The following is a 142,274-nucleotide window of genomic DNA, read 5'->3' as shown; positions in this document are numbered from 1 at the left end:
CAGAACACCCACAGGCCCACACACGCCACACACAGCAGACTGCTCAGATTCACAGAGCTCAGCTCACAGTCACAGAGACTGCGGCTCTCGTGTGAAGATCAGTCAAAGCTTTTTTATTTTGGTTGCTTATGACATCATAAGTCTTACCTTGCTGTCTATTAGAGTCAGTCGGGTACAAGAAACTACAAATATTGATCCAGTCTCAGGTTCCACATACATTCCTGCTGAGCCAACAAAGCTACCCCATAAAACCTATTATATTAGCATTTAGCATGAAGGGCTATTCTGCCCAACACGGCATTAGGGCAGAACTGCTCACTGAGTAACCGTGCGAGTCAGGGGGCAGTACATCACAGGCCAGGGCCAATCACAGGACAGGGCCAATCACAGGCCAGAGCCAATCACAGGCCAGGGCCAATCACAGGACAGGGCCAATCACAGGCCAGAGCCAACGTTTAGCTCCCGCAGTCCCAGAGCACACAGGGAGTAGGAGAGACAGCAGAGGAGACAACAGAGTTTCACTTTCCCTCCTAATGAGGCGGGTGTCCTTGGTACCGCGCCCCCCTCCCCTCCACATGGCTGCACTCCCCCTCTGGGAGGAACATAAAACATCTCTGTAAATAACGCTTTTGCAGGACAGTGTTGACTTTGTCAGCAGGTGAACCCTCTGCAGAAATAAAGACCCTTTTAACTGGCTCTAATGTGAAGTGTTTTAGGGACTGGACTGTCTCTCTATTATTAAGACAGGGGTGTATTTTTCTTCCTTGGCCCAAACGGCTAAACCCGAATAGTTGCCCTTGCACCGTTTTATCTCCGCGGTAACCGTTCCCCGGCTGTGACTCACCGGCTCGCCCTGGTACCACTTCTCGTTGTATTTTTCGGCCGTTCTGAGACTGAAAGAGGCGTTGCGGGTGACGTCGTACATCTTGTTGTCCACAATGCCGTGGGACTCTGGGTAAAGGCCCTGTACAGCGTTAAACACACAGAGTAACTCATAATGCGCTAATGTAGCATTATAAACCCATTAAACACAGAGTAACTCAGTCACAATGCGCTAATGTAGCATTATAAACCCATTAAACACAGAGTAACTCAGTCACAATGCGCTAATGTAGCATTATAAACCCATTAAACACAGAGTAACTCAGTCACAATGCGCTAATGTAGCATTATAAACCCATTAAACACAGAGTAACTCAGTCACAATGCGCTAATGTAGCATTATAAACCCATTAAACACAGAGTAACTCAGTCACAATGCGCTAATGTAGCATTATAAACCCATTAAACACAGAGTAACTCAGTCACAATGCGCTAATGTAGCATTATAAAGCTCTTTAACACACAGAGTAACTCAGTCACAATGCGCTAATGTAGCATTATAAACCCATTAAACACAGAGTAACTCAGTCACAATGCGCTAATGTAGCATTATAAACCCATTAAACACAGAGTAACTCAGTCACAATGCGCTAATGTAGCATTATAAACCCATTAAACACAGAGTAACTCAGTCACAATGCGCTAATGTAGCATTATAAAGCTCTTTAACACACAGAGTAACTTAATCACAATGCGCTAATATAAAGTTTATAATGCACCCATTATAAAGTTATTAACACACGTGCGTACTCACGGTCACTATGGTGTAGTGATTGGAGGAAGTGCGTACTCACGGTCACTATGGTGTAGTGATTGGAGGAAGTGCGTACTCACGGTCACTATGGTGTAGTGATTGGAGGAAGTGCGTACTCACGGTCACTATGGTGTAGTGATTGGGGGAAGTGCGTACTCACGGTCACTATGGTGTAGTGATTGGGGAAAGTCTTTGTAGGGTATGCAGGCCTCATGTGTGGGGTGGAGGTACCACAATTTTCTAAAAAGGAAAAGATGAATAAAACAAAATAAGTGTAAACATAGATAAATATTTGACCCCTGAAACACCACGCAGTACCGATATGAAGCTCTGCCGCTCAGCTCCTCTGACCCGAGCAGCGGGGTGCTGGGGGTGGGGGGGCTGGGGGTCAGGGGGCTGGGGGTCGGAGGGCTAGGGGTCAGGGGGTTGGGGGTCGGGGGTCAGGGGGTCGGGGGGCTGGGGGTTAGGGTGCTGGGGGTCAGGGGGCTGGGGGTCAGGGTGCTGGGGGTCGGGGGGCTGGGGGTCGGGGTGCTGGGGGTCGGGGGTCAGGGTGCTGGGGGTCGGGGTGCTGGGGGTCGGGGTGCTGGGGGTCGGGGGGCTGGGGGTCGGGGTGCTGGGGGTCGGGGGGCTGGGGGTCGGGGGCTGGGGGTCGGGGTGCTGGGGGTCGGGGGGCTGGGGGTCGGGGGGGGTCGGGGGTCGGGGGGCTGGGGGTCGGGGTGCTGGGGGTCAGGGGCTGGGGGTCGGGGGTCGGGGGGCTGGGGATCGGGGTGCTGGGGGTCAGGGGGCTGGGGGTCGGGGGCTGGGGGTCGGGGGTCGGGGGGCTGGGGACTCACTCAGCTTGCTGATGACCGGCAGCAGACCGCCGTAGGCTTTCAGGTAACCGGCTCGGAAACCGTCCAGAGACACCAGGATCACGGGGGGCCTCGGGAACCTGGAAAACACGCGCCAGAGCTGAACATACTGAACACGGCGTGTAAAACGTGCCTTATGTGTGATACCAACACTTATTCTATCATTAGTTCTGATACTTCCCACCGTCGACCGTATAAGGCAAGTTTAGATCAATAACACACGTTCTGATTGGCTGGTTATTTTCTTTTCACGAAACAGACAGTTACAGGAAGACGACACACAGAACCGTATCAGGACATGAACGAAGGATCAGTCTGACTTTACGCCTTGGAAACAATCGGCCTGGAAACAATTGGCCTGGAAATATTCGGCCTGGAAACAATCTGCCTTTTTCCTTGCCTTGGACTTGGAGATAAACTCGAGCACTAGGTGTTTTTGTTGGAGAATCAGGGGCTTGTTCAGATTCGCTGTTCAGTTCAGCGCTCTGAGCTGCAGTAATAAGCAGCTGTTTCTCAACCATTCTGTTCCGTGTAAAATATGTCAGTAAGACAAAGAGCAGCTTTAGTAATGGGGCCAGAGAAACCCACTCACCCAACACTCATTATCCCTCCTTATTCAGCAGATCGCTCTGCGTGGGTGAGAGTGGCAGGGTGAGCGTGGCAGGGTGAGAGTGGCAGGGTGAGAGTGGCAGGGTGGGCGTGGCAGGGTGAGAGTGGCAGGGTGAGACTGGCAGGGTGAGCATGGCAGGGTGAGAGTGGCAGGGTGAGCGCAGTCAGATGGAGGCCCTGTACCGCCATTCAGCAGAGGGACTGACACAGCTGGATATACGCTGTCCAGACACAACATGAGAGGCGGGTAATCCAGTCTCTCCCTGCCCTCCAGAGGAACCGCAGCGCTTTTGTGTGGTTTCACATCCTCTTAATGAGGCTGCAGCTACCGCACAAGAGACAGCCACGCAAGCGTGGGCGGGTACACACACACACACACACACACACACACAGAAACCCACAGACCCACACACACACACACACACACGCACAAGCATGCACAAACACACAGACTCATGTACACAAGCACACACAAAAACTCACACGTGTGGATTTAACAAGCTTTTTACTGCCTCTCTGAGCTGATCTGGCATCCGGTTGTGTTTAAATAGGTTTCTTGCCCTGCAGGGACCTCTGTTCCAGTCTACACAACATAAGAGCGTGTTTCTGTTCCAGTCTACACAACGCAAGAGCGTGTTTCTGTTCCAGTCTACACAACATAAGAGCGTGTTTCTGTTCCAGTCTACACAACGCAAGAGCGTGTTTCTGTTCCAGTCTACACAATGCAAGAGCGTATTTCTGTTCCAGTCTACACAACGCAAGAGCGTGTTTCTGTTCCAGTCTACACAACGCAAGAGCGTGTTTCTGTTCCAGTCTACACAACGCAAGAGCGTGTTTCTGTTCCAGTCTACACAACGCAAGAGCGTGTTTCTGTTCCAGTCTACACAACGCAAGAGCGTGTTTCTATTCCAGTCTACACAACATAAGAGCGTATTTCTGTTCCAGTCTACACAACGCAAGAGCGTGTTTCTGTTCCAGTCTACACAACGCAAGAGCATGTTTCTGTTCCAGTCTACACAACACAAGAGCGTGTTTCTGTTCCAGTCTACACAACGCAAGAGCGTGTTTCTGTTCCAGTCTACACAACATAAGAGCGTGTTTCTGTTCCAGTCTACTCAACGCAAGAGCGTGTTTCTGTTCCAGTCTACTCAACATAAGAGCGTGTTTCTGTTCCAGTCTACTCAACATAAGAGCATGTTTATGCACAGGACCAATTCCAGACAGAAATAAACGTCTACAGACGCACAGGCTCACAGACCACACCAAAGGAGAGCAGACTGCAATTTCATAAGACCCCGAGGCAGAAACCACTCCATTCAGACCTCTTGGTTAGACAGGGCTACTGGTAATTTCTACATTGGTAGGTTGCTATCCAGGAGAAGCATCTATTTAAGAGCAGGGCAAGAAATGGCAGAACAGGAAGAGCAAGAAGACATGACTGTGGTGGCAGAAGAAGGCTCCTTTGATCTAGAGTACTGTATTTACAGGTGTGAGATTTTGGGCGTTATTGTTATGACGACCTGTGATTAAATAAGGAACCCAAACAGGGATTTCTGACCAGTCCTGATTGGGCTTTCCTATTGGCTGGTCAGTCCTGACTGGGCTTTCCTATTGGCTGGTCAGTCCTGACTGGGCTTTCCTACTGGCTGCTCGTTTTCAGCACAAGCAAATTTATGGTTGATTTGTGTTTTCTTCTGTACACTTTTCTCCTCAGTAATCACCACCACAACATCACCACTATGAAAGAGAGAAACAAAGACAGACAGAGAGAGAAACACAGAGACAGAGCCAGAGAGAGAGAGAAAGGCAGAGTCAGAGAGAGAGCGACAGAGAGAGAGAGAGAGAGAGAGAGAGAGAGAGAGAGAAACAAAGAGACACAGAGCCAGAGAGATAGAGAGAATAACAGAGAAAGAGGAACAAAGTGACAGAGAGACACAGAAACAGAGAGAGACAGGAGGGATAAACACTCTAAATGCGCCCCCCCCCTTCCCGCCCCCCCTCTCCTTGTAGTAACGGGTGCAGCCGAGGTCAGCAGGCAGGATGCGTGAGCGGGTCAGCTCCGGCCAGCTATTTCGTTTCTGAAGTCAGGTCGGAGAGGTGCGTGCCTTACCCCGCCGGACACTGCGGAGACTCCAGGTCCTCACACGTCCCCTCCACCCAGGGCTGCTCCCCTAAATCATCACAAAACCACAGTCATCACCGCGCCAAGAAACACAGAGTTTCAACTCCAGCCGCGTCAGGACATCTACGGGGCCGCTGGCAAGCTGTCAGGCCAGGTAGAGAAACAATGGGGGGGAAGAGGAATGAGTCCGGATGGCCGGGCATTCCTCTGGAGCGTACAAAACAGGGAGGAGTTTTTACAACAACAGAAACAGGGGACAAGCTACGCTAAAATAAATAAAATAAAAGAACCCGTCAGCGCAGGGGGCTCTTACCTCGGCACACCTGGCTGTAGCTGGAGCAGCAGTCTCCCGCGCCGGCGCAGTCGTCTGCGCAGGAGCACAGGCTTCCCGCCAGCCTGCGCTCCCCGCACCGGAACTTGGTGCAGGCCCACAGGCGCACTGCGGAGACGAGCGCACAGCGTGAGGACTCGCGCACGACCACCGACCTCACCCCCCCCCCCAACCCCCCCCCCGGGCCCGCGCTGCCATGACAAGCACCAAACAGGAAGCGGTCGCTAGGCATGCGAAGCGGTCAGAGTCACAGGAGCCCGCGTTTCAGACGAGCCAGTCAGAGCGAAACTTTCGGTGCTGACGTGGGCGTGTGCGGTCCAATACCGGACTCAAATAACCCCTGACATCAGAGCCGAATTAACACCAGACATGTTCCTGCTAGTCACGCTGCGTTCGGACGAAGGCTCCAGGCTCCAGAGGAACTCTGCAGAAGAGCCAAACCCAGGCTGCTCGACCTGCCTCAACCCCCCCCCCCCCCAGACTGCTCGACCTGCCTCAGCCCCCCCCCCCCACCCAGGCTGCTCGACCTGCCTCAGCGCGGTCAGTCTGACCCCCCCCACCACCCAGGCTGCTCGACCTGCCTCAGTGCAATCAGTCTGACCCCCCCCCCCCACCCCCCCGTGCTGTGATACGAGACTCCGCACACACAAGCGGGAAGGCTATCCATCGCCGCATTTTGCGCACACAGTAACCATTCCAGCAAGCCAGATGTGGAATATTATTCACGAAAAAAGACATCGCCGGGGTGGGTGTGTCACAGGGGCTCACTGCTCACACGGGGGACAGACTGTTTTCGGCAGAAATAGAGAAATTCCCGGCAAACACGGCACACCTGGAACCCCTTAACATTGAGAAAGGAAGCTGAAGCTAAGCGCCCTGCTGTACACTCTGTTTTTCACATTAACGGTACAATCTGATATCACCAAAAACAGCAAAAAAAAGAAAAGATAAACACACACGCACTTCTGTGGAAGAATAATAAATACAAGATAATTCATCTGCGGTTTCACTGAGACCCAGCTGTTGAGAGCGGTAGCCAGGATTGTGAGAATCGTATCTGATGAATGTTAAGAGGACGGTGAGGGATTTGGGCTGGACGGACACGGCCCAGGGCCCAGGGCCTCCACACCAATGCAGGTCACCTGTTCAGAAGGGACAGGGTCTCCGCACCAATGCAGGTCACCTGTTCAGAAAGGACAGGGCCTCTGCACCAATGCAGGTCACCTGTTCAGAAGGGACAGGGTCTCCGCACCAATGCAGGTCACCTGTTCAGAAAGGACAGGGCCTCTGCACCAATGCAGGTCACCTGTTCAGAAGGGACAGGGCCTCTGCACCAATGCAGGTCACCTGTTCAGAAGGGACAGGGCCTCTGCACCAATGCAGGTCACCTGTTCAGAACGGAATAAAACTTCAGGGTCATGAACAGAGCAAAACGGCCGAACCCTTCAGGAACGATCCACCGTCCGGACATCGCTTCAGTTACTCCAGCTAAATATGAAGCTTTCAAACTGAAGGTTTGTTTGTGACCACAACGCAACACAGCCGGTACTTAAAGAGTAATTACACTCATTGTTTCAGCCAGGCCCCGCCTAATACGCGGTTTTGAAAAAAATGCGTCCTGGGCTGGGCGGAGTAGGCCTGCCCATCTCATCCGCATAAAGTCTTCCATATAAACAGTCAAACTAGGAATTACAGATCAAATGTGAATCCAGATTCAGCGATCACATGGCCTGTTTCTCACCTCAGATGTTTTCAGATACACATTGTAGTGGAATATGAGAAGGTACACAAACAGGCTGCCATGTTTCTCCGGGCTGAACAACGCTGGGCAGAAACCAGCCCAGCCAATCAGGCACTGGCAGTGTCCCGACTTTGTGGGCATCAAAGATTTATGGGCAGCAATTTACCAGCTGGATATCTTGATTGACATCTTCATGATGTACGAGTATCTCCAAACAGATATCATGATTGGGGTGGGGCCAGAGAGGAATGCAGAAACGTTATGGGGCAGCACCCAGATGTCTACCAGCAGGCATGCAAACACATTTACAACTAAAAATGAAAGTGATCTAGGGTGTAATTAACACGCAGAAATACACCACTGTAAATACTGTGTACACGCTGGTATGTTATAATTTGCTTTGCAGAATACATATCATTCATCTGGTGTTTATGGAAGAAATTTAAGTTTAGGAGGTGTTACGTCCCCAGCCCGCTCACTGGCGCCCCTAGTGGTGCTGCTTCCTTTGCTTTTCCTCCGTGTTTCTTTCTTTAACTGCAGGATTGGCAGCACCTGACGGAAGCCCTTTATGACGAGCCCTGTGATGTCATAGAGGGGGATTCACTATGGCAACGCACTGGGCTCCACGCTGCCTGGATTCTGTTTGGCCTTGTTGTTAATATAACCATTTCTGTGTGTAAATAATTGAATCTCTTTCATAAACATGTGGTTTTCCGTCCTTTTTGTTGCGACTGGCCCGGGGCTGGCGGTAACATAGGCAATCAACATTCCAGCTTTCAGCACCAGAACCTTTATTGAGAGGCCAATTTGTCTCGGGTAATTTCAGGAGACTTCGGGTAAACTTTGCGCCCGAGGATGAAGCAGAAGGCAGCGAGCGCGATCGTGTGCAGAAGGCAGTGAGCGCGATCGCGTGCAGAACGCAGCGAGCGCGATCGCGTGCAGAACACAGCGAGCGCGATCGTGTGCAGAACGCAGCGATCGTGTGCAGAACGCAGTGAGCGCGATCGTGCGGGTGACTAATCTGAACGGTTATAGCGAGGAAAAGATGCTTCGGCCCTTTCAAAGGACGGATGGCACAACCTCCATTCTGGCAAACTTCGGCAGAAAGAGAGTCCGACTAACTGATCCCACAGAAAGTTCTTTCTTGCCAGAGGATTGTAGTGAAGCAACGAGCCAGAGCGCAAAAATCGGAGAGAGATGTTTTCTGGACTCGCTCCGCAGAACGCGTCTCAGTGAAAACCTCTCTTCCCCAGAACGACGCTGAGAAGCAGAATCAGAGAGCAGAATCTGGCTGCCAGGTTGGGGGGGGGGGGCGCCCCCTGCCCCCGCGCATAATAACAAACAGCCTGACGGCCAGATGCGCCCCCAGTGCCCCCAGTGCCCCCCCTGCTCACCACTACAGAGCCCACAGTGGAGAGGGACTTTTCCATGTGGGTTTCAGCTAAGCTGGCGGCTCACACACACACACACACACACACACACACACTCACACACACACACACACACACACACACACACTCACAGCCAGACTCACACACACACACACACTCACACACACTCACAGCCAGACTCACACACACACACACACTCACACACACTCACAGCCAGACTCACACACACACACAAACACTCACAGCCAGACTCACACACTCACACACACACACACACACACACAAACACTCACACACACTCACAGCCAGACTCACACACTCACACACACACACACACACTCACAGCCAGACTCACACACACTCACAGCCAGACTCACACACACACACACACACTCATAGCCAGACTCACACACTCACACACACACACACTCACAGCCAGACTCACACACTCTCCACTCCTCTTTCATGTCTCTGTTTGGACTATAAATGACGTTCAATCCCCCCCCCCCCCCCCCAATAAAAAAGGAGCACTTTAATCTTTTCCAGCTGTTGAGAATGCTTTTTCCTGTTCTGGATGGTGGTAGCCCCAGGATCAAATATAAACTTAATAAAGTATATTTTGTGTCCTTGTACGGACACCTGACAGTAACACACTCCACTACGGACACCTGACAGTAACACACTCCACTACGGACACCTGACAGTAACACACTCCACTACGGACACCTGACAGTAACACACTCCCCTACGGACACCTGGCAGTAACACACTCCACTACAGACACCTGACAGTAACACACTCCACTACGGACACCTGACAGTAACACACTCCACTACGGACACCTGACAGTAACACACTCCACTACGGACACCTGACAGTAACACACTCCACTACGGACACCTGGCAGTAACACACTCCACTACGGACACCTGACAGTAACACACTCCACTACGGACACCTGACAGTAACACACTCCACTACGGACACCTGACAGTAACACACTCCACTACGCACACCTGGCGGCGAGGCACACGCCTCTTCCTGAGAAACGTGCAGTGAAAACGTTGCCGGCTCCACCCAGGAGGCCGCGGGCGCGTGGTGTGGTTGCCGTGGAGACGGGCAGACGACTCACTCGGTGCCACGCACACTTCCTGGTAGTCCAGGCAGCAGGTCCCCTCCGCCTGGCAGGCGGGGTCACAGCGGCACGCCGCAGCCCCGTCCCCGCGGTCCGACGCACACCTCGTCCTGCAGCTGGTCGCCGCTGGAGACGGAGAAGGGGGTTACACAGCATCCCAGAAACTGATGGCACGGAGCCTGGAGGTTGCAGGTTCGATTCCTCAATGTCTAACTTCCTGTCTCTGTCTTTACCACAGGCATCCTCTCCTGTCTCTCTTTCTTTATGCGGGGTATGTCTTTGCATGCCTTAGGGAAGAGCGTGAGTTATACAATAATTAAGGACATGGCAACATTTAGAAGGATGTGGTTTACTGGGGCAGGGGGGTGGGGGGGCAGGGGGGTGGGGGAGGGGTGTTTGTGTGGCAGATGGTGAGGTTGTTTGAGTTGAGTGCTGTGTTTATTCTTTATTTTTATTTGTTTTTGGGGGGGGTGAAGATGCTATTTTAGAAAGTGCTGGTTTTCTGTGAGCTGGCAGAGCTTAATGTGTGTTCAGTGAAGTAACATCAAATATAAAATCCTCCCTCTAAACATGCAATAAAAAACAGCTTTTTATAACAACAGAGGGATCCAACATCCTGCTTGAGAAAAAGGCAAAAACACATCTAGCCAAAGTCTCTCAATCACACTTCTAATAAATCTGCAAACATCTTTCAGAACTTCTGCATGGTTTTCTGACCCGAACCCACAAACTCTGCGCCAGCAGTTATGAATTTTACCTTCCAGGGCACAGCGTCGCTTCAGCACGACAACAACCACCAGGATGATGATCAGCAGACACAGCAGCAGCACCTGGGCAGGGGAACAGGGCATCACAATCATTACAACACATTACATAACATCACACTACATCACACAACATAACATCACACTACATCACATAACATACCATCACACTACATCACATAACATCACACTACATCACATAACATAACATCACACTACATCACATAACATACCATCACACTACATCACATAACATACCATCACACTACATCACATAACATACCATCACACTATATTACATAACATTACATTACATTACATTACATTAGACTACATAACGTTACATTAAATAACACTACATCTCATTACGTGACATTACTTACACCGAAAACAGTTCTACTGGAGCAGGAGACCAAAGAGCAAGAGTGGACCTCAACACGCAAAGAGCAAGAGTGGACCTCAACACGCAAAGACCAAGAGTGGACCTCAACACGCAAAGACCTGTGTGGGCCTGTGTGCTGCAGTCTACGAAGAAACACTCAGATCAAGCCGCGGTGGTCCTGAATTTTAAGTTATTTAATTTAAGTTTAAAAAGATTTATTCTGAAGTCATGGAAGAAGACGAGAGAGACGTGTAAATGACCCTGGTATTGCACTCCCACTGGTGCTGTTTGGCCCTCACAGGCTACAGTAGGCTACCGTAAATAAATTACTTTTTTAAACAAACTACCATTTTTTTCCGAAGCTTGCATCTGGCAGCTCTGAAACCAAGTTTGAGGTTTTTTTTTTTTGTGGGGAGGAGGGGGGGGGGGGCGCTGCCCTGGCCAAAGTCCCGGGACAGCCAGGCCCACTTTAGCATGTCTGTCCAAAAGGTAAACAAACAGTCTGGTGGAAACCTACTGCTCAGGAGCCCGAGGTCACCTGAGGTGGCTTCTGTGGGACAAACAAAAACCTGGAGAAAGAGCCTGTGTGGAGTGAGCAGGGGTTTCAGAGCTGGTGCATTAAAACAGGGCTGAGACACGTGTGCCCCTCACCCCATTAAACCAGGGCTGAGACACATGCACCCAAAACAGGGCTGAGAAACGTGTGCCCCTCACCCCATTAAACCAGGGCTGAGACACATGTACCCAAAACAGGGCTGAGACACGTGTGCCCTTCACCCCATTAAACCAGGGCTGAGACACGTGTACCCAAAACAGGGCTGAGACACGTGTGCCCCTCACCCCATTAAACCAGGGCTGAGACACGTGTACCCAAAACAGGGCTGAGACACATGTGCCCCTCACCCCATTAAACCAGGGCTGAGACACATGTACCCAAAACAGGGCCGAGACACATGTGCCCCTCACCCCATTAAACCAGGGCTGAGACACATGTACCCAAAACAGGGCCGAGACACGTGTGCCCCTCACCCCATTAAACCAGGGCTGAGACACGTGTACCCAAAACAGGGCTGAGACACATGTACCCAAAACAGGGCTGAGACACATGTACCCTTCACTCCATTAAAACAGGGCTGAGACACATGTACCCAAAACAGGGCCGAGACACGTGTGCCCCTCTCCACAAGTCTCTAACGGCTGAAGTCTAGCAGCTTCACCCCATCAAAACAGGGCCGAGAGCTCTCAGCCGAGCCCAAACCGTCTCTACCAGGCGTGAGTCATCTCTCCTTTCTCTCCAACTTAATCCAGCGTCTCTAAGCCTCTCCCAGCTGAAGTCTGGACGCACAAGTTAGAGAAGCGAAGCGAGGGGCCCGTCGCTAATTATGGGCGCAGGAAACGGGAGCCGCTGCCTCGAGGTTTAACGTTTCCCAACCAACCGGGAGGTCCAACGCCACAGCAGCTCCACAACCAACCGGGAGCTCCAACGCCACAGCAGCTCCACGTGCGAGAGGTAGCCCCGCATTTCGCCTGCTCCGCGTCTCGCCTGCCCCCGTTTCGCCTGCACGTAAAGCCAAGGCCTGCTACGCAAACACAGCGGCTGTGTGCGGGAGACGGATGTGTGGGAGACGGATGTGTGGGCTCTGCCCGTGAGAAAGCACACAGCTCACCTTCATACGCCGACCATCAAACATCCTTCAGAAATATCACACTTCTAGATCAACCTGAAACCTTTTTGTGTCGCATCTGCAAAACTGCATTGACACCAGATTTCCCTGATGATAGGCAGAGTGGAGGAAGAGGTGGCAAAGTGCTGGCGAATATCTCGCTCTATGTTTCGGCTGCGTGGGGGGGTTACTGGGCTCCAGGCGAGTGGAGAGGGGTGGAGTGGAAGGGCAGGAAGGGAGAGACTGTGACCGTGAGAGTGAAGATTGCAGCAAAAACATCACAGCGAAAATCACACTAAATACGGGCGTCAGCTCTATTCTGTCAGTTAGTTATGTAAACCTACTTCTAAAGGCCATAAGAATCTGTCTTCATGCCAAATACGCTCCCTAGATAGTATCAAATTGTTTTTTTATAGGCATGTTTTTATGTCATAGAACATAAAAAGTATGCTATTGTCTACTGAAGGCGAACTTGCACTAACAGCACATTCAGAAGACCGTAAAGAGAATACTAACAGTAAAAAACAGTAAACAGAACAGTAAAAAGTCAAATTTCCTATACAATGAGGAATAAAATAATTACAGTGTGGTACTTGGTATATACAGCCTACATTTCTCTCTCTCTCTCTCGCTCTCTGTTTCTCTCTCTCACACACACACACACACACTCACTCACACACACACTGGACAAGATGACCCCTCAGGGGGAAGAAGTCCAAAATCAAAGCTATCAGGCAAGTGTCTGATGTATTTAGAGCCACCCGGATTATTCTTGCGATTTTCACTTGTATTGTTATTATTATCATTATTATTATTATTATTGTGCATTTATTCATATTATTCTGCTTATTATTGTTATTATTGTTGTATGGTTATTAGTATTATTATTACTGTTATTATTATTAGCCTATTACTACTATTAGTAGTAGTAGTAGTAGTAATAGTTTCAACAAGTCCACTGCATGACAACCGAACATGGATATTTTAAACTTTCTCCTGTGCCCACACATGCTGTCCTCCCACATGTACTCCACAGCAGGACAGCTGAATGCGCGCGACATTGACATTCTCATACTCATAATCACCGTATAAACAGTTTTCATGGAAAAACTGAAGAAATCGCGAAATACGTGTTTTTCTGATGTCGTGTACTAATCCAGAGTTGCATATAATTACAAATGTCATTTAGGCCAATGAAAAAAAACACGTCGTGTGACTTGCGTGCGCGAGGCTTTAGCGCCGCTGGTGACCGCTACTGTAGAGGCTACTCACCCCAATTATAATTTTCATGTTTGACTTTCTCCTCTTTGCGCTATCGGCGCACGGGCTCTGCGAATCCGTCCCACTGGACCCCAGTAAGGTAGCGGCTTGCGCTTTTGAATTTTCATCGCCTTTGGAAACTTCCCTCGGTTTGTCCGCTCTCTCCATTCCCTACCTATTTACGTTATTACGTCTTCACTTTCTAGTAAAGTTGTAACTTCTATTTTCCCCCGCTTCGGACTTTGTAGAACTCAAACCAGAACCGCCCTCTTTCCCCCGGTGACGAATCCGAGGGTTCCACTTCATAAACGCTCCACCGCCTGAGAGGAAATAAGAGCATTCACTTTCCTCAGTACAAAGGGTATGGTGAGCACGCTTTCCCTCGTCCCTGCTAGGACGTGAACCGAGTTAAAGGAGTGACTTAGTTTCCTCCTATACCGGGACGTCTGGAGAAAAAAATGGGCCGTATAGGGTTTAAATTCATCCCTATCCACCACCGGTGAACACGGTGAGGAGGAGCGCTGACACAGCCTAACAGCTGTTTCCGCTGCCTGTCACAACCTGCTATGGCCACGTTAAGAAATACTTTCATTCTTATTCATAACGGTGCCCTTTGAGCGTCGTGTCCACGCGCAGCTCTGGCACCGAGACTTGAGACGCTCCTAGAGATTTTTCCCCAGAGAAACCGCATAAACATTCGACTTCATTAAATCAGGTAAGGAAAACAAGCGAAACAGCACTACGGGTATACTGACGCCCTCTGCTGGAAATGTACAACCTCGCCCGTTTAGTCTGGTGCGCTGGTGGAACAGTAGAAGCAAAACTATGTACATCGAATCATAATTGGCCTGTTGGGACATACTTTGGAGGAGCTGCAGATTTTTTTAAAAAAGAAGCCTTTTCCCTTGAAGCACCCTGTCGTGTCACCCATGTTCATTGTGCTTAAGATGGATTCGAGCAGCAGTGTGACCGGACTGTGAACTTAACCCTCGCTAATTATTAACACTTGCAGTATCAGCAATGTACTGTTTTTCAGTGCGTTAGTATCAGAGCTGTTGATTTCCTTACTCAACGATTTGCTACCAAAAGCCCACCACTGACATATAGAACCAGTAATTGTGACAAGATATACGTAAGACAAATACTCGATAATAATACAGATGCCTGTTGTAGACTACAACCGTTTGAAAGATATCTTGCGTTAGCAAGGTAACAACATGAAGTTTAAAAAAAAAAGAAAAATCTGCAGAAATGTTTTTTTCCCCCCCTTTTGGTGTCTGGTGGGAACACCAGAGGACTGTGAGAAAATGTCTGAATGAGCAGCAGACTGAGAAGAATTCTGAAAAAAAAAAAACTAAAACAAATACATGCTCATATTAACAATCAAAGGTCGACAGCGAGTTGAGAACCTGACATTGTGCAAACTCAACAAAGCTTGACACCATTTAAAACTTTTAAACTAAGGTGCTTTTTTCAGTAAAATGACACCTCTGTCATACAATACCGTTCAACGCTGTAACGATACAAACCCACTAACATTCTAACGTGGGATCTGACAAGCTGGGAATTCCCTGGCTACAATTAGTGGTTCACTGAAACCCATTCCCAAATGAGAACCTTCCCATTCCCAAATGAGCACGGATTCTGGAGGTCCCTGGGTCATTCTGTTTTAGTCACCATGTTGATCCAAAGGAAGAGGAAGCCGTGTGTGTGTGTGTGGGGGGGTGGGGGGGGGGGTGCACGCATGCATGACACATGGATGTATGGTTGGGGTTGGGTGGGGTGGGGGGGTGGCGGGGACAGCTCTATTCAGCTCTATTCACATGACAGGCTCGTACCACCAGGAGGCATAGGACATTAAGGCCTTTTTAACACACACACAAACACAAGCATACATGGAAACATGCCTGCAAGCATACACATGCATATAATCAGAAATACAAATGCACAAACACACACAAAGCACACACACATGAATGCACACATACATGTACAAGCATGCACACGATTGCACACACATGAATGTGCACACACACATGCACAGCACACACACACAAATACAAACAAACATACAAGTGCAAGTGCATGAATTGAAAGCACACACATCCACAAATACAAAATAATAATGAACTTTATGTTGTTTCTTTCATATGCTCAAAGAGCTTTAAAATATAGCAGTAAAGAATTCTCTAATTTCTACATGGTGAAAATGGTGAAACCATGACTCCTTAAAATGTCAAAATAAAATAACTTTAAATGAGAAAAATCCACAGTAAAATGTTTTTACTTTTCTGCCAGAAGAGAGCAGTGTTGACTCACACGCTCATCATGTGGCGCGTGTGTTTGTCTACCCGCTAAGGACCATGGGAGAAAAGAAGACTAAGAAACCTATAAAACCTGTTTCATAAGCAGGAAATTGATGTGCAGGTGAGTCTAATTATTGGAAAAGCTGTATATGAAAAAGGAAAATAAAGAATTGTCAAAATGTCGATATGCAGGCATTTTTGACAAAATAGATTGTATATAATTATATTAGTCATTGCAATGACCACAAGTAAGGCATCGCATCACACCCCGCCCCGCCCCCCCCCCAGGTATGATACTGAATGTGTTTAGTATCTATCATAATGCGGACAAGACGCTTGCAGACAACATTACCTACTATGCCTACTATGCCTACTATGATGTCACCAATAACCCAAGTCACTCTGGCTGATTGAAGGGATTAAATCACATTAGGATGGATTTTCTGGGAAACGTCCCATCCACGCCATTCCACTCTGGAGTACGGGACCGCAAGGAAGTGTGGAATTAGGCCCCGATCCTTCCAGGCTCCAGACGCGTCACACTTATAAATAGAAATAAAAACCGCTTCCTGCAATTATAGGGATGACAGGACTAATCTACAGCCACATGCCGCCAACATCGCTGCTCTGTGCACTTGGCGAACTGAGCAAAGCGTACATTCAGCTCTGCAGAGTTTATATCCAGATGTGATGAAACGTGCTGTACTGGTGTAACGCTCTCTGTGTATGCTCTCTTGCATTTGGTTAATTGCGCACATTTTAAATGTGTTGATGATCAGTTAAAGTGAAGCTGACTGAGTTGCTTTTGTCCGTTAGGACTGACACCCGTAACTGATGGTGTTGTAGGAAACCAGGATGAAGGCTGCTTCCTTAATTTTAATGAAGCTTAACTTAACATTATACTGTACATGCAATGTGTGTGAGTGTGTATGTGAGAGTGTGTGTGTGTGTATGTGAGAGAGAGTGCGTGTGTGTGTGTGTGTATGGACAGGGGGGTGCAGCTCAGATACTGTGGCGAATGCAAGTGGTCCCTGAGCCAATCAGAGGGGATCGTTCCCCAGTGCAGAGTTGGGATTGGCTCGCTCTCATGGTTCTCCTGGGTGTCACAAGCCGTTACTTCTCTAACACTTCAGAGGGATCGCCTACGGCAACGGGGGAACCGCCAGCCCAAACTTCCTGTGACCTTCTGCGGCCCTCCCCTTAGCATTCCTGAAAAGCGCTTTACCATCTATGATCTTTATTTCTGATCTGTTATCCTTAGAAGTATGATGATGACCATTCTTATTATTATCATAATTATCATTATCATAACCATCATGGAAAATGTCCTCATGTTTGTTATTGGCTTACTTGAAGCTGAAAATACTGTGTATGCAAACAAATAATATGAATGTACTTCTTTTAAAGCATACATAAAAGGAATTGTACTTCATATTTCACTGCACACTTTACATTATGCTGTTCTTGTAAGTAATACATTATTAGATATTAATAACAAGCATTGTGTTCAAAATGTGATTGTTGCTAGTTAGTCTGCATTATTAAATGTAAGCAAATGTGTTGCTAAGAAAGAGGATAGGGAGGCCCAATTGGCTGTTGACGAGGGATTACAGCATATCAACAGTAAGTATTTAAACAAGTGTGAGATTTCACCCTGTGGGAGCTCTGGGCCTCCTCCTAAATCCTTTTTTAAAAATCAATTGTGTGATTTAAGAAAGTTTAATGCCGTTATTAATTCGCTGTTAAACAACACTTTGCAGCTCAGTGTTACATATAATTCTCGCATCGATTCGGTTAATGGCCTGCCTCAGATTGTGTTGCTAGGAGAAGCAAGAAAACACGGGTGCCATGAGCTGGAGATGATTTAGCACGTAGCCTTGGCTACCTGTCTGAGGAACACCCCCAACTGCCCCCGCCCGCTCCCCCCAGCGAGCAGTGAGGCCTATGTAGGCTACTCCCTGAAATCGATACCAGCCCACAGAAAACCGTCTATAATAACACAGAACTACATAGACTCCCTAAGCCTGTGTTTAGCTGTGGAGTTCAAATGAAAAGGCCGGTCTGTTTGATTAACTTAGAGCCCCAGCAGAACTCTCCGTGACACCTCTGCCAGGCAGAACAACGAACAATCCCGCCTGAATAATGCATCTGTCCATGTAGAGGGAGAGGTTTAAGAATTTATTAGCTCAGAGATACGAGGCCTGGCTTCCCAAGAGATGTAAGCACTTTAAAATCGAGGTGAAATTTTTATGACGGCGTGAATAATTTATGCGGCAGTGCTGAACGCACTGTTTTGACGCGCTTGTGTCAACAATGCGGAGCCACGCCTTCTGACCATCGGTGTGGTGCTTTCGCGTGTCCCCTCCAGGTGTCCTATCCTAGGCGTGCGGGTAACACCTGTCATGTGCCTCTGCGAGACAACCGCGCCTTGAACATCATTAATTCATGAAAGGGGTCATGCGTTTCGCTTATGGATACGAAATTTGACATCCCAACGGATAATTTATCTGAGCAATGCTGCGGTGCGCTCGAGATTCCCCAGAACCTTGCTGAGCCGCAGTATTCGCCGGGGAAAGCCGCGCAGCCCTCTGAAGCACTATGGGAAACCCGCTTCAGCCGCCGCGCTAGTTCTGCTTGTTTGGGCGAAACTGCGCAGGGACGCGCCGTGAGGCGCAGGCCTCTCCACGCCTCCCCGATGGCGCCCCGTCGTCACCAGCAATCTCGCGAGCGACTCTCCGCCCACTCCAGCCCCCTCCAGAGCGGCACTCCACCCCCGGCACCCGCTCTCAGTCACGCTCCCAGTCTCACTGCAGCCAGCCACTGCATTCTAATCGCCATATTAACCAGGGTTCACCCGCCAACGAACACGGAACGGAAAGCACGAGGGGAAACACACACACACAACTCAAACCTCAGATCAAATCCTCCGTGGCGTGTCCTTCTTCTCTTGCAGACACGCATAGTTAAAAAAAATGTTATTACATAATAAAACAATGGTATCTGAACAGGCTTCGTAAATTAGCTGGCAAGTGCACACTTCACTGCGCAGTTCCTGCAAAGAGGGCTCGGCTAACTGCACGCTCTCGCTGGCCGCATTACCCCACATCATACTGAATATCGAGCCACTGCTTCAGAAAGAACATTACATTGTTATGAATATTTGTTTTGTGTGTGGAGGCTATTTAAATATAATTGCACATTTTGTGCCTCTAGAATCGACCTGGCCGTTCCGGCCCGGTGGGGGGGGGGGGGGGTGGGATGGGGCGGGGGGTGGGCGGAAAACAGACTCCTTGTCCACCATGTCTGCTGTGTCCAAGAGGAACCGTGAGTCCCACCAGGCCCGGAGCCACGCCCTGGAGCCACGCCATCCCTGCAGTAGACACACATGTAAGAGAGGAAGAGCAGATTCAGCTGAATGTTGCTGAATCCTGTGTGTTTAAGCCTTTAGGAGGCTTTAAGTTTGGGTCACAACCCCAATCCCACGGAGGACACTGCTGCAGAAATTTTCCCTCCAGAAATGTATTGAAAATCATGTACGTTTTATATCCATTTCTTTAATAATTTCAAAACGATTAAGTGCAGTTCTAGTCAGTCCATAACATGAGTAAATTTAGCTGAGTATATGTTCGATTGCATTTTAAAAATGTAAAGCAGAGGGAAAAGAACTGCAGGAGGACCAGTGAGATACTTTCAGGGCAGACTCCTGAAAGAGGCGGAGAGCTGGCCTTTGGAAACAGGCTGATATTAATATTCTCTGCCGCGTGTGGAAGGGATCGTTAATGACTTCACAATCCACTGAAGGCGTTTCATTATTTACACATTGTCTCCGCGCGCGTCTCTTCGGCCCCTAAATGGCCTTATGATGCATGGAGGCATTTAGAGTGCAACTCTCCCGCGGATGTAGCCGCAGGGCTAATTGCTAACCTTTTTCTGCAAATAGACTAATTAATCTCACGCCGCCCCGTCGCTATTGGAATTCAATGTGACGGAGAAGCCGGGGATTAGACTGAGACTGCGCTGGTGCAGGAGAGTGAGTGAGAGGAGAAGCGGGGATTAGACTGAGACTGCGCTGGTGCAGGAGGGTGAGAGGAGAAGCGGGGATTAGATTGAGACTGCGCTGGTGCAGGAGGGTGAGAGGAGAAGCAGGGATTAGATTGAGACTGCGCTGGTGCAGGAGGGTGAGAGGAGAAGCAGGGATTAGATTGAGACTGCGCTGGTGCAGGAGGGTGAGAGGAGAGGTGGGGATTAGATTGAGACTGCGCTGGTGCAGGAGGGTGAGAGGAGAAGCGGGGATTAGATTGAGACTGCGCTGGTGCAGGAGGGTGAGAGGAGAAGCGGGGATTAGACTGAGACTGCGCTGGTGCAGGAGGGTGAGAGGAGAAGCGGGGATTAGACTGAGACTGCGCTGGTGCAGGAGGGTGAGAGGAGAAGCGGGGATTAGACTGAGACTGCGCTGGTGCAGGAGGGTGAGAGGAGAAGCGGGGATTAGACTGAGACTGCGCTGGTGCAGGAGGGTGAGAGGAGAAGCGGGGATTAGACTGAGACTGCGCTGGTGCAGGAGGGTGAGAGGAGAAGCGGGGATTAGACTGAGACTGCGCTGGTGCAGGAGGGTGAGAGGAGAAGCGGGGATTAGACTGAGACTGCGCTGGTGCAGGAGGGTGAGAGGAGAAGCGGGGATTAGACTGAGACTGCGCTGGTGCAGGAGGGTGAGAGGAGAAGCGGGGATTAGACTGAGACTGCGCTGGTGCAGGAGGGTGAGAGGAGAAACAGGGATTAGACTGAGACTGCGCTGGTGCAGGAGGGTGAGAGGAGAAACAGGGATTAGATTGAGACTGCGCTGGTGCAGGAGGGTGAGTGAGAGGAGAAGCGGGGATTAGACTGAGACTGCGCTGGTGCAGGAGGGTGAGAGGAGAAGCAGGGATTAGATTGGTTGGGGTCATATCTCCGCATTAGCCAAAATAAAAGCGCTTTACTGCTGTACTGCTTCACACTGCTGTTATAGTGTGTTGCGCAGCTTGCTTCGTGCGTGTCAGTACAATGTGACCGACACAAAAAACAACAAGATGACTGGAAGATAACAGACATAAAGGTTTGGGAGTGACAGCAGCACCCAGCATGCACTGGGGTTTATGGGTGTCTGCTGTTGTAAATGAACAATGTGATGTAATCCAACTCCTCCAGATGACAGGAGAGCCTGTGGGAGCAGCTGGGTCATCGTCAGCCAAACAGGAGGCGAACAACGGCCCTTTCAGACCAGCTCAGAAGCCTGAGCAGATGTCTCTGGTCTGTCGCGTCTCCTTTGATTCCAAAAAAATTGGCTTTTTTCCATGAACTCAGTAGCATGATCCATATGGAAATCAGATACACCGCAATATATTGAGACTGAATATATTAGGCACATAAAGATTATATTATATAAAATTATATTAAAATTTTATACCAACACTTGGCAAAATATTGGCAAATATACAAAGTATTGCAACCTTCATATATTACACTTTATTTTGAAATAAGACATAGCTGTGAAATATATTTATATTTTCATGACACTTTTCAGAAATATCCAGAATATTTACAGTATACTGCAGCATGTTGTATTTCCGTGAGGGAGAGGACTTCAGTGACGCGAGCGGAGTCGCCGGCGGAGGCGGTGAATGTCAGAGGCGGGCATCAGGCTCGATGCTCCGCGGGCATCGGCGCTCGGAGAGCGGGGTGAGCCGCGTGCGAGGCGAAGGACATCGCGAGCGCGGCGAAGCGCGGCGCAGCGCTCCTTCCTTCCCTGTCACTGCTGACTGCGCTGACGATGTTTTCATGCCAGGGAATTACGTAACGCGCGCTCTCTGTCAAAAAATAGATAGATAAATAAATAAATAAATAAATAAATAAATAACGAAAAGACGGTGCCACTGCACTCTCTATAGTTTCGACGCATTTGATTTAATCAATAACCAAGACCAAGGCGGAAGCGAGCTGCCTTCTTTATGGTTTCCCGAAAACACTGCTATCACACGACAATATTTACATTTCAATAGCATCCCGTACAGTGTTTGCAATCGTGGTGTGCTATGGCAACCGATTACATAGGTAGCTAAACTTAAATTTTCATCAACATGATAAAATGGCTTCAATTAGACAATGGCAAGAAGGCATAAACCACATTACAAAAGTGGTAAGGTACAAATACACAACACATTTCAACAGCAAATTATGAAAAACAGATTCGAGCCAAATTCAATATTTGGAGCAATCATTTCAACACTGAAAATCCAAACAGGCTCCCCTGTCTCAGAATATCACAAGCATCAGAGTCACGAAGCGTGGGGCTCTCTCTCTCTCTCTCTCTCTCTCTCTCTCTCTCTGTCTCTCTCTCTCTGAAACAGTTTCCTCCTGTGTGGGGACTCAGTAACGCTGTGGCACTGCTGAACCATGTTTCTCAGAAAACTATGAGACCATCGGCCTGTGAAAGGGGGTAACTGCAGGTACAAGCACACTTTCTCATATTAAACAAAGAAAAACTATAAATAAATACCAAATATGGAAGGATTTCACACAAGGGCATGATTAGTTATTGATTTTACTCCACGTAACATAAAGAGGGCCATTATTTATGGAACGATTTGCACATGAAAGCACTTTCTTCCTTGTGAACATAAGGAGAATTGTAAGGGGTGTGGAGGTGTTGGGGGGCAGGGCGTTGTGTGTGGGGGTAGGGGTTGTGGGGGAGGGGAATGTGTATCTGATGCGAAAAGTGCTATTTCCACAGCACAATGCAGCAGCTACTTAATTCAGTGCATGTTATTGAGAATAAAACATGAGCGACCCATGCTGAGGAGGATCTTAGAAACAGCCCTTTCACAACAGGAATATATACAGGAACATATTGCCTTAAAATGGAAAAATATACTGCAGTGCAGTGAATAATGCTTTTGATTACATGAAAGCACTCTACACAAAGGCTTTGTCAATACATTGTAAGTCTTGCTTAATAATGCATTTTATTAAATATATTCCTATATATCCCATTGCGACCAAAGTAGCAAGAACTGATATATGTTGCAATATATATGTTGTTGCTGTTGTTTAAATGTGGCAGAAGTCCTATTTCAATCAATGAGTCCTGATTTTATGTTTCACCATTTACCAACAAGTTTTCACACAGTGGACCTTTCTGAAGTAAGTATTTTATGTTCCTTCCACTTAAGCCACTGGCCCCCGATGCCCATTTTTCTGAAGGGAATTCTGGGATTTGGGGTTTGTGCAGTGAATCTGACAGGAAGTGTCTCCCAAGGGGCCACACAGACACATACACCCTCCGGCGTGTTTCCCACAATGCACCTGTCACTGCAGACCAGCCTCTTCACAGCCTCAGGAACTGATAACCACGGCAACGGCATTCCAGAGGACGCCCCCCATCACCATAATGCACAGTGACAGGGTAACCGTGGTGACAATGACCCGCTTTGCTCTCCCAGCATGTGTGTGTGTGTGTGTGTGCGTACATGTGTGCATGCGTGTGTGTGTGTATGTGTGTGCATGTGTGTGTGTGTGCCCCCAGTTTGCTGGAGAGGAAGAGCCATTGCAGTGATGTTGTTATCGACACTAAATGGATTTTTATAAATGGTGCAAGTGTTGTAGCAATCATACACGTCAAACACAGTGAAGTCACAACAATATCGCTGATCATATAAACTGTAGTCGATGATGATTCTCTCCTTAATAGATCATACTAATAACAACTCTTATGAACCAAAAACAAATAAAGCAGAACAATGTGTGCACTGCGTGACCTTTAATAATGCACAAATAACGGGAGACCATGCGAGCAGATAAAATACCGGAATACAGTCTGACGCAAGAGCCCATCCATGGCTCAGGAACACTCATTAAAGGTTACTCTGTCTGTCTCTGTGGGCTGTGTGTGTGTGTGTGTGTGTGTGTGTGTGCATGTGTGTGTGCGTGTGTGTGTGTGCATGTGTGTGTGTGCGTGTGTGTGTGTGTGTGTGCGTGCGTGTGTGTGTGTGCGTGTGCGTGTGCGTGTGTTTTTTTTTCTTGTTTTTTTTTGGGGGGGTGGGGGGGTTATGTCTGTATTTCTGTTGGCTCATTCAAATTAAGTTTTATAAAGCCATAAGGTTTTTATTGAATGAAAATATTGATCTTAGCTCACAGCGAGTTCCCTGCAGTGAGGCTCATGCATGTATGCATAGGCTTGGATTGGCAGTAAGGCATCTCATTAAATCTGCCTGTGCTTTTCCAGGCATCTTCACACCTGCCCCTGCCCAGCGCTGCTGTACCTATAACTGCCCCCCCCCACACCTGCCCAGCGCTGCTGTACCTCTAACTGCCCCCCCCCACACCTGCCCAGCGCTGCTGTACCTCTAACTGCCCCCCCCCACACCTGCCCAACGCTGCTGTACCTATAACTGCCCCCCCCACACACCTGCCCAGCGCTGCTGTACCTCTAACTGCCCCCACCCACACCTGCCCAGCGCTGATGTACCTCTAACTGCCCCCCCCACACCTGCCCCTGCCCAGCGCTGCTGTACCTATAACTGCCCCCCCCACACACCTGCCCAGCACTGCTGTACTTATAACTGTGCAGCACTGAGACCTACTGCTTCAGCAGGAAGGAACAACCCCCCCAAAACCCTAACCCTAACCCTAAAGGGCATGCTGCAGCACTGAGACCTACTGCTTCAGCAGGAAGGCGCAACCCCCCCAAACCCTAACCCCCTCCTCCAAACCCCACAGTAAATCTGAGCCCTCTCCAGAAAGACAGGCTGCATGAAGGCCAAGCAGGTGAGTGTGCACGTGTAGGCGGGAGAGCTGCGGTATATCTGTAAGCAGGTCTGACTCCCACCCACAAATCCAGTTTATTACAGCGAATAGCGCCTCACGCGCTGTGGCTTTCCACAACAACAAAAAACGTACACGTGCAGAAACCATTCTAGACTTATCTGATCCTGTCACTAATTCACTATCCTATTCACGTCAATGAAACACGCGGTGCAAAGTGTAAGCGTGCCTTCTGATTGTACGTATAAATAGCAAATCACATGGCGGCGATGTACAAGCCAAAAAGAAAAACATAAAAAAAAAACGTAAATGCGTGCGCAGCCATGGCGCGAGACACTGGATCAGATTCAACTCCCGCGCAGCCTTCCCCCCGAGTTATGATTCAGCTGAAATCATTTCGCACGAGACACTGTCCCTTTTCTCACGGACCAAAAAAAAAAAAAAAAAAAAAAGACTACAGCATTGCACTGTACACGGGCGACGCAAAGAGAAACATTTCCTTGCTTAACTTTCTTTAAAGAACAAATCACTGTTCAAACATGCGGGACACATTAATAGTTTAATTTGATGTTTTTGTGCTATATATAAGTTACATGCTTCATATTTTAGTCGTCATTTAGTCTTCCAGTGACGAAGAGAAAAATAAATAGTAGCACTGTTTCCCTCCTGTCCCTTGACGCCCATTTCCGTGAGGCGATTGCTCAGCCAAAGTAGGAACCCTCCGCCAGCGCCGGGGAGAAATTATTTTATGGAGAGAGAATGCGGAGAAATTATGTCACTAAAGAAAACACAAGCACACCTCAGCGAAAAATTACCAAATAAGGCACGCACTGCACTGCACACACTCGCGTCTCGCGCGGAGTCCCGGGGGAGTCGGATAAAGGAGGGGGTGTGTGCGGGGGTGGTGCTGAACGAACAGCTCCCGTTAACAGCGCGCTCCAGTAAATAAAGTCATCAGTAGACCTCGCGGCGCGCAACAGTCACCGAAAGACACAGTGGAGCCATGAACCAGCAGCCGAGCTCTCCGGCCTCCAGACTCGCGCTTAAACTTTGGGAGCCCGTCAAGTCACCCAGACCATGAAGAGGCAAAACGTGAGGACTCTCGCGCTCATCATCTGCACGTTCACCTACCTTCTGGTTGGAGCCGCCGTCTTCGATGCCTTGGAATCTAAGAAAGAGACCACTCAGCGGAAGAAACTGGACGATAAAAAATTAGACCTAATGGACAAGTACAACCTGACGAAGGAAAACTTTTACGAGTTGGAAACGGTTGTGTTGCAGCTGAAGCCGCACAAAGCCGGGGTTCAGTGGAAATTCGCCGGGTCTTTCTATTTTGCCATCACTGTGATCACGACCATAGGTAAGAGCGCGTGCTTTCTAGATAAAACGTATCATTCATACACCTATGTGTACATAGCCTATGAGTGTTTTTTTTTCAGGAGCAAAAAGCAAAACAACTCCCGAACCAGAACCGGACAGCGTTCAAATTTTAGTAAAGAATGGTGAAGAAAGATAACATTAACATTTTACATGGAGACATTTTCTGTTTCAAGACCTTACCTGTTACGGAAGCGTACGCGGACCGGCAGATTTATGGCAGAGTTTAGCTCCCGCGAATGATGCAAACAAGTACGGCTCACTACAAAGTTTCCGTGTAGAATACAATTTTGTGTAGGATACAATTTACTTAAGCCTTAAAAGAGCAAGTTTTTCAAAGAAATGTTTCGACAAACACAGTTTCTTGTCTATGTTTGACAGGGGAAAATGACAGGGTTAAAACATAGAAAATGTTTAATATGTCTGGAAAATAGTTCGAACTTTGTAGGAGTTCACTAAGGTACAGATCTGCTCTAGCATCGCTAAACGAGAAGACTGCCATTCCACGTGCTCCTGGAGACAACACGTTAAACCGTTTATTTGACCTCTTCTTGCTAAATATCATTCAGGTTTAATCTGGTGCGTTCATGGACAACATTCGATGACTTCTCTGACGCACAGGCGCGATCGGTCTAGATTATTATCCCCGGGGGAAATTTTCGCTCATTTAGCTTTAAAACGTATAAAGTGTTATTCCTGACAACTTGTCAGAATCACTGAATTACTTTGTAGAGCTAGAAGGCACGGTTCAATATTTCACATGTTCATTCCATTGCACCACGCAACGCAAGTGCTTGTTTTACGCAGCCTATGATTTACAATAAGTGTGCATGAAATGATTTATCAGCAAGATGTTTGAAAGAAAAGGCACATTGATGGACAGAACGCAGATGTGCTACAGCTCTAAAACAAGACAACCGTGCTAATTGCACTCCTGCATTTGAGGTTTCTGCGTTTGCTGTTGGCACAAATGCATTTCAGCAAATGATCATTAATGTGTACCACACGAGGATTAGGGTAGCTTTTTAAAGAATTAATATAACACCAGTTTACTTGCTAATTCCAGTCACATCCACTGCTGTTGATGTTATTCATTTGCATTACGTGAGCATGGCCTATATATAATTAAGTCGTGTGGAAAGGTCTGGTAAATAAGAATCACATGCATTTTTATTTATTTTATTTTTTTTTTTACAAATTACATTTTAAAAATAAGAAATAGGTGCAAGGAGGTTTAAAAAAAAATGTAAAAAAAAAAAAAAAAACAGGAAAAAATATTGCCCAAATTAATGAAGACCCAGTTCCAGCCTATCTGCACAAATACTTTGTGCTTCCATTTTAACATATTTAGGTCAGCCAGCTTAAACAGGTTTTTGTGTTCATTTTAGGAGCCTGAGTCAGGTACTCCACCTGAACTGCTTCTGTGAATACCCCCCTGTCCCGCTGTAAACCGAAACAGCGCAGGCCCTGCTACCCCCCTGTCCCCCTGTAAACTGAGACAGCGCAGGCCCTGCTACCCCCCTGTCCCGTTGTAACTGTGTGAAACAGCGCAGGCCCTGCTACCCCCCTGTCCCGTTGTAACTGTGTGAAACAGCGCAGGCCCTGCTCCCCCCCTGTCCCGTTGTAACTGTGTGAAACAGCGCAGGCCCTGCTCCCCCCCTGTCCCGTTGTAACTGTGTGAAACAGCGCAGGCCCTGCTACCCCCCTGTCCCGCTGTAAACTGTGTGAAACAGCGCAGGCCCTGCTACCCCCCTGTCCCGCTGTAAACTGTGTGAAACAGCGCAGGCCCTGCTACCCCCCTGTCCTGCTGTAAACTGTGTGAAACAGCGCAGGCCCTGCTCCCCCCTGTCCCGCTGTAAACCGAAACAGCACAGGCCCTGCTACCCCCTGTCCCACTGTAAACCGAAACAGCGCAGGCCCTGCTCCCCCCTGTCCCGTTGTAACTGTGTGAAACAGCGCAGGCCCTGCTACCCCCCTGTCCCGTTGTAACTGTGTGAAACAGCACAGGCCCTGCTCCCCCCTGTCCCGCTGTAAACCGAAACAGCGCAGGCCCTGCTCCCCCCCTGTCCCACTGTAACTGTGTGAGACAGCACAGGCCCTGCTACCCCCCTATCCCGTTGTAACTGTGTGAAACAGCGCAGGCCCTGCAAGGCGCTCTGAACAACAGCATCTGTCAAATGCCTACAATGTTAATGATGTAAAGATGAACTGTTTTTTTAAATTCCTCCCTTGGAAAAAAAAATCTTTAAGGTCAAATTTAATTTGGGCCTTAAAATGAATACTTAATGCCAAACAGTGTTAGTCTAAACCTAGCAGCGTAGCCTACTTTACCTCACCGCTGTGTATCTCATGAAGGACTGCGCTACGGCACCTGTGACCTACAGGCAGTGACCTGCATGAACCAATGCAAAGGCCGCTCTCCAGAGAGAAACGCTGTGATTGGTTCATCGAGTCTCTGAGACCACATGACACCGCCCCATTATCATTGTTACTGCAGCAACAACAAATAGCAATTATATTACTTGTTGAATATTTATTGATTATTTAGAAGGGTATGCCACTGTAACAGGGAACTCTACCAGGATGGATTACAGTCTGAACGAGCTCAGCAGCGTAATTGTCGAGGCTGACATTTGAGAAAGCCGGCTGGAAGTGCGGGTGAGTTCAGCGCACGGAGAGAGCTCTTGGGGAGGGGCGCGCGTGGCCTTGTGTGGACGGGACGGGGCGGGCTGTAACCGGAGCACGGGGCGAGCGCTGATTGTGCGCTAACAGGATAGCGCCCCAGCGCACCGGGCAGCGCTTCGCCCAGCGGGTTAGATATCGATGCCGATCCCTCGCCGTGTTCCGCTGTGACAGACACGGCGGTGTCACTGTGCGCCCAGCGCCAACGCGACCCGCTCAGTCCCGTCCTCTGTGCTTCGCTAGCGTACTCTGGCCTTGTGTCACTTTCCTTAGAAAATATGAATTAAGTATTACCCTCTTATGACAGATTTGCTTTAAAAAAATAACTCGTGTTTTATTTTGTCCCAGGTCAGTAATGAGTAACGAGTCACAGGAATAACGGCGGTCCGTGTTTAGCGCCCCCTTGTGTCTCACCTGCTCATGCGGTTCCTCGTGCGGCTGTGTGGGCTGATTCTGGACCGCAGGCGGAAGTCTCCCGGAGGGGGGTGAGGGGTGGGGGGCGGGGGGTTCAGTCAGCGCGGTGTCCCTGCCCTCTTCCCATAAGACCAGCCGAACCCCTACGGCCCGCCTGCGCCAGCAGGGGTTACTGTGGCAACGCAGCCAGCAGGCCGCTTAGAGAAAAGAAGCAGAAGTCGGTGAGCTGCCATGAGACTGTCCGCTACAGGATGTGACATCACACCCCTGGAGAGCCAGTAAGAGTGTGGTTAGCCCCATTAGCTGGGGACCCTGGTCTTTAGCTGAGTCAGCGAACCGCAGCTCTTGGTTTGTGGTACTGACAGCAGGGAACACGGTTCTGAACTCGCTACAGATCTACTTCCGTTATATTAGCTTCATGCATTTCAAATGGGGTAGCATGTTCCCTCTCTAATGGACACACACATAAACACACACACACACATACACATACACATAAACACACACACACACACACACTCACACATACACACACACACACACACATACACATACACATAAACACACACACACACACACACACACACACACATACACATAAACACTCACACACACACACACACACACACACACATACACGCACGCATAAACACTCTCACACACACGCACGCATGCACACACACACACACACACACACACATACATAAACACTCACACACACACACACACACACACATACACATAAACACTCACACACACATGCATAAACACTCACACACACGCACGCATGCACGCACACACACACACGCACGCACGCACGCACACACACACACACACACACACACACACTTGCACGCATGCACACACACACACACACATACACTCTCACATACACACCTACACACACACTCCCTCCCACCCACACACACAAACACACACACTCCCTCCCACATACACACACTCTGTAATGATTTGGTGGCTCTCCCCTCACAGGAGTCACACTGTCTGAGCTCAGAATTATGCCATCCAGCATGGGGGGGGGGGGGGGGGGCTGTGTCCAAGAAAAACTGAAAACAAAAAGCCATCATAGGGTTATAAAAACATGTGGGCAGTGTACAGTGTGACAGATCTGATCTACAATACAGCCCTGAGCAATCACAACATCCGCTATGATCTTCAGTCAGAGAGAGAGAGAGAGAAAGGGGGAGGGGGAGAGAGAGAGAGAGGAGAGAGAAAGGAAGGAGAAAGAGGGGGAGGAGGGGGGAAAGGACTGGCATGTGAGAGAGAGTGTTCCTCTGGGAAAGATGGATTTAATGGAAGGAATGATGGAAAAAAAAAACAAATGACTGGAAAGAACTCTTTCAACCACCCCCTACCCCCTCCCCCAAATAATTCAGTAAATTCTATGTCTCTTGGCACAGGAGTAGATTTGGTACTCTCTGAAGAAACTTTCACATCGTGCTCATGTTCGGCTAATCAGCCTGTCTCTCTCTCTCTCTCTCTCTCATCTGTCCATAGTCACATGACTGCTGACACCACCTCTTCTGTCCACAGTCACATGACTGCTGACACCACCTCTTCTGTCCACAGTCACATGACTGCTGACACCACCTCATCTGTCCATAGTCACATGACTGCTGACACCACCTCTTCTGTCCACAGTCACATGACTGCTGACACCACCTCTTCTGTCCACAGTCACATGACTGCTGACACCACCTCATCTGTCCATAGTCACATGACTGCTGACACCACCTCTTCTGTCCACAGTCACATGACTGCTGACACCACCTCATCTGTCCATAGTCACATGACCGCTGAGCATGAAGGAGACATTTCACTGTTTTGTGAAAATCTGGGTCTAATTCCAACATCTCTCAGGGCTTTTTGTCTTGCAGAGACCCAAAACATCACTTTCTCGTAGCAGACATCAATGGGGGGGGGGGGGCGGATGTTAGTTTAGGGGGTTCCAGGCAAGGCTGGGAGATGGGTGGAAACTTTCAGAAAAAAAGAAAGCATTTCCTGTAGAATTCCTTCATCCTCAGGGGACCCTATGACCCATGTATCTTAGATTTTATTTGATAGCTTGGCACAGAAACACGACCCAATCGAGTGGCTGAGGAAGGCCTCTGTGCCACATGGGCTAGCTGGCGGTGCCGCGGTGGCGTGGGGCGGCACAGAGCTCTGGAGGACGGCTTCACGCCTGAGTCCTCCAGCTGAAGGGCCACAACTTTAACAGGGAATTACAGAGAGGCATTCTGGGAAGGAAATCACTGCTGCTGATCCTGCAGTGGGGTTATTTAGAGGAATGAAAGGGATTCATTTCAGTCTGGGCTTCACAAAAAGCAGTTAAATTATCCCACACGGGTGACAGGTTTTCCTTGCATATCTGACACTGAGGCATTTTTCATGCTTCCAAGAGTCCCGAAATCATCTGCGCTGGTTTAGTCAGTGGAGATGTGATTTTTCTGCAGATGGGTGGAGATCAGTTAATATGTGTGATACACACAGAGGCCTTTTCTTCATGGAGGTGCTGGAAGAGGTGATGGTGGTGGAGGAGATAGAGGTAGAGGAGGTGGTAGTTATGGAGGTAGAGGCAGAGGAGGTGGTGGTGGAGGAGGAGGTGGAGGTGATTGTGGTGGAGCAGGAGGTGGTGGTGGAGGTACAGGTGGAGGACGTGGTAGGAGTTGGTTCATTTTAAACATGAAAGCCAAGAGACCCCAGCAAAGTACAAAAACAATGCAACTGCAAAACGCGAATCTAGTATTTACAAATATATATATATTCGAAAATCAATGAGTATAAAAACTTTGTGATAAGAGAACGCTCGGGAAAACGTCTGTGAAAACAGCTCAGGCTGAAAAGTACACACATTCCACAGCTTTCTGCAGTTCTCTGTCCCCTGATACACAGCACCATGGCCAGAGGGCCACTCACCAGGGAAAATGTCAGTCTGTCAGCCAACTGAAAAAAGAGAAAAATCATCTATTAAAACAACTGCTCTGGACTGCTGCATTTTATGAGAGGAAATCTTTTTTTTCCTTTAGTGCCTACATGTCCTTAACATAATACCATAAAATATAAAATCACACTTTTTATCACACAGTAGTTAACATCAGTAAATACTTTTTTATAGATGTCACCCATGAGAGCTCTGAGTTAGTGATGTCATTGCTCACCCGTTTATCTAACCCTAGTTAACCCCAACCTGTCCACTAATCCCACTAATCCCACTGCTTCCCACCTCGGCCGTTAGCATCCTCTCTGCGTAGCGGCTGCAGGGGGTAGCATATCTGCTATCGGTTCAGCACGATCAGGCTGGAAAAGGGATCAAACGACCTGCCACAAATGACACATCCTTCAGCATGTGCTGTGTTCTGAAGAGCCGGCCATGACAGGGAGGCTGAGAGCTCCAGCGCTGTCCACGTGACACGGCTCGGATCAAAAACCCGCTTTGAAACCAAAACACAAAACCCAAAGGGAACGAGAACGGGGAGGGAGCACATGAAGTCCAAGTGAATTCGCTGCACCAGCAAGACAATTTACCACATTTAAGGGGCTTTCAGGAGCACTGCACACTGTTCCACTGTCCTTTTCAACTGCATCAGTGCTCCAATCCCATAATGCACCACAACCATCTAGCCCAAGAATGCTTAATCCTGAGAGTCAAAGGACACACGGCCTCTGTGGGTATGATCATACGGACAGACACAGACAGGCATGCCGACAGGATGAGAGACAGACAGGCAAGCCGACAGACAGGCAGGCAGGTGGACAGATGGACAGACAGGCAGGCAGGCAGGCATGGCACAAAAAAAAGACAGACAGAGACAATGTGCCAATTTGTCAGCCAGGGGAAGTGGTCTTGTACCAGACTGTGCTCCCATCACTGATGGACTGTATTGAGCAAGAAGCCCTCTTTCCAGGCCAGAGGCAGAGGTGAGCAGAGAGACAGTGTAATGACAGCCCCGCCCCCGGTCACAAACCCATCGCTCTGCTCATCGAGCCCAAACGGCTCCTTTGCACACATTTTCTCTCTCTGTGCTCATCAGGTTTGACATTTGCCAGGAGAAAATCACCTGATCTCACCTGGCCAATTACCTCTGTGCCTGATGGACAGTCATACAGCCCTCATGCAGCCATCAGAGTCAGTCATTATAGCTCACTGAGAGCAGCGTGTTTGCTTTACTTCACATGGTGGAATGGAGAGGGGGTCTTAGAGACCAGGGAGGTTAGCGCATGGGGGCTGGAGGAAGCGGCTTCCTTCCGGGGTGGGGGGGGGGGGATAAGCCCGTATGTGAGCGCGCTCAGTGCGCTGCAGTCAGCTGTCTGCTGCAGCCGTGATGCAGATGGGATTAAATGAGATGTGACAGAATTCAGCCCCAATACAGCCACCCAGCTCTGCATCTCTGTGTGACAGAATTCAGCCCCAATAGAGCCACCCAGCTCTGCATCTCTGTGTGACAGAATTCAGCCTCCCTGACAATCAGCCCCAGTACAGACAGCCAGCTCTGCATCTCTCTGTGACAGAATCCAGCCGCAATATAGCCACCCAGCTCTGCATCTATCTGTGACAGAATCCAGCCCCAATATAGCCAGCCAGCACTACATCTCTGTGTGACAGAATCCAGCCCCAATACAGCCACCCAGCTCTGCATCTCTGTGGGCAAGCCGGAGAGGAGCATGTCAGATCCCTACAGCGATGCACACTCATACACACGCGTGCACACATACACACACACACACATGCACACGCATACACACACACACACACACACATACACTCACCTACACATGGACACACGCACACGCACGCACGCACGCACGCACACACACATGCAAGCACACACACCCACACATAATCAAACATTCACACCCATACTCGTGAAAATACAGTGAAAAATGAAACTTGAAGAAATGTGTCTTTAAAGGATTTGTTGACGTTTTGAATACATTTTCATGTTTAGCTTGGAAAAGCTGTTGATAGACAGAAACATTGAAACCACAGAGACTATTTCTGGACGGAGAGATAAGTGGTGTGTGAGGTCACTGATTAAAATGGCTCCAGCCCAGTAGAGCAGAAGCACAGCGATAAAAATCTGCTCGCGGCCACGCTCAGCCTCAGCTGCACAGCAGAAGGTAAATGTTTTTGTGATTTTATTTTACAAGTGGAGCATTTGGAGAGGGAGAGGACGGGACGGAATGAAAACACCCAGCCAAGATGTTTTTTTACGCAGTGAGACAGAACAGAGCTCAGACAGACGTGCGATTCAGGTCACTTCTGAGAATTCACAGCGCTGCCCTTATACCACAAAACCCAAATATTTTTAAAAATCAAGTCAATGAAACAGCATAAATGAACAATCTGGCCTGCTTAATGATATGTAATTATGTAATTAATAGCGGGGCAGTTATTAATATTTTGCCTTCCCAGAATGCTCTGCTGTCTCACTCCGGCTCTGACTCGCACGGGACACGGCTTTTCCGCGAACGATACGAGCCGCTGACAGCGGGAGGGGAAAGGAGGCGCGCCCCGGGACGCCCGCGTTTGGCCGTCCCGCTCGCTACGATCGCCGTGGTGACCGCCACGCGTCTGCAGTCCGGTTCTGTGGCTCTCTGGGTAATACGAAACCCCGTCTGTGTGCGCGAGAGGGCGGAGGGAGGCAGACGAGCAGGCAGCCGCTTCATGGCGCGCAGCACACTCTGTACCTGCAGTGCGGCTCCAGTGATGTTTATACAGTCGAGTACAAGCTGTTTACCTGTAGGACTGCTGTGTGGAGACGCACCACACACACCTGATGGGACCGTGTTTGGTTACACTCAAGCAGCAGAGAAGCGGTCAAATCCTATGTCAAATGATATGAAACAATATTATATTACAGGCGCACACACACGCACGCACGCACGCACTCACGCACGCACGCACGCACGCACGCACTCACACACACGCACACACACACACACACACACACACACACACACGTACACACACACTCACACACACACACACACACACACACACACACACACACACACAGGGCTCCCTGGCTGTCCCTAAGCTCAGAGTCCTGTGAAGGATGTAAGACGTGTCCTGCTAAACCAGGCCAAGGGTGCAGCAGCAGACTCGAACCCGGAGGAGGACTAATCGTCCCTGTCCTGAGCTGAGAGCGGCATGTGACCGTGCCCACGGCAACCTGGCAACCCAGCAACCGAGGAGGAGCGAGAGCCGTCTGCGCCGGCAGGAGGACCGACTGCGCCGGCAGGAGGACCTCAGCTTCCCCCAAACAGCCTAACAGAGCACTACTGAAGCTGCAGACCTGTCCTCAGCTTCCCCCAAACAGCCTTACAGAACACTACTGAAGCTGCAGACCTGTCCTCAGCTTCCACCAAACAGCCTTACAGAGCACTACTGAAGCTGCAGACCTGTCCTCAGCTTCCCCCAAACAGCCTTACAGAGCACTACTGAAGCTGCAGACCTGTCCTCAGCTTCCCCCAAACAGCCTTACAGAACACTACTGAAGCTGCAGACCTGTCCTCAGCTTCAGTCATTCAGAGATCCTGTGGTTGATTCATTCCAACTATCGAAAGTCCCTCTTCACTCTCTCCCACCTGGTATGACACACGGAACAAACTACGTAGGACAGACAGAAGGAAGGAGAGATAGAGAGAGAAGAAGAGAGAGACTGAGGGAGAGGCAGAGAGAAGAGAGAAAGGTCTTGTTTTCAGAAGCACAAACATGTGGGAGATGCACCTTGAAGGATAACACCGGGGCCAAATATTTACACAGAGGCGCCTGCACCGCGACTCGGGGAGAAAGCGCGGAGACATTTACAGCCGTGTGACATAAAGCAGAAACAGAACCACAGCCTACGGCACAAAGCGGCTCTGATTGGCCCTGCTCTACAGACTACGGCACAGAGCGTCTCTGATTGGCCCTGCCCTACGGACTACGGCACAGAGCGTCTCCGATTGGCCCGTGTCACCGCTAACCGCAGGCCATGTTCCGCTGCACACGCACGCATTTTTACAAGGTGGCGTCCTGCCCAGAACTGCGCAGGTGCAGAACAGTCTGGTGTATCCATGGTTACGCACACTCAGGGCCCCCTGGTCTGTGTGTGAGCCACACCCGGTGCATGGAGCACTGCCAAGGTGTTACCTGAACATGGGGCGGGGGGGCCTGGTGTTACCTGAACATGGGGCGGGGGGGCATGCCGTTATCTGAAGAGGGGGGGACATGCCATTATCTGAAGGGGGAGGGGCACGGTGTTATCTGTACGCGGGGGGTGGGGGCGAGGCGGGGGTTTGGGATGACATGCCATTATCAGATGGTGCAAAACTAATTAATTAATTAATTATGCATGAACAGAAGTACACACTCTGTTCCAGTTCTGCTGGAGCACACCATGCATGTATAACCCTGTACAGTAAACCACGGGAGAGCTACAGTAGCCCAGACCAGCAGGAGCAAAGACGCTTCACTGTGAAACCCCACCCCGTCCTGCTTAAAACTGCAGGGTGAAATTACACCCCACACCCGGCCTGGCCTACAGGCCATTAGCTGGGATTACACCCCACACCCGGCCTGGCCTACAGGCCATTAGCTGGGATCAGTCACAGGGTGATTTACAGCTTAGGAAATGCAGGCAAAATGAGACTAAAACCAACTGTGTGTCCAACAACACGACAACAACAGCCACGACAACCATGACAACAGACACCAGAACAACAACAACCACGATAACAAATACCATGACGACAATCATGACAACCACAACAGCAAACACCAGAATAACAATAACCATGATTAAAAATACCATGACAACAACAACCACGACAACCAGAATTGTCCATTTGCCCATGATGTAAAATGCAAACTAAAAAAATTTTTTTTTTAAAAATAGCAAAAATAATAATGTAAGCAGCTCAAATTGCCAGCATTAAATATATCTTAATGATGTATTATAGATATCATACAGCAGCACAGTCTGAATGAAGAGCTTACCCACGGGAGGCTCTAACAGAGAGCTCATTTAAAGCTGATGAACTCTAATCGGTGCGTTAATTGATTGTAACGGACTATGGAAATACAGGAAATACTCTCTGCCTTTGTATGTCAGACTGGCTGACCACACAAATGCAGCACATATACGTCATCAGAATATAATTCAACTCGCATTTAAAGTTTTGAGAGTGGGGAAGAAAAAAAAAACTCTCAAATTTTCCCATTTCAGAAGGCCAAGTCCACATAAAGATAAAGAAATAAATCCAAAAACACTTTCTACGATTAGGTATCCATCTAGGATTCAGCAGATAGATGAAAACAAACTATGCGTTTTTATTTCACGTACATTACTGAATGTCCTTTGAATCATTTAGGCTTTGACTCTCATTGGCTCAGCATGACCCTTCCGCAGTGGAAAGTATCCCTGATACGCGAGCGGAACGTCTACAAACTCGTACACGCGCGTAAACAGGGATTTCTTAAATAAGCAATGACGACAAATCTGAGCCTCCTTGCCAGGTACATCCATTGGTTAATTTTTAAAGGCCATCGGGTGCAACCACCTGCTCTGTCCTGAGGGGAACAAGGACTACGCGGAAAATAGTTCCACCTTTGAACTGAGGCATCATGGGAAGGGTCAGAGGTCAAATGCAGCAGTGTTTCTGAGCGGAGACAGACCACAGCGCTCTTCCACATCAGGCTCTCAGGAGGCCTGGGCTACGGGTACGTGTGCCGGCTCCTGCCGTCCTGAACGCACGGACGGACGCTCCTGCCGTCCCGAACGCACGGACAGACGTCCCGTAGCTCAAACTCAGAGTCCTACACGCACGCGGCCACCGATGAGCGCGAATGCACACAAAGACCGGTGTGAATAATTCATGCGCGTTTCGCGGAGTTCAGCAGGATGTGGTTCCTGTGCTCCGGACCGCAGCGCAGCTAATCGGCTCGCTGGCACTTTGCCCTGAGAAGTATTAAGCCGCCGATTCCAAAGAGACGCGCGGCACAAGAGCCCTGAAGTACCGGCAGCGGCACAGGAGACGCCCGCCGCTCTCAGCGCTCAGAATGACCCCGGCATCGCTGGTTATCGCTCAGACAGAGATGTCATATCTCAGACATATCATATCTCAGACATATCATATTAAACATACAAGCCATCAATGTGATTACCCTGGGGCAGGGAGATGCTAATCTTGAGATGTTAACAGTCCTGTATCAGTCTGTGTCCAGGCCAAATCGCATCCGCCCTCCCTGGACACCATTGTCCCTCGTTGTCCTAAGTGGGGATCATTTTTACCTGCCATTGATTAATTACCATCACACAATGGACTACAGCAAGACACTGAAATACAACCTGCTATGCAGCACTGCTAGGAACTAACTATTAAACACAGGCTTCTCTGTGGTCACTGGGCACTGATTAATATTGTGTGTGCCTACACGTGCATATGTGTGTGTGTGTGTGTGTGCGCCTACATGTGCATGTGTGTGTGTGTGTGTGTGCCTACATGTGCATGTGTGTGCACGTGTACCCCTCTGTGCTTTTGGGTGTGTGGGTGTGTGTGTGCTTATGTGTGTGTGTGTGTTCGTATGTGTGTGCGTGTATGTGTGTGTGCGTGTGCATGTGTGCACCCTGCTGTGCTTTTGGGCCTGTGGCAGGCTGTGTGTGTGAGTGTGTGTGCGTGTGTGTGTACGTTTGTGTGCGTGTGCAAGCGTGTGTGTGTGCGTGTGCGTGTGTATGTGTGTGCGTGTGTGTGTGCATGTGCGCGTGTGTGTGTGTGTGTGCGTTTGATCTCAGGAGCCCAATGCTGATCTAAGCCAGTCTAAAAAGGGCTGACCTTTACTTTCCCATCAGTTATGCAGGAACCACCAATTAGAGTCTCACGACTCGACTCATTTTCATATTTAATGGCAGCGATAGCGGGCGTCCGTTTTTAAAAATACACATCTGATGCAATATTTAGCCTTCAAACGCGGCTGGAGTGCGCGGCGCCCGGTCAGCGGCCAGCGGCTGCTGACGTGAGCTTAGACACGGGGTGCTTACTGGTGCCCTTGTTGTATAATTAGTTACACAACATCATATAATTCACCTCCTTTTAATAATAATCATTCAGGCATCGTTGTATCAGCATGGAATGCTCATTTTGTTGCCATAATGGAAACAAGCCTGCTGCCAAAAGTAATAATAAACCTTTATTTCTACAGCACGTATCCAAAAAGAGTTACAAAGTGCTTGAGAGAGAAACATTTAAAACACTGACGAAATAACATGAAACATTAAAACCTTTCAAGAACAAATAAACAATAAAATAATAATAAAAATGAAATGAAATACAGATGATGAAAGCAAACAGAGAGGACCACAGAAATGATGATAAAAATGCTAATTTACAGAAGCGCGTCTTCAAAAAGCTCTTTGAAATGCAGAGCAGGCTCAGCTGATCTCACAGTTAACGGGACGTTCTTCCGAAAGGGCGGGGTGCTGGACCCGCTAACGCACGGGCGCCCCTTTGTCGCGCGTCGAGAGCGGGGAACAGCGAAGGAGCCACTGCTGGTGGATCGAAGAGCCCTTCTGGGGATGTGTGTCCGTGAGGAATTCTGAACGGCGAAGCAGAGACAGACCCTGCGGTGCTTTTAAGGTGATGAGCAGGATTCTGAGGTCTACTCTTAACTGGCAGCCGGTGTTAGGAAGCCGATGCTGGAGTCTCTGTATTGCCTAAATAGGAAAGGGCTGAACGCCGGGACCTGCAAATAGGAAAGGGCAGAACACCGGGGCCTGCAAATAGGAAAGGGCTGAACACCGGGACCTGCAAATAGCAAAGGGCTGAACACCGGGACCTGCAAATAGCAAAGGGCTGAACACAGGGGCCTGCAAATAGGAAAGGGCTGAACGCCGGGACCTGCAAATAGGAAAGGGCTGAACACCGGGGCCTGCAAATAGGAAAGGGCTGAACACCGGGGACCTGCAAATAGGAAAGGGCTGAACACCGGGGACCTGCAAATAGGAAAGGGCTGAACACCGGGACCTGCAAATAGGAAAGGGCTGAACACTGGGACCCGCAAATAGGAAAGGGCTGAACACTGGGACCCGCAAATAGGAAAGGGCTGAACACCGGGACCTGCTGCTCCAGGGTCCGGGAACGCCGGGAATTTCCAACCACACAAAGCTGGAGTCCTAAACATGCACTCCAACAGACAGACAGACAGACAGACAGAACGGTTAGACAGATAGATGACCATACATACAGACAGATAGATAGATGGTTAGACAGACAGACAGACAGACAGTTAGACAGATAGACAGATAGATGACCATACATACAGACAGATAGATAGATGGTTAGACAGAGAGACAGATATATAGACAGATAGATAGATGGCCATACAGACAGACAGATAGATAGATGGTAAGACAGACAGACAGACAGACAGACAGATAGAAATTTTCAGTTCTTCGGATAGGGAGAAAAAAGAAAAACAAGAAACAGTCTTTTGCCAAGTCAGACTCACTGACCTGTCACTTTAGCCGAAGATCTTTCACTGCAGCCATGAACCCGAGGGTACGGGCTGTGGGAGCGGGCAAAAGTGCACTGAAGGCTGAGGGGTCAGGAAAGGAAAACAAAACCCACTAAACCCACATCTCAGGCACTCGCCTTTTTATTATTTGTTCATTTCTGCGAGCACGTTGGTGATCACGTGGTTTGTTTCTCACATCGGTGGTAAATAGGAGAATGACTATTTCACGAGGGTGTTGTCTGTCCAGGAAGTAGTGGCAAACGTTTTTTGAGGCCGCGAGCATCTATTCCCTCGGACCTGTCGTTTCGCCTGCCGTGTCACACTTCACCGTCTTCCACGAATGACGCCATTTTTGTTTGCAAATTGCGTGCAAGAATCATGGGAAATGCAGTCTATATGCAGGGATTGGGTACGCTTTGTGTACATGCTTCGTGTGATGGTTTGCTCGGTTCTGTACGCACCTGAAGCTGCACCGTCACGGTGCGCTGGAAATGGAGATGCGTGGCGGGGGCGACGTCACTGGCAGGCACAGCGAGGGCGGGCACGCGAGGGTGGCACAGCGAGGGTGGCACGCGAGCGAGACTTTGTTCTGCATCAGATTAGCCCCTCCGCCTGTTTGCTCAGCGTGAAACAGGAGAGCATAAAGACGCAGTTAAGGACGGAGAGGACGCGCATCATTCTGAGCGCATCATTCTGAGCAGGCTCTCTGTCTGCGCTCCTACGAGGCGCGTTCTTTTTCCCCCTCCTTTCTTAAATTTAATTGGAAGTGTTTTTGCACTTGGCAGCGCGTGCTCGAGTGCAGGCGCCTGCTTGAGTGTCCGTTACACTCGCGCGCGGGATGCTGCGCCATCATTAGGCCCACATTACATTACTTCTGCAGACGGGCCTATCGGGTCACTGACGATGCGAAAGAACATCATTACACGGAACGCATTAACATCAGCAAGTCCCTGCAGGGCGAAAAAATGGATTTGCAGGCTACGCCACTTCCAGCTATGGCTCATTTTAAAACTAATTTTTTATTTATTCATCTATTTAGTTATTTGACCTTAGAGCCTTAATTTGTCACAGAACACTGCTTTGTGCCTGTACAAAAAGCCAGATGGAAAATGTCAGCTATCCACTTTGTGGATTAGCTGTGGATTGTGTGCCTGGATTATTGGTTGCTATAAACATATCGTATATTTTCATATTAACAATATCAGCATATATTAACGGCATATTTATATGTTTCTGCAAACGTGACCCAATTTTGTAAAATACTGAGCACACCTAGAGTTTATCTAGCTGCTTTAGTACTGGTCTAATCTGTGATTAGTATAAAAAGACACTTTATCGCACCTGTCATTGTATATCGGTGATGATTTTTGGCATATTGCATATATACATATTTGATGTTTTCACCTACACTCAGTTTGCAGTAGTTTAACAGATATCTAGCCTGCTTTTTGTGAAAGAATGTTTTGACAATTTTTAGTGTCAATGGGCCAAAATGTGATGTCAGAATTATGTCATATTCCAGCTGGACAGTTTCTGGGTTTTAAACTGGATTTACAGCTTGCACTGTCAGCAAGTTGTCTATTTAGCGAGTGCATCAGTAAATTAACGAATAAAATCTTATCTGTGTGAATTTATATGAAATTTGTGAAACATAATTTACTGAGTTGGCAGCCTGGACTTGCTGTTGACTTCCCTACAAGGCAAAGCACTCTTCTATAAATAGTTTTTATTTTACCATTTTGTACTTTCAGGTCCTGTCATGAACAAACTAGTTGCATAAACACAGATATAATTCCTCTCTAATTAGACACAGAGCTTGAGTCTGTAATTCCCCAAAACCACAGTGGAACCTCAGCATCTAATGTTCATTACTAATGTGATATATCACAACACATTCCTGAAGCTTGTGTTTGTATGGAAGTCTCTGTGGATACAAGGGTGTGCAAAAAGCACAGAAGGAAAGGCCTTTTTAGGGTTGGGAAACAGGATAGCACAGCAGATTCATGCCAGACACGTTAAAGGAGGGAAAAAATCAGATGCTATGAAATCTATCGGACAAGCGGCATCAAAATCCATATTTAACGCAAAAGCACATCCAGATCTGAACAAGCAGCAGACCATACCACAGGCCCGCAGCCTCATTCAGGAAATGATCTTTAGAAACGCTGTAGAAATACAAATGAATAAATGATTCATCCAAACTTAAACAGAATGAAGACAGAAACTGCTGAACATGGCTATGCCACATAGGGCAGAATCAGGGCTGGAGTGTTTTAACAGCTGTGTGCTGGGGTGGGGGGGGGGGGGGCTGTTAGACTGTGACTGTGTTTAATGGGGGGGGGGGGCTGTGAGACTGTGTTTAATGGGGGGGGAAGCTGTGAGACTGTGTTTAATGGGGGGGGGAGCTGTTAGACTGTGACTGTGTTTAATGGGGCATGTGGGGGGGGGGGCTGTGAGACTGTGTTTAATGGGGGGGGAGCTGAGAGACTGTGTTTAATGGGGGGGGAGCTGTGAGACTGTGTTTAATGGGGGGGGAGCTGAGAGACTGTGTTTAATGGGGGGGGACTGTGAGACTGTGTTTAATGGGGGGGGGAGCTGTGAGACTGTGTTTAATGGGGGGGGAGCTGAGAGACTGTGTTTAATGGGGGGGGGAGCTGTGAGACTGTGTTTAATGGGGGGGGGAGCTGTTAGACTGTGACTGTGTTTAATGGGGGGGGGGAGCTGTGAGACTGTGTTTAATGGGGGGGGAGCTGTTAGACTGTGACTGTGTTTAATGGGGGGGGGGGGGGAGCTGTTAGACTGTGACTGTTTAATGGGGCGTGTGGGGGGGGGGGGCTGTGAGACTGTGTTTAATGGGGGGGGGGGGAGCTGTTAGACTGTGACTGTTTAATGGGGCGTGTGGGGGGGGGGGGGCTGTGAGACTGTGTTTAATGGGGGGGGCTGTGAGACTGTGACTGTGTTTAATGGGGCGTGTGGGGGGGGGGGGGCTGTGAGCGGAACGAGAGCAAAAAGAAAAACTCCTCAGGGGCCATTTCATAAATCCCCTTTTTCCGTGTCTGTGGCTGAGTGACTGAACAGCTCCAGTTCGCCGCCTCATCAGCTGACAGGCGGAGCCTCGCACCCTGAGCGATGCCCGCGGGGTCCGGAGTCTGGGCCCCGGCCAGCTGCAGCCTGGTGATAACAGGGCGGAGGAGAGAGCGCATCGCCCTGCCTGCTGCACGCTGCAAAGCACTGTGGGATAGCAGCTGCTGGCGATGAAGGATGCATTTACTGAGGGTCTGTGAGGGGGCGGTGCGCTTGGTTTAGGAGAGGGGGGGGGAGGGGGACAGCAGTAGCATGGGCTCTACTCAGCCCAAACACTCAGGACATGGGCTCGTGCGTGAGTCCCTCTGCCAGTCTTCTCCTCCCTGGGGGTGGACAGGTGCCAATCGGGCCCCTCTCGGGTCTCTCCTGGGGGGCATGGTGACGTAATGCACCGCTACCCTGCGATTTTGTTTTTCTGTTCTCGGTCTCGAGTCTCCGCCCCCTGCTTAACCGCCCGGCCAATAAAACGTGTTCTGATTGGAGCGCCTCGCTCTCCGTGCCGCGGAACAGAGCTGAGAGGCTCAGGAGCCTGCTGGTGCCGGTCAGAGAGGGACGGGCCGGGGCGGTTCTCTGCTCGTGGTTACTATAGCAGCAATCTATTACTGATATTTACGCCTCATTGCGTGATAGCAGCAATCTATTACTGATATTTACGCCTCATTGCGTGGCAAAAATGACTCAGGCTGGAGGAAGAGGAAAAAAGCGGTGTGCATCATCAGGGCAATGAAAAAAAGATGCAGTCTTTCAGAGACACAACAGCGCACTTTCACACATACAGGAAGCACGTCTCTACCCTTCCTCAGGCTGGCCAGTGGCTAACTTATCAACTTAAGTCCCCATATTTTACCATGTCAAGCAAATGATACCTGTCCCCTGTGAATTTCATACTCTCAGTCCCCTGTGAGTTCCATCCCCTCTTTCTCCCCTGTGAATTCCATCCTCTCTCTCCCATGTGAGTTCCGTCCCCTCTCTCTCCCCTGTGAGTTCCATCCCCTCTTTCTCCCCTGTGAATTCCGTCCTCTCATAAAAGAATTGGGGAAGATCGCAGCATTCCACAGTACAGCTTGGTTTTCTTGCTGAAAAATAATAATTTTTCTGAAATAATAAATATATGAACACTGGAATGAAGCCTCATGAACCACAGAATGGGCAGAGCTGCGGTGTAATGTGTCTGTAATCTGTCACTCACCAATCTAAACCAATCATCAGGCAGCAGATTCTCCTGGTTGGTATAAGATGATGCCTCTGGTGGCCATCTGAAAATGAAAATCATGCTGCAACACAAGAACACATAAATCAAACAAATATTGAATGAATTGTTCAGTTTCATAAATATGATACATATCTCACCCGTAGAGAGGCTTGGTTTCGTCAGACAGCATTCATAAGCCAAAACCTCTGTGATTTATTTTCATAATCTTTTATAATACAACAAAAAATTCAATAAACACAGCTTCTTGATTTCCTGGGGCGAGTGAGCACCTCTGTGCCATTGTGTCCTAATGGGGTTTTTTAGGCTGCACCTCGGATTGTCCCTGAAAGAGCCTCTAAACTTCTGGGTTTCTCCGCAGGAAAGAGTTTGACATTTACAGCAGGCTGCTCTGCGTCCCTCCGCTCATCCACTCTAACGCTCTCGGCTCGGTTGTCCTGGTAATGAGCACATGCCCGTTTCTACTTTTTGACACTAAATCTGCAGCATCCAGGTTCTTTTTTTTTGTGCGTTGTTTTTTTAATTTTTTTTATTGCTGCTTCGTACCGGGCTAGGCCTGCTTTCACCTCCTGTGTCCTTGCGTAACCACGGCAACAGAGACATGTTGTACAGTTTGAGTTTGAGTAGAACAGCTAGAACAACGTCCCATTCAGACCGGCACAGGGCCACACCAGCCTCATCAAGTTTTTGTTTAGAAATGTTTAGTGGGTTGAAACTTCATAGAAAAGTTCATCACTGGGAACATTAAAATAACGCTCGGACCATTCCATTTTCCATTCCATTCCAAGTGAAATAAAATTGCATAAGAAATATTCTAAAGTGTTGCACTTTATTGTCAGTGATTAACCAATTTTGTGCAACCCCATATGTAGAAAGTTACGGGAACTAATCACAAATCATAATTATTGGATTATTATTAATTATTGACTAAGCTCATTCCTTTTTTTAAAAAAAAATGCTTGGTGACACATTTGAGACTAATTCTGCATCTTTCTCTTTGCCTTGGCAAGACAGAGGTGAGCTGAAGCAAATATGAGAAATATTAGCGAAAGAATTCCTACCACCCCACAAGGTCACATGGCCACTGGCCTTTTGGGTTCCCATTCCATTTATTTACATAATCACTTTAACGGTATCAGTCCATGGGTGTTTCAGAACCAGCACGTTAGCACGTTAGCACCATAGCCCGGTTCATTAAATGAACAAACAACGTCCAACAAATTATCATTCACAAAAAAAAAAAAAAACGAGATAGAATACATTTCAGGGGCGAAACAAAAATGAAATAATCATAACCAAAACCAGTCAAGGATTTCTAACTGTCAAGAACCTAATTTAGAAAATAAATCCTTGAAGATTAATACGGCTCAATCTGTGCAATGCCTGCGCCGGCCCGGGTGAAATGAAGGGGGGATTAAATGTAATGAATTCATTTGGGTGGAAGGGTTGCGTAACCGCTTTGGGGTGCGGGTTACGTTTATGAACACATGAGCGCCCGTCCGCGGCAGAACAGGACGGGCGCGACCGCGCTCCTCCATCTCCACAGCTCCGGGATCACAGCGGGACAGCCCGAAACACAGACGCCATTTTGTCTCCACGGAAGGTCTGGGAGCACAGCTCGCAACAAGTCACCAAACTCCGGCGTTTCAGTGTCATAAACTGAGTCTGTTTAGGCTTCAAGGTTCCCAGAAGTGATGCTTTTCTGTTACTGTTTCAGGCATTGCAAACATTCTGAGGTGCAAAACAAAAAATGTATTTCTTTCATTAAACAGTGGCTTTTTCATCTCCACAGAAGCCATTGTCAGAGACGCGTTTGCATTTGCATATAGATGAAGATGTCCACGCAGCAGGCTTATCGGAAAACTATTCATGAGAAGCAGCGCTGAACGCACTTAGTGACTCAATCACAGCTTTCTGCTACAAACAGAAATGCGTTTCAGTAGATTCACAAGTGTCACTGACTGACTCAAGTGTCACTGACTGATTCAAGTGTCACTGACTGATTCAAGTGTCACTGACTGACTCAAGTGTCACTGACTGATTCAAGTGTCACTGACTGACTCAAGTGTCACTGACTGACTCAAGTGTCACTGACTGACTCAAGTGTAAGTGATTGACAGAACCTGGTGGCCCCACCCATGATGGGGTTCATGAAGCCTCAGTGCCACGTTGCCAAGCTTCACATCCACCCTTTCTGGAATTTTCCACTGGACACTTAAGATCGTTGGTTTGGGTCTCGACTCCCAACCACATGATCATCCCACTTACAGTGGATCAGCATCCCCGTGCCAAGTTTACACAAGTATTAAATAAAAAAAGTAAAAAGTAATGGATCCATCCATCCATTATCTATACCCACTTACTCCTGGTCAGGGTCACGGGAGGTACTGGAGCCTATCCCAGCATGCACTGGGCGAGAGACAGGAATACACCCTGGACAGGTCAGTCCATCCATCACAGGGCTAAACAGATGAATAAAGGGGGGACAGAAGGAGAGAGAGAGGGGGAGAGACAGAGAGAGAAGGGAAAGAGGGGGAGAGAAAGGGAAGGGAGGGGAGTACACACTTCTGTATCTATGCACGGTGGAGTTAAATATTTGCTCCTCGTTTGTTCCGCTCGATATGAACCTGTTTAATGGACCCTTTGAAGGCCCCCGAGTGCGATTCACATGTTTCCTAATAATTATGAAATCAGTTCACCTGATAAACAACCCCCCCCCCCCCCCCCGCCCCGCTCTCTCTCTCTCTCTCTCTCTCTCTCTCTCTGCCCCATGCTCTCATCATGATGAGTGTTTAATCTCTCTCAGCCTCTACCGTTCCCTCGCGGGGCAGATCTGTTTCTGCTGAGCTGATCTTTATGCTTTCCGTCGCTCAGAAAACGCTCGGTTCCCCTCGTCATTCTGTGAAAAAGGACAATATGGCAACCCTGGGGTTTTGTCCTGTGTTAATGTGTCTTGAAACACGTACGGTGTGATTTTTTTTCTGGCACTTGGCTTTAAATTTATGGCCTCTCTGTAGATCAGACTGCCTCCAAGCAGTCCTGGACCATAAAGTCGGCTAATAATAGTAATCATGAGAAATATGAGTGAAATATGACGGCCATTACAGTGCAGTGGCTGAACTGAGCACCAATCCAAGGGCGGGTAACGTCTTACTCATGCTCTCTTTCTATCTTTCCCTCCTTCCCTCCTTCCCTTCTTCCTTCCTAAAAAAAAAATATCGAACGCCACCCCTGGCTGTCCTCTCTCACCTCCTGTAGAGGATAAAAATCAGGGACAGAGATGAACAAGAACAAATTACATTTGCGATTGTTTATTTATTATTTTGCGGGTGCTGTTGATGTAAAAATCTCTGTTTCACTGAGAGGAGAGTTTGTGAACCTGGAAGAGAGTCACTGATCGGGAGCTCGGGGTGGTGAGCGGGTACACTGGTTACAGTTAGGGTGTATGTCCTCTACGGAGTACAGATCCTTTACCAAGTACATTCAGCCAACAGTTATCCAGAACACACACACATATACACACACACACACACACACACAGACACAGACAGATGCGCGCACAAACACAAGTACGCGCACACACGCACACGCACACACACACGCACACGCACACGCAGCTCATGAGTAAAAAAAACACCCTAAAAGCTTTAGGGTCATTTGTCAGCATGACAGAATGAGATGTGACATGGAGATCCTGTCTCACCCTCCATACTCAGGTTTCAGGGTCTTGTCACTTCCTGTGTCACAGATTGCCATGACAACTAGCCCCCCCCCCCCACAACAGGCAGCTCAGCACAAATCAGGTCAGCCCTGAAGATCAGCTCAGAAGGACAGAAATGTTAGGCTCACATGGCCCAGCGCTGTACGCATCTGCAGTCAGAGAGAGAGATAGAGAGAGAGAGCATCAAATATACAGCTAATTATTCTGTTACTGAGAATCTCAGTGCCCATCAGTTGGTTCTGTGTTTCGACTGATTTATCATGCTTATCCAGGACACACACACACACACACACACACTGTGCTTCACCAGCGAACTAGCGTACCCGCTACACACACACTCGACATCTCTTATGCAGACTACAGGAGAGGAATCGAAACATTCGCTTCGTTTCACATTCTAAACTTTGGCCTATTTTTCTCTCTGTTTCTCTCCAGACTGAGCGAAGCATGGCGAGTGAGTGAGGGATGAGGGATAGGAATAATTAAGCAGAGTCTGAACAGCGCGCACATCGCTGGCTCTGTTCTCTCATTTCCAAAACTGTGCCTCGGAACGGAGATCAACTCTTCCTTCCTTGGATGGAACTCAAGCTCCTTTAAGCACTGCAGACAGATTTATACCCCTTCTTAGGTCGGGAACGAGGACCGTTTTCAAAGGAGTAACTGTAATACTAATCATAAGTGTCAAACAGCGAGAGCCAGAGAGGCAGCGGGGGAGATAGCGCGCTGTGAATTATCGCAGCCGGACGCTAACTCTGGGCGCAGTTCAGCGAGCCCCCTTTCATCCTCAGGCAGACAGAGAGATGGGAGATAGGGAAGGTACAGGCGCGAGAACATGGAAAATGACTTTGAGATGTTTTAAAAAAAAAAAAAAAAAAAAAAAAAAAAACAGATGAAAGCCAAGGACTAGATTATTACTGATAAACAAAGATGTCACCAACCTGCGCCTTTAGGTCTTTGTATTTTATACTTGTATTTTATTGTTATTATTGTTGTTGTTATTGCTATAATTGTGTGTTTGAACGTGCACACACAAACATAAAAATGTCCAGTGTAAAATTATCTCCAAGCTTTTAACTCCCTCTCCATACATGTTAGACTGTTTGAGTTTCTGTATCGCTGGACATCGCTCTGTGCGCTGTGCACTATTGGGCTCATGAACAGTGAGTTCTTCAAGTTCGCCTTCCTGAGTCATAAGAGAAACAGTTTTTGTACCGCTACCGCGCAGCGCTACGGAGAGAACCGGAACCTCGGATCACAGCGCCCAGGAGGACTTACGCCTCGATCGCTCGAGCGGTTCGCTCGTTTGGGTTTAACTCGCGCGCGGGCTCGGCCCCACGGCAGCGGTACAGTACGCTGTGTACAGTACCCAACCGGCCCCGCGCGGCACCTGCCCGTCTCTCCGCCGGGTACTGTACCTAACCGGCCCCGCGCGGCACCTGCCCGTCTCTCCGCTCCGCGCTCGGAGGTTAGAGTGGCGGTGACTCACCGCCTCAAATTTCAACAGCGTCCTTGTATCTCCACTCATCCTCCCCCTCGGGACCGTCAGGCGCAGGAGGGCCTCTTGTGAACAGAGAGCCGGGTTGCACTTCGGTGTCGTCACAGCTAACGAGACGCGGTCAGCCGCGCCGATCACGGAGGGGACGCGCCACTGCAACCGGGAACACTCGCCTCCGCGTTGAGCCGCTTTAAACGTTAAGGGCTCTGCGTCAGGCTGGATAGCGGTTTTAAACGTTAAGGGCTCTGCGTCAGGCTGGAAACGTTAAGGGCTCTGCGTCAGGCTGCATCGGTCACATTCACGCGCGTTTAACGGGCCTGAGGTGTCGCGCGCACCGAGCCGTATTCTCTGTAAAAGGGTCAAACCACACAGGCGTTTCTCGGGTTTTATAGCTCTGCTTGCATTAGCGAATTTATCGCACCATCAGTCACACCGAAGTATGCAAACAGTGTCTGTTCCTTCTCCCACCCCGAAACACAGTAGTATCGGTTTTAAATAACAACCTGCAACAAGAGACTGTTTGCCTCAGATTCCACACCAGCGTGTCTGAGCCTGACTGCTTAGCTGGGAGCTCTGGTGCAATTCACCCTATGTGGCTATCCAACACTAAGTACTGGTCCACATCTGCAATCATTCAGCCGAAACTGTGCAGCTTGCCGTGCAGACTGAAATTGGCCCTCCTGATGGTGACAGCATTGAGCCGGTCCAGGACTGACCCATGAGCAGGTCAGCGTGCCCCCAATGGCCCAGTTCCACTCAGCGCAGTAACCTGCTTCGGCTCAAACTGCTACGCTAGCACCTCATTATTTCTGTCTTTCACGCTCTGAGCCCAACCGAAGCAGAAAGAGCATCAGCCAAAAATAAGGTGTTAGAACGTTTTCAGAAAGTGAACTGAGGACGAGACTAATCCAGTCAGCCGGCTGTTAGCTCACTGTTTAAGGAAGCCGCCATTTAACTGGTTCGTCATGCTTTTGATGCAGACCGTGTCATTTTAACTCAGTAACATTTCTCTGGGGGAAACACGCCGTTCTCTCCGTGTGCGCTGTCGGGTGTTTTTAACGCGGACTGGGCGTCCGAATCGGCGCGCTCGAACGCAGGCTGCACTCGGCCCGCTGAGGAGGGAAACCGGTCTGAACCGGCTCACCGGAGCCTGAACGCACAGGTCCGCGGGCCTGTGGGCGCTGAACAAAGGAGACGTGCTAATTAGCGGAGAGCGGCGCGCGTGCGCGCGTGCAGTACCGCGGCTTTGTGCCGCTCTGCAGGCTGAACACAGTGGAAAAACACAACAACTCTTCAGGCACATAAAGGACACCGCAGAGAACATTAGCACTGCGAAGACCCTTCAGTCAAGTGCACTTCATACTTCAGCATATGTTGTTTTTGTTGTGTGATGCACACAACACTTTGAATTATTTTTTGAAAGTAAAAATACCAAAATTTGAAAAACACTTAGAAAAAAAAAGTCCCCAGCAGGCCTTGGCAAACTGCCGCAAATATCTAAAAAGTTACAAAATGGACACCAATGAATTTGGTCAGTAAAGACTCTCACCATAAGCGCAGGCTGGGCCCTGTAGAGCGGCTCAGTCAGTAAAGACTATAGAGAGGCTCAGTCAGTAATGACTGTAGAGCGGCTCAGTCAGTAAATGCTATAGAGCGGCTCAGTCAGTAAAGACTATAGAGCGGCTCAGTCAGTAAAGACTGTAGAGCGGCTCAGTCAGTAAAGACTATAGAGCAGCTCAGTCAGTAAAGACTATAGAGTGGCTCAGTCAGTAAAGGCTATAGAGCGGCTCAGTCAGTAAAGACTATAGAGCGGCTCAGTCAGTAAAGACTATAGAGCGGCTCAGTCAGTAAAGACTGTAGAGCGGCTCAGTCAGTAAAGACTATAGAGCGGCTCAGTCAGTAAAGACTATAGAGCAGCTCAGTCAGTAAAGACTATAGAGTGGCTCAGTCAGTAAAGGCTATAGAGCGGCTCAGTCAGTAAAGGCAGGACGCAGAAAGAAGCTCGCCAGTCAGCCCGTGGTTTAGCCGACAGTGTGCGCCCGCCGCGATGCGAGACATGGCCGACAGGAGGAGCGAGGGCTTCTCAGCCAAACCGGGGGAGGCTATTCTTAGCAGCATTCGTTAACGCTGCAGCGAGTCGCGCGGCGGGAAGCAAGGCGCGCATAAGGACGTTTGCTGATGAGCACGGCCCTCCGACAGAGCCAGGCTTGTCGCTCTGCTCACGGTTTTGGACAGCAGTGGGCTACCCAGCGCCGCGTGGCACGCGAAGGTCAGCTACAACACGACGTCACCCGTCATTCAGAATAACACTCAGAGGATAAACTGATGCTCTGCACCTGTGTTAGCTACAGGCTCATTTACATGTGCAGTTTCCAGGCAGCCAGCCCTCAGTAGCCTATATTACCGGGATTTTTAGCAGACACTCTTATCCACAGCGACTTCACATTAGCACAAAGAAAACCCAGCACATAGAAACTATGCTTCTCACTTCACAGGTGAAGTACCGCATTGGCTGTGGGAGAAGCAGGGAAAGTGTGCCACAGCAGAACAGAAGCACTCTTGTGAGGGGGATACTAGCCCCATAGTGGCTTTTCGGGAACCCACAAGCCGACCCAAATACACGAGTTGTTCTAGACCGAGGGCCCAGGGCAGGCTAAGCTGTTCTGCTGTCTCATTTACGCCTGCTGTGTCCCCCAGAGAGGACTGCACAGCTCAGCGCTTAATGTGCAGGTTAGCGTGTGCTTAAGGGGTTAATTAGAAGAGAAACATCCCCCAATGGGGATCAGATCTGCCCACATGATTCACTGGAACAGGGCAATGACATCACAACATTCCATGTTCTGTGAACGGGCCATAATTCAGATAACGTGGGCTCTTTTTTTGCGCCTAAAAACTTTGGTTAGTGCTCTACACTAACTAGCCAGCGGCCATTTTATTTTCCTTTTTGCTCAAACCCCATTGGGCAGCTGCTGGGGCCAAAACTGAACCGATGCGATAAATCCAAACTGGAGGTTCTGACTCCGTTGCAAACATTCTCGAAGGCCCACAGAAAAGACCATTCTGAAATCACATCCCAGACACAAGAAATGTACAAAACCGTCAAGACAAGACCGAAACCAGGCTGGCCCACTGTCTCAGCCAGAGGACAGCTTCTGCCTGGCTGTCTGTAACCCAAAATAACAAAAAAACCCTCTTAGATAGAGCTGTCACATCTGCTCTCTGTTCCCAAATCTCAAACCACCAATTACGCGCTGTCCCGCCAGGCTGGAGGGGGCACGTTGCCGGGGGAGCTGTGCCAAGGGGGCGGTGCCAGGGTGGGATACCGCCAAAATCACCCCTGCACCGAGACCCGCCATTTGGGTGGGACCAGCCACGCACCAGCTGTCACTCACTCTCAGAATTCCGTGCCCTTCAGCTCAGGCTCCTCCCACAGCCCCAGGGGGATGCGCAGTCGTGTTTCTAGCTTGGGGGCGAGATTAGCAGACGCAGATTTTCCTTTCTCAGGCAGAGGTCAGCAGTTTAAGTAATGTGCTTTAAAAATGCGCATTAGATTCCTGAGCAGCGAGAACCCGTCATTAACGCTGTCTGCAGGCGATGCGCTTGGCCTGGTCGGCCAATAGGAGCAGGGCTGCTGCAGACTCCACACCACAGGCCTTCCTGTCCCCTCTGAGATAAAGACCAGTGATCTCGGCCTGGAGGAATAATCAGCTCTCACTGCTACTGAGGGAGTGACATCACACACTATCACCCTCTCACTGCTACTGAGGGAGTGACATCACACACTATCACCCTCTCACTGCTACAGAGGGAGTGACATCACACACTATCACCCTCTCACTGCTACTGAGGGAGTGACATCACACACTATCACCCTCTCACTGCTACTGAGGGAGTGACATCACACACTATCACCCTCTCACTGCTACTGAGGGAGTGACATCACACACTATCACCCTCTCACTGCTACTGAGGGAGTGACATCACACACTATCACCCTCTCACTCCTACTGAGGGAGTGACATCACACACTATCACCCTCTCACTGCTAATGAGGGAGTGACATCACACACTATCACCCTCTCACTGCTACAGAGAGAGTGACATCACACACTATCACCCTCTCACTGCTACTGAGGGAGTGACATCACACACTATCACCCTCTCACTGCTACTGAGGGAGTGACATCACACACTATCACCCTCTCACTGCTACTGAGAGAGTGACAACACACACTATCACCCTCTCACTGCTACTGAGGGAGTGACATCACACACTATCACCCTCTCACTGCTACTGAGGGAGTGACATCACACTCTATCGCCCTATCACTGCCTCTGCAGGAGTGACATCACGCTCTGCAGCAGATGCTCACACACTGACTTCAGTCTCTGAATGTCACTGCACCAGACAGACCCAAATCCTGACCCTCTGCTTTGAGCTAGCGAGCATAACAATGCAATAAGGAGCAAATGTACTTTGTTATATAAGAAAAGATTTTGAAAGTGATTTAAGCAGAGGCTTGTTTATACCAGGAACTGGGCTGACTTGTGGTACAGTGCCACCATCTCTGACGTGTCATTTCCTGTCCTGTTAGATTAGAGTAAGACGGAGAAACGAAAGAAACAGTCTCCCCCGGGACTGTGCTCATACTGCTGCCGGGACAGCGTCAATCCACACAGGGCCGTCGCTAGTGGGGTGAAGGGTGGTGACGATTGTAGGAGCCCACAGCTTTGGGGGGGGAGGGGGACAGAGCTAAAAAAAATCAGCTTGTTCTATTTAAACAGTATTCTCAGTATTCTCCCACAATTCCTAGCTACAGCCCCTGGCTGTGAAATGCGGAATGATGAAGCAGTAAAGCACCTCTTCCACATGAGCACCCCCCCCCCCCCCCCCCCCCCCCCCCCCCGCGCGCAGACAGGTCTCAAAGCATTAGCACATCAAAGGCAACACCAGCCTCACTCACACTCCAGCTCGCTGTGTAATCAGCAAAGAGCTTATCATGCTAATGTGTGTTAGCATGCACTGTTCCCCAGTGTCTGAGGAAGGCCATGGGGGGGGGCAGGAGGGGAGGGGAGGGGGGAGGGGGGGAGGGGGGGAGGTGCACGTGTTGCAGCACCTTTGGAGCAGCAAGCAGGGTTTAATAAAAACTTCAGGGAAGAGCTCCAAACCTGATCGTACTCTATAGTGTTTTTTTTACTGGCTTACACAGATTTAGTTTCATAAGATCTAGGACTGGGGCACCAAGGACATGAAGCCTCTTCTGACTGCAAAGAGAGAGGCCCTTTATATTGAGACAAACTGAATGCATACTTTAGGGCTGTCTATTGCGTGCGTGTGTGTGTGTGTGTGAGTGTGTGTGAGTGTGTGTGTGTGTGTGTGTGTGTGTGTGTGAGTGTGTGTGTGTGTGAGTGTGTGTGTGTGTGTGCGTGTGTGTGTGTGTGTGTGAGTGTGTGTGTGTGTGAGTGTGTGAGTGTGTGTGTGTGTGTGTGTGTGTGAGTGTGTGAGTGTGTGAGTGTGTGTGTGTGTGAGTGTGAGTGTGTGTGAGTGTGTGAGTGTGTGTGTGTGTGTGTGTGTGTGAGTGTGTGTGTGTGTGAGTGTGTGTGAGTGTGTGTGTGTGTGTGAGTGTGTGTGTGTGTGTGTGTGTGCGTGTGTATGTGTGTACGTGTGTATGTGTGTGTGTGTGTGAGTGTGTGAGTGTGTGTGTGTGTGCGTGTGTATGTGTGTACGTGTGTGTGTGTGTATGTGTGTGTGTGTGTGTGTATGTATGTATGCATGTTTGCATGTATGAATGTCTGTATGTGTGTGTGTGTGTGTGTGTGTGTATGTGTGTATGTATGTATGCATGTTTGCATGTATGAATGTCTGTATGTGTGTATGTATGTGTGTGTGTGTGTGAGTGTGTATGTATGTGTGTGTATGTATGTATGTGTGTGTAGGTATGTGTGTGTGTGTGCGCGTAATGTAACAAATAAATAATGCCACTGGTGCTCATTAGAATATGAATGTTGTCAGTGTGCCTGGTTATGTCTCTGTACCAGTCCCAGAAATATTTGCCTTTTGAATAAATAATGTGCCCCCTCCACCCCCGCCCCAGCCCCCGACCCCACCCCCGCCCGACCATATCAACAGAAGGGCTCTCAGCAGCATTCGGCCACAGATCCACCCCCCCCTTGCTATTACCGTTCGTGGGCACACATGCTGGCTGCCAGCTTCTAATAATAAAAACAAACGTCACTGGCATTGACTGAATCTGCCCCCCCTCTCCTCCGCCCCCCCGCAGGGTATGGGCATGCGGCCCCCAGCACGGACGGCGGTAAGGTGTTCTGCATGTTCTACGCGCTGCTGGGCATCCCGCTGACGCTGGTGATGTTCCAGAGCCTGGGCGAGCGCATCAACACGCTGGTGCGCTACCTCCTGCACCGCCTGAAGAGGGCGCTGGGCCTGCGGCGGCCCGAGGTGTCCATGGCCAACATGGTGGCCATCGGCTTCTTCTCCTGCGTGGGGACGCTGTGCGTGGGGGCCGCCGCCTTCTCCCGCTACGAGACCTGGAGCTTCTTCCACGCCTTCTACTACTGCTTCATCACGCTGACCACCATCGGCTTCGGCGACTACGTGGCCCTGCAGAAGGACGAGGCGCTGCAGAACCAGCCGCGCTACGTGGCCTTCAGCTTCATCTACATCCTGACCGGCCTCACCGTCATCGGCGCCTTCCTCAACCTGGTGGTGCTGCGCTTCATGACCATGAACGCCGAGGACGAGAAGCGCGACGCAGAGCAGCGGGCCCTGCTGTCCCGCAACGGGCAGCCGGCGGGCGCGGGGGCGGGGCCTCAGCACCCGCACGCCCCCCGCAGGCCCGGGGACCCCGCCTCCTTCTCCTCCTCCTCCTCCTCCGCGGGCGGGGTCGGGGGGGGCGGCGGCGGGGGGGGCGGCGGCGGAGGAGGGGGGCGGGGCCTGCGGAACGTGTACGCGGAGGTGATGCACTTCCAGTCCATGTGCTCCTGCCTGTGGTATAAGAGCCGGGAGAAGCTGCAGTACTCCATCCCCATGATCATCCCGCGCGACCTGTCCACCTCGGACACCTGCGTGGAGCACAGCGAGGCCTACACCGACCCACTGTCCAACGGCTGCGTCTGCGGCCTGCAACGCCGCTCCGCCATCAGCTCCGTCTCCACCGGCCTGCACAGCCTCTCCACCGCCCGCGGCCCCACCAAGCGCCGCAGCTCCTTCTAGTGGCCGGGAGGACCCACTACGCTTCCCCTCGTTTCCCTCTGTGTGGCTGTGGGGTCCACTGCTGCAGACTAACCACAGCGCCAGCTAGTGGCCGGGAGGACTCACTGCACCCCCCCCCGTTTCCCTCTGTGCCCGTGAGAGGACTACTACATTAAACGAGCCACAGCGCCACCTAGCACCCTGGAGGACTCACTGTGTTCTCTTTTTGTCCTCAGGTGCTCGGGGGGGGCGGACTATCACGCTAGACCAAACTGAGGCACTGTTTTAGACTAAATAACCATTAAATCTGTTGGGGTTTGTCTTAAGATTTTTTTTGTTTGTTTCATTATTTGCTACTTTGGTAATAAATGTACTTGAACTCACAGGTTATAATGCCTACATATCATTTAAGCATTGTTGACAGTGTTATGTGGCATTATGACATTTGTCTGTTAGCTGTAATAAGCTGCCGTGATTGGCTAGGGGAGGTGTCATGTCATGCTTAAGACATTGTTATACAGGCTTACAGTTCAAGTTCCAGTCCTTTTTTACTTTCTCCCTCATGTTTATAGTGTATTATCTGATTTATCTTTTGATAGAGGGGGTTTTCTGAGAGACAAAAAGACACTGTTAATGTTTAATATTCTTAATATTCTTATGATGAACCTGAAAAAATTGTATATAAAGTAATATTAGTATCCCAATTTTTGGGATTTTGCTTTTGAGTTTTACAAATTAAGCATGTTTTTCCCCAATAAACAATATATGGGGAGGGTGGACTTTTGAGTGACACTACTGCTCATAGAAAGAAAAAAAAACTGTGTACATATATGTAATTTTGACACTTTATATCAACTGTTTCTGGTATTAGAAAGAGCCTATTTTTTACACTTAAGGGATTGAAACCAATTATCGTAGGTTCCTGTTAACCTGAAGTTCAGTTTCAGGTTCACACACACACACACACACACACACATATTTTACCCTGCTCAAGAGTTTAATTTTGTACAAAGTTTTATTATTTCCATTCTAACTATCTCTCTTTTGTCATACCAGTTTATTTGTTTTAATGTTTTTTAAAATTTTATTTCCCTTACGACCACACACACGTGCGATGGTTTTACTGAGCACGTTAGTCTGATTTCATGTAGATTTTTAACCCTTTCACGACTGCACTTTACAATGCTGTTATAGGTGCGTGATACGTGCGTAATAAGTGCTGTTATAAGGCATTGGTGACAATGCACTCTATCGTACAATAAGGGCATCCAACTGCCAAGATTAAATAACACTTTGTTTCTGGTTTGTTTTTTTAAATAAACGTGTGGATGTATTTGTTTATGACTTTAGTCTATGATGCAGCACTTCTCCAGAGACTGAGAATGTTGAGCAGAAATCAAACTTTGAGAAGAGGAGCAGGGTGTGAAAAGGCTCTACTGTCTGTGGGAACACCGCTTTCCTTTTCCAGAAATATGAATTATGAGTGAGAGACAGGAGCCACTCTGTCATATCCTGTGTGCTAAGATCATAATTCTAATAACTTGATTGAGAAAATAAGTATTGTATGGTTTGGTTGTGAGTTTATTTATTGTTGAATTTATTAATCTGCCACGAATAAACCAAATTTCCAATGAATAGAAATGAGACAAAATCTAATTAGGGCCTGTCATCATTGGGTCTTGTGTTATCAGATTCTAGCAAAAACAAAACAGGAATTGCTGAGTAATGCAGTGATGAATACAGCTATGCATTTCATTCTGTGTCCCTTTCACATTTACTTTCAGGAGTAGCATTAAAATACTCCATATTTACCTGGTAATTATTTACTTAAAAATTTAATATTTATGATTATATTTGTGAATGTAATATGAATTAATCACAGACCAAACTAAATATCCACATCAAGACAAATCCTACTGGATAATTTGAAGCTGTAACAAAAGTTGATGTCAGAAAACTATGAAGCATGAAACACATGGCATTGCATTTAGACAGACAGAGAGAGAGAGAGAAAGAAAAACAGAGACAAAGGAGGAGGGAGAGAGAGAAATTGAATTGACCAATTTGCTGGAAGTTACTGAAGTTATTCAGAGAGATTGCATGGGAAAGGAAGATACTTTTTGTGATTTAAATGCAATTTGTACACCCACCCCCCACCCCACCCCGGACTGCTTAAATCCTGCTTCATATTCTAACAGCTCTGACATTTCTGAGGGTTTCAGTGAATCTGAGGACTGAAAATTGCGCTCATGATGACAGTCGCCCCATTCAGAGGGTGAATGGGAATTCTCACAGAGCAGAACCAGTGATGGCTCCAGTGTAAATTTCCACTGGCTGCACGGTCCTAAGATTTGAGTAGGTGCAGAGGATTCCATGCACCAGTGCTCTTTCCCACAGGAAAGCACGTCACCCCGATGCCATCGTCATGGAGACCAACGTCATGGATACCATCACCCCCTCTGATGAGTGTGTAAAATATCCCAATATGATAGATCTGGATGTGGGACGAGGGGGGAATGGGGGGGGGGGGGGTGAAGGGATCATTTACCAGAAAGGTAAACAGAACCAGCGATTCTCTGGGGGCTCATTTGGCTCCAGCCTGTTCCCCGCCGCCCCCCCGCCCCCCCAGCGTTAGTCAGCAGGACTGGTCCTCTGTCCGGCCCGTATGACGCAGTTACGCTGCTCTCGGGGATAACCGCGCCTGCCACTGTGCAGCAGGTCAGCGGGAATTCAGCTCCATCATAAACGGGTTCATACGAGTCCGACAGGGACTGTGTGCTCAGAAAGAGTCCGAGTCGATCAAACCCGGATGACTCGAGTCGTTCCATCGGCAGTTAAGGGACTGCCGATGAAAACTAGCCTTATGGCTAACTCGGGTACATTCACATTTGTTTAAATGTTGATTAATGTACATTGTCCCTTTCCAAATAAAGAAATAAAAATTTTAAAAATTAAAGTTACAGAGATTTCTGCATCACAGAGGTTTCCTGTTACTGAAAAAGTGAGCGACTCAGTTAGTGATTCATGATTGAGTGACTCAGTGAGTGATTCATGATTGAGCGACTCAGTCAGTGATTCATGATTGAGCGACTCAGTGAGTGATTCATGATTGAGCGACTCAGTCAGTGATTCATGATTGAGCGACTCAGTCAGTGATTCATGATTGAGCGACTCAGTCAGTGATTCATGATTGAGCGACTCAGTCAGTGATTCATGATTGAGCGACTCAGTCAGTGATTCATGATTGAGCGACTCGGTCAGTGATTTATGAGATTGTAATAAAACAGACGAGTTCCAGGACAGTACTGAACGAGTTCTGCATTCCATGAGATTTCACAGGGTTTTGCAGGAGCGAGGGTTAGGGTTAGGGTCTGAACCTCAGTGACTAACTGAAGACTTGGCCTGTTCAAGCACAGCAGCGGGACGTTATGTTCTGGTCTGGCAGCAGTGTGTTTGGCTTTCAGGCACAGTGGGCTGAATTTTGGCTGGTTTTTATTGGCCATTGGGGCTGTTTTCATGGCAACAGGACAACTCTGGTGGTTTTAGCATATCACACCATGAGTCCAGTGAATCCTTATAGATCACTGGACAAATAAATACACATATCCTCCAGTTATACTGACAAATATGAAGAGTGATTCAGCTTTTACTGCATGATATTAAACTACAGACATCATACGATAATGAACAGGAAGATATCCTGCTTTAGAATCGGCCAATCAAATAAAAGCAAGTAATCCGGTAACCAAGGTGCAGAAACCAACCAGCTTCAGCTGAAGAACAGGGGAAAGGCTACAAAAAATACAGATGAAATGAAATGAGAAAAAGAAAGACGGAAAAGAAGAAACAAAGAAACACATCAGAGAAATCAAAAAGCTGAAGTCTTTTAACCACCTTTTTAAAATCTCTCTCAACTTTCATTTCTAAATCTGCACCAACTGTCATTTTGAAATTTGGTTAACAGCCATTTTTAAAATCTCAGTTAACTGTCATTTTTAAATCTCGGCTAACTGTCATTTTTATCTTCCATTTTGACACCTGAAGAGACCAAATCAGAAGAAGAGCTTTTCCACTCTGGGGGGGCTGGCCTCTGTCTGCAGCGCTAATGGGGATCGAGGCCAGACACTCTTTTGATGGCGGGTTTTTTTTACGGCGCTGATTCCATTAAGGACCTCTGTGAAACTGGAGAATGAGAGGGGGAGCAGAAGAACACCAGGTGCGTCAGGAAGCCGATGTCCGGCCCGCACACAGAACACCAGGCCCCGCAAGAACACGCAATTAAGGGTCAGATCAACATCAAAACATCCAAAAATAAAAACGACAGAAAAAAAGGAAAAATGTGTTTACGTTCTGATTGGCCTTTTATCAGTAGGGTGCATTGGCAGAAGGAAGTGAGCTGGCGTGTCATATCCTGTTTGAGCCATGTGGTAAACACTAGCACTGGGCACGTCTCCAACCTGTAACTGCCCACCAAGCTGCCTTTATGTACTTATTTCAAATAAATCTATTTTACAATGATTTACAGCACATACAACACACACACAACGGCAACATCAATCTGTTCAGTTCAGACCAAACCAAGTACAAAAAAAATCTATATATACTGTGTTTTTTTTTAATCAAATAATGTCATATATCTCCTGTCGTCCTCACAGAGGTTGTCTGGGAAGAAGGGAAATATTGTGCACGGCATCAATTATTCTGTGTGTTCTGAGCACATCCCTGTCAATATTAACCTTCTAAATAAAGCAAAACAATTGAATTATGACTGCATAGCAGTGATGCGCAGGGGAAAAGGACATGATTCTTATCTGAAGACATGATTCCCGTTCCTCGTCTGTATTGCACAATATGATAAGCATTATGGACTCAGTACAGCAAGTCCTGCCACTGACCTGGCAACCTAGCAACCAGGTAACCTGGCGACCTGGCGTACAGAGGTACACAGCAGATAAACGCTTTATGATTCCACGGCATTATGAATTAGTACAAGTGGAACTTGTAATGCAACACAACACACCGCATGTGTTCAGGAAAGGTGCGATTTTACAGGATTTTAATTATTGTTAAAATTAACCTTTTACTCAATGGATTAAAGTAAACACACAATTATCAAAACCTGCCTACACCAGGAAACATTCACACAAAGAACTAATAAAAATCAGCCATCGCTATCACGTTACTCACCACAGCGAAGATTTCTTGCTCGATTTAGAGAAACAAAATAATGAAATACATGTGCTGTATTTTTATGTTTATGCCACATTGAGTAGCATGAACCGATGAAAGATGCTAAATTACAGCTGGGACTCAATCAATATTCAACCTTAAATTTGGCAAACAGTTAAAAGTCAGGGTTTTTTGTTGTTGTTGTAAATAACAGACACAAACGTGAGTTTGTCTATCACCGAGTTAAACTCATCAAACCAAGTATGTGAACAGACTGTCACACTTGCCTTTACTTGTACAAAAGTTGATTGAATTCAGGCCATCGTAAGACAGATTTAAGGATGGAAGTTGATTGAATTCAGGCTGATGACTTTTTTTGCCTGTGAAATGCAGCAGGTGCTCTAACCACACTGCTTTTAGCAGAGATGGGATTGCTGTGCTTTAATTTCAGGGTAGTAGAACAGTTCTGATCCAGGGGTTATGAAAGTGGTTCCTGTTCATGAGGGGACAGATGGATTATGATTGTGTGTGTTTTGGTGGGTGTGTGTGCATGTGTGTCTGTGTCTGTGTGCGTGTGTGTATGTGTGTGTGTGAGTGTGTGAGTGTGTGTAGGTGTGCCTGCAGGTACTGCTCACCAGCACGGCTCCTCGTTCTGGTTGGCGGCTTCCCCCCCCTCCATCCCTGGGGGGTGTCAGGGTCTGAGCATGCCCATTTGAGGCCGGCCAAGTGTATTGTGTCGCCACGACAACACCTTCTGGAGTGGATCTCTGCCAAGCGTTCCACAGAAAATTCCTTTTAAAAAAAACCCTTTGAACTGCCTTACAATGGGGCGTCAGCTGACCAATCAAAATGAAACCCTAGTTCACCAGCCCCCCGATCTGAGAAGGGGAGAAGAAGGGGAGGAATTATATCCCTGTGACATCATCACGCTAAGCTTGCCTATCGCGGATTCAGATGAAAGGTGTGGCTCTGACTCGTGCGGTACAGGTGGGGCCAGTTATTCGGAGGGTAAGAGACAGAACGCACCAAACTGTGACTGTGAATGAGTTCTTTTTTTAAAATGTGGGATGTGTACTTCCATTACACTCAGAAAAATAATGATGAGAATAAATCATTATAATAATAAGAGAATGTTTTTGTCCATAAGTTCATTTTAACTCTGACCTGGGCACCTTTAGTTTTTTGTCATGCCTTCTATAATTGGAATAGTGCACAGAATCATCTCTGAGAGGGCTGTCGGCAGAAGCACACATTACAGCACAAATTACCCGCCGCATCGAACAATTAACAAGTTCAAGTGTTGGAAATGGGCCTTGGCTGCCCACACTAAGCACAACGTATCTGACATTCGTTTTTAACCTGACAGTTATTTATTTCAGATGTGGCCAGCAATCAGCAGCGATCCTGTTTCGAATACGTGCTGCTTCTCTGTACTGCTCTCAGTGTGACTGCGGGTCTTGCTGCTTGGGAACGTGATGAACCTTGCCTGTAACAAACTGCAGAACTGGAGCACAGGCACCGCCTGCTCAGGCCCCACTGAGTACCTGTCGCTGTGTACCTGTGTAGTTTAGTCCAGCGCACTGGAAACTACACAACCCACCAGCCGAACCTGAAGCAACACCTATGCTTAAGGTCAATCCACAGCCCCAAGACTGGGGCTTCCAATAATAAAGACTCTCAGGCTTCAAAGTCCAAATATCTCCACAACAAAACCCCAAACTTTCAGCAAAGACCGACTGCGAAACAAAATTATTAATTATTTCAATACCAGAGTTTCCTCTGGCTTCTAAGACCAACCGGTGGCTGTTTTCACAATGTGCATTAACAGTTATTTACCTCCATCATTCTAAACTACATATCTCTAAATATTTAATCAAACTGGTCGAAGACTCTACATTAAAGTGATATTATAATTCATCGATGGTGCAGCCTGGCCAGTCGGTTATCAGTACGTCCACCATATAATCAGTAGTCAGGAACGCGTGCCATGGAAAGATCCACCTCAGAGCACGCTCATAAAAACCATAACTGATAAATCGCAGACCGGCAGCATCCTGGGTGGAGTCATGGCAACGCTGGCCTAAGCGCAGCCCAGCGCTCAGACTTCAGGACGCATCACCGTCAAGGCCCTGATGCGGCCAGCGTGTCAGTTAGGATCAGGCCTCAAAGTGCAGGAAGAGAAAAAGCCGCACAGACTGAGCCTGATTCAGCCTCGGCCAGATAACAGTGGGGAGGGGGATCAAAGGCTCCTTTCGCTTCATATTTAAATACACGCGAGAGAAAAAGTGGGGTGGGGGGGGGGGGGGGGGCGGCGGCGGCGATGTTTTGATGTCTCTTCAGGCGACAGGTACTCCAGCCCGCAGGTGAGATGGGGGACATGGAGGCCGAGGGCACAGAGCTCAGCCAATCAGAGCTAAGGCCTGTTGCATAACCAAAAGCACACGACCGGATTGGTCACTCATTTGTTTTGTCCAACATATTAAAGGGGGGGGGGGGGGGGGCATATGCTGAATGCGTAAATCTGGGCCATCTCTGGCTGTCTTTAACCTGAGCGTTCACAGGGCAGGTGCAGTCCCGCATGCAGATCGATATCTCATCGAGAGAGAGAGACAGAGAGAGAGAGAGAGAGAGAGAGAGAGGCTTGTGGAGCTTTGGGACAAGGCATCTCCATCCAGGACCGCAGACAGGGGGGGGTGGGGGGTGGACAGGGACACCCTGTCCCCGGCCTGAGCCGGAGGGGGTCCAGGGTATGGGGCGTAACCATTTTAAATTTGTTACTAAATTAATCAGAAGTGAGGAGGCCTCCCCAGTATATTCTGTCCCGGGCCTGAGAGTTCTTAGCTACGGCAAGCCATCAGTTTAATGTTTAATATGACCCCCTGTACATTCACAAAAAAATATATAACAAAAGAAAACATAAAACTAACATAAAACATAAAACATAATGTAAAATCTGCAGATGAGGGCTAGAACAGGCCGCGGGGCACAGGGCTCAGAGGGGCACTGATACAGAGAGCGCGGCAGCGCTAGACCTGCGTTACGCAAGGAGAGCGAGCGGCAAGCGGTGAGCGGCGTTCAGCGAGCGGCGAGCGGCGTTCATCGAGCGGCGAGCGGCGTTCATCGAGCGGCGAGCGGCGTTCATCGAGCGGCGAGCGGTGTTCATCGAGCGGCGAGCGGTGTTCATCGAGCGGCGAGCGGCGTTCAGCGAGCGGCGTTCAGCGAGCGGTGTTCAGCGAGCGGCGAGCACAAAGAAGCAGGAGCGCTCGTGTGTGAGATAACCACGTGATCGTCCCGCAACCGTCCCGCGACCGGCGAGCGCTCACAACGCTCCGTCAGTCCCCCGCGCTCACGCCCGTCAGTCCCCCGCGCTCACGCCCGTCAGTCCCCGGCGCTCACGCCCGTCAGTCCCCCGCGCTCACGCCCGTCAGTCCCCCGCGCTCACGCCCGTCAGTCCCCCGCGCTCACGCCCGTCAGTCCCCCGCGCTCACGTCCGTCAGTCCCCCGCGCTCACGCCCGTCAGTCCCCCGCGCTCACGCCCGTCAGTCCCCCGCGCTCACGTCCGTCAGTCCCCCGCGCTCACGCCCGTCAGTCCCCGCGCTCACGCCCGTCAGTCCCCCGCACTCACGCCCGTCAGTCCCCGCGCTCACGCCCGTCAGTCCCCCGCGCTCACAACGCATCCGTCAGTCCCCCGCGCTCACGCCCGTCAGTCCCCCGCGCTCACGCCCGTCAGTCCCCCGCGCTCACGCCCGTCAGTCCCCCGCGCTCATGCCCGTCAGTCCCCCGCGCTCACGCCCGTCAGTCCCCAGCGCTCACGTCCCGGACCGTCTCAGCACTTAAAACCAGAGCCGCTCCATCTGAGCTGTCGGGACCTGGGGCGCACCAACAAGGGGCCACGCCCTGATTGGTCACTGAAATGGCTGAACTGGCCAGTCACAGGGCAGCAAGGGGCCTGGTGTGGATGACCACGCCATCCCAGAGTTCCACAGCAGGCCACAGCCCCAAAGGCTGAAAGGAGGAGGTCTCAGACGAGGTCCGGACTTTAGAAGGGAAGTTCAGAGTAAACTCAGTCTCCCTCTCTCTATTAAAAATGTAGTTTGTGTTTTATTTTTCATTGAGAGAGGAGGAAACAGTCTTGAAAGGGATAGATCTATTCTAGACAAAAATATCTGGATGAATGATTAACAGTTTATATTGTAGCTGCGTGCAAAACAAACATTGCTGGTGCAAATCTACCTTATGTTTACATCCCATATCCACAGGACAGGAAGGATATGATTATCTCTGCTAAGGAAAAACAGTCTTCAGTTTCCTTTGGAGAACAAACAAACACACACACACAAACATTGATTCACACACAACATACACACACGCGCACACTCACTCACAGAGCACATACACATGCACACACACACACACACACACACACACTACTGCTGCTAAACTAGGAGAAAATTTCAGACAGACAGTCATTCAGGGCAGAAGTGAGACATTTAGCCCCTTGTGCTCCTGGAAAGGATAGATTCCCCGCACCAGTGCGAAAGCTTGGCAGTAAATAAAAAGGCAATTAGGTTGATTAGAGAGGCTGAGGGGAAGACATCAAATGAGTCTGGGGAGATGTAGCTTAGCAACTGGCTTGATTAAGTTGGAGACAGCATTTCCTGAGAGGCAGTCGCGTTTTGAAGGGATTAGAAATGAAGGATGGAGAAAACGTCTGCCCTCCAGCTCAAGCCCGCTCACCCCACAGCTCCGATCGCACCGCATCGGGGGGGAAAAACGCAGAACGGAAAGAGAAGAGGCTCGACGGAGAGCACTTACAGTTCCTCAAATAATCTCAGCCGCGTAAAAACCCAGGAAGGCTTGTGAGGTGCGCTAAGGAATACTGTACAGGGAGGGGTCATCGCAGGATCTGAAATCCAGGAGAACAGAACTGTCACACGAAACAGAGCCCCACAGATCCATGGGCCCGCTGTTACCCATAAGCCACTGCAGCTGAACAGTCACCCGCCAGTCTCACACAGAGGCGTGCCTCTCTCACGCGGTACACCTACAGCCAGGTGCTGCCTCACCTTCAGGGACTCTCCTCCCCCCAGCAGGCCCTGCTCCGCCCCGTCCTCCTGGTCCTCTGATGGGGGAGCTGTGCGAGGGCTCTGGTGATGTTCAGGGAGGTGTGTTAATTACCTGCCGCACGGCCCCCACTGAGACCTACCTGAGTGTTCAGGTCCCCATGAGGTGCCATCAGAAGCACAATCATCTTCAGAAACGCAACGGGTGTCCAAGTTCAAAAAAAGTAAAACAACTTCTTTATCTGTATTTCAGTCCCCCCCCTCCCCCCCCACACACACACACATTAACAGTAACATAAAACTTTTAAAAATATGATCACTGTATGTTATATCGGGAATTATATATTATTATGAAGCTGTTAAATTGCAGCCTGGGTGTCGACACACAAGAATTTTAAAATCAAAGCTTGGATAGGCCAAGGCCACAGGAGCTATTTAAGGAAGTGCTGTTTTTCAGTTGGACGGGTAGAAGTCACCTTGCATCGGGAATGATATAAACCGGACTTTCAGAGGGTCAACGGAGGAAATATCATAACGCTCTCACATAAAACGACCCATCCGTGAAACACTTGCTGAAGAAAGCCTGAAAGGGTTCTGGTTCTAGTTCTGGTTTTAATTTGAGCCAGGTCTGCTCAGAGAAGTCCGTTAATGTGGGAGTCCGACTAACGCACTCCCGCTACTTGGCTCCGGAGTTGCCGCTGGTAACTTCGAAGAACACGAGCACGCGAGCGGTCGCGCGGCGCAGTCAGCTCACTTAAGCTTGCTAAGCCTTGAATCATTTAACAACCCCTGAGAAATGTGAAGTTGTGATTCAACGAAAATTCCTACAGAACATATTCCCTCCTGCTCTTCGTCTGCTAGCTTGGAAGTGATATTACTGACTTAAGTTTGAATTAATTATTTCCATTGACACATCTGGTTCACCAAACAGATTATTTAAAAAGCTGTGGGGCTAAATACGGATAACACAGCAAGTTAAAAAAAAAACAAATGTGCGAATTACTACGGAGATAATTACAATACTACGATTAATTATATATGTATTATATACAGTAGTATTTCAACTGATGGCAGAGCCCAAAGTTGGATGCAACAGTGTCCTCCTGTGGTATTAAAATGCAATAACATGAGGGTGTACACCGAGGTAACCAGACTGATCACGGGCAGTCATTTGGGGCCAGCTGCGCAGCTCTGGAAAAGCACCATTGATGTCATAATCTGAATAATTAAATTTATGGACACAGACGTGGCTGTCATAAGTAATGTAAATCATAATGTTCTTAGATCATAATAAGAATGTCCTGTTGATTGATGTTAAAAGGATGATCTATGCGTCCAGTGTGTGAAGTGGAACAAAATGCTAATTTTACATAGGACTTTTGGAAGGAGTAATAACACTCAATCGTACATATGAAAACTCAGGGGACAAAACTAGTTCTAACCAAGTTACAAAGCATGATATTTTTCCCGTTTCTTTATCAAACCTTAAATATCCTTTTGCCGCTTAATTTAGTAGACAGCTTTCTTTCTGGAAAATATGCGTAACAACTTGTGATTCAAGAACAATTTAATCGCAGAGGACATGACATTAATTTTGCGTCTCCGTTCCAGAGTGACTTGCAATGTAAGACATATACACCACGACCATTTAAAAATCCAGTTGAATTTTGACAGCATGACAGCAAACTAGCAAATATTTAGTGTAATGGCGACCTCTAGTGGAGAGTCATAGATACTGCATTAAGCAGAGAGAAAATAACAGGTCTTGCGTAACAGGGCTCCCCTACCGGCAAGACCACGCCACTGCACCTCCACCGCAAGCAGCCCGCTGACTCTTTACTCAACGCGAACCTGCCGTGCTAGTCATCGGTGACCTTTCCCACAGGCTAAATTTAGATTTTTTAAAAAGTAATGGATGATACACACGCACACCTTTCACGACTTAAAACGGTCCCAGGCATCATCTTACACTTCAGGCCACAGTTTTAATTCAATGCACGAGAAGACAGAAAATGTATCAAACTTACAGGCTGCTGGTGTAGCGCTTACGCAGTAAATTTAGCAGTAGCAGGCTCTGTCAGTTCAGTACACTTTTCACGCGTTACGAATAGGAATAACTGTTTCAAATTGATCTTGTGAACGGTGAAGATTTTACTGGCTGTACCCAGCTGCATGAGGACCAGAGCAGATCTGTTATTTGATGGGGGGTTGGGGCGGAACCGGCCACTGACATACAAACACTCCATACAGTCATCTAGGGCCACACAATTCAGCTGTGAGGTGGGGGGAGGGGGTTTTCTATATTCTTCTTATGATAGATTCATAAGAGAATTAACAGAACCCATTTTTGCCCCTAAAATATGTACTCCCATCAAACCTTGCGTTCAATGTAAATTCTACAGAGGCTATGCGACTGTTCTGCTTCCCACAGAAACTATGAATGGCGAGTGTACAAGCCACTTCAGGAGACAATACCAGCCTTGTCCTGTATTTGCGTTTCATTTGCATTCTCCTTTGTTGTCCTCTCATAACTTTGAAGCGGAAAAACAACATCTCAATTTTTAAAGAAACAAAGCAATTGAACACGGTGTAGGCGCAAAGAAACAAAATGAATCTAACTGCATAGCATGTTCGCGGTTTATATGGGCGAGCTTAGAATACTGCCCGCCTGATTCACTCACGTTTAATTTGATTTACAGATAGTATGGTTGCTCATTGATATACGACGGTTTTATCGCGGTTGTTGAGGTGTATGAAAAGTGAGGTGCATTGAATGCATTATACAAAACCCAAATACTGCCATACCTACTCTGTCAGACCGATTATCGGTTAGTCACTGTACACTCAGAGAAACCATCCGAGTGCATCCAGTAGAAAGTTTAAGTTTAAGCTAAACTCCATTACAGGCAAGGCGCGTTGACGTCGCTATTGATTCAAGAAATAATGTAGACCCTACGACATACATAAATTAATGAAATTGTCTGAAACATCAAATTATAGCACTTCATTGAATTTACACGAAAGGTTTTATGCAACCTAACCAGTTGGCCGTAAAGGCTCCGAAGTCCTGTCAGCTGATACCGAAAGTCATGTGACCGAGCAGGAAGATCTACTAAAGTAGCGAATGATCAAGGGCTCGACCAGAGGCACACATATATACGTCCTGCAAACTAGCTGGCTGTTGTTTTGGTGTTCTCTCATTAAACATGGCTTGGACGAAATACCAATACCTGCTCGCCGCGATGATGCTCATAACGGGGTCGATCAACACACTGTCCGCCAAGTAAGTATTCTGGAACAGAGAGTATTTACAGTATTTACATGATTTACAGTGTAAACTCTGAATCAATATGTATATGCAGTAGGCAGCTAGCCTAATTACAGACCGAGAACACATGTATTCTCCGTTAGCTACTGTAGGTTATTTCACCGATTAGGCTATGCAGATTTAATAAGGTTTGGTGTATGTCATTTGTATCACTAATTTGTTAAAATGTATTGATTAGCCTATATAAAGCGTCTCAAATAGTCTGCGTGTAAAACTACATAATATCTTAGCCTAGTCACAGTTTGATCTTGCCTACTGTTGGCTACTCTGAGGAATATATTGACAATTTTATTATAACCCTAAACACACACGGGCAAAATATTGATTGTGCTCACGATCATAACGATAGTTACGAATACGATGGCCTGCTGGCTGTTCGGGAATTGGAAAAGTGGAAAGACTGTGGCCGTTTCTACACGCCGGTTTTTTCTCATTAATTGACTTTCGATTCGGCTGGGTAGCCCTTTGTAACCTGTGAGCTCACAGTATCAGCCAGTAAACACTCTTTAGCGATCTGTGAATATTTACGATACAACATGCATCACAAAAGACATTTAAATGGGCAGTTAGGGCGTCACGCCGTGCCGATTCGCTTGGATAGCCCTGTTAATTCTCGGTGCTCGCTCAGACCGAGTCTACAACGGACGACCATTCACTCACTATAACGACTAGCCAATCGATGCATTATGACGTTTTTAGTCGGCACCGCAGTTCTACACTGTCACGTGCTGTTGCGTTACCGACATTCCGCGAGTCTAGTCATGCCATGCAATACCGCTGCGTGCAAAAACAACGCAGCATCAGCAAATACGGACAACTTGTGACAAATCAAGACCGAAGGGATGACACCTCACTTCTTGGCATTTTAGGACGATTCCAAAGGCCCTGACTGACAGGGGCCTTCAAAAAATATGCTGTAGTTACATTAATTGTGCAGGCGGGGGGGGGGTTGGCCCCAATGGGAAATTAGGAGATCCTTACATGGGGCCCAAAATCGTTGGTGGCTCCTCTGACTGTGATAACGGTGTTTGTGCTGATAAACAGGTTCAGCTGGCCTTTAGTCTGCACTTTCAGGTGCACATCAGTTCTGCCTTGAGGCACACAAATCAATTCACTTTGGTGTTACCTCTGATATGTCAATATGACAGAAGGCTGAAACAGGCCAAAGTTTTCCTAAAGTTTCTTTCTCTCTCCCTCCCCTCTGCTCTCTCTGTCTCTGAAGCTGGGTGTGTTTGTTTAAGACACTCAATGTTTTCCCTCTTTGTTCCGTTCGTTGGCCACGCCGGTGCACAGGCTAGCGTTCAGAGTGCTAAGGAGCCGCACAGTTCAGCGGCTAGCGTTCAGAGCGTTAAGGGAGCTGAGCAGCTAGCGTTCAGAGCGCTGCACGGCTGAGCGGGTAGCGTTCAGAGCGCTAAGGGGGCTGAGCAGCTAGCGTTCAGAGCGCTGCACGGCTGAGCGGCTAGCATTCAGAGCGCTAAGGGAGCTGAGCAGCTAGCGTTCAGAGCGCTGCACGGCTGAGCGGCTAGCATTCAGAGCGCTAAGGGAGCTGAGCAGCTAGCGTTCAGAGCGCTAAGGCAGCTGAGTGGCTAGCGTTCAGAGCGCTAAGGGAGCTGCACGGCTGAGCGGCTAGCGTTCAGAGCGCTAAGGCAGCTGAGCGGCTAGCAATCAGAGCGCTAAGGGGGCTGAGTGGCTAGCGTTCAGAGAGCTAAGGGAGCTGAGCGGCTGGCGTTCAGAGCACTAAGGCAGCTGCACGGCTGAGCGGCTAGCATTCAGAGCGCTAAGGGAGCTGCATGGCTGAGTGGCTGAGAGGCCAGCGTTCAGAGCGCTAAGGGGGCTGAGTGGCTAGCGCTCAGAGCGCTAAGGGAGCTGCACGACTGAGCGGCTAGCGCTCAGAGCGCTAAGGGAGCTGCACGGCTGAGCGGCTAGCGTTCAGAGCGCTAAGGCAGCTGAGCGGCTAGCAATCAGAGCGCTAAGGGAGCTGCATGGCTGAGTGGCTGAGAGGCCAGCGTTCAGAGCGCTAAGGGGGCTGAGTGGCTAGCGCTCAGAGCGCTAAGGGAGCTGCACGGCTGAGCGGCTGCCTGTAGCAGCGCCGCGCTCCTGTTTCAGAAAGAGGCCGCATGCGGCGGGATACTGCACGGGTCACATTTCACTGAGACGCGTCCGCCTCACTTTCATTTAATCATCCAGCGGAGCCTCCTTCAGACTGGCACAGGCTCAGAGCTGTCCTTCACAGACCGGCTCTGAGGCTCCTTCACAGACAGGATCTGAGTCTCCTTCACAGACCGGCTCTGAGGCTCCTTCATAGACAGGCTCAGAGCCTCCTTCACAGACAGGCAGAAGTTAAAGTGAAAACCCTCAATCTGCAGAAGTGCCTGTGTCACACTCCTGTGAGTGCCCTGTCCCCTGTGAGTGCCCTGTGAGTGCCCTGTCCCCTGTGAGTGTCCTGTCTCCTGTGAGTGCCCTGTGAGTGCCCTGTCCCCTGTGAGTGTCCTGTCTCCTGTGAGTGCCCTGTCTCCTGTGAGTGCCCTGTCTCCTGTGAGTGCCCTGTCTCCTGTGAGGACTGTCTGTATAATGGCAGCAGTCGTAACCACACTTCTGACCTTTGCTCTGGTTTCCAGTCGGGGGTGTAAATCTCATGTGGCTCGCTGAGCTGCACCGTTTTTATGGTTCTGGATTCACAACGGTGTCAGACAGCAGCCCTCCTCAGAAAAAAATCAGAACGTAATGGGGGGGGGGGGGGGCGCAGGCTGCAGTGTTCTGTGGGTGGGTCACTTCCTGTTTGAATGTGCAGACGCTGCATTTCGGTCGAGTTCTTTAAACGTCTCCATGGAAACCCTGCCTGTCTGTCGGCCAGTCGTTATCTGTGGTTAGGGCTCTGTCCCCTCCTCATGTGACTGATTATGTCACCATTAGAACAGAAACCTTCTAGAGAAAACACTTCATCAGTTTAAATAATTTTACCACATTAAAGGATACTAACATGGCATGATGGGCTTACAAACATAATTAGCGATTTAAATCCAGAGAAAATACTGTGGAGAAACAGACATTTGTGAGAGTAATGGGTATTAGAAACACCTTTGTGTGTCAGGTGTAGCTTCCAGGTGAGTACTGAGCCTGGTTTAACTCACACAGGTGAGTACTGAGCCTGGTTTAACTCACACAGGTGAGTACTGAGCCTGGTTTAACTCGCACAGGTGAGTACTGAGCCTGGTTTAACTCGCACAGGTGAGTACTGAGCCTGGTTTAACTCGCACAGGTGAGTACTGAGCCTGGTTTAACTCGCACAGGTGAGTATTGAGCCTGGTTTAACTCGCACAGGTGAGTATTGAGCCTGGTTTAACTCACACAGGTGAGTACTGAGCCTGGTTTAACTCGCACAGATGAGTACTGAGCCTGGTTTAACTCGCACAGGTGAGTACTGAGCCTGGTTTAACTCACACAGGTGAGTACTGAGCCTGGTTTAACTCACACGGGTGAGTACTGAGCCTGGTTTAACTCGCACAGGTGAGTACTGAGCCTGGTTTAACTCGCACAGGTGAGTACTGAGCCTGGTTTAACTCACACAGGTGAGTACTGAGCCTGGTTTAACTCACACGGGTGAGTACTGAGCCTGGTTTAACTCGCACAGGTGAGTACTGAGCCTGGTTTAACTCGCACAGGTGAGTACTGAGCCTGGTTTAACTCGCACAGGTGAGTACTGAGCCTGGTTTAACTCACACAGGTGAGTACTGAGCCTGGTTTAACTCGCACAGGTGAGTACTGAGCCTGGTTTAACTCACACAGGTGAGTACTGAGCCTGGTTTAACTCACACAGGTGAGTACTGAGCCTGGTTTAACTCACACAGGTGAGTACTGAGCCTGGTTTAACTCACACAGGTGAGTACTGAGCCTGGTTTAACTCACACAGGTGAGTATTGAGCCTGGTTTAACTCACACAGGTGAGTATTGAGCCTGGTTTAACTCACACAGGTGAGTACTGAGCCTGGTTTAACTCGCACAGGTGAGTATTGAGCCTGGTTTAACTCACACAGGTGAGTACTGAGCCTGGTTTAACTCGCACAGGTGAGTACTGAGCCTGGTTTAACTCACACAGGTGAGTACTGAGCCTGGTTTAACTCACACAGGTGAGTACTGAGCCTGGTTTAACTCACACAGGTGAGTACTGAGCCTGGTTTAACTCGCACAGGTGAGTACTGAGCCTGGTTTAACTCACACAGGTGAGTACTAGGTGCTGAATCTTTCTTTATCCTTCCAGATGGGCTGACTACTTCTCAGCACCGGGGTGCAACAACTCACCAGAACACCACTTCTCCCACCCCTTCGTACAGGTACTGACTCTCTCTCTCTCACACACACACATCTTCTCACAACCCCTCCTACAGGTACTGTCTCTCTCTCTCTCAGTCTCACACACACACAAACACATGCACAACTTCTCACACCCCTTCGTACAGGTACCGTCTCTCACACACACACCTTCCTAGGTAGTCTGTCTGTCTGTATCTCTCTCTCTCTCTCTCTCTCTCTCTGATACACACACTATCACACACACAGCTTGTCTCTTGCCACAAAGTGCAGCAGTTTAATTTTATGCCTGTGTAATACAGCTTTAAAGTGTGTGACCTCATGGGTTTAACCCCGCCCCCTGCCCCGCCCCCCTCACCCCTGCCCCGCCCCCAGGCCGTGGGCATGTTCCTCGGCGAGCTCAGCTGTCTGGTGGTGTTCCACATCGCCCTGTGCCAGGACAGGCGTCGGCCGGAGCCCAGAATTAATCCCGGACAGGCCTTCAACCCCCTCATCTTCCTCCCCCCTGCCCTGTGTGACATGACCGGCACCTCCATCATGTATGTGGGTATGTGACACGCCCCCCGACACGCCAGCACACGCTACGCCCAACACGCACGCGGCCAGGCCAACATGCCAGCACACGCTACGCCCAACACGCACACGGCCAGGCCAACACGCCAGCACACGCTACGCCCAACACGCACACGGCCAGGCCAACACGCCAGCACACGCTACGCCCAACACGCACACGGCCAGGCCAACACGCCAGCACACGCTACACCCAGCACGCACACGGCCAGGCCAACACGCCAGCACTCGCTACACCCAACACGCACGCGGCCAGGCCAACACGCCAGCACACGCTACACCCAACACGCACACGGCCAGGCCAACACGCCAGCACATGCTACGCCCAACACGCACGCGGCCAGGCCAACACGCCAGCACACGCCAAACCATACACGATCGTGCCTGGCATGTTAACGCTAATCGCAACAAAGTAAGAAAAATTTATTTTTAAAAAAATCAAAAGTCCTAATTTTCCCCAAATCTGCATTGAACTCAAGTGCACTGGTGTTAAACTGCTCAAGAAAAATATATAGAAAATTCAGCAAAATAATGAAATAAAAATATATCAGACTCAAGACCTGAATAATAACATAATATATCAAATAATCAAAGACCCTTTGAAAATCAATTTATTATTATTATATTTTAATATTATATACTTGCTTTTTCCAGCTTAATTGCCCCTAAATTCTCCTGGCTAGAAACCCATCTCCTGAACCACAGCTTTGTACTAAACTTAATCCTAACCACCCCCCCCCCCCCCCGTTCCCCCCCCAGCCCTGAACATGACCAGCGCCTCCAGCTTCCAGATGCTGCGGGGGGCGGTGATCATCTTCACTGGCCTGCTGTCCGTGGCCTTCCTGGGGCGCCGCCTACTGGCCAGCCAGTGGATCGGCATCCTGGTCACCATCCTGGGGCTGGTGGTGGTGGGGCTGGCAGACTTCATCAGCGGAACCCGGGACGACTCGCACAACCTCAGCCAGGTCATCACAGGTAAACACACATGCAGAGGTTCCTCCTGAGATTCCTACCTCACTGCTTGCTTTTTTTTAGGGGGGGGGGATCAGGTCTGGTTTGTTCCTTTTACATTACAGGCATTTAGCAGACGCTCTTATCCAGAGCGATTATTCCTTAGTTCTCCTTCTGTTTCCCTGTAAAGCATCTTTGTGACAGTTCTCTGATTTGTATAATAATAATGCTAAATTGAAAAGTGGTTTGTGGCTCACGTGACCCTTGACCTCCCAGGTGACCTCCTGATCATCATGGCGCAGATCATCGTGTCCGTGCAGATGGTGCTGGAGGAGAAGTTCATCTACAAGCACGACGTGCACCCCCTGCGAGCTGTGGGCACTGAAGGTGGGGGACGGACCGCACTACGCCAGCAACACAATATTGTGGGGTCACTGCAGGGTCACTGCGGGGTCACTGTTGTTATTGTGGGGTCACTGTGGGCTCCTAATAATCAATCCACCCTCTCTGTCCCCCCCCCCTCCCAGGTCTGTTTGGTTTCGTCATCCTCAGCCTCCTGCTCATTCCCATGTACTACATCCCTGCGGGCAGTTTGGGGGGGAACCCCCGGCAGGTGCTGGAGGACGCCCTGGACGCCTTCTGCCAGATCGGGTACCAGCCGCTCATCATCCTGGCGTTGCTCGGCAACACCGTCAGCATCGCCTTCTTCAACTTCGCCGGCATCAGCGTAACCAAGGAGATGAGCGCCACCACGCGCATGGTGCTGGACAGCCTGCGCACGGTGCTGATCTGGGCCGCCAGCCTGGCGCTGGGCTGGGAGCAGTTCCACGGCCTGCAGGTCCTGGGCTTCCTCGTCCTGCTGACGGGAGCCGCGCTCTACAACGGGCTCCATCGCCCCCTGCTGGCCCGGCTGCCCTGCTGCGCCGCGGAGCCCGAGGAGGGAGACGCGGCCGAGAGGGAGGCGCTGCTGTCGGGGGGGCGGGGCTCCGTGAACGAGGAGAGCTAGCGGGACTCGGCTTCGTTTCGTTTTCGGGCTGGAGTGCCCCCGCTGGAGGCGCTCCTGTAATGGGTTATAGTTTTAAATATTCGCATTTTTGTTTTATTGGACCCCTCGGCGTGCCGAAACGCCGGCGCTCGCCTCCTCCTCTGCCGGTCTCAGACTCCCGCAACGGCGGAAAGGCTTCGGAGAAAACGCCTCATTTTAATTCTTTTAAGGAAAAGAAGGTCATACTTCTACAGATGCGCCAGTATTTTGGTCTTTGCTGTATAAGTACAGGTAAAGGGTACGCACTCGTCTTTTATTTCATTCTTTTAATTGATAGTGTTTTTAGTCCGCGGTGAGTACTTGTGGGAAATGAGGTCCTCTGTGTGTCTGTTTAGGTCTGGGCCTTTTTAAAGCGGTGGTTTCATGTTGTGTGTATTTTTAAACCGGTGTCTTTCTGTGTCTTAAATGGCGGGTACCCTTCTGTGACAGGCCTTTCCAGCCCAACACAACACGCTTCTCAGCACTGCCTTTTTCTTTTCTAGTTCCTACTTCTTTTTAGAGCAACGACTAAAAATATCTTCACAGTGTCTTTTTAAACATCTTTTGGTACTACTTTATCCTGTGTCTTTTTGTGAGGGAAGGGAAATGTGTTTATTTTTTTTTGTTTGTCTGATCTCACGAATCCAGCTTGGCCACAGGGCTTAAAGATGCTGTGGTGGTGTTTTTTTAAGGGAATCGTGGTTTTTACGGACAGAAATATCTCTGCAGAGGCACAGGCTGTTCTGTTCAGGGCTGAAGGAGGAAAATCACTGTAATTCCGCGTGATGGACATTAATTTTTGGGTTGGACGTGGAGGGCAGAGAGAGAGCTGCAGCCAAGGCGCTGTTGGCCCGCGGGCCGAGCCTTCCTCCTTCGCCCGGCTGGGGATTTCCCGCCCAAAGCCTCCCTCTCCTTTGCGGTGGTGTTCATCTGACACGCTAGGGCCTGACGCGCGGGGAAAAGGCCCGAGGCGCTGTCTGAAAACGTTTATTAGGAGCTAAATGTATTTTTATGGGAATTTTAGAGAGCAATAATTTGTGAGTCCTGCCCCATCGGTAGGCCGTACGGTTAGCCTGACTTGTAGCAGGCTGTACAGCTGATCGCATTAAATCCTTTTCAGAAACACTATTGCCTCATACATTGCATTTTTTATGATTTCACTGAAATGATAAAGGTACTGAATGATGATTAGAACCTCACCATGCATACCTCAATAACGGTCTTATTTAAGAATCTACTTTCATTATACACATTCGAATACTAGATACCAGTGAAGCGACTGATTGACAAGATGATTGATGAGATTTGCATACAGCATGTCTGTACTTTCTAAATATGAGTGGCCCTATTATTCAATCTTTTTGAAATTCATACAAACACATAATACAGTCATAAGCACTGTGTTATTTATGAGGGTTGATCTGAGCCCTGAGAGGAGGAGAGTGCAGCAGAACTCGGGTTCTGTCTGAGGGTGATTTGGGCAAAGTGCTGGAGCGGGAAATCTGGGTCCGATCCGCGGAGGGGCGGTGAACGGACACAGTCAGACCCAAACAAAATGGCCGCCCGGACACCAGGCTCATGCCTGGCAAGGCTTGTTGTATTTCTAAGTAAAAATAAACTTTTAAAAATGGGCCGGCTGAATTTAAACTCTAAATACTTCTACATGACTATGGTTCCTCATTCGGGGAAAGGTTCATGCTAGCTGAAGGGAACTGCGTGGGTGGAGATTGTGTTTTATGACTGGTGTGTGTGTGACCGTTTGCAAATTAAAGACCATAACCCTTTAAGGTGCGAGATCACAAGTATGTGGTTAGAATGTACTTAACTGAATGTTCTAATGCTGATGTCACAATTACTGCTGGTAATTGATTGAAAGGAAAGGAGTTCTAGAACACTGAATAAATATTGAAAAAATAAAATTTTCAAAAAGTCTACTCTGCAAATTGTTAGGAAACTCTCTCTTCACTCACACAGAAGATGAGTGTGTGACCTGAATGGGGGGGGGGGGGGGGGGGCTGAAAGAGGGGTTCCACATGGGTCAGCTTTGGGCCACCTGTGACTCCTAAAATCGCCTTTAGTCGCACAACAACACCCTCTCCCCCCAAACTCACACTCAGGTTAAAGTGGGGAGGGAAATGTATTTATTTACTGGTCCTTCGTATTTCACAGTGAGGCCCACAGAGACAGAAAAATGTGCTCTTCCATAGGAGCCCTGGCCTGCACTAGCACAGAACACAGAACCTTTTACATAAATCAGGATATAAAGGTCTGTATGCGTGTGCTGTGTGTTAACAGGACTCAGGAAACGCAGGGATAAGGAGGGAGCCGCGCGCGCGGATCTGTGCTGCCTCAGAGCCAGAGAGCTCAAGTGGACATGCGTGTCCCCCAGGGGCCAGTCTTGGGCCCCTAGTGGATGAGCCGCACTAATAAAATGCAATCTAAAGTAAACAATAGAAGAATCCCTCCTGCCTGTAAATCAATGCTGTTTGACAGTATTCCACCCCCCATCCCCCTCACCCCACCCCAAAAATGTGTGTCCATGTCCTGAACGATCAGCTCTCATGGGGACTACAGCTGTCCTGGGAACATGTCCAAGGTTCGATTCTGGACAGTCTCACACTCTTAAAGAAAGAAAAAAAAACATTTAATATTGGTTTCTGTACTGGGGGGGGGGGGGGGGGGACTTTCCTCTCTCTCTCTTATTTTCGTTCGCAGGAAGTGCGATCTGCACGGACGCGGATGGCAGAGGAAGTGCGGAATGGCCCTGCTCTTCCTGTATAAACGCCATGTTCCCTGATTACGCGCCAGCACTCAGAGCAGGAGAGTCAGGCCGCGGTCCGGTCTAGAGGGCCGCAGCGGCGGCTGGTGTCAGCGCTTAAGCACTTCATTCCAGTCTCTGATTGGCCACACAGACCACTCAGCTTGTCTCCCAGGCCCGGATTAGCTTACGTTTGCCCCAAAATGTTCAGTGCTAAATCAACTCTTATGGAGTACATGTGGTCGCTGTCAGTGTAAGACTCATGCACCCTGCTAGAGTTGAATTAACACTGGACATTTTACTGTGCATTTTGAGCACTTGGCCACACCAGCAGATACTCTAATCTGAATAACTCTACCAGGCCACCAGGCAGCTAATGCTACTCTTTTGTTGTAAAACAGACAGAACCACTGCTTGATTTGTCTTGTTGATAAGGAGACTCTGAGATGGTTGTAAGTCACCAGTGTGAAACCTAACAAACACCATTTCTCCTAAGCTATCCTGACTGTTATGCCTTAACTTATTATATAGGCCTTTTCTATAATATATTGCCACAAGATGGCGATAGAGTGCCACGTTGGATGAAAAGTTTTCAGACGACTCCGTACAGTTTGGCCTTGAACAAGGCCGCCTTTGGAAGGAACGCAGACGCAGTTCTTTTCAGAAACAAAACGGTGAAAGAGCTGATGAAAGAAATAAGAGGCCAACGTGAAGCAGCCGTTAGCGCGTCATCCAGGGAGGTCACCTGTAGCTACCTGTGAAAGCAGGTCCGAATAACTAAAGCTTAGTTCATTCATTTTAAAAAAACACTTCATTGCAGCATTAGTCTTTCGAGTCCGATTTATTTATTTATAGCACTGATGCCGAACGTGCAAACAAACCACGTTTAACTGAAACTGAACACCATGATTAACTGAAACGGTCTAAAACAAGATATTGTAAATGTCATGTCCCGCAGATGCCAAAGTTCCCTGTCCATTTAAGGTTAGATAATAGCAACCTGGCTTGCAGAAAAGCTTTATTTTTATTTGGCATAAGCACCACTTAAGCAGAGCGTGGAATATGTCACTCTTGGGACGGTGTGGAAATAACTGAATTTGTTTTTGGTTTTTTTCCGCCCCTGGATTTTCTGCTACGTGACCTCGTGTCTCTTGTGACGCGATCCAGATATGTAAGACTGAACCACGTTATACCGCGAGACGAGAACCGCTTAAAGGTCAGCTTCTTACTTAACTTTAACAACAGGGTACTACTACACAACACCTTGACCCACACGTCAATCAAAAAAACGACGCTTGTTTATCCCTCTCAGCCTGTAGCCTACTGCGAGCCTGGCACCCCAGCCTGAACGCTGACATCACAGAATACTGACAGAATGACCACTCTTCGGCCACAGCGTGGTCCTTCAGGCCCAATAAAAAACACATGCTACCTGCAGCACATACGCATGATATCGATGCGAATGTACATGTGTGTTATTTGGTATGCCATCGTCTACTGAATGCACTTAACTGATAATCAGTGTGGTCTGTATGTTCACGGGGTAGGGGGACGCTGACTGATGAAGTCAGACTAACAGTAATAAAGAAAAACAGTTGGCTATCAGATGCATTTCCAATAGCCCACGCCACTTCCCCTCGCGTTTATTATATTTCACGCATTTAAATAAATAAAAATAAAACGAAACCCTCCTTGGTCTCATTGTTCATTTATTGGAAGACTATACGAATGAAAACATCCTGAATCATCATTCCACAGCGTCGCCAAAAATCCGCCCGCTTCCGCAGAGCTAGCTTCAGTCACGTCTTCGGTTTAGAATGCGATTGCTTTTTATTTGCATTGCTGCAGGAAAACAAGACACACTGAAAAAAATATATTTTGATTATTGGGCGATTCATTTTACGCCTTAGTATTCATCTGTATTCTGTTTAACTTGTCGTGTTCACAGAGAATAGGCTATAGGCTATATACATTTTTTTTCTTTTTCCATCACCAGATAACCCCCACACACAACTGAGTTTTATCCTTTTAGTCACCCCACCCGGCGTATGCATAGTATTGGAAAGTACAGGACTTGCTCGATACCTGACAGCTAAAGTACGAGGCCTTGCGGGCGGTAGAGTAAACGCCATTAAAACTGCAGAACTAGAGGACAACAGAATCTGTGCCCGTGTAAACACGTCATAAATGGACATGGAACCATCCCACCTAACAATTACGCGTTTTTTCGGTTACTCTGTTTGGAGTAGTTTTTTTTATTTTTTATTATTATTTTGTTTAATTATCTCTTACTCTAAGTCTCCTACTGTTGCTTTCAATTTTCTGTTAAGAACAATTCTCTATAGTCACACATTTGTGATCGTATACATTAAAAGGTTCAATATTTAACAATGATCGTACTACAGGTGTTAGACCTCTGTTAAACAGTGTTAAATGCGCAGGGTGGTGACGAGGAGCACAAGGGATGCTGGATGCACTGGTGCTAAAATTTAAAGAAAAGAAGACTTTTTAAAAAATACAAATGACTGAACTTAGTATAAACAGGCTACAACATATGCATACAATTATGTGAATAAATATGTAAATAATAATAAAGTGACAGAAATTCACATTTTAAACAGAGTAACATGAGTAATAAGGATTCGTATCTGTTCTCATTTGGATCCATTTTTCAGTCTGTTTTACTTCTAATTAAATAAACTGAAAACACACGCATTCACGAAACGGGAGATTCAAAAACAATCAGTAGCACTTTTAATTTTACAGGTAACTAAACCATATTTTGTTTAAGAAATTGTCAATATTTCAAACTCCCGGTGTTGGAAAGGAAACAAGAACCATGCGGGTCCAGTGACTTTTAATAATAGGCCACTTAAAAAAAAATAATAATAATAATTAAAAAAAAAATTTTTTAAATAAAATAATAAAATAAAAATGTACCCCCCATCATAAAAAGGCTATATATCAACAAGAAAACGAGTTCAGTATTTTTCACTTGGCGACAAAAGGTGTCAAGGTTGAGCGTTCCTGGAGAACACGCGCGCACCCCGCTGGTGTTCCGGGGCTTTTTGCGCGGGAGTGGGCGATACATTAATATGCTTTTGCGGCCAGTTTTGTGTGTGTGACCCATCACAGCAACGCATTTATAATAAAGCTCCACTGTTGTTTGGATAATGCTACCGTGCCGACAGAAACTGGAATCCTTCAAATCAGAGACCTCGTGCAGAAGCCAGCTCGCCGAGCTAACAGACTCGGCCATTATTACATTAACGTACCTGCTATTTCAGAGACGCAAATCCCGCACGGAGCATTCTTACACTGGCGTTGGTATATATGGGTTAAATAACCGCTGGACTGACAACAAACACGTTAATGCTAAGTTGAAAAACTATATGCAACGAATTCATAATCACGAGTTTCCACCTCAAGGAATATGAGGCAAAATAACTCGTTTATTCTGCAGTTTATGATAGCTACACTGGCAGGCTAGGTCAAAGAGGTCGGGTCAATGCACAGTTTGTACTAGGCTATTTATTTATGATTCAGTTCTCAATTTCATGGAGCATTGATAAAGAACGTTTTAGAAAATGACATGCCTTGATTTCCTGCACATTTAATGCCCACGTTTTCTCTTTCCAACAAGGATTAATAATATATTTCTGCTGCAAGTATGGCAGGCCTAAACCTACCACGTGATTGTCTAAATTTCGCGTCTACAAAATGTTTATTTCATTCAGATGTTGCTTTTGTGGACATGGTTTGTAAACGGATCAGAGTAATGTGATAATGTGAATTTCCAAAAAAAAATTCTAATTTTAGTTAATGTAATACAATGCAGTTAGCGAAAAAGATCACTCTTTTAACCGCGCGAATTATGTCCCATTTAAGACTTTCCCTGAGACATTGTTAATTCCAAATAATTAAAAAACGAATAATAGAAGTTGCTAGCATTTATATTTATTTATTGTGGAGATTTGGCGGTGACATAAAATCTCTCTCGCTCTCTCCTACTGTGGGGAAGAAAGAACAAAAACATATAAAAATTAAGAAGTCAAATGTTTAACTTGTCAGTCATTACATCTGGCTGTTGGACACCTGTTCCCGTCGCTGCCCTCTCATCACGCCCCGCCGCCTCCCCCACCTGCTAATTTGTAGTTTTCTTTCCACCGCCGTGTATTATTACGACAATTAATCGCTTTTGCCAGCGGCAGCCCTGTGGACAGCGAAACAGCTGCGCGCGCTCGGCTTTGGTGAGAAGCTCAGGGCTATTCCAACGGCGCGGGTCACCGTAAACACGGGAGCGACTGATAACCGCGCGAAGTCGCCGCTGCACGTACGCATCAGCGCCTGGTCGGGCCTGCTACGCGCGCCGCACGGGTGCCATAACACACGGGGTAAAGCAGTCACTTAAGAGGGAGAATTGCCAGAGCACGGAGACGCGGAGAGAAGAAACAGTAATGGCTTGTTATGATGACCTCTGCGTTTCCATTAGACTTTTAGTATTACGCATCGCGGAACAAAACTAGCCTTCCCACTAAGTTTAATTTAACCCTTAGTACATTGACCTGTCGACTAATTAGTAGGTCCCTGGTCGCAAGAGCACCTCGTTCCCTCAAAAAAAAAAAAAAAACAGATTTAGTCTGAGCCTGGCCGAGTCTATGTAAACAGAAAATTCGTTAATGCAGACAGTTGAGACGCCGTTATATTTTTAAAAGTTCCATTAAGAAACCCTCATATCGTCTGAATCAGGCTAGGTCGGAGTGAGTGCGGTTGGCTGCCCTCTCCTAACGGCTTAATCTGCAGCGACTGTCCTCTTCGAAAGGAAGGCATAAGAATGGCGCGCTTTCGTGGCTTAATGAGAGACGGGGGTCAAAATGTCATTCCGCAGCGGTCTCCATTACAGCCCTGCCAAGCTTCAAATGATGCGCGTGCAATGACGGCTTTTAGCGAAAAATTAATTATCAGTTTACAGTGATTACACAATAGAATGTCGTATGTTAAGTAAACTGTAACAGAGTAAATATAATATACACCATTTCACTGTGCAGGCTACCCACACACTGCAATCATTAAGTTGTGTTTATTCTGTGTATTGCGGTGTCTTTTTATTTCATTATTTTTCTCTTTTATATTTTTTAACATTGGAAAACATAACCAGTTGTGATGACAATCAAAATGATTAAGTGCTGAATATATGGGATATTTACCTTTAAAAAACACCTGTCGCTCGTCAAAGGTTAGTAGATTGCTTTCCGTATTTGGTCCTGAGAATGGCGCGAGGACGCTTTTCTCTGACAGACGTTTTCATCGGGGGGGGGGGGGGGGGCAGCCACAGCTGGGAACTCGGCTCCGCGGGAGCACTGCGCACAGCGGCCTGCGCATAGCCAGCAGCGCCAGCACAGATACGGGCGGGGTGGGGACAGATACCAGATTTTCCCATCAGAATTGGAGGATGATGATGTTTCAATTTTTATGTTTCCTGCGTGAGGACACCCCGTTTCTCATGATGGGTGATTCGGGGGGGGGGGGGGGGAGGGGAGGTCAGTCCTACTTCAGCCAAGACCTGGCCCTTGCCAAAACTGCAGCTGGAGGTCAATAACCAGAGCTTCCAACATTCTCAACAATAACAAACAGCCCCCCCCCCCCCCCCCAGGGCTCAGGGTGGACCGGGGTTTTACAGAAACACAGCGTCCAGAGACCCATGGAGGGACAGAGCTTAACAACAATTAGCACAGGCTTTCTCTGCCACCCCATGGCCCTACCTAAACAAAGACACCCCCCCCCCAAAAAAAAACATTCTTCCCATGGCAGCTGAACCACACCTGACCACAGCTGGAAAGCATGGTCTTTAAATCCAGAACAAGGTCTTTGTTACATTTCACGGTCAATATTTTAACTGATGTCCTAATTAAGACTACGTTGCGATGTTCTTGTTTTTGTTTGTTTTTCTCAGCCTCAGAGAACACGCAGGCAGTGTGTTCTGTGAAACGGCTCACTGGTGTGTGCAGCGTGCTGCATCCAACACAAATAAACACACGACAATCATTACATGCTTCGGTGGGTGAGAAATGCAAACTGGAATACTGTGACATGAAGTTTGGTCGTCATGGTCACTGCGCAGCTATGGAAGAGTCCAACGGACAGAGCCCGCTTTGGCCTGATGATGTCATATCCTGTCAGCACCTCCCCAAGGCCTACACTACAATCTGATCAGTGTCATTCAGTAACCATGGCAGCAGGAGGAGCCGCGATCCCCCACAGAAGGGGCTGGTTGAGAGATAGGGCACATTTACCCCCCTGCACTGTGACTGAGACATCCCGCAGCATTTCCCCCCGGGCCCGTGGCTGGGGGGGGGGCACTCTCACTCAACCTGGCGGGGGGCTCCAGATGATGAGCCCGTCAGTCTCTCTGTAAGAGCCATAATGGCGGCAGGCTCCAGATGACGATCCTGTCAGTCTCTCTGTAAGAGCTGTAATGGCAGCAGCAGGCTCCAGATGACGGTCAGTCTCTCTGTAAGAGCCATAATGGCGGCAGGCTCCAGATGACGAGCCCGTCAGTCTCTCTGTAAGAGAAGTGATGGCAGTCAGCCACACAGAAGCTCTCTGTAGCTCGGCTCCATTAAAGCAGCCAAAGGTCCTTCCTGAGGCTAACAGGCCAGAAATAGGCGTCTTGGCTGGGCGCCTGTTTTACGGCGGGGAGCAGTAATGTTGGGGGTAATTTTTTAATTGTACCGAGCCTCTCTGATCGGTGAAGAGACGGGCAGGAGCAGCGGCAGCAGTGCTGGTCATTCAGCTCTCTGGAGCTCACAGCGGCCTGCTTATGAAAACAAACGTGGGTAATCAGAGCAGAACAAGAGGCCCGTGATGAGAACCCCGTGCCCACCGCCTCCCAGCCGCGCGTCTGTGCCCACCGCCTCCCAGCCGCACGTCTGTGCCCACCGTGACGGGCACCATGTCTGCTTGCAGCAGGCAGTGTGGGTAAACACACACCACGTCAGCAACGGGCTGTTTGATTGGGTGCAGTGTGGGTAATAACACACACCACGTCAGAAACGGGCTGTTTGATTGGGTGCAGTGTGGGTAATAACACACACCACGTCAGCAACGGGCTGTTTGATTGGGTGCAGTGTGGGTAATAACACATACCAGGCCAACAGAAGGATATAACAAGAGATGCCTACCTTGATATAAATATTTCAGGCAAACAGCAAACATGGCAGTGCCATGTACCTAGTTAGGCTAATGCGATCTTGTTAGTTTTGTATTTGGCAGGATTGTTTTGTTTGATTCTGATTAGGCAAATGTGATAGTGCTAGTTTTGTACTTGGCAGGATTGTTTTGTTTATTTGCTGAACAGATTACCCTACAGGGTTGGAGTCCTGATCTATGTGGTCACTTCTGGCACTACGATCTTTACTTCACTCGAGTGTGTTTTTCTGCACCTCTGCACTTTGAACTGATGCACTTGTTGTACGTCTCTCTGGATAAGAGCGTCTGCTAAATGCCTGTAATTTAATGTCAGGTACGTGAGAGAATCACGTGTGCAGGTTTAACATGTGGAGCCCTTTGTATGTGATGAACCCACCTCATCTCTCCCACCTTTGCCTTCAGTTTATCCAGACTTTACAATCATTTTAGACAAAAACTATTATGATTATTATGATTATATAATGACAATAACATGTTTAATGACAATTTCAACTGAATTTATTATTATTTTTTTATATTAAAAATATAATAAAGATGTTAATAATAACAATAATAATGTGTCCATAATAATAATAATAATACAGCCGTTGATTATTTGTAGTATGTTACAATTGAGTAGGAGTATATTGAATTATTATAATAATAATTATTATTATTCTCATTCACCTGGCTTCTGAGATGACAGATAATAATAATTATCTAATGGTTTCCCTTCGGGAGCCTGTAGTTTAGACTGAGCTTTATTTAGATTTTGAAGAGCTGCTCCTAATCGGTCACACCTGCTAAGGTGGTTGTAATTGGGCCCTCCGTTAAGATGTAAATAACTTTGGACAAGCGGTTAGTAATTTTGGACACGGACCGCTTGTTCGTGTTCCCACGAGGACTGTGCATAAAAATAAAGCCATCGACACTTCCACCGAAAGACACAGTAAGAATTAAGACTTCGATTCAGTTCTTAAAATAAAAATGCAATAGACGCAACAGACTACCCAGTGTTACAATAATCACGCGTTGCAGTAAAATGCGGGATGCAAGTGCGAGCGCTAACAGCCGCGTCCTACAGCAAAGCGCAGTGTACGCGCGGAGTTTTCGGCGCGTCCGAATGCATGCTGGCGTTTTAACTTTGAGCTCGTCGGCACCTGAAATAACTGCCGCGTGCTCGCTCCCGCTGCGCCTCTTCTGCATCCTCTTCCCGAGATTGTTTGGTCTGCTTGCTCGAGGGCAAACGTTGCATATCATTTCTAAAATTAACCCGGAAAAGTGTCACTTCAAAACATCGTGATAGGCGGCTGCCCGGGTCATAGGCCTATCCGGATATGAATCAAATCTAATGAAGGCGATAGAAGGAACGGATGGCCGACACAGGGACAATTGTTTTAAGCCTCTGACGTCGGCGGGAGGTTAACAATTGATCATTACCTGACAAAGTTATTTGGATAATTCTTATCGTTTACAATTATAAAGACGTAAATGGGGAGGCGTGGGGGTGGTCCCGCCGACATGAAAGTAATTATAGCGATTGTGCGTTAGACAAACAAATAATAATTTATATATAATAAACAGCATATGGGCCATTGAGAAAAAATAAAAGGCTCTAGAGTCTGTCGTTTAGGTTGAGAATGTAGGCTGCTTATGCGTTTAGGAGCTTTCTGGTGAACTGAAATATTTATTATTAGCCTATTTAGCAGGTGGAATTTATTAAAACAGCTACTACAGTTTGCTTCAAATAGCAATACGTAAGATGCCCCTTTTTGATGTTCATATTAGGCTATATTTTTTGTCTGCATATTGAATATTTCAGGGAATATTATAATTGCAATAATGTAATCGGGTGAATCGAAAATTCATTATACGATATATTAAAAAGAATTCTAATAAGTCGACTCGCCATTGTCAAAGAACAATGAATATCCAGCTCTGTTCTATTTAAAATAATGAAACAAAATACAATAATTCACTCGTCTGATGTTCTTTGGCCATTGTCAGCGCGTTACATCAAATGCCTCTGGTGGTAAATATGGCCGAAGTATCGCCTCTTCAGTTATTTGTGTTCTGGTTTTTCGAAGGGAATAGATTTCCTCTTTTTATTATAAGCATGAGAGCGGATTTGCGTCACCACGCAACTTGCAGGTCGAGATAAAGTTGCACAAATATTGAAAAAAGGAAGTTCTAACAGTCATTATAAAGTTTTTTCCCCTCTTCTCCGGAAGAAATAAGGACTTCGGCTGTATCCTAAAATACTAAAACACGTTCTATTTTGGGACAAATCTAGCAGGCATATCCGCTCATTTAGTTAGCATTGGAGCCCATCAAAAACAGGATGACCTGAATCCAATAGAAGCGGTAGTTTCCTGTACTCCGCGAGCCAAAATGAAATGTATCACAGCGCCTGAGAAAGTCAGCTCGAGGCCTAAGTTCACCGTTTCTGTTGCCCCATTTGAACACAATAAATTAAACGAGCATAATAACTGCACATGAACGAACGAAATAACAAGATGGGTATTTTCCCACCATCTGATGATTGTTATAATTTATATTGGGAATAACTAAATAATTCAGAATGGAAGTTAATTTGATATGTGGAACGATATGCTTATGATTATGTCCCTATTTTTCTAATTCACATCGATAATGCAAAGAATTAAGTTATTTTATCCGCACGTTTGATCATTTAAAAAAAAAAAAAAAAAAAAGTATACTACAAAAAATCAGATTCAACAAGAGCTTAACATTTTTTGGTCCCTAAGTTTTATTTTGAACCAGTCCAAACAAAAATCTGCATGAAATGCCAGGCTGAATAAATAAATGCCAGGCTAAAAAAGTAATACAAAAAAATGATTATGAAGTTAAACTAGGCAATGGAAAAATAAAAAATAACCATCTGCAATATGTCTCAATCAAATATTATTGCTTCTTGTTTTTTGCTAAATTTATTTAAAATTGTCATTGTATTGGTGATGATGTCCCTAAATTTATGGTGTTTCTGATGACAATGAGTATACTGCTATTTGGCAGTTAATACAGTTTTTGTATCAGACTCTAAATACCAATTATTACCACTTTATTATTCAGTATTATTATTATCATTTTTATTATTAATAATACACTATTTTTGTGTCAAACAGGCTGCTGAAACATCGATGTAACCCTCACTGCGGCTCATCATCTTGAGGGCGTGTTTTCCAGTTGAAGCGGGTCTTTAATTGGCCAGCGCATAGCCAATCATTTCGTCTGTCGAAACTTCTGCGTAGGACTACTTGGACCAGTTGCTGAAGTTTCGGAGTTGTGAGAAACATTCCTGGCCCTTTAAGAAAGAAAAACTACCGTTTTTAGCGATACTCGCAATTACATACTGGACGGGTTTTGTAAAATTTCGCCATTCCTGTTTAACTAAAGGGCAACACAGGACTGTAGGGATGTATACCACTGGATTGAACCCGTTTTATCCGTCTAATTTTAGTCTTTGGTCCGCGTACTGCTCAAGCGGCTTTGCCCTGGATTCAATGAAGAAGCCTTCCTTTTGCATCGCCGATATACTGCATGTTGGAGACGCCGAGAACATCCCCGGGTCTTCGGCGCTCATGGCTCATTTGGGACCTCGAGCGCCGGTTCACGCCTCGGGGTCTCCGCTGCGCCCGTCGCCAGTAGCCCCCGAGGCTTGCGTCTTCGGCTCGCGGGTGAGCCCGGCGTCCCCGTACCACAGACACGGAATACATTTGACCTCCGTTTCCAGAGTGACGCTCAATTCTCAGCAAGCTCCCGCGCCCTCGAGCAAGGACCTCAAGTTTGGAATTGACCGCATTTTGTCAACAGACTTTGACCCAAAATCAAAGGAGACGTCAACGTTAAGAGGTGGGCGATTACTGATGTTGTTTTACGCATTTTAAAAATTCTGGTTCTCTCTAATTACATGCACTTAGTTTATGAAGGCAGGCAAATTTCACTCGTTATGATTTTCTTTGCTTTAACGTTAGCTATATGGCGTGGTTAGCGTATTGCACTGTTAATTCAGTTCATTATTTATTTGAACGGTGATACATCGAAAGATACATCGCCATAAAGTTCTTGTGATTAAAAATCTTGACTTTATGCGAAAATTGCCAGACTTTATGCGAAAATTGCCAGACTTTCTTATGCGAAAATTGCCATATCGCCATCATACCAAGTCAAGTGAAAACTTTTGAACGCGCAGCATAATTTAATTGGATTGTGTGGAAATCAAGCGTATGCACACCTTTTGTATGTCTGCACTGGACTAAAAATTACCCATTGTAGGCCTCGAGAGTAGTTAAGATAATTCATCTGCACGGAACAGATGCATAGTTTCACTGAAAAAAATTATAGGTTGCCACAGGTTACCCCAATGACTACCTTTGGCTGATTTTGTTTCGTCCTGTGACAGATCTCACGTCCATCGTTAGCGCGAACCGTCAGTCAGGTGTCCATATGACCACGCAGTCTGCGGCGAGCCAGTACTTCGCATCCTTAGACCCTGGGATCGGCGACCCATCCGCCATGTTGAGTTCTATGGGCAGCGTCGCAAGACACGCAGGGCAGCACCAGTTTCAGGACACCTTTCCAGGTAGAGTAGCCTTCTCATCCAATAACAGGCCTGCGGAGAATACTCTGCTTTAAATTGTTTATTTTCTCTCTCTATCCCTCCCTCGCGATTTTCGCTTATTGCCCATTTAAATTGGGTAGCCTAGGTGATACCTCACGACCGCTCAAGACCAGTCTCTTGAGATTCCAATATACAATCAAGACTGCCCTTTAGTCACATTGTTTTAGATGCGGAATAATTCAAGCATGACATATGGATTGTAGCAAAAGTATAATTGGTGTCATTAAATTTCTTGCAAGACTTTTAAAGCCATATACAAATAATTCTGACTTCAAATAATCACCGTGGTTCTGAATTGCTTCTTCTCTTTTTTTCTGCTATAACAGGTCCGTATGCGGTCCTTACGAAAGACACCATGCCACAGACGTACAAACGAAAGCGGTCCTGGTCGCGGGCAGTGTTTTCCAACCTGCAGCGGAAAGGGCTCGAGAAACGATTCGAAATCCAGAAGTACGTGACCAAACCCGACAGAAAGCAGCTCGCCGCGATGCTTGGACTGACGGATGCTCAGGTGAGTCACCTCGTCGAGCGAATATAGAGACTGAGAAATACAATACTACCGATCATCTAGGTTATACTGAGGATCACAGCTCGCTCAGATGAAAAGTAATCTCACAATTAGGATTTAATTTCCTCTCTCTAGCATTGTTGATGTGAGTGTCCCACTGACAGAGTCAGACAGAGACGGTACGGACCCACCCAGAAACACGCATACACAGAAAGAGAAGAGTGTTTCCACTTAATAGAATTACGAAAGAATTATAAGGAAGTGAAAGTCGTTCACACGAGAAAATGCATATGGGCTCGAGGTGTTTATTTCAGTTTTAAGATGAAAACAACGGGAGACTGTTGCTATGCTACAGTATCCCTTGAAACATACTTCTTTAAATTGTAGTGACCATTGAAATTAATGGATAATTAGGAGCAACAGAATAACAGAAAGGTACAGCTACATTTCAAGCAGTTGTGTAAAAATATAACCTAATATACATGTAGAATTAGTCGTTTTTAAACACGTAAACTGTGTCTGAAATAGTTTAAATAAAATAAATAACATTAACTGAGAATAGTTTTGTACATTTCTTGAAGTGGCCTGAAAATTTCTTTCAGGCCTAATTTGTGTGGTATAACCACACCTATAACCATAGATGGCCAAAGCGACTGATATCTATAAATCTTCCTATAGGTCAAAGTTTGGTTCCAAAACAGACGGATGAAATGGAGGCATTCGAAGGAGGCGCAGGCGCAAAAAGAGCAGTCGGATAAAACGCTGACAGAAACTGACCAGAAGGACCAGGAGTCCGAGTGCGCGAGCGAACCCAGTGAATCCGAGTTTGAGGACGGCCAGGAAAAAAGTGACGTTGACATTACAGAGCACAACAAGACGAGCGTCATCATGTCCGGTGCTGCCCCTCTGAGTCCAGAGGAGCCGGCATCAGTCAATACGATTACAGAAACCGCGGCGTCATCGCAAATATTGTTATAAATGTAAAAAAAAAAAAAAAAGGTTAAATGTTGTTGTGATGTAAGTAATAATTTAATATAAACGCTTTCATATCGGTGTAACGAACGAAAATAATATGGTTCAGTCGTAGGTCAATAGAAAAAGTCTTAAAGGAAAGTGGGCCAAAATCATTTGGGTTTATATTATTTGACGTCAATCAAGCCCCTCACAGTCCAGGAAGGTATTAGAAAAATTTCCTTAATTAAACAGAAATGTCATGCTATATATCGTCTCATGTGGATCACCTATTATAAACAAAGACCTTCCATAATATACCACTTGGTAAATGTGATACCCTTTGACTGTCGATAAATGTAATTGTACAATATTGTGTCAATACTTTTTGCACTGAACATAATGTAAATAAAATGTTTCTTGTTTTCTTGATGTATTGGTGAAATCCATTTGCGTTGCATTATTTTTCCATGTAAGTGTTTATTGTATAATTGCTATTACACTACACATGGAATTATTAGTACAATATTTTTGTTTTATGCTAATGTTTATAACCGCAAACTCCCTTCAAACGATGGACGCGGTTTTTTTTTTTTTTTACATTTTTCTTTCGTTAGGAATTTATTCGGGCGGTTTGTTCGATGTACAGACTGTTGCGAGGAGTTTAGTGGACCCAAAGCGGCCTGGAAAGCAGCTGGTGCGACCTGGGAACGCTTTCTTGGGTTTTAAGCGAATATAAAAAAGGACTGAAATATCTTATGGAATTATACACCTTCTGGATATGATGCGGAAAATACTGTTGCCAGAAAAAACGGCTGGGGACGGACGCGCCAATACGCACGTGCATTTTATTCGGAACACGCGGACACTTTCAGGGGAAAACAAGCTGGGAAGTAACACACTGTGGCCCGTGCTTGCGTTAAACACACGTCAGCTTTAGACATGTTTCAGCTTAATGCTGGCGCATAATGTCCACTACTGTCCAGAGACGCTATATAATTTCATTGAGACAGTCAGTAGGCCATTCCCGTTTCGCGTATCTATTAGGATATTTAATACACATTAGCTTTAAAATGCGCCGGCCTACCTTTACAACTGATTTCAATAATGTAATTAATTGCACTGGCTATACATTAATGTAAACAGAAAGGATGTGACCTCCGATATCGCCCCACTGATCTATTAGAACATGGCCTGACCTGTCAGTTTATTTCCTGTTCTTGGGGAATATGAGGAATAATACGGCTTTAAAATGTGCTGCGCGTACAGTGAAGTTCGTTATTATTATTATTATTATTATTATTCATTGCGCTGCTGTTATGTCTCATTACCACTTTTAATCTGGCCCAGTAAACCAGGCTTCCTGTGAAGAAGCCAAATAAAGTCATCGCCGTTGAGAGCAGTGTGTGTACCACTGAGCGCGGCCCGGCTGAGGTCATCAAATGACTGATTCAAAACAATGACCTTTTTTGTGTTCTAACCACAACATATCTCACGCTCGGCTACTGCGAATGGCTCTGCGTTGATTTTAATGACCGCCTTCCTGATATAAGATGGGTCATTTGAGAGTTTGCGCTGGGACTGTTTGCAATGGGTCATGCTCACTTCGAGGTCCGCGTTTTAAAAATACACGGACAGACCATTAAAGAAATATGAATGAAACGGAGTTTGAGCTCGTAGGTGTGACCTAAAGAAAGACATGTTTTGCGGTGAAGCGGGGCCAGTCAAAGGCGGTATCTGCGCGTCTCTGTGAGTGATACAATCTGAAAGTACAACAGTTTAGGATAAAATAGACAAATTCATCGCCATAAAGATGACTTAGACTTGCCTAATTCGTGTATACACACACACACGCGCGCGCGCGTCATTTTATTTTTGATTCCATGGCCTATATGTTTGGTTTAGATTAACTTTATTTCGAGGAGACTTTTTCTGCAGATATAGATTTAAATATGGTTTTCGTGCGGGCAAAAAAGTACTGCTGTGTGTGTGTGTTTGTATCTGTGTTGTTATAGACCGATAGAACGGTTTTTTATTTATTTACACTTTTACTACAAAATTCTGTGAAGATTTCCTAACGTTATGAATAGGCAACAGGCCTGTCTTACGCCCCTACGTTAAAATACAGGGTTCAGCCTCAAAAGACCTTGCAGGGGAAAAAATAAACAGTTCACAAATTGAGCTGGAGTTAGAAACGGTCATTAAAACGAAAGCATGCGATGATCTAAGCATAACACTAATATTATGCATCATTTAGACAGGATAACGATGCCACCTTGTCAGCTCGCGCTACTTTACACAACCCATTTGTTGAATATCGGAATCATAAGAAGTTGATAAATGACAATTTGGACATCCCTTGGCTTCCAAGGCCCTTTCATAAGCAGGTTAATGTAATTCCGCCTAAGCCTTTCTCCAAAGAATGTTAGCAGAGAGAATTCTGGCGTCTTCAAGAAAGCAGGGCGCGAGGAGTCGAAATTTATAGTTTGTATACATTCGCTGGCTCCAGATATCAGCGTCGTAATGGATGGGTGTATTTTATGAATCCAGGCTCAGATCTAAGAATCAAAACCCACTCCATTTATGGGGCTCTAATGTCCCGGGCCTAATCCACCGGACAGGCTATAAAATTGGTTGCTAAATGTGCTGTTTTGATAACAGAAATATTTTATCGATTACGGCAATAGCGCGCAATAAACCTCGAGTATAAAATCTCAATATGTTATGACTGCTTGGCGTCTCCTCTCAGACAGCGGCGGGCCCTCTGAAGACCAGCGCGTCGGAGAAAATAAACCGGCTCACACTTTACAATATGCGTCCGCTGCTTCTGAGCTTTTCTACATAATAACTACACCTAATATTTCCATGCATATTTATCAAATTATTACTTCAATTTCCAGTTGCATAATCAATTATTTTAACGGTGGATATTTCAAAAGTGAAGTGTAGCCACAGTATAACAAAGATGATGTTTGGACTTCATGAAAGCATTGGCCATGCTCGTTCCAACTCCATGCCAATCCAACGAAATCACTGGTGAAATATTGGTTCTAATATTATATTAAAGGCTACTAACGCAGAATGCTTGCCCAATTAAGCGACATTTAATTTAGAAACGTCATATACTTCCTGATGATGGCCCCTTTTTCGACAATAATGTTTGTAATTTTCAATTGCACGATAAAGTTAGAAGAGCTAGAACAATTTTACATGCATTTTCATTTTATAAATGTACGACCCGCTCTACAGTCTTAGACCACAGATTAATATTTGAGTGCGCAAAAACTATTAACCGATAGCCCGTTCTGATTATTGTCATCGTGGATGAAATTTTAAAATCAGACTATATTTTTAAATGTAATTATTTTTAAACAGCAATGTAACCCGAACGTTAGCCTTCATATTGCATCATTGTCATAGGCTATTTTTTTACCACTTTAATTAGGCTACTCTACGTAGCATTTCATTTTTCATGATTTTCATCTCAAATAAAATGCCTGAAAGCTTTGAATAGAAAAAAAAAATCTTTTATATTGCATGATTTTCCTCTCCAGTCTACCCATGCTTCAGAAAACCCCTCTGCAAAATCAATCAGAGTCTGTGAGAATAATCACATTTTAAAGGCCATAAATCTTTAGCGCCCAGCCATGTTCTCTCTTTAATGAAACATGTTTATGTGTATAAGCTTTGCTCTCCTGCCTTTTGGTCCATCACGAGTTTTGAGCCTCGGTCGGGTCGGTGAACTCATGTGAAGGCGCGAGGAGTTTGGACGTGGTCAGGTAAACCGAACGCACAGTCACTGAATTTTTAAAATACTCTTAAGCGGTTAAATATATAGGTTGTGGATGCTACAGTACTCCAGTTACGATATCCATTTTATTACCTCACCATTTGTACTCCACCTTCTACTACAACTACTAATTTGCCGGTAACTATAATACACATTTCCTCTCATCCGTTTGAGAAGGGAGTCTCGGCCAGCGATCACGGGAAACCGCTCCACGCATATATTGCTTAAAATACCTTTATCGGGCAGAGGGGAACGTTTGTTTGAGAGGGACTTCACTGAAGACCACCGGTGTTTCCCCGCACTGCGGGGTCTACCTCCCCCCGTATCCGGAAAGACGAGCAACCCCCCCCCGAGAGGCACCGTTTCCCGCTTCGGTTCGCATCTTGATTTTCACTTGACATCACCGCCTTTTACCTGCCGACACAGAATTTTTTTTTTCCTATACAAAGGAAAGCTTTGTACATTAAAAAAATACATTAGTTTAAATGAGTCGCTTCGGCCTTACCCTGGGATGCGTAGCCCACTTAAAGAAATTGTTTGGAACATTTTATTCTCTGTCCACAGGGTCCAAGGCACGATTTTTCGCCAAATGAACTGTGGCAGTTCATGCAACAATACGTACTGCTTTAACCCGGTTCACCTGCTAACATATCACAAAAAACTAACTCCACTGTTTCGAAAACTTCTGTGTAAAAAATCCCAGCACGGTTATAAGTCAGATGCGTATGCTATGTATAAACATAGAATAACAATAACAATCCATTGGCCAGCCATAAAACTGCACGTTTTGATTTGTGACCTGTCTCGCACACTTTCATGACCGCGACAGGAGAAAGTCCATCTGGCTGAATCTGAGCTTTGCTCCGCCACTGAACGGAGTGTGGGTCCCTCCTGCGAGCAAGGGCAATAAAGAACAAATCAGACTTGTCGATATCCAAGGTGAGAAATCTAGAATTTTTGCCAGTTACCTGTGATAGAAATTGACTGTACAGAAAAAAAAAAAACTACACGGGAAGTAGAACGTGGCCCATGTCAACACGATTGGCATATATTGCAAGGTCTGAACAACAAACTTTTCATATAGGTTAAAATTTGTAGGATAATAGGCACCTTTTCAATGAAACATACTAGTCGCTCGCCTGTTCCCCTGACAATTAACCATACAATAAATCACTTTGAGAAATCTGAATAATGCCTGGTCTTGTAAATAATCTGCATTCGTGCTTTCTTCATTACAGACAAAAAGTCCTTTATCATAGGGATTTATATTTTTCCAGTGCAAATTATACGATTTCAATAATAAGTCAGTTCACTTTTTTTCCACCTGAAAACATGGCATGATTAAACGCGTCGCCAAACTACATTAATCTGCAATAGTTTCCCCCTTTCAAATGCGCTTATTTGTTTCGTCGATGCATTTCAAGCACGTTTTCAAGTCTCGCATATTTATGACCTGTAAATATTATATTCCTTATTTCATTTTCTTTGCTTCGTAAAACCGTAGGGGCAGGCTACTGTGTGGCACCGTCCGCGAGCGCGTAGCCTACGTTCCTACAAAATGAGTTGCTCAGGCTTGTGTGACCCCTCTTCCAGATGTTTCATCTCTATTCGCGGTCTCTGTTCCTGATGTTTTGATATATTAGTTTCACATGTTACAAACACAGCTTTTTTCCCGAGACACGCTGCTCAGGTGGCTCGTTTCAGGAATTATCTCCGCTGGTGGGTGGTGTCTGTTTAACCAATTAGGCCGCCGGGCCCACCGGGATTGCCCGCTATATCATGACTCGATCTGGACAAATTTACTGAACGGGATCAAGGTTTTATCCGATTTCGTGCTGCTGTAACGCCATATAAGAAACCGGATCGCCTGGATGTTTTATTCTGCTTTCAATGGGCTGGTATGGGCGACGAAAACAATATTACCAAAAAAATAATAATAATCTGATTTGGCCCAGTCTCCGAAATCGGCCCTATCATTCGCATCCGACTGAGAGCAGTTTTTTTTCACCTTTCATAAAAATACCAAGTAAACATCTTAATATTGCCACGTGGGAAAATAACATTTAACACGTGATTGTGTTACGCCGAATTTGGCATAATAATTGGTACTAAATTTTATTCAGCAAAGCTAAATTAATATTTAAACAAATATTAATAACAGACTCTGTGCTATTTATTGTAGTTTATTATTATTATTATTATTATTATTATTATTTAAAAAAAAATTTGGGGGGGTTGACAGCTAATTAAAATTCAAAACATGAATATTGGTGTCTTGTTTGTATATTCAAACTTACGCAAGTTGTGCTTCATAGTTATTTACAATATTAAAACTGATGGGACAGCACTTAGCTTAGATTGCGAAACAGGTGTAGCGCGGTGTTTACTCAAAGACCACAATGTAAGACCGGCGCTGAATTGCTCTCACGTGACCGGCTAATTTGGGCCACTCCACAGCGTATCAAGTGTTTCCACTAATTGCTTCACGGTGTCACTGGTGGTCAAGTGTGTGTGGGTGTGTGCGCGCGTGCACAGAGCGGTGCAACTGTGGACTCAACGCTATTTTAAATCCCCTGTGTGTGAGACCCAAATGTCTTGGGTTACACCAAGTTTACACATACCTGCAAACCGGCAGGTTAAACCCTCAGGCTGTTATTGCATAATCAGAGAAGAAAACTAGGATTGTCTTGCCCAGTCTTTACTGACATTCGAGAAATTTCTTATGAATGGTTAAGTCTTGTATGGTTCGAGTTTTAGTTTCGCCATAGTACTGTATTGTATTGTGTGAAATAACAGGGACTTGGTTCTAATTCAAAGTCGAACACAAAGCATACAGAAATCATGATACGGAAGAATTTTAATGTTGGAGCAATCCTAATTTTCCTTATGACGAAAACGTTTTTATAACAAAATAATGTTTAATATTCTTAACACCAAGTGTTTTAGACTGAGCTTTCAATGACGAGCCGATCACTCTCTTATTTCTGTTGTACTTTCATAGAAGGTCAGACCAAACATTTATAATTTCAACAAAAACAAAGTAAACTACTGAAAATATACACTCAAAGTGAAGGTGAAACCACAAGGGTTTTTTTTATTGAATCATCCCCTGTAATGTTCCTCTGTAACTCTGGATGATGTTCAGATGCTTTTTGATCTGGAGGAAAGTAAAATATCTTTATGGGCCGTAATGCACCGCAGCAGACTGAATAATGCGTGACCTTTCACCAAAGGTCATTTCCTCCTGCAGATTGGGAGCGGTCCAATCCAAACGCAGCGACACTGCAGCATGTGACCTGACGGTCTGCCGTCTGTCTTTATCGGGTGTTCCATCATTAGTTCCCCTCTGCAAACACATGCTGGAGGGATTAGTTCCTCTCGGCATGCACTGACTAGAGGGATGGTAAATTAGCGGTTTATTTAGCCTGAGGCTGGGGAGTAACGTTACTAATAAGGCAAGATGTTCCTCATCTGACTCACACTACAGTTCATTGTGGGTTTTGGTTTCAGTTTAATAAACGATTAAACAACACATCACTCATCATCTTATCCACACTCATTAATTGCGTCAACCCAATAAAACCCTTTCCTTGGAAACTATTTTTTTTGTAAAAATAGAAATCAATATCATAGCACACAGCAAAAATATAATTCCTTGAAACGCCCACTCACGAGTTAAAGATAAACCAGAGGACTGATGTGCAAGCTGCGATACTGTAAAGGTATGTTTGGTCTTCCAACCTTGATTTATGAGTCTGTGCCCAAAAGAATGTTTTACAGTAATTATCAATAAAATGAGTAAATACCACAAATATCATTCCATGCAATCATAATAAAAACAAACTTGCCTTAACAGTGAGGAACATCCCAGCTGTGATTAGATGGAATCTTCTAGATTACGTTTTATCACAAAGTCGAGGTTATTCACAGCAAGGATCTTAGCTTATGGCCTGGCTGGAACATAACTCATATTATTTACTAAAGGATGCCTAATGCTTTCTCCTCATGGTGGTGAGGAGGCAGCGTCTTATTTTATAAAAATGTAAATTTAAATGCTCATTGCCCAGTGTATTCACCCCAGGGAAGCTCTTCAACATGGTTCCCATCATGCTTTGCACATCCATGCAATCCCCCAGAAAACGCTTAATAAATTCCAAGACCAAAGGTGGCTACGTAGTTCAATAAACATTTTAAATGATAGTTATAAAGTAAATGACTGCCTACACATCATCACAAAGAGAACAGCATTGAGCAGCCAACATGCAGTAACTAACCGCCCCCCCCTCCCCCCCCTCCCCCCCCGGCGTTTGAGCCGAGTCTGGCAACCGTGAATAAGGAAAAACTAACCCCATGTGATTTAACAGCCTCCGTTTGTGTCATTAATATAAATACGTTTTATTCCTGCTGAACATGGGTCCAGCTGTGGAATATGTGCACTTTATGTCAGGGGCAGAGACCACATATTTATTCATTTCACAAATCTGAATTACTTTCATCCAAAATTATCACCCCTTTTTTCTCTCTTCCTAAGTGCTCCCTCCCCATCAACAAGCAGGGTGGTTAAAAATGACACCCCCCAGCAATAATTACATCTACATCTTAAACTACATCTGCAGTCTCAGATTAAGCTACATCTGCAGCCTCAGATTAAACTACATCTGCAGTCTCAGATTAAATGTAAAGATCTGTTTCTCTTGGACACCCATACCATAAACCAAGAGACCTTTTCATTCTTCACATTTTTCCTGGTTTTCCTTTTGGTATCCTCCCTTCTCTTTCTCTCCCCCCCCCCCCCCTCTCTCTCTCTCTCTCTCTCTCTCTCTCTCTCTCTCCCTCTCTCGGAGTTACCTTCTCTGGAATTGCCGTGGTAACCGTGGTGGAGGGGCGGGGCTGCACAGAGCCCTCACCGCAGGCTGGGCCAGCGTTGTCCTTGGAAAGCGCCAGAGCCTGTGTAGGAAACACACCACTTTACTGCTGTCACCACTCAGAGCTCTAAGAGCAGTACAGCACACACTCTGCCCTCTATACAGCACACACACTCACTAACCCACACACACACAAACCCACACACACACACACACACACACTCACTAACACACTCACACTCACACACTAACGGCAGTAATTGTTTTATAATTTAAAGACTTAAATCCCCTTTAATGTGGCCGTCTAGGAGCCATTTAAAACGCACCCTGACACTGCAGTGAAATACGGCCCGTTCAGCAGCGCTGCTGAAGCCTGTTAGATAATTATGAATAAGAGCCGCTCGCAGGGACAGGGGAGGTTCAGACAGTCCCTTCTGAGCATTACCGATCTTACAGCACATTACAGAGATTAAAGCACATTACACATGTGCTCGAGCATTACTCAGTTTAAAACACATTACACAAACGCTCAAGACTTTCTTTTGCACTGCTCTTGGATTATTCAGAAAAAAACCATACAAGCACCAGCCCATTTTCAGAATGTAAAAAAAAAAGAAGGATTTTTTGAATGAAAGAATATTTCTGTTTCCTTTGTGATGATTGAAATTCCAGACGAGTAACAGAACTAATCTTCATTCAGAAAATCTGCTCTTTTTGTACTGGAAGCATAAAGTAGGACATTAGGCTGAGGGTGCCTCACGGTCTCTGATTATATATGACAGGCTGATTATATATCACGTGTTTGTATAATCTATAACCCATATACAGCACAGAGACTGAAGATTACTGCTCGACTGCTGTCATCATTTCTGATGGAAATTCCAGACCAATAATGACAGAAAAATAAACACACACACACACGCGCATACACACGCATGCGCATACACACATGCACATGTGCGCACATGCACGCACACACGCATGTACACACACAAGCGCATACACGTGCACATGTGCGGACACACACACATACACGCATGCACACACACACGCACACACACACACACACACACACGCACACACACACACGCACACACACACACGCACACGCACACACACACACGCACACACACGCACACACGCACACACACATGCGAGCATATGCGATGTGCGCACACGGATGTGTGTGTGTGCAAACACACTGGTCGTGCATGTTATTATTGTATAATCTCTGCTGTGGTTGTTTGTGGCTGCCGGTCCGGGCCGTAGGAGCAGCAGCAGCCTCATATCTGTGCAATTACAGAGGACTCCAGTGTAAGTGCCTGGAAAGCGTCCTGCCGTCCTGCCGCTGAGTTATTTCACTTTCCTGCATAATTTGGTGTTTTTGGCCCAGCCTTCTCGCAGAAAGGTCCTGCAGCACATGATTTAAATACTTTGATTCATGACACAGTTATTTTCCCCTCTCCTTCTCTCTGAAGAAATGTTGTTTTATGGGGTTTTTTTTCGTTCGCAGGCGTGTGCTGGACGGGAAGCGCACACCGCGGGTTGGCACGGCATTCCCAACCCACTCCAACGCCATTCCCGGGAACGCTTTTCAATCACACGCTCCCAACTGCAGGGCGGGAAGCTTCACAGAGAGAGTCGGGCTCGGGCACAGATAGAGGCGGCCGCTGGCACAGAGAGATGGGCGCTGGCACAGAGCTGAGTGGTGTGTTCACAGGACATTCAGCATCGGCCCTCTAATACTCACCGATGATTAAATCATTATATTAATTATTATTATTATTACTATTATACATTTTCATTCTGTCCCTTTTTTTAAAAAATGGCTTATGTAAAAAGCATCCAGGGGTTAGCGTGACGTTGTACCCATGACCACATTTCAGTGAAAAGCCGTAGCGTGTGTCACTGCAAACAGCTACGCACTGTAGGCACCATAGCGTGTGTCACTGCAAACAGCTACGCACTGTAGGCACCATAGCGTGCGTCACTGCAGACGGCTACGCACTGTAGACACCATAGCGTGTGTCACTGCAAACAGCTACGCACTGTACGCACCATAGCGTGCGTCACTGCAAACGGCTACGCACTGTAGGCACCATAGCGTGCGTCACTGCAGACGGCTACGCACTGTAGGCACCATAGCGTGCGTCACTGCAAACGGCTACGCACTGTAGGCACCATAGCGTGCGTCACTGCAGACGGCTACGCACTGTAGGCACCATAGCGTGCGTCACTGCAAACGGCTACGCACTGTAGGCACCATAGCGTGCGTCACTGCAAACGGCTACGCACTGTAGGCACCATAGCGTGCGTCACTGCAAACGGCTACGCACTGTAGGCACCATAGCGTGCGGTTTGGGGGGTGGGGGGGGGGGGGTGACGCGCGCCCTCCTGAGAGCCCGCTGCTCTTTTACGGGGTGTAAACCGCTGCCCCGTAGAGCACCGGAACGGGGGGGGAGGAAACCGACCAGAAAGGCGGTCGGTCCGAAAACTCGCAAAGACTCTCCCCCCCCCCCCCCCCGCGCGCATGCGATCTCAAACGTGCCATTTTCAGTCCCGTGTGGGATTCCCGCAGAGAGGCGGAGCGACGGGGCGCTGAATCCCGAGTTTTTCCGTGGCGGGGCGAGAGCGCAGCGGCGGCTGAGAGCGGGCGTGGCTCGGGCGCCCCGCGCCGTGTCCCGCTGTAACCCAGAGTGGACATTTAAAACCCACAGGGGAACACAAACAGCCGGATCGCGCAAAAAAACCCAGAGCACTCAAACAAAACATCATAATTTTATGAAGCGCTCCACCACTGTGGTATAAACATATTTCATATATATATATATGGCCATGGACAACCCACACAAAAAGTGCTTTAAAAAGTGGTAGAACATAATAATATAAAAATATTGGGGGAGAGGATATTTCACCAAGAGAGGGGTAGAAGTCCACTTGGCAAATGATCTGAGACCCAAGGCACTCACAGAAAAGTAGTACCAAAGGTAAAGAGCCTCAAATTAGCAACAAATACGCACTACAGAAAGCCCATGAACTGCACAGCAGGGCAGCACAGTGCAGCCAGCAAGCCATCCCCAGGGTCACCGTTTCATTTACCATCTTTTACTTTCCATAATATAACAGCTTCCTCTGCAGTACTGAGAAGAAGCTTCGCACAACTCAAGTGTTAAGTATTTAGTGTTAAGCATTTAGGGTTCAGAGTTACTGTAAGTGTTCAGTGTTCTGTGTTCAGCGTTAAGTATTTAGTGTTAAGCATTTAGGGTTCAGAGTTACTGTAAGTGCTCAGCGTTCTGTGTTCAGCGTTAAGTGTTTTGAGCGTTTTAAGCTGCTCGTAGAGCTCCAGGGGTTCCTCATTTCCGATTTTCTAAGTCATTTGTGGCTCGCTGAGTCATATTTATTGGGGAAGAGGTCAGAAAAGCAGGCTAGAGGCTCAACAACAAATGACAAAACAACTTTTATGCCTTTTTTTCAACCACAAAATGGCAGTTTCTCGTCTGTAGGGGTTGGAAAGCAGCTTTAGTATTTTCTTAAGCCGTTGGTGGGGGGGGTTCGGAGGGGGGGGTTAGGTGGGTTTGGGTGGGTTTGTGGGGGGGTTGGGGTCAGCAGAGGTAATTGGCCTTCTTCAGCGTCTGATTCTGTTTGTGATGGACGCCTGGTGTGAGCATTCAAAATGAGAGCCTCATTACACGCAGTAAGAGTTTTACTAACATAGTTCATTCGTGTCCACGAGGGACATAAAAGCGTTGTGTTAGGGTAAAGTGCACACTGTCAGTGTGAATCTTTATCAGCTGAGCTAATGTTTCAGCGCAAAGACAGATGTCAGTCTCTAGATTGTATAGTGTGAAACCAAACCAGAAACCTCCCCCCCACAGAAAGGCGCTGCGGTGATGTAGCTGTGAAAGCCGTAGCTGTGAAAGCCGTAGCCATGTTGAATGTGCCGGTGGGGATCTCCGTGTTAGCACCGGAGTGGGGAGGCTCCACTGAGTCAGCTGTGAGGCAGCCATCTTGTTTACGGCGGGGGTCAAAGTTCAGTGGGAGTCCGTGTTCCAGACCACCCGCGGGCCGGCGGCTGAGGCGCATTCCTCATGTTCCCTTATCTGATAACACCCCCTTATCAGCGCCCCAAATTACACGCTACGCCTCGTCAGACACCGCGCCGAACACAGCGGACGCTGTCACATGGCGGGGGGGGGAGCACGTACTCAGACTGATAATGAGCGAATCATGAAGGAATTTGTTATTGATTTAGTCATTTATAATGACCATCCCTGGTCTGAAAGACACGCATGCATAAAAAAACTAATGAGACATTACTGAACAAACTGGGGAACAAACTGCTGCTCGTCATATTCACATCCCCAAGAGAAAAACTGAAAGGAAAAGTTCACATGAGGACTAATTTGTGGTGTGTGCACGTGTGTGTGCGTGTGTGCGCGGATGTGTGTGTGTGTGTGTGTGTGTGTGTATGTGCGTGTGTGTCTATGTGTATGTGCGTCTGTATGTGTGTGAGCGTGCGTGCATGCTCGTGTGTGTGTGCGTATGTGCATGTGTGTGTGTGTGTGTATGCGTGTGTGTGCGCGTGTGTAGAACCCGGGTCACTAATCAGCACGCCATTTGCAGAGCTACAGTGCGACTCTGTTCAGTTTCACATCCCCCTCTAGGGTTCCCCGAGACGCTGCTGACTGGGGACCTTGAGCACGGAACACTGCAGTGCTGGGGTGTGCACTGCTACCCGTCTCCTGCACTCCTGCCACACCCCAATATCAAAATCAAGCCCACGACACCACCCCCGAACCCTGGGACCGAAAGTGCACAGGCACTCTTTAGGCCCGTAGGCCCTGACGCAGAGTACCTGTGTGTGTGTGTGTGTGTGCCTGCGTGTGTGTGTGTGTGTGTGTGACGCAGAGGTACCTGTGTGTGTGTGCGTGTGTGCGTGACGCAGAGTACCTGTGTGTGCGTGTGTGCGTGTGTGTGTGTGTGTGTGTGTGTGTGTGTGTGTGTGTGTGTGTGTGACGCAGAGTACCTGTGTGTGCGTGTGTGCGTGTGTGTGTGTGTGCGTGTGTGTGTGACGCAGAGGTACCTGTGTGTGCAAACGCACAGCGAGCCAGCACCATTAGTGTGCAGCCCACGTGCACACAGCAGGGTCAAAGGTCGTTCCCTGGAGGGTTTGTTTGGAGTACGTGACACTCCACAGCTGGCCCAATCATCTGCACACATTTCTCTATAAAACTTTATGAAGCAACACCAGGCACAGCTGCCTTCTTCAAATGAAATGCAGATATTTCCACTGCAAGAGCTCTCCATCTCCATCTGTCTCTGTCCAATTCCACTTCCTCCGTCCATCTCTCTCAGACCATCTCCTCCCTCTCCCCCATCTCCACTTTCTCTGTGCATCTCTATTTTCCCTGAACATCTCCACTTCCTGTGTCCATCTCTCTGTCCATCTCCACTTCTCCCCCCCACCCCCCACCCCCCACCCCCCACCCCCAGAGGTACAGGCTGCATCACAGCCATCTCTTCACACCCCCGCCACATCACCGCTGACACACTCCTCACACACTCCTCACACCCCTCACTTCACATCACCCCTCACACACCCCTCACACACTCCTCACACACTCCTCACACACCCGCCACATCACCGCTCACACACCGCTCACACACTCCTCACACGCGTTTGAACTCCAGCTCAGGCATTAATCAGGTGACCGCTACAAGGCTAGGGGTCGCGACCCCCCCCCCCCCCCCACTTCCCCCCCAACACCCCAGTCAAGTCCACCTCCACCCAGTCTCCTATCCAGGGGAGCACCACTATGTTAAAGCTCTCTCTCTCTCAGTCATTCTGCCTCAGTTTCCACTCTCTCTCTCTCTCTCTCTCTGAAATGTTTAAATCTCTGACATTTGCCTCCAGTAAATAAACAGATAAGTAGCAAACAGAAACACTGAAGGGAACGAGCAGCGCTGTTCACTGTGGTTGCCCATTTCCTCCAGAAAAATAATTCCACAGGCTGCCTCTCCCCTCCCCCTCTCAAAATCCTAAAAATGTTTAAACACCAGGGGCCGGACTAAGAGGTGTGTCACACGGTTTTAGGCTGTCAGGAGAAGAGTCCTCCTCCTCCTCCTCCTCCTCCTCCTCACGTCTGTGTGGAATTCCCTCAGTTTATCTCTTCCCGACGCGTTTGCAAGTGTTTGCACTACAAACTTCTCACGGTTCGGCTCGTCCTCTCAAAACAAACTATCTGTAATGGTCAAGTCCAGACGGGGGTGCTATTGATTATCGCTCTTTAAAACTGACAGCTGGCTTCCATTACAGCCTCGGGGGGGGGGGGGGGGCAGCACTGAGCAGGGTGACCTTTACACGCTCAGCCGTAAGGTCTATAAAGAAAATGCAACAGGTCCTGTAATTATGGCCTAGGGAACTGAAACTTGCAGAATTTAATTCAGGAGTGGAACACGTTTACTGCTGGGCACTGACGTCATTTATTTACACAGCCAGACTTTCACAGAGTGTGGGCGAATTGCGGGCTCCTCTGAACGTATTAGGATCTTTTTAGAGGGTACGTTTCCAAACATGGCCCCCTCACTGAATAACTGCTTTCTATCCTTGGCGTAAAATCACACTTCACATATTCAGATTCAAACACAAAGTACAGGACAATGTTTCTACATCTGCTAATACTAGATGCATTTTGTCAATGAGTGTGACTGGACCTTCGGTGTATGTGTGTGTGACTGGGATTTTGGTGTGTGTGTGTGTGACTGGGATTTTGGTGTGTGTGAGACTAGGCCTTTGGTGTGTGTGTGTGTCTGACTGGGCCTTTGGTGTGTGTGTGTGTGACTGGGCCTTTGGTGTGTGTGTGTGTGACTGGGATTTTGGTGTGTGTGAGACTAGGCCTTTGGTGTGTGTGTGTGTGTGACTGGGCCTTTGGAGTGTGTGTGACTGGGATTTTGGTGTGTGTGTGTGTGTGTGTGAGACTGGGCCTTTTGGTGAGTGTGTGACTGTGCCTTTGGTGTGTGTGTGACTGGGCCTTTGGTGTGTGTGTGTGTGACTGGGCCTTTGGTGTGTGTGTGTGTGTGACTGGGCCTTTGGTGTGTGTGTGTGTCTGTGTGTGTGTGTGTGTGTGTGTGTGTGTGTGTGTGTGTGTGACTGGGCCTTTGGTGTGTGTGTGTGTCTGTGTGTGTGTGTGTGTGTCTGTGTGACTGGGCCTTTGGTGTGTGTGTGTGTGTGTGTGTGTGTGTGTGACTGGGCCTTTGGTGTGTGTGTGTGTGTGTGTGTGTGTGTGTGTGTGACTGGGCCTTTGGCTTGCACCAGAGGTCAGGTACAGTAAAGCCGAGTGAGACTTCCTGTATGACATCACAATGGTGTCTGGATTCCAGGATTCAGCATAATTAATGATGCAATAGAACCCAAAGGGGCAGAGAGCTCCAAGTTCAGCCACACACACACACACGCACACACACACACACACACTCGTGCACACTCACACGAGCCGATGGTGTGCAAAACCAAACGTGGGTGAGGGAAATGTTTTGAGTTTATCATTCCTTACTTTGTAAAGCACTATCATATCAGATGTTGGCCTGTCAACAGAGACAGACTGAAAGAAAACAGGACCAAACTATATCAGAATTATTTTATTAGCTCCCACCTTTGATATGATATTATAGTACTGCTGCAATATTAAAAGGGTCAAACACACAGACTCCCCATTGGTTTTATGCTGTTCCGACTACAAATTCAGATGTGTGTGGGGGGGGGGGGTGATAGTGACAGGCCTTGACAATTCAGCATCATATGAAACGCATGTATGCACACAAGCACACATGCACACACACACACACACACCTTCACTCACACTACCTTTTCTATAATTAATTACAATTCCAGTAAACTACATTTTGGTCCTCTGGCCTAAACAAAATTGTCACAAAGCACTGCATTGTGGGGGTTATAGGCCATGCGTCATTTTGCCTGATTGATTGATTAACAGATTGATTGATTACATGATGCCCTGTCTGTAAATGGGGCTACTCAAAACAAACTGAATGAAAGATTGGGCTACAAGTCTCAGCTTTAAAAATGGCCTGTGTTGTAAAACAGGGTCAATTATATATAGTACATATTAATGCAGTTATATATGAACATAAATATATATGGCCTCAGACAGCAGCCGCAGGTCACCAGACGTCTTGCTCTGCTAAAACATCGAAGACTTCAGAGAGAGGAAAACCCACCGCCAGAGACTCCTAACCCTTCTGCCCCAAGAAAGAGAGAAATATAACTCAACAAAATAAAACCGTACTCTCGCGTTTTATAACACAGACAAACTAAACAGAGTCTGGACATGCATGTTTTTAACACCCTGAACACAGGGCCCAGCCAGACCCACTGTCAAAACACGGGATGTTCCATTTCCAATAAAAATCACACTTTTGATATTCTCACACTCACGTCCCCGAAGCTTCATGATGTGTGAAAAATAAATCACAGAAATAAAACACCAAACAGACTGCCTTGCGCACTCCGTAAATTTCAGCGCTTTCCTCAGATGGACGTGTTTTCCTTAACAAGAAAGATCACCACTAACATTCCAAACCTGTTTTTTTTGCAAAGAACACACTCTAACTGCCAAGGGCCCAGAAATAATGAGCCTGTCTTCCCAGTGTTATACTTATCAGGGCCCTAAGACAGATAGACAGATTATTGACTTAAGTAGTCTGAACGTCTATGGGCAAGAGCAGTTAAACAACAGAAGATATGCAGTTATAGCACCGGAGAGCCTGTGAGTTTGTCTGAAAGTGTGAAAAGGGTGTAGCTATTGGTTAGGATCCAGTTTTGCATCCTGACCCACAGTTTAAGAAACACTGACCTAACGCGGGGTGCATGCCTTGCATTTGGCACATTCAACACACAGGAGAGCCGTTACTTCTCTGAGTATAAAAAAGGCATCAGATCACTACTTTATAAACACTTAAAGGGTGTCCAGTTTGCGGATTTGAGCCTGCACACCCCGCCTGTCTGTGAGCGTTGTATCCTGAGCGCTGTGCCGCAGTAGTATGCAACCCTAACCCTAACGGTACAGTAGACGTGTTTGAGTGGAGACCTGTTGTGTGTGACTGAGGATAATCTCTCCACAGGCCTCGTTTACACACAGCTGTGCACGCACTCAGACTGACCCCAAACAGCCGGGCCCCAAACAGAGCAAAAAAAGGACCAGGGGAAATTCGCTGAATTAAGTACTTTTTTAAAACGTATTACTCAAAGGGAAAGCGAGGAACCCAAGGATAAGACAGAATGTTTAGCTTGTTTTATTTGTTATATCAAGATAACCTTGTATTTGTTAGGAAGATGTTTTTAAAAGTAAAATAAATAAACATTGCCCTTACCAATGAGCCCCTCTCAGGAGACCAGGCGTGCCACTCTCAGTGAAGGATGTGGCTTCAGCGGACGGAGACGGCCGCATTAACCTGGCGGGTCTAAAGACAGCCTGACGCACAATACATAAAGTGTGTGTGACAGCACGGAGCCAAGAGTGAGTGTGTGTGAGAGAGAGAGAGAGAGACAGTGTGTGTGTGTGTGAGAGAGGTGTGTGTGTGTGTGTGTGTGTGTGTGAGAGAGAGTGTATGTGAGTGGGAGTGTGTGTGTGTGTGAGAGAGAGAGAGCGTGTGTGTGTGTGTGTGTGAGAGAGAGAGAGAGAGTATGTGTGTGTGCGTGTGTGAGAGAGAGAGTGTGTGTGAGTGCGAGTGTGTGTGTGTGTGTGTGAGAGAGATCGTGTGTGTGTGTGTGTGTGAGTGTGTGTGTGTGTGTGTGAGAGAGAGAGAGAGAGAGAGCGTGTGCGTGTGTGTGTGTGTGAGAGAGAGAGCGTGTGTGTGTGTGTGTGTGTGTGTGTGTGTGAGAGAGAGAGAGAGAGCATGTGTGTGTGTGTGTGTGAGAGAGAGAGAGAGCGTGTGTGTATGTGTGTGTGTATGTGTGTGTGTGTGTGTGTGTGTGTGTGAGTGTGTGTGTGAGAGAGAGAGAGCGTGTGTGTATGTGTGTGTGAGAGAGAGAGAGCGTGCGTGTGTGTGTGTGTGTGTGAGAGAGAGAGTGCGTGTGTGTGTGTGTGTGTGTGAGAGTGTATGTGTGTGTGAGAGAGAGAGTGCGTGTGTGTGTGTGTGTGTGTGAGCGTGAGTCTGTGAGGGGGAGTGTAGGGGGTCACGGGTAAGGCGATGGACAAGTCCACTAATCTGAAACGCCGTAATTTACTAATGCACTTTACGACTGAGCCCCATCAAACTGTCTTTGGGGAGGAGGCTGATCTGAACCGTCCCAGAGACGGGCGGCCGTGGACGGGGAGGGCCCGGCGGCCAATGAGATAGCGGGCCTGAGCACGTCGAACCGGGATAACCACCCAGGCCATGCTGACGGAACCCTCCTGGAGGAGGCTGGGTGTGTAAACCGCCTTCCTGGAACCCAGGAAGACGTCTTTCGCCCTCACGTGGAATAACGCGAGCTTCCGCGACTTGGAAGGAGCTTTTATACGTGTTCTTCAATGTTTACTGGAGCATTTACACCATCTACCCCCAGTCTGGGTTACTCGGGGTGCAATCGTCCTAACAGGGCCCTCAAAAAATATTAGAACATCAAATGTTCTCGGGTAGTGGGACACAAAAGGGGGGGGGGGGGGGAATCCCCGGGGGCGCCCCTGTGTATGTGACTGCACACCCATGAGGTCGCAGAAGCTCGTCTTTAAAATAGCGAAAATGCTACAGGGGTCTGAGGACGGCCATCTCCCTCCCGCACCCCCCCACCCCCACCCCCACCCCCACCACCCCAAAAATGTATACAAGTTAGACAGAAAAAAAAGGGAGAAATTATCAGGCCTACATTTGTTATTACATAAACAGAGATGTTTTAAGTGAAGATAACATTAAATATTGGGCTGAGGGGAGGGAGGGAGAGGGGGAAGCGCTAGTTTACATTCTCGCTGGAGTAGTCTTGATAACAGGCCAGGAGAAATACGAGCCGCGTTAAATGTGTGCATTAGCGTTATTTATTAGGCCTCCATTCAGCTGCTCAGCTTCTCCAGAGTTTCCCCCCAAACAAAAGCCAGAACCCTGCCCTCGCAACGGACGCCAGTGAATAATCACTCCCCGCCGATAATCGCATAAAACAACACCATATTCGCAGACTAATAAGGAGAAAAAGTTCCATTACTCCCTCTCATTAAGGTTATTGCTCTTATCCGAGGAAGAAGAGCAGCGCAGAGGGGGTGTGGGGGGGCTCCATGATTTATGCTGAGTGATTTGGAAATGCTTTCTTAGAGGGAGGGGGGCGAGCAGACTGCGATTTCATAACTCTTTTTTTTCCATGCGTGTGCAGGCTACGTCTGGAAGTCTTCCCATCCGCTCCGATTTTTAACCAATTTATGTCCAATGAAGTGACCCCGGGAATTAATGAGGCTCGCGCTGTCAGTTCCGCCATCGCGAGGTCAACTAAATCATCCTTCCCGCCGTAATCCGCCTGCTCGGGGCTGTCGCCCCGGCTCCGCGCTCGCGATAACAGACGCGCGGAGCCCTGAGAAACGCGGCCGCATTGACACTTTCTGTCTATCCGTCTGGCCATATTTCACCCCGCCCGCCGCCGCGCTGGAAACGACGCTTTTAAACGGAGCCTGTAATTGCTGACAAACGAGCGTCGGCACGTCTTCGGGCAACAGGTCGTTTTTTTATGTTCAACATTTCAGGCGCGGCTTTCCCCGCAGGGATTTTACTTTAACACACTCCTAATTTATGTCGGTGTTTGTAATGGATTTCTGCATGATTTGTCATGCATGCATTTTCGTCGTTTAATTAGCCTACTATTAAAGAGTTGTAAATTAGTATTATTATTCAAGAGCGTACTCACCGTGAATAGCCCATTAATAACGGAACAAATACACTTTCCAACAAAAATAACAGGCAAATTTGCAGGATAATTAAATATGGTCAACAACAGAGATTCAATAAATAAATTTTTTTTCTTGGATGTTATAAGATGCCAGGTGTGGATCTTTTCCAACACCACCTAAAATTATAAAGGTGCTGCAGTGCTGCTAAATTAACAACTATAGTCAATGACTTTGAGTTTAAATAAAACTACAAATCTGCAGGTCTCCTGTCAACCACCCGAGAAGACATGTTCTTAACCCAAAACAAAGATGCTCTTAAAATAAGTATCCTTTTAAACAAGTTGATCTTTGTATGGTTGTGTTCCAGAGACTGCCAGGAGGCTGCTTCACGTTTTATGCATGGTTTTGCACAGCTAGGCTCTAACAATAAATTAATATGCTCTTCACCATAACAATAAATTAATATGCTCTTCATTATAGCAATAAACAGCAGATTATGGGCAGCATATAGTTTACTAAATTACTTATGGCTGTACAATACACTAATTCACTCTAACTGCCCCTATAGGACAATAAAATGCGTGGTTATTTCAGAACATGTACATCTATCAACTAAAGAGAGAGGGAAGGGGATAAAATAAATGACCCTGGCTGTATTAAGGTAGTTTATTTTTGTGTAAATTTTTATACGCAAGACAATAAAACCACAGACTAGGGTACCCCCCCCAGCAGAGTATCGGTATGTTTGGGAAACACGGTAAAATAAGACGACCTGGCATTAGACCGTCTCTACGGACCTTCAAACTGTGGATTCTCCTTTTCCACAATTTTAACCACATTACACTGTCTGTCTTCCATTAATTACACCACTGCTGGCACGTTTAAATGGGCACAGGGGAGAAGTCTACTTTTATTTAGGATGTGCAAAGAAGGAACAGGTTTATTTTCCAATTACCAACATGGCTGTGTCTGCTAAAGAATCCCCCCATCCCTCAGTGAGCGCCGCCCCTAGTGGCTGACCGGGTGAACTGCAGGCCAATGATCTGATCTCAGCGCTTTTTCAGGTCGCGGTTTGAAATGACACCACAGACATCTGGGGGAATGCGGCTAATCCGGCTAATAGAGCTCTGCGGAAGCACAACGGAGCGGGATAACGAACAGGGTCCTGCACCTTTCTGCGGGTTCGACAGGCTGTCCCAGGTGGGACTCTGTGCACGTTCAGCCCTGAGAAAAGGCCCCTAACCTGAACCACTGCTCTAAATACCCAGCCGGAGCCTGGCTCTGGATTAGCCTGTCTGCTAAGCAAATAAATACTGCAGCAGCCACAACACCCAGGGCCAGATTGATGCCTTTCCTTAGTCTTTAGTGATGGCAATCTGAGCACCTTCAACTCCCCCTCCAACTAGCTCCTGTCCCCAAACTACCCCGCACACAGACACACAGACACACAGACACACAGACACACAGACACACAGACACACAGACACACAGACACACAGACACACAGACACACAGACACACAGACACACAGACACAGACACAGACACACACACACACAGACACACACACAGACACACACACAGACACAGACACACACACACACACACACACTCCACCCTGTGGGTTTCGTAGTGTGTTTATCCTGGGCAGTATTTTAATTAGAGGTGCTAGACTCTCCACAGACTGCATGCTGTTAAAGAACAAAACCACACAAACAAAACGGCAAACTCTGTGGGAACGGAGTGCTGAGTTTGCATTTATTGTGGACTTCCTGAATTCTCACCGCTCCAAGTTAGAAAGAGGACCTGCAGGAGATGTGAGTGCCTTCACACACACACACACACACACGGAAACACCCCCGCCCTCCCCCGAAAAAATGGCCCAAAACGACACTGTACAGCACAAAGTAAAAAGTGCAAACTACAAACCCCCAAAAACCAAAACACAATTGCACACAAGTCATACTGCATGTCATTACCAAAAAAAGGTTGCAAATAGAATAATTAACAGTCATTGGTCCCAAGGAACATTATGAATATGGATATGAGAATACCTGTGTGCATCTATATTTTATTGTGTTTAGTCTTCTAAACTTTGCCGATGATTACATGATGTTTTTATTATGATTTACTCTTGAGAACTTTGAGCTGAAGGTGTTCTATGAAAGCTGCTGTAAAAATAAAGCTTGTGCTGCATGCTGGCTAACCTGTCACCTCACCACGTTACTGCGCAGTCCGCTATCTGAGCCCCGCAGTCCGCTAGCCTAGCCCCGCAGTCCGCTAGCCTAGCCCTGCAGTCCGCTAGCCGAGCCCCGCAGTCCGCTAGCTGAACCGCGCAGTCTGCTAGTCGAACCGCACAGTACGCTAGCCGAACCGTGCAGTGCGCTAACCAAGCAGCACAGTACGCTAGCCAAGCCGCACAGTACGCTAGCCAAGCCGCACAGTACACTAGCCAAGCCGCACAGTACACTAGCCAAGCCGCACAGTACGCTAGCCAAGCCACACAGTACGCTAGCCAAGCCGCACAGTACACTAGCCGAGCCACACAGTACGCTAGCCGAGCCGCACAGTACGCTAGCCGAGCCGCACAGTACGCTAGCCGAGCCGCACAGTACGCTAGCCGAGCCGCACAGTACGCTAGCCGAGCCGCACAGTACACCAGCCGAGCCGCACAGTACGCCAGCCGAACCGCACAGTACGCTAGCCGAGCCGCACAGTACGCTAGCCGAGCCGCACAGTACGCTAGCCGAGCCGCACAGTACGCTAGCCGAGGCATGCTATTACTGCATCAGAGCATGTCTCCCACTCCTGCAGAGCACAGGCACAGAATCCACCAGAGGGGGCACTGTTCTCCAGTTAAGGCCTGCCTCCTGCCTGCCCAGGCACCAGTAGGGTCAGGACTGTTACACCAGACAGTGCAGCGACTCACTGCACTCGCCTGCAGAGTAACATGTTCAACAGAGTTTATACGAGTCCAGCAGGGACCATGTGCTCCACCAGAATAAAGTGTACTCTATCAGAATAGAACATACTCCATCAGAGTAAATGTACTCTATCAGAATAAAATGTACTCTGTCAGTGTTGATTTATCGCTGAATGTTTTACTGTTTGTATTTTAACGGTGACAGGGCACGGCAATTTCTTAAATTACAGCAGTCCTATGAAAACATTTAAACAGCGCAACTGTAACCTCTGGCTTTTCTTACCCATCAGTCTCCCTCTCTGGGAGAAGAGCCCCCCCCCCCCCCCCCCCCCCCGCCCCCGCCCCCCCTCCCTGTGAGCTCTATCGGGGGCACGGGGCAGTTCTCGGGGTGCCAGTCAGGCTGATATACAGACGAGCCGCAGGGCGACGGCTCGCTGTGTAAATCTGCCCTGGAGTTCGGATCCTCGGCCATTTCATACTTCAGCCGCTCTTAAAACAAACGCTGAGGTGGGGGTGATGTCAGTCCCCACAGCCTTGAGAAGAAGCAGCCCCTCTTAGGGATGGAGCTGGAGGGGGCAGCTAAATTTATTTGCCCCCTCCCCTACTATGTTTGAGTTGTCTGGATGCACTGAAGGCTGCTGTTTTGTAAAGAGACAGTTGGACTTAAGTGGACATGCTGGTGTTTCCAGATGAATCCACTGACTGATTATCTGCCTGTTCTGCTGTTGCCCTGGTTTCAGAGTGGATTGGCAGTGTTGTGCGTGCGTGCGTGCGTGCGTGTGTGTGTGTGTGTGTGTGTGTGTGTGTGTGTGTGTTTGTGTGTGAGAGAGTGTGTGTGCTCCTCTCTGCTCTGAGGCCTGTGTGTCCTGCTCTGTTTAAGATGGGTGCACCTATCTGCAGAGGATCTATGGGTCGTGACTTACACTATCAGAGCCACACCCAACCACCAGGACTACAGATACTACAGGAGAGAGTTAGCACCCTCACTGCGCTGACTGAGCCAATCAAGAGCCCTGTTGCGCTGGCTGAGCCAATCAAGAGCCCTGCTGCGCTGGCCTAGCCAATCAAGAGCCCCGCGCAGGCACATTCTCATGGTGACAACAACAAAAGTGACCGTCTGCTACAGGAAGTTACGTCACAGCAGCAGAACAATAGTGTGATCTTTTCCCTGCAGCTTTTCTGGCAGGAACTGAAGCTCTGCAGGTCAGGTCCATTAATCCAGGAGTAAATAACTCCATTATAAAGCCATCAGCTCATCAGCAGCCTGCGGAGCATAATGTAACGCGCTGAGAGTTTACCGCGTACAAACACAAACAAAGCCCCGGCAGGCCCGACGGCACCAAGGCCCGACGGCACCGCGACCCAACGGCACTGCGACCCAACGCCACCGCGACCCAACGGCACCACGACCCAACGGCACCGCCGCCCAACGGCACCACCGCCCAACGGCACTGCGACCCAACGGCACCACCGCCCAACGGCACTGCGACCCAACGGCACCACCGCCCAACGGCACCGCGACCCAACAGCACCGTGACCCAACAGCACCGCGACCCAACGGCACCGCCGCCCAACGGCACCGCGGCCCAACGGCACCGCGACCCAACGGCACCGCGACCCAACGGCACCGCCGCCCAACGGCACCGCGACCCAACGGCACCGCCACCCAACGGTACCGCGACCCAACGGCACCGCCGCCCAACGGCACCGCGACCCAACGGCACCGCCGGAATGCCCACGGTGGCGCTCCATTAATGTTTGTTTCCAAAAACAAATCAGATGTTTGTCTTGGATGGTCCACAACCAAGCAATAGCAGATCAGAGCTAGGCCGTGTCTCCTCAGAAAATACTACAGGTCAAAAAATATTTATTTTAGCTAGAACACGGATGCTCACAAACACGGAAAGAGTGGGAAGACTGCGCCGGTGAGAACAGGTTATTCATTCAACCTTTCCCTTTGGCTCACCAATATTCACATTAATAAGGACTCTTCATTTGGTACAAAAGAAACACAGAAGTATTATAAACAGTTATAAACAGCTGGGCTGGCCACAAGGAAGAAGAAGAAGCCAGAAAAACTCTTAAGGCTCCCGGAAATCCCTCAAACCCAGTCTCATCTTTCTCCGGTACGAAATTACAACAGTAATGTTGTATTTGGACATCCAGAGATAAGCATCAAACTGAAGAAAATGGTGTGACTCCACATTTAATAACACTTCCTCAACAAGAGAACAAACACAGCAGCAATCAGATGATGTTACAGCACAGGACTGACCAGACGGTGCTGGCTGGGTGAGATGCCGTTTGGAAAGGCAATGCTAAAAAGTCTCCCCCCCTCTCCCCCCCAGGGATGGGACCAGAAATCGGTCTAGCCACCTGAACCGCTGGTTGATGTTGCCATTATAAAACAATCTTTTTTTAGAAGCAGAATTTGCCCGTGAAAGTTTTTTGTGTGCATTGACAGGCATATGGGTTTTGGGAGGATATTTTTAACTATATTCTTGGAAAAGGAAACATATACGGCAAAGAAAACAGTATAAGTGGCCTGCCACACATCCTACCCAAGTGTTTACATAACAGAACAGAACAGCTTACCCATCTGTCAGCAGATGTTCAAATATAAGCTTTCTCACCCCAGAAAAAAAACAATAATAAGCTGAATATGATGATGCACTAAAACAGGTATAAAGGCTCATTTACAGGCTCAAGCTTGACCCGCCATTGTGGTCTTTAGCACGCTGTTCATATAACAGAAACTGAAGACAGTGCTATCAAAAACCCAATCCTAACAAAGCGCACCTCATGCTAGGGATGTCCTTCATCAGTAGAGTCAGGTGCGCCACATTAGGGTTGGTGTGAAAACCTGCAGGACGACAGATCTCCAGGAGCAGGGTTGAGCAGCCCTGCCATACAGCATGTATATATTTTTCAGACCACAGAACCACACCATCTAAATGTTTACAGGTTTTTTTGATGTCCAGCAAATGTTTGACTTATTATATTCTAAGTTTAGTCTTTAACATCATCCTCTTTCAGGATGAAAAAGAAAAGGAAGGATTGATTAAAGATGGTTTTACCGTTTTGTTTGCAGGGTGGAAGCTGAACAGAAGGCCATGGTCTCGCCTGTGCGTTTGGGGGCGTGGCCAAACAAAAGGCTCAAACCAACTCAAGCCCACACTTATATGGGGGTGGTGGGCTGGACCATATCTAGTAGAACAGGGGTATGGGATGCAACTATGAAGTGATTAAATGCTTGTGTAATTCATGAATCATTTTGAAATGTGCCTGCTGTTATCAAATTTTTAAAACGACTGTTTGATACTATAGGGCTATGAGATTTACATCAAAAAATTTTATATTCCTTGAATAAGAAAGCCATTTTTTTTTTCAAATTTGTTAAAAATATATACTACTGGGGCAGTCACAACCACTCTTGTTATAGTACCAACACACTGAGGCCGGTCTATGAATCTGAATCAAGAGAATCAGAGAAGAAAAATAATGACTGAAGAAGAAAAGAAAAACTTCCCACAGTGGAGAGATCAAGCACAGTGACGGGTAATTTGTGTGAAGTTTTCCTTTGGCTGCTAGCCTGGCGCTAGAAGACCTGCAATAGCACTGTACGCTAACACACAGCTCTACGCTACAGTCCCATAACTGAACACAGAGATAATAAGCACAGCTCTATGGTACAGTCCCATAACTGAACACAGAGATAATAAGCACAGCTCTACGCTACAGTTCCATAACTGAACACAGAGATAATAAGCACAGCTCTACGCTACAGTCCCATAACTGAACACAGAGATAATAAGCACAGCTCTACGCTACAGTCCCATAACTGAACACAGAGATAATAAGCACAGCTCTACGCTACAGTCCCATAGCTGAACACAGAGATAATAAGCACAGCTCTACGCTACAGTCCCATAACTGAACACAGAGATAATAAGCACAGCTCTACGCTACAGTCCCATAGCTGAACACAGAGATAATAAGCACAGCTCTACGCTACAGTCCCATAGCTGAACACAGAGATAATAATCACAGCTCTACGCTACAGTCCCATAACTGAACACAGAGATAATAAGCACAGCTCTACGCTACAGTCCCATAACTGAACACAGAGATAATAAGCACAGCTCTACGCTACAGTCCCATAACTGAACACAGAGATAATAACATCACTAGAACATTACCGATGTCCCACCGCAGTTTCCAATTCCCGAAACACGCATTGCTCAGGCCTGGCGTGTGGCCTAGGCACAGGACCGTTCTCCAAACAGGTCAGCTGATGCTTTATGGAGCGCTCCGCCATTTTACGAGCCTCCGTGAGTCATTTACACGGGGACGACTTTCTGTTTAATTTAGGAACTCCGCAGCAAAGCGATAAAATGACCAACTGTGTCACTCTGGCACTGCCAGTCAATTAACGCACATTGGTTTTATTAATGAAAGGCGGCCATGTTGTATTGGTGCTTTAAGTAAGGGGATGGTGTTATTCAGAGTTACAGAGTTCTCAACCCGTCCCGTCCCACCCCGTCCCGTCCCGTCCCGTCCGGTCCCGTCCCAGCCGCGAGTGGCAGAGCCAGTACCTGTTCCCCTCTTCGGCAGAACGTCGTCATAACGACGGAACACCAACACAGCAGCGGGCAGCATCCGCTATTGGACAGACTCTCGTCCAATGGCAGCGCCCGTTCCTAAGCCACGCCAGGGACCACACAACTGAGTTGGACAAAATCAGTGCGTATAAATCTGCTGCGGCAACATAAAACACCAGCCAGTTTCTAACCCTGAAATACAGAGAACTGTCAAACGTGTGACACTAATGTCCTTCTGTCTCTTACTCATCAGAGAAGCGGTTTCCTCCAGCCTGGGGTTCATCTGTATTCCCCCTGAAGGCCAGTTCAGGTCAAACACAGGCTCAGTTCAGAAGAAAAAAAAAACTTAAACGTGACGTCAGTGTTTTCTGCTACAACTTTTTTTTCTCGTTTATTTCCGATGTACCAAGCCCAACAAAAAACCCCTCTCTTGATTCCCGATTGACTCAGATGTGTCACGTTAAGCATCTGGCCCAATCACAGTTGAGCATCTACAGTAGTATGAAGATAAATGGTTGCATTTTTTTGAAACAAGAATGAACTTAACAGTGACCTGTCTTTCGGGTTCTGCTCCAGTGTGTGAGTTTGTTCTGACATCACCGACACTGGCACCATTAGCAAGTGGTATTCCTGTGCAAAGGTAATAAACCACTGAACAAGGTTTAAATTCAGCAACAAAGACCAAAGTTAATGTTTTAAAGGGACACACACAGACTCCCCTTTGTAGCTGTAAAAAGATCCCTGAAACCCTGCAGACCATTCGAGACCACAAGCATGATTTATGGAGCTGGGCTGCTCGTCTCTGAAAAATTAATAGTAGGAAATGCAGGAGAGGCCGGACAGCTCGTCCAAAATACACTTTCAGCCTTCAGCAAAAATCAGTCACAAACCTGGGTGGCCCGCCTCTCTTCCTCCAGTTTCCCATGTTAATGTCATAATAAGAGAAAGAAATCCCAACCACAAGCTTTAGTTTGGGTTACACAAAAGAAATTGTGATATTGTTCACACAAACCCACCACAAACGTCAAGTCCACCACTGATGGTATTTTCCTATTTCTTTCGTGTGGTAGCTGAACAAAAAAAAAAAAACCCAAAACAATATTTTCTTGAGTCAACGTACCCCCACACACTGGTGAAATATTCATTGACTTTAAATATAAACACAAAAATTACTTTTTTTAACTTCACTTAAATTAGTTCAAGTATATGAGTTTTTCAGACAGAAAAGCCACAGAATGCATTATGGGAAATGGATGTTTAGAATTACTCGAGCAGTTTAATGGCTCCCCTAAGCAATACCGCAGAAGGCCTTAAAGCCACCGCCTGAATCACGAGCTGAGCCCAAAGTACTGCTCCCCACTCTCCGCACTCTTTCATTTTGGGCTAAAATGTTTACATAATGCAACTGCATAACAAAGAAAAGGCTCCACATTTTATTGCATAAATGGAACAGACTCAACGCTCCAAAGATCATATTTCAATCGTGTGATGTCACTTATGTGAAAGTGCTGTCGTAAATTCAGCATGGATAATGGACGTCTGTCTGCTTGATCCAAGAATGTATAAATAAAATAAATATGTATAAAATAAACTGACTCGGTAGAAGACGCCTGTCAGAGCAGCACTTTTACAAAGGCATTTAACTACTTGCTAAATATGCTTTCAAATACAAGACAGCCATACATTTGAAAAAAGCATCTTTAGCAAGTATTTCAATGCCTTTGTGAAAACACGACCTTGCGTATTAAGTGTTCCATATGGATTATTTTGTTATGATTATTTATTAATATCTACGACAGTACAGGCTAATACACTCTGGACTGACGGAGGCATTTTGTGCAGTATATTGTAATCATACATACAGCAGTGCACAGGTGTGCGGGGATGAGAGGTGATCACCCCGGGCACAAACCTGGATCCATAGCTATGACACCATATGTTCTATTACATCGTTCATCTCTTGAGGGGTGAACAAATTGTTTTTTGTTTTTTTTTCATAAAACACAAAGAGTTTGGTGAGTTGAACAATCACTGAAACCTAACTCTGGCTAAAAAGAAGGTTATAGTTTAAACTTGAAATTGAGACAAAGTTAAGAAATAGGCCAATATGATCATCTACGTTACATTTCAACATTTAGCAAGGTCGATTATCCGGACCAACATGCAGCTTACATTTTTACAAACAACCAATTAATAAAGTGGGATATTTACTGGAAGGATTCAGTTTTAACACTGAGCTCAAGCCAGTTCCCAAACCACACAGCCATCTCAAAGGCAGAAAACTCCTTCTTCAGCTGGAATACAGCCACCAATCCTCTCAACTCCTTCCACACCCTGCTGTAAGATAGTTGAAGTATTAACTGCTAAAAATATATTTTAAAGAAAATAAAATTTTTATAATGTGATATATTCAACACCACTGCCAACACTTTCCCCACATGCAGGTCTGAGGATAAAATACACTCACAGAGCACAGTGCATTTTCATCCAGAGGAACTTGACTGTAAAAACTAAATTAAATTAAAGAAGAAAATAAATTAAACTAGTTTTACACAACTACTGGACTGTTATTCTTTTTTTATTTAATAACTCCAGTATTGCTTTTATTTGATCACTATGCCGTGTTTAAAGACCAGTGCTAGATTTACTCTGGACAGCAGTGAGAATGATAGATTTTAATGGCCTGAATGGTCTGTTCTCGTCATTAAACTTTCTTATCTTTAAATTCAGTAACTACTGTAAAATATACTATAAACTTAACCAGCTATAGCCCGTCTACTTAATTATACATCAATTCAAATTTAAACACGTGAACCAAGTCACAGCACTGCAAAATATCCAACCGAAGCAGCGAGGGCAATAACCATTAATCAGGATGATGAACACGCTGAGCTGGGATATTGTGTTAAGCCCGTTTCTGTTTTGTGAAATAAAGTCAAAGACCTGTTTGTTCTCTATATTTGGAGAATTCTACAGAGGCAGGGAGGACCGAGGGCAACTGGAAACATTTCGTAAATCTTGCGTCGCAGAAAAAAAAGGGGGAAAAATCCCACAGCATCACGATAAATGCGTTTTATTTTCTCCCGTCTATCCGACAGGATGTCCAACCGAGCCGCGTGCAGATCCTGGACCTGCTCGTCTGAAGAGGAAAACAGAAACGCGGCTCCGATACTCTCTCAACGGCTCCTGACGGCGGTTTTTTCTCTCTTTCTTTTCTGTAAGCGTGCTTTATTTCACATCCATGCAACAGTTCATCTTTCTGAAAGAGCTTTTTTCTCCCCTGGCTGCCCTGTCTCAGCCTCTCCGGCACAGAATAACTCGTGCTGCACTGTATTAAGTGTGTATGAGCCATTAAGCTCAGCTTGCCTGCTCACTAAATCACCGAAGGCACATTCGTCTTTCCCGACAAATCCGTCATTCAAAACGTTTTCCACACCTAATCCTCATTTCAGCCACCCAGATAATTTTTCATTGTTAAATCAACAGTGAAATGTGCTGTCAGTACATTTAACTCTGATAGAACACATTTACTCTGATAGAGCGGATTTAACTCTGATAGAGCGCATTTACTCTGATAGAGCGGATTTAACTCTGATAGAGCACATTTACTCTGATAAATGTAAATTTGTAAGGAAAGGTTTGGACAACGTTGAACCCCCCCCCCCCCCACACACACACACACACACACACATGCCCGCACACGTGTGCTTGTGACCAGCGCAATTTGTTCTAACTTGAATGAATATTTTTATGGGCAGACTTGACTTCTGCAAAAACATTAATTCTGAAAGGCCAGACAGAGCCCACTGTAAATTTTAAATTTGTCTCCTTAAATTATTTCCCTCATATTTCAGTGTTTAAGAGGTGGACTGTGCGGTTTCACAGACTGAGTGCTGTTATTCTGAACAGAGGCTGGGGTTCTGACCTTCTTATTTGATTTTAATAATAATAGTAATAATAATACATTTATTCATAAAGCGCCTTTCAGGGCACTCAAGGTCACTTTACAGGGAAATCTGGATAAGGCACAAAGTACAGAGGAATAAAAACAAAGACATTAAATTATTCAGAGAACCGTTAAGGGAAGAAACAATATAAATGCGTTGTTAAAAAAGGTAATGTATGCATGCCTGTGTGTGTGTGTGTGTGTGTGTGTATGTGGGTGTGTGTGAGTGTGTGTGAGTGTGTGCGAGTACGTGTGTGTGTGTGAGTGTGTGTGTGTGTATGTGTGTGTGTTTAAATATCTTGCAGGTACGCTTGTCTAAATAAGTGGGTCTTCAGCTGTTTTCTAATGAAGAGTGAGTCAGATTTTATTCTCTTTGTTAGCAGTTTTTAATTCAGAGTCCCTCTCCCCTTTTTTGGTTGTCATTTACTCTGTAAAAGAAAATGAGCTTTTATTTGAAAAGGAAAATTGCAGCGCAGCTGCGTTTATTGGATCATCAATTACCTTTAATGCGAAAGAAGGGGGGGTCATTTGATCACTCTGTAATGTGGTCACAGACGCTGGCAGCATAAACACCATTTTAAAAAATGTTACAAAAACGTTTTTTTTTTTCTTTTTTCTTTTTGCGGTGGCCCATTACGAACAGTCATAAAGCTCCACTTGAGCAGTGGGAAGTGAGACAGCGTTTCCATTCTGGCAAACGCACACCAAGCGCACGGTTAACCCATCTGCAGCACCGGCGAAAAGAGAAGTGGCTTTCTGTTTAAAATAACACATTATCTGCACAGTGCAGCCAGGCCACCTTCAGATGCTATCTGACCGTCCCTCACTGCAGGCAGCCGCATCACGATGATAGCAATAACAGCCATGCTTCAACGTGAAATATCCAGACATACACACAGGTGAGGTTCACACGCACACACACGGACACGCACACACATGGACACACACACACACGCACACACACGGACACGCACACACACACATGCACACACACGGACACGCACACACATGGACACACACGGACACGCACACACACACATGCACACACATGGACACACACACACACATGCACACACGGACACGCACACACACACATGCACACACATGGACACACACACACATGCACACACGACACGCACATACACACATGCTCACACGCACATGCACACACATGGACACACACACCCACACGCTCATACGCACATGCACACACACATACGCACAGACACACATATGCTCACACACAAACACACACACAGAAACACATATACATGGAGTGGAGTATAACTTCACTGTGCAGTCAGTGAAAAACTAAAAAAATTGATAACAAAAAACAATGAACCCCAATAATCCGGCCTTCCCTGGTTTTCCATCAAAGACCAGAGCAGACCAGGTGTGCGGTCTCACCTGCACAGAGACCGCAGGTGCTCTGGAAGAGCGGTTCCCAGTTTGCCGTGCTCCAGGGTCAGGACGCCAGGCCTCACTGGAAGGCCAGCTGCTCACGGCTCCGCCCACAGCACTGTGACTGATGTGCTGTCTGTTGAAATCAGCAGTGGGCCCAAGGTTGGCCCCTGTGGAACAGTATGAGCCACAGGCCTCTCAGTGCACAGTACGGTCTAAAGCAAACCGTAGGTCTTCACTGCAACCCTAATTTGGCACAACTGATTCTACTAATTAGCAGTTAGCTGTTGTTAGGGATGGAGCGAAAAACCTACAGGACGGTAGATCTCCAGGAATAGGGTTGGGCAGGTAGGACAGGTAGCAGAAGCGGACATGGCCTGGAGATCAGGCCAAAGAAAGACCCTAACCCCGACCCAAAAACCCAGGAGCCCAGATAGATTAGACCGGACTCTGTCCTCATTTCCCCTTTACGAGGAAAATAACACAACAGTTGCTTTCTGCAGAAGTGCTGCTTTCGCCATTTGAAAAGCTTGCACACTCACTGAAACGGTTTTCCAGCCTCGCCATTGGCCGATCCTCAGCCAATGGCGTCGCTCCGCAGAGAAGGCACGGTAACCGTAAAGTGTGGAGGGGCTCTGCAGACATTGAGGAGCTGGCCTCTGTTAATCAAATAATTTCAAAACTCTGTGCACCCCAGTAACTAAAGGAAGTGGTTGCAGCCTGTCATTTTCAGAATACGGAACTAAGGATGTTGTTGTGGTATTCATGCAGTTGCTCGGAGCAAATTTAAGCTGTGAATATCACTGTGGTCAGTCTTTGTCTCGACAAACCTGATCCTTCGAAACTTGTGCTGCCTACTGTTATTCAGCTCCAAACTCTCAGCCACACATTCACACTGCTGTTTAAGGACAATATAAATCATGCACTACAGCTGTTACCTGATAATTACATGCTGGTATTGAAGACTGCACTTAACCAGGGTGCATGAAACCTGAACAAGTAAAGCAGGAATAAAGCAAGCCATACGTTCAGTAGAACAAAGTGTGCCGTCATCCTGCATAAATAATAAAGGGGGAATTGCCTCTCAGCCAGATCGATAACAGGCTTCATTATGAGTATTTCGAAACTTCATATCATGAATGCCACAGGAGAAATTGAGGAACTCAAGTTTTTTTTTCTTCTTTTTTTCTTTCTCAGTGTCGCTAAAACACGTCCCTGCTGGTGGTCGGTCACTTTCGGGTTGCACAGAATAAAGAAGTCTGGTTTCCTGAGAGTAAATATACATTTTTAATTATTCGCCTAACCTTTAACAAGCCCTTCCGCACAGGCAGCGGCCAGCTGAGGACCTCTGGAGAAACAGGCATGTGGAAACGACACGACCTGCGATGGGGAGCCCAGTGACCCCCCAAAACAACCACTTGGACACTCTGCTCTGAAATGGGACACATTTCAGCAAAGGCTCCCTGCCCTGTCCCATAAAAAAAACTTTTAAATCCCTGAGCGCAAATTTCGCCGTTTTAACTCGACCATCTGCTGTACGGGACAGGAATGCTGTTTACGCGTTTGCTGCACCGTGCTGGTTGAGTCAGCTTCAGCAGCAGCGGAAGGAGTATCCTCTGGGCCGGATGGAGACTGCAGTCTGTGTGGGTGACCAGGCTGTTCACTGGTCCAATGCAGCAGGAATAGACCTCTACTTATTCAACAGGTACCCATAAGTGCTGCGGGATCTTTAAAAAGAACTGCGAGACGAGCAATCACCTGTAAGCTGCACCCTGAATGACAGCACCTCCTTCAACACAGCATCCCCATCACCACACTGCAGCCCAGGACTTTAACTGGTTCGGAGGGAAGAGCGCCCCCTATTGGTGACTGAAGCATAAAAACCTGAGAACCATACCCTGCATTACAATGTGTAAATAGGGCCAAACAGTGACTGAAGCTGCAGAGGAGCAGTGCTGCCATACCTGATGTTCTCAGGGACAGGTGAGTGCTACGTTTCACTCTGGGTGAGGCTAAAACAGGTGAGCTTTTCATCAAGGTTAGGGAAGTCTGCAACACATAAAAATTTACTTCAGCCATTAAAAGCAGTGATATAAACTACACAAATGCATGATATTGTGATTGCACTCATATAGACTCAGTTAGAGCTTTTTAATTTGAGCTCAATAAGCATGTTCTTTATAGTTGTGGGTGCAAAGTCTAACTTCTCAGAGCGAATGCGTGATAGTGGGTGGGCATCTCATTCGGACAGGTACTTGCTATGTTTTTACTTTACTGTAGTATGTATGTGGCCTTCTAGAAAGCCAGCTGGGGGGTGGGAGTGGGGGGGCAGAAAGGGGTTGAGTCCACAGGAGCTTGTAGGAGGCCTTCAGGCACATTCATCAAAGTCAGCGAGGCGGGGGCTAATTTGTAGTACAGCTGTTTCCATATATGATGTGTTGAAACACTCAATCAGAAAATGGGGGGGGGGGGGGGCAAAAAAACTGGTGTCCGCAGCCAGAACGTGAAACACATTCGGAGCCGTAATGGAGGGGGGGGGGGGGGGCGAGGGGGGGGGTATGTACGCAGCTACCACAGTAACCCGATAAGTGCCTCGCTTAGCAGAGTGCACATTCAACAGCACAATTAAAACAGCCATAGATGTCAGCTGTTCTAATTTGTTAACTGGGGGTTGGGGGTGTATGAGCTGTGAAGCCTTATGGAAGAAGACTGTGTGGGGTAAGGGCCCTGTGTGTGTGTGTGTGTGTGTGTGTGTGTGTGTGCTGTATGCAGACCCTCAAACTGACAGTCAAACTGCTTTTTACAGACAGTAAAATATCAAAACTGTATTTGCTTATTTTCGTATTTAACAGTCAGTAAAATATTATGAGTGTATTTGTTTATTTTTTGCACAGTGTGAAACCATTTGACTTTTCACACCTTTTCTTTCTTTTTTTTCAAAATACTTGCCAAATACCTTCTCAAAAAAACATGGTTTCCAATGCAGTGTACATGTACAATGCATGAGTACAAAAAAGCAAAAGAGAAAACCAAAAAGAAGGTAAAAACCTCCCAGAATGCCCTGCTCTGTCTCTCAGCCGGATGCGGGGCGCCTGACACAGACAGCTCAATCCTCTCCCAGAAGCAGAGCTGCCAGGCCCAGCTGGCTTTGACATTACGGAGAGCCCCTGACTGACAGAGGCCCTGGCCTTGGGCCGGGCCCCGGGGGGGTCCCGCGAGTACATCGGGCTCCCCTTTTAGGCTGCTGATTTAGTGGCCCCGGCGGCCCCCAGCCGCCCCTCTTCGCCCCGGCTCCCTCTCGGTTTACTCGCGGGGGCGCCCCGAAAACCGTCCTCCGCCGATATATCAGCTTTATGATTTCCTGAGGAGCCCGTAGAGGAGCCCAAGGCCGAGCAGCTGCACCTGTTCCGTTTAACGCACAGCCCGGTGTCCGCTGGGCTCGGGGTGGGGGGGGGGGGGGCGAGGGGGGGCCGCAGGGGCACACCCTGCATGTGCGTCGTCCATTTCTCCTCAGGCATAATCACGGCCAGCCGTGGGGCCTTTACAATACACTCAGCATTCTGTATCTATATCGACATGTGTGTGATTTATTTTTATTTTAAACACTTGGGTAAAGTAACCAGAAACCAGCACAGCGGTGACATGGAAAGAAAAAGCAGCAACAGCCAGGGACAGAACTGCATATGTGATGTGTGCCTGCTATGTGATCCAACAGCACTCTGGGGCAGGTCATGACCCAACACCACCCTACCCAACCCTCTCTACCCCACACCACTCTATCCAACACCACCCTACCCAACCAGCTCTACCCCACACCACTCTATCCAACACCACCCTACCAAACCCTCTCTACCCCACACCACTCTATCCAACACCACCCTACCCAACCCTCTCTACCCCACACCACTCTATCCAACACCACCCTACCAAACCCTCTCTACCCCACACCACTCTATCCAACACCACCCTACCCAACCCTCTCTACCCCACACCACTCTATCCAACACCACCCTACCCAACCAGCTCTACCCCACACCGCTCTATCCAACACCACCCTACCCAACCCTCTCTACCCCACACCACTCTATCCAACACCACCCTACCCAACCCTCTCTACCCCATACCACTCTATCCAACACTACCCTACCCAACCCTCTCTACCCCCACACCACTCTATCCAACACCACCCTACCCAACCCTCTCTACCCCCACACCACTCTATCCAACACCACCTTACCCAACCCTCTCTACCCCACACCACTCTATCCAACACCACCTTACCCAACCCTCTCTACCCCACACCACTCTACCCAACCCTCTCTACCCCACACCACTCTATCCAACACCACCCTACCCAACCCTCTCTACCCCACACCACTCTATCCAACACCACCCTACCCAACCAGCTCTACCCCACACCACTCTATCCAACACCACCCTACCCAACCCTCTCTACCCCACACCACTCTATCCAACACCACCCTACCAAACCCTCTCTACCCCACACCACTCTATCCAACACCACCCTACCCAACCCTCTCTACCCCACACCACTCTATCCAACACCACCCTACCCAACCCTCTCTACCCCATACCACTCTATCCAACACTACCCTACCCAACCCTCTCTACCCCCACACCACTCTATCCAACACCACCCTACCCAACCCTCTCTACCCCCACACCACTCTATCCAACACCACCTTACCCAACCCTCTCTACCCCACACCACTCTACCCAACCCTCTCTACCCCACACCACTCTATCCAACACCACTATACCCCAAACCACTCTATCCAACACCACCCTACCCAATCCTCTCTATCCCACACCACTCTACCCAGCGGCACTCTATCCAACACCATCATACTCAACACTACTTTACCCAACACCATTCTATAGTTCCGTAATTTCCTTTGCTGCAAACCTTGGTCTTTAGCTCAGAAGATTAGCTTCGTCTCTTTCCTGTTCCATGAGCGGACTGATTTATAATTTGCACCAGACCTACATCTGTATCCTAGTCTAAACTAAGGTTTGGCACCTGTCAATCACCTGAGGCTGCAGCAGAAAGGCAAAGTGAGCACATCAGTGTCTGTCACTCAAAGCCACTTACAAAAAATAAAACATTCAGATACAGAAGCTTTTGAACAAAGATATTGAATTCTGAATTCTTACTTTAAACTTCCTGGGTGGGTGTTCAGGAAAAAGCCAAAAAGACATCAAATCTGAACACACCTTAAATCAAGTGGTCACAGGAGGTACAGCTGTGTCAGAGGGAAGCAGAGGCTTCTGGGAGATCTCTTTTGTACTTCCTGGATGACAAATGCGATTTTTTACTCAGATTTATTCTTTTTTTTTTTTTTTTTACATTTTTACTGGTCTTTCTACATTCTGAAGGACACATAAACTACGCTGACTGCAGTATATTTATTGGCTCGATGTGGCCATGTGATCGGGGTCAGATGAAAAGCACATGTGGATGTAAGAGCCAGAGATCCAGCGATGAAGACCCTGGCGATGAAGACCCTGGGTCGGCAGAGGAGATTGGAGGAGACATTATCGACATCTGAGCCCTCCTGAGACCCGGCAGGGAAAAGCGGTTACGTCTTTTTCATTCTGTCTGACATAAATACAAGTGTCTTGGATGACAAAAACATGTTTGCAGTGAAAATGTTCTCAATATTTTAACCGATATTTTATTTTTATGGCATGTCACTTAGCAGTGCAGGTCTCAGCGCAGTGGAATATCTGGTTCTCCAGATTAAGGGCAGGGACTCGTGTCCCCTACAGAGGACAAAAATTAATTGCTGGGTTTTTGGGAGGTTATAGAACCTCAGGGCTCTTCATGCAAAAAACGCAGGAAATGGAACAGAGGTGACACCCCCCACGTCCCCCCCAAACCCCTACACCCCCCCAAAGCCCTCCATGCCCCCACAAACCCCTCCACACCCCCCCAAACCCCCCACGCCCCCCTCAAACCCCTATACGCCCACCCAAATCCCCCCACGCCCACCCAAATCCCCCCACGCACCCCCAAACCCCCCCACGCCCACCCAAATCCCCCCACGCACCCCCAAACCCCTCCACGCCCCCCCACACCCCCCACGCCCCCCCAAACCCCTCCACGCCCCCCCAAACCCCTCCACGCCCACCCACGACCCCCAAACCCCCCCACGCCCCCCCAAACAAGCACCCCAGATTTCCCACATGCTGTCAGCCTACGAGCTCCCGACCAGCTCAGCTCCCTCCAAATCCATCATTTATACGCAAAAGGGCCTCTCCTTCAACACGCCAATATTGTCTTTCAGCGTTTGCTTTTCCAGATGTGTTTATGAGCTCCTGACACAGTGTCAGCTCTCCTCTCCTCTCCTCTCCCCTCCCCTCCTCTCCTCTCCTCTCCTCTCCTCTCCTCTCCTCTCATCTCTTCTCCTCTCCTCTCCCCTCCTCTCCTCTCCTCTCCTCCCCTCCCCTCCTCTCCTTCAGTGCAGCAGGTAAAAGCATAAAGGTAAACTGACAGGCACACACAGTAAGGGAAGATGTTATGCTTTTAAGAAGCATGCATACATGCAAGCACACACACACACAGACTTACGCACAGGAAAAAACACACACACATGCGCACACACACACATACACAGTTCTTTCAAGCAATTGCCTGATTTTTGGGAATCTTCACTTCTGAAAAGTGTGAACATAGCCAAAATAAATAAATAATTTCAGAAAATTCTGAAATTCTCCTCACTGTTCTGACAATAATGCCTGCGGTACAGTGAACACTTGACTATAATCCAAGCAAAGTAAAAGGTGTGAATAACTATGTGAACCAAGCCTGTAATTGACAGTCAAACCTTTTACAAATGCGAAAAACAGGAGCCAGGTTTCCCTGGCGACGGGGGCGGCCGGACTGAGCGCGCTCACCACTGGCAGTGCCCGTCATGGAGCCCGTCCCCGGCCCGGCCCGGGCCGGTGCTGCCCTGTGCTGCACTGGGAAGGGGCCCGGCGGTTAATGGAACCTTTCAGGTCAGGAAGAGAGGTGAACTTACAGAATTATGAGAGGAAGTGTGCGCGCGGACGCGTCTGTTTTTGCCGTCATGTGCGTTTAAGTAGCAACCTGACAGAGTGAATGTATTCTAAGATTACTTTTCCTTCGGCTCAACCCTGGCTCCCTTCCTGCAGCCCGATAAATACGGGGACCTTGATATGCTTGACAGTGTGTGTGTGTGTGCGTGTGTGTGTGCGTGTGCGTGTGCGTGTGCATGCGTGTGCGTGTGTGTGTGTATGTGTGTGTGTGTGTGTGTGTGCGTGTGCATGCGTGTGTGTGCGTGCGTTTTCTTTTTACTTCTCTGTATTATTATTTAAACATGTACGAACCACCACCTGATTCCCAATTCAACAAGTCTTCAAAATTTAAAAAAATCCCTTTTCCTGCCTGCATTAATTTACAAAGCTACCAAAAAAACATTTCTTTTTATTTTTATTTTTTTTAAGCTAAAAACAGATCCCAAGCCCATTAACAAAATGGGCGTCTTTGAAAAAGAAAAAGGAAAAAAAAGACACAGAGGCACAGTGATTGCTGCTTCCTCTGCGTTTCCACTTCATTGATGCTTATGCGAGTTAAAACAACGCGCTTAATGGAGAGGCTCGCGGGCTCCGGGGAGCAATTAGGGGCACGTGACTTCCTCCTGGGCTTTCATGAAAATAACTGCGTCACAATGGCCTGTGATATTAATATCGGCTTTGGGAAAGTCGGCCCGCGGCTCCGCGGGGAGCGCTCAGCGTGAGCGAACGCGCAGGAATGCCCGGCATCTGCGCGAGGAACAGGAGGGGCGGTCCTCCCGTAACCGACACAAGCTTTTTCACTGCGTGGTCCGCGCGACACGCATCGCTGCACTGCGGCTCGCGCTCCAAAGCGAACACCGTTTAAACTGCAGAAGCATAACTTTAAAACAACGGCGCTCGGATTATTTACGGGACAGTTCATCTAAAAGGAGGCTTTAAATAGTGCAGGTGACTATTTTTTTTTTTTTTTTTTTAATTCTGCCATCACCCCATTTGCTTCACTGGCCATATTAACTCCAGTTGTGACGTGTTTCTGCACCCAGTTTGAATAGAATAAGAAAATAATTGAAACTAAATATAAAGGGGTTTTAAATTATCACCCACCCTCCTAATGGATTTTCTCACCTTATCCAGATGTGGAGGGGGAAGTGGGTTAGAGACAGTGCAGGGATCAGAGTCCAGGAAGCACCACGGCAGAGAATCGGGCCCTGGGGCAGGAGGGGGGGGGGGGGGGGGGGGGGGGGGGGGTCGTAAATACGGGCAGTGCCACGCAGGCTCACCTCCACGCCACACGCACATTCGGCTGAAGTTCACTGAAGGGCAGCACATTTATCCAGGATATGAACTCCTAACTGTCCTTCAGCTGGGGGAGGAGGGCAGTGAGAGACACAGGAGGTGCTGCAGAAAGTGAGTGGAGTCAGAGCAGAGGCCACGGGCTGAAACCAAAGCTAAACTGCGTCCAGATTGAGAGGGGGGGCGTGTGGTGCGGTCCGTAGAGCAGCTGCCTCTCACCCCCCCATATGCTGTTTATCCCCCGGTGGCTGGGGGCTCGATTCCACATCGATTCCACACCAACGCCCCCCCCCTTCCCCAGCAGGCAGTGCAGCTGCCCTCCAGGACTGGAGTCAAACCTGCAGGCCCTGCAGCCCTCCATGCTCTGAGTTTAAGACCCCTCCTCTAGAGACTGCAGGTTTTAGGATGAGCCCGCATGGGCTGGGACAGCCTGTTGTTCTCATCAGGCTTTCCGATGCCTGCATAATATTTCAGAGCTTTGAATGGGGTCAGACAGTGGCCATCCTGAAAAAGGTTCTACACTGACATCCTGAAACAGGTTCTACACTGACATCCTTATAAAGGTTCTACACTGACATCCTGAAACAGGTTCTACACTGACATCCTGAAAAAGTTCTACACTGACATCCTGAAAAAGTTCTACACTGACATCCTTATAAAGGTTCTACACTGACATCCTTATAAAGGTTCTATGCTGACATCCTGTTTGAGATTTTACTCTTCACAATGACTACACAGATGACAACCTGAACCCAAATCTCTGTTAATCACAGTTTATGAGGTTCTGTTCAAGACCATGACTGCTGAAAGGATTCCAGTGCCCAGTCCTGTTTCAACAAACCTGTCACATAAGCTGTATTTCTGAAATATATTAGCGTAAATGATCTTAAATTTTTAGAAAAATTATTTTTTTTGAAAATTCATAATATTTTCCAAGCAATAAAACTGTCTTTTCTGTCATTCCGTGTTCTGGTCATAAAGGTCATAATTCAGAAGCTCTATGTGCACAGTGTGAAATCTGAATGGATTCAGAAACACACAGCCCATATTATTTCCGTCTGTACTCCCCGTGAGTGTGTCTGCAGCCCGGCCTGCTCTGGGGAGGCGGGGGGAGCTGCAGTTTCCGTGTGGGGAAGACGTGCCAAAGCTCCGGTCCCATGGATGGAGCTCCACGTAAAAAACACTTCAGTCCACCGCCTTCTGCAGTAAGCCCAGCAAAATCCGTCTTCTCCCCTCCTAACTCCAGATAGGATTTATTAGACCAAAACTAGATCTTTTACGCTTTTACTTTTCTCAAATATTCTTAAAGGCACCATAAAATCCATCTTACATTCCCTTTCAAGGTCACGACCACAAAACTTCTGAGGTTTCTCTATAACAACATTATAATATTTTAAATCTTATAATACTCTATTCTCCCAGGGCAGGACCTGGTGTGCAGTTCCTGTGGGGCCCCTTCTCAACACTGAGCTCTCTGTGTTCTTTTGGCTTCAGCTCTTTGCTCCTAACATTTTTATTTGTTGAAATAAAAAAGAAAATCGCAGTTATTGCTGGTTATCTAACGACTGGATTACACGCCGTACAATTTGTTACGTAGACACGTGTGATGTTTGGCTCTCGTGTTTGTGTCCTGGCGCTCGGAGTCTTTAAACGGAACCACCGGGCGGGCTTCTGCTCGGCAGACCTGGAACTGTCAACAATTCATAACCGGCCATGAAATCTCTCTTTTTAAAACATACAATTCAGCGCCGTTTCCTGGCCAGAGGCCTGGGATACGCCTTTCGCACCGCTGTTCTTTTTCTCATTCTTTCCAGCCATGCGATGGACTATCCCCGTTTTGATCGAGCTGGACTATCCCCGTTTTGATCGAGCTGGACTATCCCCGTTTTGATCGAGCTGGACTATCCCCGTTTGATCCAGCTGGACTATCCCCGTCGCCCCGGGGTCCCCCACGGGACAGGAACTCCTCCGCTGCTGCCCTTTTAAATCTGAAACGTTAGAAGGTGGGACTGAGGACCTGCGAATGGGATAACCGCCACCTAGCGGCCCCCAGGGGTCCCCGGGGTGCCAACACTTCAACCTACTGCCGAACTGGATCCCACCAGCACCTACTCAAACCCCACCAGCACCTACCCAGAACCCCACCCACACTTACCCAGAACCCCACCAGCACCTACCCAGAACCCCACCCACACTTACCCAGAACCCCACCATCACCTACCCAGACTTACCCAGAACCCCACCAGCACCTACCCAGAACCCCACCCACACTTACCCAGAACCCCACCTTACCCAGACGACCAATTAAAGGACGGCCCAGTCAAACTGTCCTCTGTAAGTGAGCTCAGGTCTCTGTGCTACAGCGAAGCTCTGAACAGAAGCCCAGCACCACTTTCCACGCTCGTTTCAAACAGTAACTGAATCCGACCCTGGAAAGTTTGAACCCGGTGCCAGCCACCCGCCTGTCGTATATCAAATTATCGTCTGGTGTGCGTACTGCTGAAGTCATGTGAATCTGGGCCCGTCCAGCCCCCATCCCCTCCGTCAGTGAACACGGGATCCTCTCATGAGGACCGTAAAAATAACTCTAATCTAATGTCAGCTGGGCGGAGCCTATGACCACTGGGCGGAGCCTATGTCAGCTGGGCGGAGCCTATGACCACTGGGCGGAGCCTATGTCCGGTGGGTGGAGTCAAGCTAGCCCAGCTAGACCAAGCAGTCCGAGTCATCGCAGCCGTCCAATCACATCAAGCCAAGTGTTGAGGCATTCCACCAGGCCCGCATGGCGGTCGCTACAGGTTTACTGAGCTGGAAGTGAAATGCGTTATGAACACCTGTATATACCTATACACCTGTACCACCAGCTCTCTCTCTCACACACAGCCCCGTTACCTGCTTGAGTTTTGGACTTCACCTGACAGATGAGTGGCAGCTACGCAATGTGCACAACGGTACTATAGTCCCAACACCCCACTGCCATAAGACTCAATGTGTACTATGGTACTATAGTCCCAGCCCACAGCTGCTTCCAGAATTCAGGCAAATGGAATATTAGTGGTCTAAAAATTCAAAAAAATAAAAACAGTGTTTTAGTTTAGTTTTTTTTAATGTAAACCTGGAAAATGCAGAACGGAGCTGATCCTTATCGCTGTTATTACTGCCACACCCATTACCGTAGCGACTGCTGCAAACAATGAGTATCAGCAGTGATTGACCATAATTATGACCGAGCGACGTGCACCCAGAGACAGTCAGTACCTGTGATGCGGGAATACTGGGCCTGGAGCTGCTGGGTCAACATCCGCAGGACTTCCTGTTGGTGACCAACCCATTCTCTCGATAAGAACGAGACAATATGATAAAATATACTGCTCACATTCCTCTAGATTGAGTGTAATTCTCTCTAATTTACTGTTACCCAATATAGTACACCATTTCATATACTACACTGAATGTAATATACCGCTCGGAAGATTCTAGAACCAGATTTTTTGTCAGGTGAGATGGGGAGGTCAGAAAACCAGAATCCAGATCAACTGAAGCGTGTCCTGAAAGAGGTGCATTGTGGGAAACGGGCCCTTCCTGCTTCTAATGGGAACCGCCAGAGCAGACTGTGTCCCTGGCGTTGAGCTATGTGAGAGGAAGCGTTGAGTTTACGAGCGGAGACCCGGCTCTGGCGGCTAGCTCAGCGCTAGCAAACCCAGCGCTGCGTGAGCTACTCGCTCCACTAACTCACCACGGCAACGCTACAGCTCCAACTGCCAGTGCTGGGGCGTTTCAGACTGAGTCATTCACTTAGTCCGAAACTTATTCAGCTTACATGGAAAATTGAGTATTATCATTTCAATGGGATCGGGTCAGGGAGACGGCTAACAACCTGCCAATGAATTAGTGAGTCATTTCATCCCCACCGAAGAGGGAAAAAGCGAGCAGACGGGTAAAACCCAGGGAATCTCCGCGTAATTTACGGCCTTCCTCCGGTAATTATGGCGGGAAAAAGACCCTGAGAAAAGACTGATGCGCCTAGAGGAGGCTGATTACTGGAAGCCGCCAAGTTTTTCTGAAAATTGGTTTTCCTCTTGGACCCGACCGAGAGTCTCCGTTAGGATATCGCGGGGAAAGTTCCTACGGGGAACCATAACAGCCACTCCAGGACTCTAAATTTCGGGCTTGACGGCTTGAGGGTTTAGCGGGAGGATATGAAATGGATGAAGAGAAGAAAACTGCACATCCTAAAGAAAACAGCCAGCATTTCCTTCCATGTGCGAGAGGGGAAAGAAAACATAAAAATACAAACTAATTCATCGCTGTGTTTTTTACAGCTCCTCACAGGCCAGTATATCACCACTACGCCCCCCCCCCCCCCCCCCGCCCTCAGCCCAGCCCCGCCCCCCTCAGCCCGCTCCGCCTGGCCCCGCCCCCCTCAGCGCTCATTCCCGCTGATCTGCAGCGCTGGCGTTTCACTAACTTTATTACGCTTTGATCCTACGCCCGCCAATAACACCGTTACCACAGGAACGGCGGCCGCTAGGCGGGCTCAGCGACACGTCTCACGTCACCCGGGAACGCCGGCCAAGATCCATCTACGAACCCTAACCCTAACCCTACTATTAAACAGGTCTGGAGGTGAAACACATTAAATATTCACATCAATATACGCGTCAAAAAAGACAACAATCACTCATTTTGGAGATCTGCATATTTTCTGCTAGTAATGATCGTCACAAATACAGAATAAACAAAAAATAAATAAAAAGCAAAGCTTGATCTTATCACTATGTGCTTGGCACATTACCTTATCTAGGGTGGATTATAAAATATCAGTTTCATCCATCTAGTATCCATTTACTGTGTGCAGCTGCATGCTGTCCTTTTGAGATTTCGGCTCAAGAGAGCAACCCTAACCCACACCTGGGTTTCAAACTAGCAACCCCCCACCCCCACCCCCCCAGCAGCTACACAGCTACGCTAACCCCTGTACTTAACATTGTCATGCTAAGTTTAAAAATAGTCACATCAATTTTCAAGCGCCATTGTTTCAAAATGTTTCAATTTCCCAAACAAGAGGAACAAGAAAGAGGAAAAAAAAGAAAGGAGCAACAGCAGGAAGTGTTTGGACATCCGGACATTAACCTGTCTCTGGACATTCATTACAGGGACCGCAACATATGGGAACCCAATACTGGAACTGCTGCTTCAGTGAATTCCTGAAAAAACAGGTCTGGTACTATCATTGGGACGTCCTGGAGAAAAGGGGGGGAGGGGGGTGGAGAGCAGATTTAGCATTCAGCTGAGCCTAATCTCCCTGTTCCTTTTGGGGGAAATATTTATTGTGTAATTGGTTTGAGGGATTTCAGGGAATCACTTCACACACACTTCTGAGACCTTATGCACAGCCCCCCCCCCCCACTCCCCCCCCAGCTCTCAGGTATCAGCCTTTACAAATAGCAGCTCCGTATTAAAATCAGTACTTAAACACACACTCTCTCACACACACACACTCGCTCACGCACACTCTCTCTCACACACACACACACACTCTCTCACACACACACTCTCTCACACACACACACTCTCTCTCACACACACACACTCGCTCACACACACACACTCTCTCACACACACACACTCGCTCACGCACACTCTCTCTCTCTCACACACACACACTCGCTCACGCACACTCTCTCTCTCACACACACACACACTCGCTCACGCACACTCTCTCTCTCACACACACACTCTCTCACACACACACACACTCGCTCACACTCTCTCTCTCACACACACACACACTCGCTCACGCACACTCTCTCTCTCACACACACACACTCGCTCACACATACACACTCGCTCACACATACACAATCACACATACATACACATACACACTCACACACACATACACACTCACACACACATACAACCTTACACACGCACACACAATCGCGCAAACACATAAATAATCAGGGTAATTCATAGCAGGGAAACAATGAAGGATTCAGATTTCAGACCTGTGCTGATAAACACATACTTCGCTGGCAGTGTCCTTTGGAAACTGAATCCATAAATTTTATAACTATGAAATGTTTCTAATGGGAGTTGACGAATAGCTGAATGGACTTGCTTCTCTGTCAGTTTGGCAGAGGCTGACCGGAGGGGGGGGGGGGGGGGGGGTGCAGGGTGGGGGGGGAGGAATTCCCAGCTCCGGAACATGAGAAACACATTAATAGCACAAGCCATTAATCTCCATTCAGTTTGAGTGCAATTTAAGACTCATTAAAACGCCCGGTGCAAAATACAATGTGCCGGAGGGCGGCAACAAATACTTTATGAGCGCAATAAAATTGTCGCTGCGCATACGTTAGGCGATGGAG

General features: G+C 47.6%; 4 protein-coding genes and 2 long non-coding RNA genes across 8 annotated transcripts in view; 3 read left to right on the top strand and 3 right to left on the bottom strand.

The window, feature by feature from the left end:
* The window catches only part of enpp1 (ectonucleotide pyrophosphatase/phosphodiesterase 1), a 38,550-nt gene extending 24,105 nt beyond the window's left edge, over window positions 1–14,445 (bottom strand). Inside the window, exons 1-8 of the mRNA XM_035424021.1 lie at window positions 13,899–14,445; window positions 10,574–10,646; window positions 9,814–9,942; window positions 5,532–5,657; window positions 5,207–5,267; window positions 2,470–2,567; window positions 1,797–1,876; window positions 845–964 (exon numbers count right to left, since the gene is read on the bottom strand). Coding sequence (XP_035279912.1) covers window positions 845–964; window positions 1,797–1,876; window positions 2,470–2,567; window positions 5,207–5,267; window positions 5,532–5,657; window positions 9,814–9,942; window positions 10,574–10,646; window positions 13,899–14,054 — 843 coding nt within the window. The 5' untranslated portion in view covers window positions 14,055–14,445. The remainder of the gene's footprint in view (window positions 1–844; window positions 965–1,796; window positions 1,877–2,469; window positions 2,568–5,206; window positions 5,268–5,531; window positions 5,658–9,813; window positions 9,943–10,573; window positions 10,647–13,898) is intronic.
* A 7,305-nt stretch (window positions 14,446–21,750) lies between these two features.
* LOC118229441 lies at window positions 21,751–32,805 on the bottom strand. The gene is made up of 4 exons (XR_004765668.1): window positions 32,703–32,805; window positions 32,331–32,422; window positions 29,459–29,655; window positions 21,751–22,032 (listed from the first exon to the last, which is right to left on the bottom strand). It is a non-coding gene; the product is annotated as an uncharacterized LOC118229441 (long non-coding RNA).
* kcnk3a (potassium channel, subfamily K, member 3a) lies at window positions 25,696–60,649 on the top strand. Its single transcript, XM_035421394.1, has 2 exons — window positions 25,696–26,345; window positions 56,765–60,649. Exons 1-2 carry the CDS (start codon window positions 26,063–26,065, stop codon window positions 57,712–57,714), a joined length of 1,233 nt encoding a protein of 410 aa, XP_035277285.1. The 5' UTR covers window positions 25,696–26,062; the 3' UTR covers window positions 57,715–60,649.
* LOC118229442 lies at window positions 39,638–40,617 on the bottom strand. The gene is made up of 2 exons (XR_004765669.1): window positions 40,358–40,617; window positions 39,638–40,202 (listed from the first exon to the last, which is right to left on the bottom strand). It is a non-coding gene; the product is annotated as an uncharacterized LOC118229442 (long non-coding RNA).
* A 10,352-nt stretch (window positions 60,650–71,001) lies between the features above and the next one.
* Window positions 71,002–79,232, top strand: slc35f6 (solute carrier family 35 member F6). Of its 2 annotated transcripts, none has more exons than XM_035421395.1 (6): window positions 71,002–71,208; window positions 75,512–75,584; window positions 75,937–76,108; window positions 76,891–77,106; window positions 77,359–77,469; window positions 77,610–79,232. In XM_035421395.1, exons 1-6 carry the CDS (start codon window positions 71,132–71,134, stop codon window positions 78,086–78,088), a joined length of 1,128 nt encoding a protein of 375 aa, XP_035277286.1. In that variant the 5' UTR covers window positions 71,002–71,131; the 3' UTR covers window positions 78,089–79,232. The 2 variants fall into 2 exon arrangements, with proteins under 2 accessions (XP_035277286.1, XP_035277287.1); XM_035421396.1 differs by lacking the exon at window positions 71,002–71,208 and adding an exon at window positions 75,156–75,442 and having other exon boundaries at window positions 75,474–75,584.
* A 12,080-nt stretch (window positions 79,233–91,312) lies between these two features.
* hlx1 (H2.0-like homeo box 1 (Drosophila)) lies at window positions 91,313–94,585 on the top strand. 2 transcript variants are annotated; one of them, XM_035421397.1, is made up of 4 exons: window positions 91,317–91,925; window positions 92,476–92,655; window positions 93,021–93,205; window positions 93,881–94,585. In XM_035421397.1, exons 1-4 carry the CDS (start codon window positions 91,490–91,492, stop codon window positions 94,178–94,180), a joined length of 1,101 nt encoding a protein of 366 aa, XP_035277288.1. In that variant the 5' UTR covers window positions 91,317–91,489; the 3' UTR covers window positions 94,181–94,585. The 2 variants fall into 2 exon arrangements, with proteins under 2 accessions (XP_035277289.1, XP_035277288.1); XM_035421398.1 differs by lacking the exon at window positions 92,476–92,655 and having other exon boundaries at window positions 91,313–91,925.
* The last annotated feature ends 47,689 nt before the right edge of the window (window positions 94,586–142,274 follow it).

The sequence above is a fragment of the Anguilla anguilla genome, chromosome 6 (assembly GCF_013347855.1).
Source record: "Anguilla anguilla isolate fAngAng1 chromosome 6, fAngAng1.pri, whole genome shotgun sequence".
Lineage (NCBI taxonomy): Eukaryota > Metazoa > Chordata > Actinopteri > Anguilliformes > Anguillidae > Anguilla > Anguilla anguilla.
Note: the sequence above shows the minus strand (reverse complement) of the source record. Positions and strands in the feature narration are given on the sequence as shown.

What these genes read in the sequence shown, in the direction of transcription:
- slc35f6 (XM_035421395.1), top strand. Translation starts at nt 71,132, where the DNA reads ATGGCTTGGACGAAATACCAATACCTGCTCGCCGCGATGATGCTCATA. An exon ending in CCTCAGCCAGGTCATCACAG is followed by an intron (nt 77,107 to 77,358) that starts GTAAACACACAT and finishes TTGACCTCCCAG; the next exon opens with GTGACCTCCTGATCATCATG. An exon ending in GCGAGCTGTGGGCACTGAAG is followed by an intron (nt 77,470 to 77,609) that starts GTGGGGGACGGA and finishes CCCCCCTCCCAG; the next exon opens with GTCTGTTTGGTTTCGTCATC.
- kcnk3a (XM_035421394.1), top strand. Translation starts at nt 26,063, where the DNA reads ATGAAGAGGCAAAACGTGAGGACTCTCGCGCTCATCATCTGCACGTTC. An exon ending in CACTGTGATCACGACCATAG is followed by an intron (nt 26,346 to 56,764) that starts GTAAGAGCGCGT and finishes GCCCCCCCGCAG; the next exon opens with GGTATGGGCATGCGGCCCCC.
- hlx1 (XM_035421397.1), top strand. Translation starts at nt 91,490, where the DNA reads ATGTATACCACTGGATTGAACCCGTTTTATCCGTCTAATTTTAGTCTT. An exon ending in GGAGACGTCAACGTTAAGAG is followed by an intron (nt 91,926 to 92,475) that starts GTGGGCGATTAC and finishes GTCCTGTGACAG; the next exon opens with ATCTCACGTCCATCGTTAGC. An exon ending in TTGGACTGACGGATGCTCAG is followed by an intron (nt 93,206 to 93,880) that starts GTGAGTCACCTC and finishes ATCTTCCTATAG; the next exon opens with GTCAAAGTTTGGTTCCAAAA.